Source organism: Rattus rattus, chromosome 14 (genome assembly GCF_011064425.1).
Source record: "Rattus rattus isolate New Zealand chromosome 14, Rrattus_CSIRO_v1, whole genome shotgun sequence".
Classification (NCBI taxonomy): Eukaryota; Metazoa; Chordata; class Mammalia; order Rodentia; family Muridae; genus Rattus; species Rattus rattus.
Window position 1 is genome coordinate 6,678,319 of NC_046167.1, and position 144,179 is coordinate 6,822,497.

Below are 144,179 nucleotides of genomic sequence, written 5' to 3' on the forward strand. Positions count from 1 at the left end.
ATTACACAATAAATCTTGTTGGTTATGTAATCCTTAAGATTCAGCATGCAATCCTTCACATAGCATCAATGAAGGTTTACTACAATTGGTCATTGATCAAATTAACCCATAAAAAGAGACAGTTGTCTTTTACTTGTTCAAACAAGGCAGAAAAAGTTCATCCATAGCAGATATGTGCACCTCACACAATCCATATGAATATCTTAACAGTACTACAATTTTGGCTGTAATATTCATATATTGCAGAATGTGAAGCACTGGCAAGTTTCATCCTCAGGGATGCTGAAATATTCCAGCTTCCTTCCTCCTGAAACTGTCCAGAGACTGGCTTCCAGAACAGCTTCTGGAATAGCTGATGATTATCGATGACTTTGGTTCATCCAACCTTTCAAACATATCTAGTCAGAAGCCTTGAGCCTTCTAAGCAAACAGAGACTTGATAACATACACTAAAGCTAGCTTACTTAAGTCTAATCAATTTTTCCAATTTTCCTACCCTGCCTCATCCCTTTAAAAATAATTTGTCACCCCAATTCATCAGGAAGATGTGGTGGAGAGTTATCATCCCAATCCCTTGGGTCTGGGTGTCTGATTATGGTTATTTTATAAACTATAGATAGCTTGTCATTATAAGGGATAATTTGGAAATGGTCATAATTTTGAATAGGGAGGGAAAAAAATAGAGAGCTTAGACTTGGGGATTTCTGTCTTTCCTTTCTTCTCTATCTTTTCTTTCCTAGGTAAAAGGAAGGCTGTTGAAGTGAAAGGGGGAATAAAGTAATAATATAAGAATTTAGATGTATAGGATGTGTTACTAAATTTATTCTTTTTTTCTTCCATTGTTATTGAATTGAATATTTCTTATTTATATTTCAAATGTTATTCCCTTTCCCCGTTTTCTATCCATCAGCCCCCTAACCCCTCTCCTTCCCCTTCTATATGGGTGTTTCGCTCCCCATCCACCCCACATTACAATCCCTCCCCAAGAATCCCCTACATTGGGGATCCAGCCTTGGCAGGACCAAGGACTTCCCCTTCCACTGGTGCCACAACAAGGCTATTCACTGATAACCTATGGAGTTAGAGCCTAGGTTCAGTCCATGTATAGTCTTTGGGTAGTGGTTTAGTCCCTGGAAGCTCTGATTGGTTGGTATTCTTGTTCTTATTGCAAGCCCCTTCAGCTGTTTCAGTCCTTTAATTGCTCCAACGGGGATCCTGTTCTCAGATCAGTGGTTTGCTGCTGGCATTTGCCTCTGTATTTGACATGTTCTAGCTGTGTCTCACAGGAGAGATCTATATCTGGTTCCTGTCAGCTGCACTTCTTAGCTTCATCCATCTTATCTAGTTTTGGTGACTGTATATGTATGGGCCACATGTGGGGACGGCTCTGAATGGCAATTCCTTCAGTCTCTAAACATTGCCTACCTATGGATATTTTTGTTCCCCTTTTAAAGAAGCAGTGAAGCAACTACATTTTGGTCATCCTTTTTAAGTATCATATGGTCTGTGCATCTTGGGTAATTCAAGGATTTGGCCTAATATCCACTTATCAATGAGTACATGCCATGTGTGTTTTCCTGTGATTGAGTTACCTCACTCAGGATGATATATTCTAGTTCCATCCATTTGCCTATGAATTTCATGAATTCATTATTTTTGATAGTTGAGTAGTACTCCATTGTGTAGATGTGCCACATTTTCAGTAGTCATTCCTCTGTTGAATGGCATGTGGGATCTTTCCAGCTTCTGGCTATTATAATTAAGGCTGCTATGAACATAATGGAGCATGTGTCTTTGTTGTATGTTGTACGTTCTTTTGGGTCGATGCCCAGGAGAGGTATAGCTGGGTCCTCAGGTAATGCAATGTCCAATTTTCCAACAATGCAGGAGTGTTCCTCTTTCTTCACATCCTTGCCAGCATCTGCTGTCACCTGAGTTTTTGAATCTTAGCCATTCTGACTGGTGTCAGGTGGAATCTCAGGGATGTTTTGATTTGCATTTCTCTGATGACTAAGGATGTTGAACATTTCTTTAGGTGCTTCTCAGTCATTTGATATTCCTCAGCTAAGAATTCTTTGTTTAGCTCTGTACCCCATTTTTAATAGGGTTATTTGGCTCTCTGGTATCTAACTTCTGAGTTCTTTGTATATTTTAGATATCAACCCTCTATCAATTGTAGGATTAGTAAAGATCTTTTCCCAATCTGTTGGTTGCTGTTTTGTCCTAATGACAGTGTCTTTTGCCTTACAGAAGTTTTGCAGTTTTATGAGGTCCCATTTGTCGATTCTTAATCTATGAGCATAAGCCATTGGTGTTTTGTTCAGGAAATTTTCCCAGTGCCCATGTGTTTGAAAATCTTCCCAAATTTTTTTCTATTAGTTTGAGTGTAACTGGTTTGATGTGGAGGTCCTTGATCCACTTGGACTTAAACCTTGAACAGAATGGATCCTTTTGCATTCTTCTACATGCTGACCTCCAGTTGAACCAGCAGCATTTGTTGAAGATGTTATCTTTTATCCACTGGATAGCTTTAGCTCCTTTGTCAAAGATCAAGTGACCATAGTTGTGTGGGTTCATTTCTGGGTCTTCAACTCTATTCCACTTCTCTATCTGCCTGTCTCTGTCCATACCATACAGTTTTTATCACTATTGCTCTGTAATATTGCTAGAGGTCTGGGATGGTGATTCCCCCAGAAGTTCTTTTATTGTTGAGTATAATTTTTGCTATTCTAGTTTTTTTCTTATTCCAGATGAATTTGCAAATTGCTCTTTCTATCTCTATGAAGAATTGAGTTGGAATTTTGATTGCAATTGCATTGAATCTATAGGTTGTTTTTGGCAGTATGGCCATTTTTACTATATTAATCCTGCCAACCCATGAGCATGGGAGGTCTTTCCATCTTCTGAGATCTTCTTCAATTTCTTTCTTCAGAAACTTAAAGTTCTTGTCATACTGATCTTTAACTTGCTTGGTTTGAGTCACACCGAGGTATTTTATATTATTTGGGACTATTGTGTAAGGTGTCATTTCCTTAATATCTTTCTCAGCCTGTTTATCTTTGAGTAGAGGAAGACTACTGATTTGTTTGAGTTAACTTTTTACCCAGACACTTTGCTGAAGTTTTTTAAAGCAAAGTTTTAGTAGTTTTTTAGTAGTTCTCTGGGGAACTTTTGTGGTCACTTAAATATATTATATATTATCTGCAAATAGTGATATTTTGATTTCTTCCCTTCCAATTTGTATCCCTTTGACCTCCTTTCTTTGTCTGATAGCTCTGGCTTGGACTTCAAGTACCGTTTAAAAAAGTAAAGGGAGAGTGGGCAGCCTTGTCTAGTACCTGATTTCAGTGGAATTGCTTCAAGTTTCTCTCCATTTAGTTTGATGTTAGCTCCGGGTTTGCTGTGTATTTCTTTTACTATGTTAACTATGGGCCATGAATTCCCTGATCTTTCCAAGACTTTTAATATGAAGGGGTGTTGAATTTTGTCAAATGCTTTCTAAGCAGCTAATGAAGTTATCATGTGGTCTTTATCTTTGAGTTTGTTTATATAGTGGATTATGTTGAGGGATTTCCATATATTGAACCATTCCTGCATCCCTGGTATGAAACCTACTTGATCATAATGGATGACCGTTTTGATGTGTTCTTGGATTCGGTTTGCAATAATTTTATTGAGTATTTTTGCATCGATATTCATAAGGAAAATTGGTCTGAAGTTCTCTTTCTTCGTTAGGTCTTTGTGAGGTTTAGGTATAATAGAAGTAATTGGCTAGTAGTCTTTCTGTTTCTATTTTGTGGAATAGGTTAGACAGTATTGGTATGAGGTCTTCTATGAAGGTCTGATAGAACTCTGCACTAAACCATCTGGACCTGGGCTCTTTTTTGTTGGGAGTTTTTTAATAACTGCTTCTATTTCTTTAGTAGTTATAGAGTTGTGTAGATGGTTTATCTGTTCTGGATTTAACTTTGGTACCTGGTATTTATCTAGAAAAATTTCCATTTCCTCCAGATTTTCCAGTTTCATTGAATATAGACTTTTGCAGTGGAATCTGATGATTTTTTAAATTTTCTCAGATTCCATTGTTATGTTTCCCTTTTCATTTCTGATTTTGTTAATTTGGATAAACTCTCTGTGACCTCTGGTTAGTCTGGCTAAGTGTTTATCTATCTTATTGATTTTGTCAAAGAACCAGCTCCACGTTTTGTTGATTCTTTGCATAGTCCTTTCTGTTTCTACTTTGTTGATTTCGGCCCTGAGTTTGATAATTTACTGCCTTCCTCTGCTCTTGGATGTATTTGTTTCTTTTTGTTCTAGAGTCGTTATGTGTGTTGTCACGCTGCTGATGTATGCTCTCTCCTTTTCTTTTTGCAGGCACTCAGAGCAATGAGTTTTTCTCTTAGCAGTGCTTTCATTGTGTCCCATAAATTTGGGCATGTTGCAATTTCATTTTCATTAAATTTTAAGAAGTCTTTAATTTCTTTCTTTATTTCTTCCCTGACCAAGTTGTCATTGAGTAGAGTGTTGTTCAACCGCCATGTATGTGTGGGCGTTCTTTCCTTATTGCTGTTATTGAAGACCAGCCTCAGTTCGTGGTGGTCTGATAGGATGCATGGGATTATTTCTATCTTCCTATATCTGTTGAGGCCTGTTTTTTTGACTGATTATATGGTTAATTTTGGAGGAGGTACCATGAAGTGTTGAGAGGAAGGTGTATCCTTGTGTTTTACGTTGGAATTTTCTATAAATATTAGTTAAATTGGTTCATAACTTCTGTTAGTTTCTCTCCATCTCTGTTTAACTTCTGTTTCCACAATCTGTCCATTGATGAAGAGTGGAGTGTTGAAATCTCCTACTATTATTGCGTGTGGTGCAATGTGTGCTTTGAGCTTTAGTATGGTTTCTTTTATGAATGTAGGTGCCCTTGCATTTGGAGCATAGATATTTAAGATTGAGAGTTCATCTTGGTGGGTTTTTCATTTGATGAATATAAAGTGTCCTTCTTTACCTTTTCTGATGACTTTTTGGTTACTCTACCTACCCCCTGCCCTACATGATGTCAAAGGCCATCAATTTATTTATGCATCTATGTATCCTTAAATTCTCCCTTGTGTGGATATATATCACCTTTCTCTTTATAAGAGTTAAATTAATATCCTTTCTTATTTAACTTCAATTAAATTCCCTTCTAAGCCTATTTTCTGGCTATTAATTTGTCATACCAAGCTAGGCAATCCCAGAATTCCCGTGGAGCCCATGTCTAAAGAACCCAGCTGCCTGTCCTGGCATAATCTTTTTCAAATTGCCTTTAAACATTTTTCTTTCTATTCTTAAAAACAATTAAATCCATTTTTATGCATTCTCCCTTCTGTCCTTAAAACAATGCAATCTCCTTTGTTCCTATCTGTGTCTCTCTGCTTTCTGACAGCTTGTCTCTTTACACAGCCAGGGTTTCCTAGCACCTCTGAGGTCAAACTCTCCAAGGTAGCTTAGAAGTCTTTCCTTTTGTCCTAGTTCTAAACCCATGTGGCTCGGGAAAAACCTGCAGCTCTGTTAAGAAACCAATTCTTCCCACATCCTAAACTTATGGCACAGAGGGCGTTTTCCATTCAAGAATCTCCAATTAAGTTTTAATATTGAGTTCAAGATGGTTGGATGCTATCTGTACTTGTTGGCGATTAATTCCTCTCAATTTGCCCTGGCCCTGGTGGTGCAAGTTCCTTGCTACCCGCACCAATGTTCTGAAGTCCTGAATGAATGACACACCCATGCAGCCTTATATTTAATATGCCTTAAAGAGCTCAATGATTGGGCCACTCCCAAACTTCCATGTGGCCAACACCTCCCCTCAGATATTCCTGAGTTATTACTTACTAAAATCTGTATTCCATTTTTGCTACTCTAGACCCAATGTGCAGGAGAGGGACTGGGTTGCTTTTCTCTTACATGACTGGTATGCCTCTCTTCTGCAGCTCTCAAGCCTGGACTTTATTTCTTTCCTTACTTGGAAATTCTAAATCATCCTTCCTCTCTCTGTCCCCCTGCCTGCAAATCCTAAAGTCCTGCTTCTATCTTTCTGCCCAAACATTGGCCACCAGCTCCTGCTGCTTTATTTGCCAATCATAACCAACTATGGGCAGGGACCCCTTAGCTTCTTACATATGGGTTCTTGTGCAATTTTGGGAACCCAATTAACATGATATAAGCATTAAACCCAATCCACAACATATATATTTTGTTTACTATAAGCTTACTTAAAATAAAGAATACAAAATAATTAATGCAAAATGTGTTGCTATAGGACTAGAGGGATGGATCAAGAGTCAAGAGTTCTTGCTGCTCTTCTAGAGGACCCGAGTTTTGTTTTGAACACTCAAGTTGGTAGCACAGAACAACCTGTAACTTCAGTTCCAGGGTATCTTATGCCCTCTTCTGGTCTCTGCCGGCACCTATACTTATGTTCATACAAAATGAGATTCGTGTACATACATATTCTATAATATAAAATATTTAAAAGTCTGAAGATTATAAATAGGTATTTTCTACTCATTATGAGATCATATAGAGAAAATAAATTGTCTTTGATACAAACTTGATTTCAATTTAAGTAGTAGATATAACACACTTGAATGACCTAAAGTTAGTTACGTAAACTTTTAAGAATGAGTTTCCTCATTCCGTCAATGAGTTTAATATGACCAGCTCCATAGAGCTATGTATGCTATGGTAGATACCATCCACAGTCTTAAAATGTTTTCTCTCTTTTTAGAGCAAAATAATTTCTGCTTGCATCAATGGCCATCAACAGAAGAGGGCATTTCTTAGATAGTTATGGTTAGGTATAGCTGTGGGGCATCACTGGTCAATAGGACATAAGACCATTGTGACAATTTCTGAGATGCTCCTGTGGGAGATAGCTGTCTTGATTGACTTTGCCTCCTATCTTTTTTCTTGTCATCTTCAATGTTATCATTTAGAAGAGAATGCTTTAAGGGTTTCCTTAGATTATCAGTGCAATTCCACTTGCCAAGCCTGGCAGAAAAAGTAGCTCTAAAGGATTCATCCCAGAGGAATCCAATAGGCAGCCCTTGTGTCAGTGCAAGTTCTTTTTTCAAGAGAATATTTGCCTGCTATGATCAGTCTAGTCTCATTTCAACTGCTACATGAAGATTGAAGCTGTTACACATGTGAATTGCCTGGTGCATCACTAAATCGTTTTCTTCCATGCCTCTTCCATTAAAAAAGAAAAGACTCTTCTAATTCTGCCCTCCAGTAATGGAGAAACAAATTGGATTCTTACATTTCTGTTTTTCTTAGAACAGGATGTGGCAAAATGGAATTTATCCAGGCAGATATGAGCAAGCCTAGAAGCCATGTTATTCAATACAAGTTGTGTTGTATTTCCTGCTCATAAAATAAGCATGTCCTTGACGTAGGAGAATGTCAGGCAAGTAAGGTCCCGTGATTGCACCTAGTCTGGTGGATTTGGGCCTGGATTATTAGCTGCAGTGATGGGGCCTGATAAGTTGCCCAAATGAACTTGAGGAGTTTCAGGAGCAGGGCGAGTCATGGAGGCTGGCATTGGTCTTGCACACCCACAGCTTTGGCAGGTGAGAGGTGCCAGAAAGGCCATTAAAGAGGCACTCTCTAGTTTTTGGAACAACGGCAGTGCTCCAACTAGTGTGGGTGTCAGTGGCTATTACTGTGTTTTCCCAGGATAGTGGTAGAACATCACATTGTCTTCGGATCTCCAGAGAAAGATCAGAAAGTGATGGATGCAGAAAAACAGACACCAGCTGCTCCTGTAAGCTCTGAAAATACAACTATGGCTTAGCTTTTTAGAAAGACAGGAAGTACAGAACCATCTTGGGAACTCTAAACCTAAAAGAGAACAAGAATGAGGTGATACTGACTCCAATTCAACTTGTCTTGTTTCCTGCATTCAAATGAGCCAAAGCTGCTGGGCTTCCCTTCAGACTCTGGCTGGCCTCCTTCAGAAATGTGCCAGTGTCCTAAACAAAGGTCAAGATTCTTAAAACTCAACAGAAGAGTTCATGAGTGAAGGGACCAAATGAGCTCCACTCCCTAGTACATATGTATATTCACATAAAGGGAACCAATTGGATAGGACACTGTGATGGCTGACATTGTTATCCAGAGTCATCTATGAGATATACTGACAAGGGGTTTTATTTGTTGTGTTTATTAAAATTGGAAGACCCAACATAACTATGGGTATATAGGTGGCACATTCTAGGAAGGCCCAAGATATCTGGAGGTTGAAGAGAAAGCTTTTGCTTTCTGCTTGATTACTTGCTTTTGCCATTTGATAATGAATGGCTGCTGCTACTGGTCACATCCTTTACTCATATTAGGACCCAACATCTTCCAGCCTTCGAACAAGGACTGAAGACCAATGGGTCTCCATGGACCATCTAGGCTTTCAGTGCTAGATTAGAATTTCTTTGATATTCAGCACTGTGGATTGAGCAACTACCTGACTCTCAGCCTCTCTGGGTGGAATATATATATATATATATATATTATATATAATATATGTATATATATTCTTTTCTATTGACAGTGGTAGCAATTCTTTAGTACCTCTTCTGAATAATTTTCAAATATATGGCTTCTATTTTTAATGTTATTCAGGTGGCAGATGCCCCTAGGGACACCTATAGTGACATCATCACATTAAGAAGCATTTCGTGCCTCCCTAATGTAGGTACAACATCAGCCTGCACTGTAAACTGGGAAAAATAATTCCCTTTTATACCACCCACCACCATCTCTGTCAGTCTGTGAAACAGCCATGCTAAGTGACCTGCAATTATCAGAAAGAGATGTACTCTTTTGCCTTTGGACCCTTTCTTCTTATAAAGCCACTCCCTCCCTGTTATAGTATCCTATTCACACCTGATACACAGGCTTGTCTGTGCTCTTGGATGCCCGTTCATGAGGCCATGGCAGCTTTCAGTTATTAGTTTTCTTCATGTTATCCTGATAATAGTCTGGCACCTAAAATAAGCTTAAAAATGATTCTTGCTTTGTTGAGTTTAACTACTGTCATGTTACCTGGTTTGTGAGTCTAGATTAACCCTTTTCCAAGACTATTGTCACACTAAGGTCATTGTATTAATTTAACAAAAATTCCTGAAGGTAGTGGACATTTTGAGTAGTCTTTGATTATCTCTTGCAGAGAGGCAGGAGGACTATCTACAGAAAGTACCTAGGAATGTGACTATAGACACTTGAGCCCTAGTTTTAACTTTGTCTGCAGCTTGCCATAAGCAACTTTGAATGACTTTAAGCAAACCACATAGCCATAGTAAGTCAGTGATACTGGACTCTGTATAGAATGTTATGAAAAGAAATACAAGCCAGGTAAGAATATTGCAGACAGTGAAGGGCTTGTGTCTGGTTCTGAATCTATTAACTAAATACTTCTGGTACTTCCTTGCCTCTGTGTGTACCTTATTGGGTAACAAGAGATTTCTATGATGAAGGGAATGGACAGAGCAAGGAAGCCTGGTCTAGCTTCTTCCTTTTGGGTCACTCTTCCTAGGGAGACATGGGTTCTGGTGTGCTCTTCTGTATCATTCTCTCTTCCCAATTCCAAAGCCAGCCTTGTGGTAAAAGTCTAAGTCAGTGAAAGCCACTGGAGCCAGTAGTGTAGAGTGACTAATTAAAGGATAAAAAGTCTTTTCAGCTACTGCTTTGTGACAATACTGCCTGGTCACCATTACCAATGGCAAGTCAGCATTTGATCTCATTCTGCTTATATTCCACTTAATTCTCAATAGGGTAAAAAAAAGAATCTTGTATGTGGATGTCTCAAAACTCCAACAAAAGGAACTGAAGTGGAAACTTCTAGTTTCTTTGGAAAGTTAGTTGTGGCAAATGAGGTTTTGCTGGGGCACACAGGTGAAAGGATGTCTTGCTAAAGCAAACTCATGAAGGAATGTTTTCCTGAGCAGACACAGGTAAAAGGATGTTTGGATATAGCAGACATATGAAAGGACCCATGATAAAGGAGTATAAATATGACCCCACAGACAGTGGGAGACAAGCATTGAGCATTGGTTTGGTGTGCTTCCCTTCAATAGTCTTTGCTAAAGTCACACATATGTTGGTTCACTTTACTTAGCCTTGTTGAGCCCAACTTGCGGTAATAATGCCAATGAGAGAAACTCTCTCACCAAAGAACTGCTCCTGAGGTTCCTGCAGTAGCTTGCTGCTTCCTCAGCCTCATCTCAGACCAGTTGGCAAGCTTAGTGGTCTCTTTAGGATTGAATTACAGCTGCTTGGTGTCTGCCTGATGAGAAGACTGGACTGTAGTTGCTGGTTCATGCCTGGTTTCCTGTCTGTCTAGAGGATTGGTCTTCAGCTGCTGAGTTACATTTGGTGTTTGCTATGGGACTGAACTGCTTCCAAAGAAGATTGAACTTGCCCCAAAGAACTATTATTACTGAACAGGCACATCCTTTTCTCTTACACTGTCTCTGCTGGGTGGTAGGCTAGAGTAGAGGTTGAATCCTTATTAAAAGTAGACTGCAAAAATTTATGGCTACAAGGAGGCATCATGGTTGTGAAGTAAGCTTCATAAGGACATATGGTGTGTTGTGCTGCAAGTTACATCAGGTTGGAAATACTGAGGCTCTATGTCCAGTCTAAACTCTGTGACTCAAGTATCTTTCCATCTTGACTAAGTCCTGTGGTTTTTCATTTTCTTCACTTTGTCAAATACAGGTGTTAGGGGCCTGGAGAGATGACTCAGTTGATAAGAGCACTGATGTTCTCCCAGAGGAGCCAGTTCCAATTTCTAGCACCTACATGGTATCTCACAACTGTCTGTAACTCCTATTCCAGGGGATCTGACAAGCTCACACAGACACGCATGCAGTCAAAACACCAATGTACATTAAATAAAAATAAATAATTTAAAACTGCAGATATCGGGCAGATTTTCTGATATAAAGGGTTAGGAAGCCATCACTACAACTCACACAAAGAGTTTCCAGACAAACAAGGGGCTTTTTGAGTATTAACAACTGACTAGGATATTGGTCAACTACTCAATACCCATTTACTCATTCTAATGTAAGAAATTCATGTTTTACTATTTATGAATAAAAATATATATTCTTTCCTTGAGTTTAGAAAAAGTTCTTTCTGCTTTCTACATGAGATGTGGAAATGCTGGTTGAAAGTCCAGTAACCATAATGAACTATGAACTAAGTTAGCAATAGAAGACATATGGGAAGGTTGGTAGGCAGATAGATGGAGCCTGGGTTGACATGGTAGATCTGTCATCAAGTCCCAGTTAGTCTACCTCTAGATTTCCTGTATGTGGAAAAGAAATCAAAAGAAGTCACTGTTACTTCTCCTCTTGGTTGCCAGCAGTGAAGGACATTTCTAAATAAAACAACTAATTCAGATTTTCCTGTAAATAGTAAAAAGACTCTAAACCCGTAAAAAGACACTGTAAATAGAGAAGAGGAAGGACTAGCCCATAGGCCGAAGTACACATCATGTGAAGTGAACCAAAATGAAATTCTCATGTACTTTGGGCACTAGAGCAATGGTAGAAATTGTAGTCTCAGTATGTATTGATCCCAGACATAAGTCCAATATTTCAACCTACCCAATTCAGTTTCCCTCCCCAAATATATTTAATGCTTGACAACTGTGGATCTGACCAAAGTCTGTTAGCCAAAAATTCTTTTAGCCTAACAAAATGTACTAGTCCTTGCCAAAAATGAAATAACACTTAGTCACTTTCAATGAGAACTATAAAGCAGAGCTTGCTGTCCTTCCTGTGTTTCATGCTATTATAAAGTAGTAGCAGTAAACTGCATTCAGCTAAATCAAATAAGTGACATTCCTCTTTAAACAAACAAACAAACAAACCACTTTGCAAAGCTCTGAGATATAATGAAAATAATATTTGCCCTCTGGAGTCTGTAAACCTTTCTTCTACATTACTCATGATGGTAGCTGTTACACTGTGGAGCAAGTTTTGTACCACAAAGTGGGACTTCAAGAATTGAACTTCAGTTTTTCTAAGTATTTCCATGATTCAGGGTAAGTCATTTGGTCTCTCTGACCCTCCTAAACTGTAGAAATGGGATATTAACAATGATTTCCCAAGGTTATCTGAGATCATCTAAAATATCATATTGGACACAACTTATACTCAGTGGTGAATTACTGTTATTTAATAAACATTCTAGTGACTCTAAGTGTTAAGCCACCAGTCAGATTATCCGGTATCTTAGTCACTGTTCTTTGCTGTGAAAAGATGTCATAACAAAGGCAACTCTTATAAAAGAAAGCATTTAATTGGGGACTTGATTATAGCTTCAGAGGTTTAGTCCATTTTCATAATAGGAGAGATGGGACATTGTGCTGGCATTAGCTGATATCTAGATCATGATCCATAGGCCAATAGAGACACTAAGCTTGACATGGGTTCTTGAATCCTCAAACTCTACCTCCAGTGACATACTTCCTCCAATAAGGCTGTATTTCCTAATCCTTCTAATCCTTTTAAATAGTGCCACTTGCTGGTGAACAAGCATTTAAACATATGAGCCAAGGGAGTCATTTTCTCAAACCATGACATTACACTCCCTGTTCCCCATAGGATTGCAGCCATATCATAATGAAAAAGAAATGCACTTGGTTCAATTTCAAAAGTTCCCATAGTCTATCACAGTCTCAACACTGTCTAAAAGTCTAAAGTTCAAAGGCTCTTCTGAGACTCATGACAATGTTAACTATAATCCTTTGTAAAATCAAAATCAAAAGGCGGTTCACATACTCCGACATACAGTGGCACAGAATAGACATTACCATTCCAAAATGGATAAAAGGGAGCATGGATAAAAATCTGCATCTCTATGTCTGATGTCAAACCACTCCTTCGATCTCCTCCCCCTTTCGGTTGTGTTGACCGCAGCATACTTCTCCCTCCTGGACTGGTTCCCTGTCCAGTCTACAGCTGTCCTTGGCAGGAATCCCACAGCTCTGACATCCCCAACAACTTGGAGTCTCCAACACAACCCAGGCTTCACCTTCACAGTTTCATTTGATGGCCTCTTCGAGCTTCCATGCAGGGACACCCCTGACACAAGCCTGGCTTCATCAGCTTTCCTTAGCCATGGAGGGAGATACTACAACCCCTTTCTTATATCCTTTACTCTAATGCCAGCATCAGGTGGCCTGAGCTGCCAAGTTCTGCCGTTTGATGAAGCTGGAACTTCGTCATCTTCTTCAATTACAATTGCGTCAGCTTTTTTCTGTTGATAGTTTCCTTCACTGCTTAAAAAGTCCTTTAATTCCTTCTTACATGTTGGAAGCTTAGCTGATTAGTGATGACTTGTCCTGAAGTCACCACTCCTTTTATTCTAATTGCCTCAGGCTTTCCTTTAAAGTTTTGTCTCCTTCAGCGGAAGACTAGGCTGGCTCCATTAGTATTTTTACTGGTGCTCTTTTTCTCCTCAAAGAGTGCATTTTGTATTTCTCTTCGTCCAGCATTCTCCTTTTCATAATTGATCTGCATGAGAATGATTACGAATAACCACATAACACTGTCAATGCAAACTTGTTTTGAAATCTCTGGCAATGCTGTTATTCTAAAAACTCTTCAATTTAGCCTTAGACAGATTTTTAGGACAAGGGCAAAAAGCAGCCATACTCTGTGAAAATATATAAGAATGGTTTCCAGGCCACTTACAAATAGGTTTTCCCCTTGGAACCTCTTGAGCTGGGTCATTGTACCTTACATTCTTCTCAGGACTCTTGTCTTCCATGCTCCTTTTAGTCCATTAAACCCAGTTTAAGTTGCTCAACTACTTTTCCTGTCCAAAGTCTTCCCTATTTCTCCAAACAAAGGCATGATAGTACTTCTCACAGCAGTATTTGCTTCCTGATACTAGCTTCTGTCCTAGTCACTATTCTATTGCTTGAAGAGGCAGCATAAATAAGGCAACTCTTATAAAAGAAACCATTTAATTAGGGGTTTGCTTACAGTTCCACAGGTTCTGTCCATTATCCTCATGGTGGCAAGCATGGTGGGTGGTGACCATGGTGGCACTGATTGTGCTGAAGCTAAGAGTTACATCTTGCTCCACAGGCCAAGAAAGAGACATTAGGCTTGGCAGGGGCTTTTGAAACCTCAAAGCTCACACAGCCAGCAGCACACTCTTTCAATAAGGCCATACCTCCTAATCCTTCTAATCCTTCCAAATAGTGCCACTCTCTGGTGACTAAAGCTGAGAATGTATGAGCTTGTAGAGACCATTCTTATTCAAACCACTAAATCTGGCATCTTGAATTTTATCCTGGATCATTGGAAGCAATGATTAAGTATGTGAAGATGCAGTTAGACGTCACAGAGCAGCCAATATTCAAACAAACTAAGCCCTCATGTTTCTGATGAGTGAAGAGGTACCTGAGGGTATGGAAGTGATATGACCACTCAGACTCTGGCAAGATCTTTCCAAAAGATTATGTATGCATGGGACAAACACTGTGAAGAATGAGACTGGAATTAAATAGAAACTTTGACAAGTCTAAAAATGAGCAAGAATGTAATTCGTTTGAGCAGTAGAAATTGCAGCCTACATAGCCCAAGTGGGGGTGTAAACAGCAGACAAGAAAATAGTTTGATAGTTCTGGATCAGCAGGGTCTTCATTTCTTCAGTGCCCAAGATACAACAGGAACTTGTCAGAACAGACACTTTGCCTTTCAGCATAAGTCATAGCCCTACTTCTGGTTCCTGCCCACACTTTTCTGTGAAGTACATGAAGACAGTGAACTGATGATAAAAGTACTACCCATATACGTTCTGTCATTGGATCCTCAGGTAAACGCCTCAGCAAAAGTCTTACATGTAGTTTTGCCATCTTTGTACAGGTGGGTAAATCAAGGTACAGACAGTTTGATGGTAAGACACTTGGCATGGAGATTAAAATCCAGTGGGAAATTGGGTCTGTTATAGAAGTATGACACAGTATTGGAAGTATGGTGCTTTGTACAAGCTCACACTCAATAAAGGGCCATTTATTGGTATGACTGGCAAGAAACATTGGCCTTGGAGTTGTACAGCTAAAAATAAGTGTATTCATCTGACCCAGTCATGCCCTTTGAGTCAAAGTGGGAGAAGCCAGCCATCTGCTTCCTATCCTTTCTGAGGACAAAACAAGAGGAAATAGGTTGCAGGCAGGCACATGTGGAATCTGTACATTCATTTTGAAGTGAGATTCTATTCATAAAAATGATACCCTTGGGAAGCCAAGTTTGCAAGATCATTCAATAAAATAACTAAATTAATGACAGCAATAGCACATTTAAATCAAAGCTAACATGATACGTACTAGGAAAACAGCATGTTTTCATCATGCTCAACTTGGGAGAGGAAATGTTTTAAAGTTGGGCATTCTCATCTATCCTCAACTCACCCCAGCCCTCCCACCCAGATTCTAATAACATGTTCTTCGTCCTCCATATAAATTGTTTGTCTACTTGCAGAAAGGGCTGATTCTCTTGGGAAGTTATCAATATGGATCCAGCTCTTCTCTTAAGGTGATAGAGTAGCAGTAAGGCCTTTGAATATTTGCTATGATAAGTCGCACTTTTGCTCCAGGCTGATCCTTAGCTGGAAACATCAGGGGCTGAGCTCGGGGCTCTGCACTCACAATTCGAACATGATATTTATTTGCACGGCCTTTGTTTCTTCTCCCAGGTGTTCTGTAGACCTCTGCAGAACTGCAGATCCCTTTCTCGTCTACCTACCTTTCTGGTTTACTAACACTTCCTACCCTGTTCTTCTAAACCCAGGTGTCCTCGACACTCATGTTTCACAAATGCCATATTCCTCAGTGCTGTTTCAGATTCTGATGTAGCTGATGAGCTCTGGGTTGGGCCTAAGTCTCTGCATTCTAGCCTGCTCAGATGATGGTGATGTTGTAGTCTATGGCATGATCCTCATAGTTACTATTATTGAGGATCTGCTTGGAGAGAATACCACTCCTTGTCCTTTGCCCTTTTGAATAGTTTAGAAGACATGAAGACCCCCACCTCCTTTAAAACAACTATAGATCAGCAGCAATTTAGAACAGTATAAACCTTTCTTCTGAGGCTTCTGATTCTCAAGGAAGGAAGCGAATTTATCTCCCTCCTTTAGACACTTTCAAATTTCTTTCTGTCTCCTTTCAGCTAGGGTTGAGTGCAGTGGAGAGAGTTACATTCAAAATTTCTTTGATTGTTCCCATGTGAAAATCAGCTCTTTCCTCAGGAAAGAAGGGTTGATGAGACTTAGGAATGCTTAGCAGATAACTTGTTTGGCCCACTGCACTTCTTCCATGAAATCCCTGGAATTCTAACTGATAGTAACACTTTTAAACAGCTTTCAAAGCACAGAAAACATATTAAACAGTTTTTGAAGCACAGAAAACACAGGCGGCTTCCATTTCTGCATGGACTTCATCACAACAATTTTCTTGTTCTACATGTCAAGAGCGGAGAGAGAAGCTTCTAAGAACCTTTTCCAAAAATGCATTTTCTCTTTGAAATATTCATTTAAGCCGCTCAGCTACACACTGCAGGGTTCATGATAAATTATTCAGATAATTGCTTTAATTCTCTGCTTCATTTTGCTAATGTAGACCTGTCCTTGGCCTGTAGATTTATTGTGGACTCCATATTTTCAGGGAAGGAGGATTACTAAAGAGCTGATTGTTTTGTTGAGATTTACTGCTAAGGGATAAGAAATATCTGTGTGTTCTTATGTCCCATGGTTTGAGTCTTTGTGTGTGTGTGTGTGTGTGTGTGTGTGTGTGTGTGTGTGTGTGTGTGTGTGTCTGATTACTGGAAGTAATAGAGATAACACAGCTGGCGTGAGAGGTACGGGGAAGAAGCTGCTAAAATCACTGATAAGAGTTATTGGATGGAGTTTGAAATACAAAATCAAATATTACCTCTAATTAGGTTGTCACCTAATTTAATTCAAACAGCAAAGGAGTTTGAACTCACCTCTCTCCCAACTTACTAAACCCAAAACATAATTCTTTCTTCAGTATGACTTAGTGCTTTAGAAATGTCAAGAAAGTTTGGGGATGTGTCTGTGTTGGTAAAGTGTTTGCTGTGTGAGCTTGAAGACCTGAGTTGAATCCCTAGAACCCATATAAAAATCTGCATATGATAGTATGTCCCCAGAATCCCAGCATGGGAATGGGATGGAGGTGTGGTTCATTGCTAGACCATCATCCTAGTCTAATTGGCAAGCCCCAGGTAACAATGATAGATCACGTATCAAAAAACAAGGTGGAAGGCTCCTAAGGAATGACTTCTAGTCTCTGTACACACATATATAAAGTGTGCACATGAACCTGTATATACATGGTCACCACCTACATTCATACGAGCACACATACATGTAAACACAATAAATGTTCACTAATGCATTTGAATATTGTAGCCCAGATGTGCTAACAGAAGACTGAGTTGCCTTTATTGTCTTTAGCTTGTGTAATCTGATGTGATTGTAGCTGGGGGGGAAATGAGTGTTGACTGGAGAGAGAGAGCAGTCCCCAGAACCAGTGAAAGAAGTAAGCCTGCCTGTGGATCACGATAAGCCACTGTGATAAAAGGTGACAAGAACCCTGGTGGCACCACACATTCCTGAGTGTGAGAAATGAGAAACATAACTGAACTTCAAGAGCATCAGAATGCAAAACATACAGCAGAGCTGTAGGCTGCACCCTGGGGAGAAAGTCAAGCCCTTCAGAAATTGTTCGGGGACTGTGCCTGGGGCTGGACCTCAAGGTTTCTAGTCTACCTTGATTCATTGCAAAACAGTCCTTCAAAACAGGAAATGATGGGAAAGCAGCTCACTTTGCCTTCTTTTCAAAGATACTTCTTTCTGAAACGTGTCTCCAAGGGAGTGGTGCGCATGTTGCAGATGGGAGCTTCTAAATTCTCAACTGTAAAACTGTTAAAACAGTCATGGTGACTCTAGCTGAGACTCCTAGCAGAGAGGGATATGGATCCCGAAGTGGCCACTTCCTGTAGCCAGGCAGGACTCCTAGTGGAGCGATAAGGACAGCAACCCATCCACAAAACCTTTGACCCCAAATGTGTTCTGTCTACAAGATATGCAGGGACAAAGATAGAGCAGAGACTGAGGGAATGACCAACCAATAAGTGGCCCAATTTGAAACCCATTTCATGGGCAAGAACCATTCCATGACACTGTTAATGATACTCTGTTATGGTTTTGGACAGGAGCCTAGCATAACTGTCCTCTGAGAGTCTCCAACCATCATTCAGTGAGAAAAGATGCAGAGACTTACACCCAAATATAAGATGGAGCTTGAGAAGTATTCTGGAAGAGTTGGAAGAAGGATTGAGAGATCTAAATAGGACAGGGACCCCACAGGAAGACCAACAGGGTCAACTAAGCTGGACCCATGGGGGATCCCAAAGACTGAACTACCAACCAAGAATCAACCACAGGATGGACCTAGGTCTCCTGCACATATGTAGCAGATGAGCATCTTGGTCTTCATATGAGTCACCCAACAACTGGAGCAGGGGTTGTCCTTGAGCCTGCTGCCTTCCTGCTCATGGATCCCATGCCCCTAAATGGACAGCCTTGTCTGGCCTCAAAAGGAGAGGATGCACCTAGTCCAGCAGCTACATGAGTGGTATGTGTGGGGGAAGGTAACACCCAGAGGGGAGGTTTCCTGTTTTCAAAATAGAAGGGAAAGGTGGAATGGAGGGAAGGAATTATGTGAGGGGGTACTGGGAAGAGAGGAGGGGCTGATATTGGGATGTAAAGTGAATTGCTTAGTTAAAAAAAACAGTCATGGAAAAGAAAAAAAAATCTACAGGATTTTAATAAATTCTGTAATAACCCAGGGAAATGGTAGTCTTTCTAGATTGTCACCTAGCTGTTTGGAAGGTTTCTGAGTCGTTCTTTGTTTTATTGCTGAGCCTAACGTGGCCTTAAGTGTTTTTTTTTTTTTTTTTTTTTTTTTTTTACCTCCAGTGACTTCCATTCTTCGGTATTGCAACGCTCTGTGGTGAAACTAAAGTTTTCCAGGCCCTTTCTGTTGAATTAGAAGGGCAGAGCAGACATTTGGCTTAGAAAATAGTTCTGAATATTGTAAATATCCCCTTGGTGCCTGAACTGGAGTCTTTTAAACTACATCCTTATTTTAGTGGCCCTCCATACAGTGTGCCACTTCGAGCATTTTTCCTTGTTAGGGTTGCTGATGAGCTGCGGAGGAGGATTTGCTTCTCTGAGGTTCTCCCTGTCTTCTTTGCCACTGCAGCTGGTTCTTGGGAATCTGAGAGAGAAGTTGGACTTTGTATGAGTCTGCCCGTTGGGATCTTTGTGTCCATTTGCTTTTACTCCTTTGGTTGCCTCATCCAAAAAATGGGCCCCACTCTTGATTCCTGCCTTTCTCTGCTCTCCTGGCTAATAGTCCTCACAGCAAAACTTAATTGTTTCTTTGATCACATCCTAGTGGTTCCATTTCGTTCTGCTGGGAAGCTCTTGCCCTTTGTATTGAACAAAAGAAATCCGTGATGAAATAAAATTTCACAAAGTTCTCTGAACCAAGCAAATAGTTCCAGAAAGCCACAGCCAAGTGAATTCTGAGTTCCACACCCGTCTCCCCTCATACAGGTCATATGCATAGCCAGTGAGAGGAAACCAACACAGACTGTCTGCTTAGCCATGGCCAACCTTTGCTTATTAACATGGTCATGTTTGGGCAGCTTCTGGTTCTTATTGGCTGAAGATTTAAGCAGCTGATTACTGATGCTCAGTTGTTGTTTCAAAGTGATACTTTTAGTTTGGTTACCATCTGGTTATATGTAGCATCCAGCCCAGTTTGCCCTGTATGGAGGTTGTGTTTGGATCAAACTTTAGCATTTAGGTATGGAGACAAACTTAGGCCAAACTTGACAGCTTACAACGGGATGATGGAGCTTGTCTTCTTGGATCTGCTTACATCTCCTTTTGTTCCTACTCTCTTACCTCCGCTCTGCATTTCTGTCATAGGACATGGTTCCCAGGCTCTCCGGCATGTCATACATTCAGGTCCTTAAGGACTTCTAACCTTATATCGAGAAGTTTCTGTCTTTCTTTTTTTGGCTAACCTCTACAAATCTTTAAGGTCTTCATTTAGATGCTTGCCTTTGCCTACAGGGCCTCCTTCTCACTTTCCCAGGATAGAAATTAACCTCCTTCACAACCATAGCAAGTGTCAGAGCTCAGCTCTAGCCTTAGTATGTATCAACTTCATGCCTGTTTCATCTGCCATGGCTTTTTGTTTCCCAGGGGAATATACAGACTTGGGTTTTTATCATATATAAAACTTGACATAAGAAGGTGATCTAATGTTTGCTCCTTTAAATCTTTTCTTTCTGTTGTCTTGTATGACAGTGGTTGTACTAGCTTTCCTTCACATCGTATTTGACAGTCATATGCTTTCTTCTGCTTGTTCTCGCCGGTAGTAACTTCAGTTTTTAAAATTATGTAGAATGTTAGTATTCACAAAATTCTCTGTTTGACTTGCAAATTACAAAGACAATAACCAACTGCTTGAAAGGGTGGCTACCTGAGCCCTCTGTGATCCAACATTGCTTTATGAATATTCATTTGCCTTATGAATAGTAATCTTATAATGTGTTACATAACTGATAACTCAGGCATATTGTTTGACTGGTACCCCTGAATAGGCTGGTGTCTCCCAAGCCAGTCTCCTAAGCAATAGTTATATCAAACAAAAGTGGCTGAAAACTCGTGTCTGATCAAATATTTCTGGTTAATATCAAACTATAGTTTTATATCTGACTATAATAACATGTGAATATAACTTTGTAGATCTCAAAGATCTATTTATGCCATGAGAATTGTTCAAAAGATTTTCATTATTTGTCTCATGATGAAACAGCTGGTGAATGACAAAGTGGGCAGAACACATTTTGTGACTTGTCATTGTAGCTCTTTTATACAGCTCTGGCCACCCAAGTCCCAGGTCCTGGATGCCAATTTTAATTTTGGTGTGGTAATACAGTGTTGTGGAAATATCTCTTACTAAGAGACTTGAAATCTTTCTGGATTTCACAGTCAGAGTTAGTAGTACGCCGTGAGATCACTTAAGACTGCCGTCTTATGTACTCGGCCTGCTTGATTAACCTACCTTTCGAAGAACAGTGGAACAACCAACCTGACTTTTTGTGGATTTTTTTATGTAATCAGCTTTCACAACCTAAGGCATAGCTGTGATCTTAAGTTATGTGCTCTTCCATGCCCCTGACCCAGAGTAAGGATGTGTGAACGTGTGGTATGGCAATAAATGATGGAAGTAGTAGATAAGTTGAAAACACCCTTATAAAACAAATATCCACCAGGAGGTCGTATATTGCACAGACGTAGTCTGGTAAGCCTATTCGTAATGATGTTCACAGTACTATTTGTTATCTAGGTCAGCTGGAGTCAATGACTTAATCTCTTGTAAACTCTGTTAAAGATTTCTGTGAAATGTCCCTCATCCTTTCTCCACATGATGCTTTCTCTGCTATTTAAAAGCTGCAGAGAAAATTTCACTTGTTAGACACACACATATGCACAGACAGATGGACACAGATACAGACCAAGGGACAGGGACAGATTTATAGACAGCATTCAGCAGGCACTGATTCAGACCAAACAACAGATAGAGCATGACAAAAGATGGAGGGAGCAGAGGAAAAGAGGAGGACTCAAATCTGGGGTCACCCTTGGCTAAAGTATCCCAGCAGGGAAGCACTCTGCAATTCCCTTTCCTTAAGGCAACATCAGTGCTTTACTGGTGACTCTGAATTTATCACTGATGTGTTCAAATCAGTGCACTGTTTGGAGGATGAATTTACCTTTCCAGACTGTGGCCATCTTGGGTATAGAGGATAGAAACTGAGCAATTCTATGGAGAATGACCCTCAATACTAAATCAAGTTCCATGGCCAAGACTCCATTTCCTAAGAGAATTATTCTGAGTTACCTTCAGCTGTGTTTTCAAATAATCTCAACCTTTTCCCATCTTGGTGTTACAGTGAGATCTGAAAATCCCTTTCCACTGCCTATAACAGATTCTGGCCACCTCATGCTTAGCAGGCAGATGCTATAATTTAAGCAAAATTTCTTGCAGCATTGTTTATTTTACAATCATCTTGTTCACTTCCCAGGTTCAGGCCTTTCCAGGTCTTTGGAACACCACTAACTTCAATCAAATGGATTATTTAGGACATTAAGATTTAAAAATAGCCAAAGATTAGTTGCTTCTCAGCATAATAAAATATGGACTAGTGATATATAGGCACCACAATAAACATTGGGTTATGCTAAATTTATGAAAAATGGAACTTAGCAAGTGTGTCATTGCCATATGACAAGAAATGCAGTTGGATGACTTTGGTATAGGTTCAGTCAAATGGAGATTTAGAATCTTCATTGACGAGTAGAGGTTTACAGAGCACAGTAAGAGTAGTTGTATCTTTGAGATTAGGATGTTCTATGTTGAAAAGAACCACTTGTAGTGAGATGAAGTAGGCTGACTTGATAGAACCTGGGGTAGAGGACAGTGAGAGCAGGAGAGATATGTTCACTGTGTGTAAGGAGAGAGGAAGTTTGCTTTAAGTTATTGTTTATTGTATACCCTCTGTATCCTGGATTCTGAGATAACATGGTAGATTGGGCAGTGAGCTTTCATCTAATACTTTATTGCTTGAAGAGTATGCCACATGCACATACAGATAGGTAACAGGCAATGTTACGGGGAAGTCTGTAGCTGTGGAAGTTTGATGGGCTAAGCTACATTCTATTACCGCTTCTTGGGAGGATGGGTGACCATTGTGAAGAAGTTATAGTCTAGAGACGTGGTAAAGTTTGTTTTATGAGAGTGGGGAGGAAATGGGGAAAATGTGTGATGGGGAAAAGTGCAAACATGAGGAAAATTAACAAAATCTCAACAGTTATTTTCAATGGCCTAAAAGCTTAAAATTCTTAAAATCTATTTAACAAAAGGCAGGCAAATTCTTGTTCTTGCAAGGAATAAAATAATTTTGCTCAGGGACTGGTGCTTCTCAATTCTGTTAAACCATCAATTCTGTGGAAATTAATCTTAGATGTAATACAAGTCCAATCAACATATAATACATTGTGGGGGCAGAAACCAAGAAGCTGATCATAAAATTTGAATGAAAACACCAAGAATCAGAGCCACTCAAAATAGCCTCATCAAATAGTAACTTTTCAGTTGATGGTAATGACATCACAATGATTTAATGTTAAAAAGAGAATAGGAGGAAGTCTAGTCTTATATTTTAGGGTTGATTGATATTGACAGAAGTGTCAGTGTACTCTAATGAGGAAAGTTCCTGGGCATCTGGACTTACTGTACAAGATAAGAGAATGTTTGAGGAGGTGATAAACAAGTGAACTGATGTTACACAGGTCACATAATTGCCTGAGATTGATAGTCAAATTGTGTGGAAAGTTTTCCTTGTGCTTCCTTGATAATACTTTGCTGAATTTACCTTTTTCTTATTTATGCTGTTCTTTGAAGTGATGTGACTGGGTGGTTTTTTTTTCTCTTACATTAGTACCTAGTTCATGGCAGAAAAGTATTGAGATTTAATAACAGGCATTCCCCACAATAGTACATAGCCATGTAAGCTTGTTTGATTGAATAAAAGCAAAACAAAACAGACAAAACAACAAAAACCCAACCACCCACGGTAGGAATTTTGTCTCTTAATTTTTTTTTTGTACCAGAGATTTTAATTTCTGTATGAACTTCAGTTTGCGACCAAAGAAATCCTTCAATAGCCTGATTTTACTTTGGTAAATAATAAATTATATTTGGATGCATGTAGAGTTGGCCATGGAATCAAGTAAGCAAGAATTGACTGACATTTTGGGGTCAAAGAACATTGGAGTTTGAGCATTGCCAAGTTTAATATTTTCTGGGAAGCCAACTGCATAGGAAATTTTCAGGTTCTGAATCACTTTGAGCATGGTTTGAAAATGTTATTTTGGAAAAAGTACTGGACAGAAATCCATGTAAATATGACAGAATATGGGAAAAGAATATCCTAGCAACAAAGCTGCTTGTGATGTGACAGGAAGAGTAGTTCTAAAACACAAGATGTTTTCATGTCCTTCGTCTTCTAGGACATAGGTTTTGATGTGCTGAGGAACACTGATTGGGATTGTCCTGTGGCATAGGATGAAAAAGTTCCTAACGCTTTGGAACTAAGAACACTGTCAGTACCAGTATCATAGAAAAAAAATAGTAAATGTAGACAAAGCATGAAGATCTCCTTAGCTTAGCAAATACATAATGATGAAGTGACCATTTCCTTGGCAGGTCAACCCACCTTGCCATGGAATTTGTCCCTATGCCCAGGCTTATGCTGCTGTTACAGAATGTAGCTGTCCATTTTGAGTTCTTTCTCTGCTTGGTGTTACAATGCTTTTAAAGTAAAAGCCCAGATAGATGAGGCTGGCCACCTGCCTTGTTCCTAGTGTACCAACTAAAGCAATGAGTGATGCCTAAAAGCAGGTTAAGATGTACTCAGTGACACAAAGTCTGTCTCCAGTGTCCTACCATGACTTTAGGTTGAAACAAGTGAAAGAGAAGTCTTTATATCTGTCTTCACTTAAGGTGACAAGCCTGGCTCCTCCTACATGATCATTTTCCCTGGTTTTGCTTCTACCATTTTGGATAATGACTATCATCTGGGGTGGGAAATGTCTGCCTTGCCAGGTTCTGCTCATCATGAAATCCAAGGTGCTTCAAAAAGAAAGGTTAGGGATAATGACTCATGACTATACCTTCAGCTAAAGTAGAGGAGACAGACAGACAAACAGACAAGAGAGACACAGAATGAGGGCAGAAGTGTCAGGCTTCTACTCTATACTTGTGGCCCTATAGGCCCAAATGAGGACTCTATATTTTAACAAAAGCAGTTTCTAAATGCCCATTTAACTATTAATCAAGCAGTCGTAATGATGGTGTGGCCAAATATTAAAGGGGTGTATCTTACTTTTTAGGTGAGAATAACTTGTTACCTGTCTCTGTGTGTATGTATGTATGTATGTATGTATGTATGTATGTATGTATGTATGTATGTATGTATTTGTTGTGGTTTGCCCTGGAGTTATCTGTATTTTGATGCTAATTCCACTGCCCCAAGGACAGCTGCCTCATCACATACTCAGGACTCAGGTGACTTCAGAAATTTCTCCCCACTGAATCTGTAAAATACAGGTGAGGGGCAGGTACAGGATAGAAGGAGTCCTGTCATTGGAGGAGAAGGAAGGATGGGTGGGACAGAAGTTTGAAGGAAGAGGAGGAGACTGGAACAGAAAGGAGGAGAGGAGAGGGAGAGAGAGAAGCTGTGGCAGGACAATATGGCAGGTGATGTTCAGATTCCACGACGTACCTTTACAGATTGTTGCAAATGTTCTTAAGGGATGGATGGTACTGGGCTTTGTATGTTTAGGTGGGCAATTATATCTTACCAATTGGGTCAAAGATTACTGTGTTGTGTGTTCTTTTATGTGACGATTTGAGTGTAGCAAAGTGTGTGGTGGCAGGAGACACTGGGCCGCCAAGGAGTTGGGATGTGTTTCCGCCAAGATATCCAGCAGATGTCTTGAGGCACTGCGGTGAAGGACATAGCAAGATAAAAGACACCAATAGTTTTTTTTATTTTTTATATTTTTACAACAACATGTATCTATCTATCTATCTATCTATCTATCTATCTATCTATCTACCTATCTATATCTATAGCATTTATATAACTATTTTACATGAGAAAACTGTATTGAGAGAAATCCTGCTTTCTTTATTGGCAAGTCTTACTAGTAGATGTCTAAGAGGGAAGTACAAGAAAGGTTATGAAGAATGATAGTTCAACAGAGCAAGCTAAGAGAGGGAGCGAGAGGGGCAAATGCTGGTCACAATTGATTCTAGTTAAACTCTATGAAACAATAAAACCTTTAAAATTTGACATTGTTTAAAGGTTGATTGAAAATGGTGCAATCTCAGACGTCTGATTGTTTGCTCTAAGTTTTTTCCCAATTGTTATTTTTAGTTTCTGGGGAAAACGTATTTTTATCTTTAAAAATGCATGATTGCACAAATTCCTTTCAGCTCTGGTAATTTGGTTGGAAGCCTTTCTTCATGTGTGAATATAGATGGTGGGAACATTGGCTTTCTGATGAATTGTTCTCTTGTCCATTCTGAAAAGGGCTTAAAATACATCATTGTTCTTTCTCCAAGCAGAAATGAGTTATCATTTCCTCTACATTGTTTCTCAAGAAAAATGGAGCCTTTCTATGAGCTCTGTAGATAAGGATATCTACTTCAACAAGCAATCAAAAGCTCTATGGTCTTGCTCTTGGTCTTTGCTATATCCAAGATGCTGTCCTGCTCCTTGCTATGCCTGTGGGGAATTGATATAGGAATTTCCCCCTTTTCTGTCTGGCTACTTTCTACCTGCCCCTTCAGATTCCTTCTGTATTTTTCCTATGCTAGGAAGTTGGATTGTTCAAAGATACCGATTGGTTCTTTTGACCTCTGGCTTCTGGTTGGGTGTGGACAATGGAACCCAGCAGAAGGCTTTTGGAGGGAGGCAGTAAAGGTGCTGAGTTTATGCATCCCTTTAAGTGCAGTCATCAACAGTGACTGCATCTATGACCCATTAACAGATTGTTCTACCTGCATGATCCATGACCACTTTTTCCTTTATCCCTTCAGGTCTAGGAATGGTAATACACTATTGGGTAATTAGTGTCCTTTATGACTTCCTGCATTTGCCTATTTGAGATACACTGTCCCTATCTCAAAATAGTCAATTTAAGAGAGTACATTTGCTTTTTAAAACTGGGACCTTGACGCATCCGATCTATTTTTTCAGTATTTTTCTCTTTATGAGACATCTAGCCACCTCCATCAGTATTCTCCTGTGACCACTGTGGACAGTTAGTGGGAACTTCCTTTAACCTACTTCTATGCCTCTTTTCTTCAGTTATAGTGATTTCTCTGTGAACAGTTGCACAGAGAAGGTTTGTTTCATCCTAGAAAATTGTTCTTATATCTCAAGGACATCCTTAACTGCCTTAGTATTTAGTAAATAAACATGTTTATGAGAACATTCCCACCATTCTTATATGTATGTTTATTGAAAAGTACACCTGAAAAATAAGAAATACACAATGATGAAGGGAAAATAGTCATACTTATATGCCCTTTATTAGCAATTAATATTTCATTAAATTTTATCTTGGTAGGGCTAAGTATGGGCTTGGTAGGGCTTCTCACATGTACTCTGCTGTTGAACTGTATCTACTCCCAGTAATGATCATTTTAGTTGGAATCTGTATATCACCTCAACAAAATGATATAATCAATCAGTCATGTCAGTAGTGTAGAATATAGTTCCACACAAAGTAACCTGTTGGGATATTGGTATGCATGGACACCATGTTGACGTAAATGTTTCTTTCAATAATTTTTAGTGTCATTCTGTATCCTGTATCTTAGAGTATAAAAAATAAACTCTGTGGCCCTGGCAGAGACCCAGGTTCACTTCTTGTTTTATAACTTGCATCCCCCAAGAGAATTATCTGTGTCCCAAATTTGAAAATTTGAAACAAGTTCTCTTTACTTTCAGAATGAGATTAGCATCTTCACAGATAAATGTTATTTTCTTTATTTATCTTTCAAACCAAATCACAAAAACTGAAAAAAACACAACCCCAAATAGTGAAGAACCATGGCAACTAGAAATGATAGCAGCTATGCATTATAGGAGTGAATAGAGCAAAAATAAGCCCTGGAAGCTTCCAAAGTCCCAGAAGGGGCTAAGCAGTCAGCTCTTTATGGGAGAAAGAGAATCAATGGTCTTACTTTTAGGGTCTGACTATGAACCCTGTGAACTGTAATACAAACCTGCCAGGCATGGGGTACCAACTAGTGTAATAATGGAGCTAACTGGCGTGGGGATATTCAATTACTCTGGTTGGATTTGAGGTCCATCTACTTCAAGGGAGGGAATTCATGCCTTATACTAAAAATCTCTTCAAAATCTCACAGCAGAATGTTCAGAGGCTTTATAGGGGAACTGAATACTCTTGTTTTGCTAAACTGACACAGCACCAAACTGACTTCTAAATATTTATATATAAACCTATAAACAAATGCTCTTCTTAGCCTTAATTGGAGATGTTCCTTTTCCACTGCATGTTTTTAATGGAGAAGCTCATGGTTGTATTGATGCTGAGTTAGATGAGTTCTCAATTAGATTCTATAACCATCCTCTATATCCTAGTTTTCTTTCTGTTGCTGTAATAAAACACTAACCCAAAACAGCTTGAAGAGCAAAGGGTTGATTTGGCTTCAACATCTCTATCACAATCCATCAGTGAGGGAAGTCAGGTAGGGATTCAGGCAGGAACAGAGGCAGGGATCGCAGAGAGACACTACTTACTGGTTTGTTCAGGCTGTCTTTCTTGTACATCCCAGGCCCACCTGCTCAGGAAGATATTGTCCATAGTTCCTATAGGCCCTTTGCATTAATGAGTAATCAAGAAAATGTTCCACAGACACAGGGAAATCTCATAAAAAATTTCAAATTGATGTTTCTTCTTCCCAGGTGTGTCAGGCTAGCAATAAAACTAAAGAGGAAATGCACTAAGGTATAGGGAACATTATGGAACAGGGAGTGAAAGGCCTGTGAGAACTGGAAAATTAAGGAGAAAGGTTGCAGAATACCATCTTTTGGTCAAGGTACATCCATTTTAACTTTGAACACAGAGCAGTAATGGGTGCTTCCACTAGTCTGTATAAACTCAAGATTATATGGTCCTGATTAAACTAAATTGGTCTCAGAACTAAGTCTAAGGTTATTAATCTGGGAAAGGGAGTGGTGGAGTATTGTTGCTGTCAGGGATTGGGGGAGAGATAAAGGAGGGTGTGGTGAGAGAGTAATCAGAGAGAATTTACATATGTACAAATATGTCAAAGACTAAACTTAATAAAAATGAAAAGAAACCCTATTCCTCCATTTTCATTACTTCTGCAATGTAGCCTTCTATTTGAAAGATATATTAAATATAATTTGATACATATGACTTTGCGTTCTGAAAAGTCTAATGTCTGTTTACCCTAGATTTATGTTAAAAAACCTTATCAGTTGGGGCTAGGGAGATAATTAAGTCTGCACAATACTTGCTTTGAAGAGCTGAAGACCTGGTTTTGGTTTCCAACACTGTGGATAGAATGTCTTGTACTGTTCGGAAGCATCACCTGTCAATAAAATGCTGTTGGCCTATTAGCCTAGGCAGGAAATAGAGAAGTGGAAGTTCTAGCACAGAGAGGATTTCTGGGAATAGAGGCAGGTGTGAAGGAGGTTCACCTACAACTCTGAGGAGATAAACGCATGAAACTGAGAAGGTAATCAGCCACTTGACACACTTAGAATAGAATAAACAGGATTATTGAGATACAAAGCTATTAGCATACAATTTTTGTTATACATAGGATTTTTCAGAGTTATTATTTCTGGGAAAAAGTGGACAGGTAAAAAAACATGAGGTTATGTGTTGATGCCCACACCAAGAACTGGGCTTAAGCCTGCAGGATTAAAAAACACACATATGTGGGTTATTCGTGTTAAGAAACAATGCCAATTCTGTAGCTTTATTTACCGAATATATACCCCAAGTTGACCAGGTGGAAAAATCTAAGAAGCACAGTGGGAAACCCTGGCTTAAGGCTTCGGCAACAGAAAGACCAAATACATGCCCCAAATTTACTGGGGAGAAATCCAGGAAACCAGCCTAAATCTCAAGAACGAAGACTGAAAAAACAAAAGATAGGAACAAATTGACCATCACCCAGGTGTATCCCAGGCCAGGACGTTCCTTTGTTAGGAACAAAAGGCTTCCACATGCATCAGCAGGACTCAGCAGGGGTCATACCCTGCAAGGGACCCAGAAGGGCCTGACAAGGGGGTGAAACACTGAAGGGGGCCCAGGAGGCTCTTTCAGTTATGTATGACATTAACTACAGATGGCACCCAATGGGGGGCATAGAAGCCAAGGTTTTAGATTCAGCCATTAGCCAAAGTTCTGGACAAAGTTCCAGGTTTCCACTGGCCACTGGCATGGCCTTTTTAAGAACTGCCCCAGCAGGGGTGGGAAGAGCACTTGAGCAGCGGTCTGTGAGCATCAGCCATTAGCAAGCAGAAATACATGGTAGCCTGCAACTCCAACACCCAGGACAGCCTTGCACCCCCATGGCTGCTGAGAGAGACAGGCCCAGTCCAGCATGGCTGAAACTTGTAGCTGGGACAGCAGATGCTGCCTACCAAGGGAAAGAGGATATGTAGCTCCCCTGACTGAGGACCTGCAGCTGAGAAACTGGGCTGGCATTAAACAGTTTCCTAATGACTGGGCCCAGATAGGTAACTCAGCTCGCTGGTTCCAGAGCTGCACAGCAGTTTCTGTGAGGTTTCCCTCAAATCACTGGCAGTGCCTGCCTCTGAACAGGGGTCAGGCATCCAATGAGATGCTGGCCACGTCTCTCTCTCCTCTGTGAGTAGAAGCCTTGGGGTGGGGCTACTCACAGTATGGGAAGAACAGCCAAACAGACAAGACAAGAAGACATCCAAAGCCCCAAATTTCTGAACTGATATGATATTAAATTTGAAAATAATAAAAGAGACTAAATATAAAACATCATAGCTAATATAAATAATTTAAAATTGGCAAACTGAAGTCCTTAAGGAGAGAAGTCAGAGACTAAAAGGAAAAATATGTTCTATGCTAAAAATGGAAAGAAACACAATGACATAATGCATCTGGATCCCATATGATTTTGTTTCACTTGTCAGCACACAAATGGTTGTTTGGTTTTTTTTTTTTTTCCACGAACAATGCAATCAAGAAGAAAAACAAAACAGGTAACTTGTATTGCTGATCCTTTTACATGGGAACAACTCTGGAACTGGCTAAGACATGAAAATGTCTCCAGTCAGAACTTTAGTTAAGCATAGCCAATGAATCTTGTTGGCTACAGAATTCTCAAAACTTATTAGGCCATTCTTTCACATAGCATAGAAAAAAATTGGCTAGAGTTTGGTTATACAATCCAAAGTAACTTATAAAGAAATACAAATGCCTTACCTGCTTAAACAGAGAGTAGAGAGTCATTTTTCACTAATGTATGCACACTCTACATACCATACATATGTTAGTGCAGAAATGTATATTACCTGGGTGAGAGTTTTTATGGTTACAGACACCAATAAAGTCAACGCAGCCTTGACAGGATTCACCTTGAGGATACTAAGGTACTGAGACATATTTATCCTAGGATCCTGCTTGATCCAACTTCAGACTGTCTTAATATTGGTCTCATCAAAACCTGCTTCCAGGACAGCTTTAAAGAAAGCTGCTAATTGGTCTAGCACTACGGACTATTAAAGCCAGGACTTTAGTTAAAAACTGAACTTTCTCAGCCTGCAGAGACTGGATAGCAAATACTACAGCTAGCATTTTGAAGATTGACCAATAGCTCAGTTTTTTGAGACTCCTCTCCAAAGCAAAATGATGCCAAGACAGGAGGAAGGAGTTTTAGAGAACTAAGCCTCATTCCCAAGAGGTGGGGTGGGTGGTTTTTGGTCATTCAATAGATGATGAATGTTTGTAGTCATTTAAGAGGGTTGATTACAAGTTGTTATGGTCTTGAACAGGGAGGAAACAAAATGAGGGAGGTTTGATTTGGGGATTTCCTCTTCTTTTCCTTTCCTTATTGTTTCCTCTCCTTTCTTTCTCTTCTTCTTTTTTACCCTTCTTTCTTTACTAAATACTGTTAGAGGAAAAAGGGAAAAGACGTGAAAAGAAAAATGGGAATAGTAAAGGAATAATAGGAATAAAGGGTAGGTTATTGAATATACTCTTAAACTGTAGGGCTACAACTAGCCCAAAAATCCTACATTGGTATAGATCTTTGTATATTGATATAAAATTAAGGTTATATTTGGAGACATTGGTATGAATTTGTGTATATTGATATAAAAACAAGGTTGTATTTGGTTACAACATGTTATATATCAGCTGTTTTTAAAGTATTATAACTATGTAATTCTTAAAAATACAATGTTAAGTTATAGTCTTTTAGAAAGCTGCTACTAAAAACTGTTTAAAATAATTAAAAAATAAAAGTTGATAGTTAATCAAGTTTGAAAATACCATGGGGGAAGAGAGCTGAACACCCAGAAGTGCAGATATCCTTAGACCACAGGACAGACTGCCACTTCTGCACATCTCTGCCAGCATCCCTGGTCCAAGAGGAAATTGCACAGTGCCTCTGGACACAGAAATCTAGGAACAGTCAGCCGCCTGTACCTGGGATTCTGGTCTGTGCTCAGGACTGAACTGAACTAGACAAACAGCTCCCTACACCCAAATCCCATTGGGGGAGAGAACTGGACCATCAAAAGTGTGCACACTCCTCAGAAATCAGATACTATCCTCTGCCCACATTTCCCACACAAGAGGGAATTGCTCCCTGGGTGCAAGGACCTAGGAGCAATCAGGGGCAGGACCTTTCTGATTCCTGCCTGTGCCTAGAGCTGAAAGTCAGTCACCAGGAGTGCCTAAACACCTGATATCAGAGCACCTATTCCCAGAAAAGGCTGAAAGAAAGCAGAGAAACAGTTCTACAAGAGTGCTGACACGGAGGCCTACAGGAGGGTCAAGCCACTCTCAAAAACAGAAAGACGAGCAAACACCAGAGACAACCCAATGGTGAGAGGCAAGTGCAGGAACCCAAGCAACAGAAATCAAGACTACTTGGCATCATCAGAGCCCAGTTCTCCCACCAAAGAGAATACTGGATATCCAAACACACTTGATAAGCAAGATTTAGATTTAAAATCACATTTTATGATAATGATGGAGGACTTTAAGAAGGACATAAATAACTCCCTTAAATAAATGCAGAAAAACACAAGTAAACAAGTAGAAACCCTTAAAGAGGAAACACAAAAATCCCTTAAAGAATTACAGGAAAACCCAACCAAATTGATGAAGGGATTAAACAAAACCACTCAGGATACAAAAATGGAAATAGAAACAATAAAGAAAGCACAAAGGGAGACAATCCTGGGGATAGAAAACCTAAGGAAGAGACCAGAAGTCATAGATAAAAGAATCACCAACAGAATACAAGAGATAGAAGAGAGAATCTCAGGGACAGACAATAACATAGAAAACAAGGGCATAACTGTCAAATATAGTGTAAAACTCAAAAAGCTCCTAGCCCAAAACATCCAGGAAATCCAGGACACAATGAGAAGATCAAACCTAAGGATAAGAGGGATAGAAGAGAGTGAAGACTCCCAACTTAAAGGGCCAGTAAATATATTCAACAAAATCATAGAAGAAAACTTCCCTAGTGTAAAGAAAGAGATGTCCATAAATATAAAAGAAGCCTACAGAACTCAAATTGATTAAAAAAGAAGAGGAATTCCTCCGGTCACATAATAGTTAAAACACTGCATGCACAAAAGAAAGAAAGAATATTAAAAGCAGTAAGGGAAAAATGTCAAGTAACATATAAAGGCAGACCTATCAGAATCACACCAGACTTTTCACCAGAAACTATGAAGGCCAGAAGATCCTGGACTGATGTCATACAGACCCTAAGAAAACACAAATGCCAGTTCAGGCTACTATATCCAGCAAAACTCTCAATTAACATAGATGAAGAACCCAAGAATAAACCCATGAGAAATCCAAATTTATACAATATCTTTCTCCAAATCCAGCCCTACAAAGGATAATAGATTGAAAACTCCAACACAAAGAGAGAAACTATGCACTATGCTGTACAGAAAGCAAGAATATAATCTCTTGCAATGAAACCAAAAGAGAGACACACAAACATAATTCCACCTCTAACAACGAAAACAACAGGAAGAAAACAATGATTATTTCTTAAAATCTCTCAACATCAACAGACTCAATTCCCCAATAAAAAGATATGGACTAACAGACTGGATACATAAAGAGGACCCAGTATTTTGCTGGATACAGGAAACACACCTCAGATACAAAGACAGACACTACCTCAGAGTAAATGCTTGGAAAACAACTTTCCAAGCAAATGGCCTGAAGAAACAAGCTGGAGTTGCCATTCTAATATCAAATAAAATTGACTTTCAACCAAAAGTCATCAAAAAATATAAGGAAGGACACTTCATATTCATCAAAGGAAAAATCCACCAAGATGAACTCTCAATCCTAAATATCTATGCTTCAAATGCAAGGACACCTACATTCATAAAAGAGACCTTAATAAAGCTCAAATCACACACTGCACCTCACATAATAATAGTAGGAGATTTCAACACCCTACTCTCATCAATGGAAAGATCATGGAAACAGAGATTAAACAGAGACATAGAGAAACTAACAGAAATTTGAACCAAATGGATTTAACAGATATTTATAGAACATTCCATCCTAAAGCAAAAGGATAAACCTTCTCAGCACCTCATGGTACCTTTTCCAAAATTAACCATATACTTGGTCACAAAACAGGCCTTATCAGATACAGGAAGATAGAAGTAATCCTATGCATCCTATCAGATCACCACGGACTAAGGCTGGTCTTCAATAACAACAATAATGACAGAACACCCACGTATACATGGAAGTTGAACAATGCTCTACTCAATGACAACTTGTTCAAGGAAGAAATAAAGAAAAAATTAAAGACTTCTTAGAATTTAATATGAAATAAGAAGCAACATACCCAAACTTATGGGACACAATTAAAACAACACTAAAAGGAAAACTGATACCACTGAGTGCCTGCAAAAGGAAATAGGAGAAAGCATATGTCAGCAGGTTGACAGTAAACCTAAAATCTGTAGAACAAAAAGAAATAAATGAACCCAAGAGGAGTAGAAGGCAGGAAATAATCAAACTCAGGGCTGAAATCAATCAAGTAGAAACAAAAAGAACTATACAAAGAATCAACAAAACCAGGAGCTGGTTCTTTGAGAAAATTAACAAGATATATAAACTCTTAGTCAGACTAAGCAGAGGTCACAGAGAGTGTATCCAAATTAACAAAATCAGAAATGAAAAGGAAGACAAAATAACAGAATCAGAGAAAATTCAAAAAATCATCAGATCCTACTACAAAAGCCTATATTCAATAAAACTGGAAAATCTGGAGGAAATGGACAATTTTCTAGACAGATACCAGGTACCAAAGTTAAATCTGGAACAAATAAACCATCTGAACAACCCCATAACTCCTAAAGAAATAGAAGCAGTTATTAAAAGTCTCCCAACCAAAGAGCCCATGACCAGATGGGTTTAGTGCAGAATTCTATCAGACCTTCATAGAAGAAAGACCTCATGCCAATTCTATCCAAACTATTCCACAAAATAGAAACAGATGGAGCACTACCAAATTCCTTCTATGAAGCCACAATTACTCTTATACTGAAACCACACAAAGACCCAACAAAGAAAGAGAACTTCAGACCAATTTCCCTTATGAATATTAATGCAAAAATACTCAATAAAATTCTTGCAAACCGAATCCAAGAGAACATCAAAAATGATCATCAATTATGATCAAGTAAGCTTCATCCCAGGGATGCTGGGATGTTTAATATATGGAAATTCCTCAATATAAGCCGTTGTGTAAACAAACTCAAAAATAAGGAACACATGGTCATTTCATTAGATGCTGAGAAAGCATTTGACAAAACTCAACACCCCTTCATGATAAAAGTCCTGGAAAGATCAGGAATTCAAGGCCCATACCTAAACATAGTAAAAGTTATATACAGAAAACCAGTAGCTAACATTGAACTAAATGGAGAGAAAGTTGATGCAATCCCACTAAAATCTGGGACTAGACAAGGCTGCCCACCTCTCCCTACTTATTTAACATACTACTTGAAGTCCTAGCCAGAGAAATAAGACAATGAAAGGAAGTCAAACAGATACAAACTGGAAAGGAAGAAATCAAAATATTACTATTTGCAGATGATATGGTAGTGTACTTAAGCGAGCCCAAAAGTTCCACCAGAGAACTACTTAACTGATAAACAACTTCAGCAAAGTGTCAGGGTATAAAATTAACTCAAATAAATCAGTAGCCTTCCTCTACTCAAAGGATAAACAGGCTGAGAAAGAAATTAGGGAAATGACACCCTTCACAATAGTCCCAAATACTGTAAAATACCTTGGAGTGACTTTAACCAAGTATGTAAAAGATCTGTATGAGAAGAACTTCAGGTCTCTGAAGAAACAAATTGAAGAAGATCTCAGAAGATGCAAAGATCTCCCATGCTCATGGATTGGCAGGATTAATACAGTAAAAATGACCATTTTGCTAAAAGCGATCTACAGATTCAATGCAATCCCCATCAAAATTCCTACTCAATTCTTTATAGAAACAGAAAGAGCAATCCGCAAATTCATTTGGAATAACAAAAAACCCAAGATATCAAAAACTATACTCAACAATAAAAGAACTTCTGGAGAGAATCACTATTCCTGACTTCAAGCAGTATTACAGAGCAATAGTGATAAAAACTGTATGATATTGGTACGGAGACAGGCAGAAAGACCAGTGGAATAGAATTGAAGACCCAGAAATGAACCCACACACCTATGACCTTTGACACAGGACCAAAACCATCCAATGGAAGAAAGATAGCATTTCCAACAAATGGTGCTGGTTCAACTGGAAGTCAACATGTAGAAGAATGCAAATCGATCCATTCTTATCACCCTGTGCAATGTTTAAGTTCAAGTGGATCAAGGACTTCCACATCAAACCAGATACACTCAAACTAATAGAAAAAAAAAGTGGGGAAGAGTCTCGAACAAATGGGCATTTGGGAAAATTTCCTAAACAAAACACCAATGGCTTATGCTCATAGATCAAGAATCGACAAATGGGACCTCATAAAACTGCAAAGCTTCTCTGGAGCAAAGGACACTGTCATTAGGACAAAAGGGCAACCAACATATTGGGAAAACATGTTTTCAATCCTACATCTGATAGAGGGCTAATATCTAAAATATACAAGTAACTCAAGAAGTTAGACTCCAGAGAGCCAAATAACCCTATTAAAAATGGGGTACAGAGCTAAAGAAAACATTCTCAGCTGAGGAATCTCACATGGCCAAAAAGCACCTAAGGAAATATTCTAACATCCTTAGTCATCAGGGAAATGCAAATCAAAACAACTCTGAGATTCCACCTCACACCAGCCAGAATGGCTAAGATAAAAAACTCAGGTGACAGCAGATGCTGTCGAGGATGTGGAGAAAGAGAAACACTCCTCCATTGTTGGTGGGATTGCAAACTGGTACAACCACTCTGGAAATCAGTCTGGAGGTCCCTCAGAAAATTGGACATTCCACTACCTGAGGACCCAGCTATTCCTCTCCTGGGCATATACACAAAAGGTGTTCCAACATACTACAAAGACACATGCTCCACTATGTTCATAACAGCCTTATTTATAAAAACCAGAAGTTGGAAGGAACCCAGATGCCCTTCAATAGATGAATGAATTCAAAACATGTGGTACATCTATCTACACAATGGAGTACTACTCAGCCATCAGAAGCAATGACTTCATGAAATCCATAGGCAAATGGATGGAACTAGAAAATATCATCCTGAGTGAGGTAACCCAATCACAGAAAAACACACTTAGTAAACACTCAATTATATGTTGATATTAGCCCAAAAGTTTGAATTGCCCGAGATGCAATCCACAGATCACAGGAAGCTCAAGAAGAAGGATGACCAAAATGAGGATGCTCCCATTCCTTCTTAAAAGGGGGAAAAATATCCATAGGAGGGGATATGGAGCAGCAACTGAAGGAACCTGCTCCACATGTGGCCCATATATATACAGCCACCAAAACTAAGAGTCATGAAGCTAAAACGTGCATGCTGAAAGGGACTGGATATAGACCTCTCCTGGGCAACACATCCAAAGCTTGTCAAATACAGAGGTGAATGCTAGCAGTAAACCATTGAACTGAGAACAGGACCTCCTCTGGGGGAATTAGAGGAAAGACTGAAAGAACTGACGGGGCTTGCAACTCCATAAGAACAATAATGCCAACCAACCAGAGCTTCCAGGGACTAAACAACTACCCAAAGACTATACATGGACTGACCCAGGGCTCCAACTGCATATGTAGCAGAGAATAGCCTTGTTGAGGTACCAGTGGAAGGTGAAGCCCTTGGTCCTGCCTAGGCTGGACCCCCAGTGCAGGGGAATGTCAGGGAGTGCTCAGGGGGGTGTATGGGAGAGGGGGAGGGGTTGGGGGCTTGTGCACAGGAAACTGGAAAAGGGAATAACATTTGAAATGTAAATAAAGAAATATATCTAATAAAAAAATAAAATTCCAAAAAAAAACAATCAAGTTTATGGTCATGTTAGATCCTAGTCTAATTTATTACAGAAATATGTTTCCCAGATTGAACAAATAGTAAAAAGACACAAGCAACATTTACCTAGTCAGATATATTGTAGATAGGTGTCTTCATAAACCTCAGAGATCCACAGAATATGGCATTTAGAGATGTTTTATTTTTAAAAGACTTTATGACAATGACATAGGTCTGCTCTTGGTTGCATCACCATTCTACTTCCATGAAGACGATGAGCATCAAAGAAGTCCCATATGGAGTTTGCTTCCAATGTGGCAAGGCAGCCACCAGACAAAATACCGCCCTCGCTTCAACTACAGACAGTATGCTGTTCAAACAGGACAATCACTGGACGCAGGAATGTCAACCGCTGAACTCTGCCAAGACAGGAGAAAGAGTTCTTCATGTTTTCTGCTTTGCAAAAGAGTCTGTCATATTCTGGGTCAGAGGCTGAAGATGGATACTCCAATATGATAGAGGAATTTGGGGGGACTGTCCAGGAAGCTAGCTTTCTCTGTCATTTCTTTAGTTTTGGAAGCTGTTTGCTCTGTACTTTGTAGACACTCAGGCAATAGTTATTCCATTTCCAGTCTCTGACAGAGTTTAAGACCAGATAGTTATAGTCTCACAATTAAGTTTGGGTTGTGTAGGATTTAAGAAAATGTTTTTAAGTCTAAGAAGATGTTTTAGGTTTGTAATGCAAATTATGATAGAAATTGATTTAGGTACAAAGCTCTGAACTCACCAAGATAGGATAGATAATAGAATACTTTCTTCCAGTTTACCAAATGCGTATGGACTGGACATTGTGAATGTAAATATGACCAGATAGTACTCATAATTGTCATTAATGTATAGTTGATTATTATAAGAGAAAGTCCTTAAAAGGGGAGAATTGTAGAGAGAATCTCTTGTACTGTATGGAAGCATCACCTGTTGGCTTATTAACTTAGGCAGATAATAGGGAGGTGGGATTTCTGGGAATAGAGTCAGGTGTGAAGGAGATTCATCCCGAATGCTGAGAATGAGACACATACATAAAACTGAGAAGGTAACCAGTCATGGGGCATGCTCAGAATATGGAGCTATGACCTAGCAGGGGAACAGAACCAAAGCTGCTATGTCTCAGAGGTGATATTTCTGGGAACAAAGTGAATTGTAGAAAAACATGAGGTTACAGATGATTAACTGCAAAACACCCATATGAAAAATGGCATAGTGGCATGTTGGGGATAATCTTGTGCACTGGGTATTCAGATGCTGAGTTCTATGCCCAGGCATATGGTTTTGGTCTAGTCGTTGGTACAGTCAAGCATCTCAATGATATGCAAAAATTGTTTTTCCAACACTCCTGGTTAATAACAACTTGATTCAGCCAATAGATAGGCAGAAGAGAACAGGGCAGGACTTCTGATCCCTGTCTGGGGATCCCAAGGAGGTAAAAGAGAGAGGAAGAGAAGAAGGTGTTGACAGACCATGTGGAGGGACCAGGAGGAGTCATCCTGAGGACATATGTGTAGCAGAGTGAGCCAGGGCAAGACTCAGATTGAAGGTAAAAGATCACATGGCTTGGAAATAGGTAGCCATAGAGGGCTAGAATAGATCAGAGCTTTCCCAGCTTGCAGATTAATAAAAATACCAGGTCTTTGTGTCATTTATTTGGGAGCCGAGTGGGAATAGAATGCCTTGTTATCACCTGGGAGCAAAGAGTATAGACACCCTCCCCCAAGAAATGCCATCTCTTATGCTTGTAATCCTAGTACTGGGGAAGGGGAGACAAGAAGATATCTAGGGCTATATCTATAGCTTAATTAGTGAGCTCCAGGACAACGGGAGACCCCATCTCAAAAGAAGATGGACAGTATTCCAGAGAATGACTCCTACCTTTCCTCCAACATTCATACTAATGCATACTCACTCACACGTACATGTATATTTATGTATATGTGAATAGTATACTTGAACATATATGTATACACATGTTGAAATCTTATAATGGGTTTTAATAAGAAAAGTAAATTTAAAAGTGTACTATTTGTTAGCAACCAGTCTTATAAGGAAAAGCACATTGATTTAACCAAATTGCCACGATTTCATGCCTCAGAATCATTAATTTTGAACCAGAATAAGTAAGAGGAGATTTTTCTCTTACATAAAAGAACTAATTTATGAAAATGAAGAAATAGAGTCATTCTTAACACTTCTATCAGTTATTTTCCAACACATTAGAAGGTTTTCTGGTTAGGAGAAAAATGACGCTGGAAATCCACTCCAATTTGTGTGTTTAGACTTTGTCTTGCTAACAAATCCTTCAGAGAAACCTTTACATAAGAAAGATTTTGTTTGAGCTAATGGCTTCAAAGGTATAGTCCATGATCCTCTGGTGGCATTGAGCTGGGCCTGAGGCAAAGCAAAGCACCTGGCAGAGAAGGCAAAGTAGAGAAGAGCTGCTCACCGTGTGGCAGTTAGGGAACAGTAACAGAATGTCACAGCTAAGGTATGCTCTCCAAAGGAGTGTCCCGTATGATTTCTCCAATTAAGCCCCACATTCCTCATTTCTAGTACCTCCCAATAGCCTACTGAACTTTAGAATTCATCCATGGGATAAGTCATTTATCTGGTCATAGTTCTCAGGATCAAATCTCCCCTGGATACACCCTCATGAGCATTGCCAGAGCGTGCTTTACTAATCTGGGCATTCTCAGTCTAGGTAACTTGGTGATTAAGTTATCCATTTGATATGCTATGAGTAGAGATAGTTTCAAGAACTGTGATGCTCTCTTTTGTTAGTCTGGGGAAATTAACACAGAACAGTTACATCTTATGGCATGCCCAGGATGGAGTGAATGGATATGACCAATACTCAAGAAGCTGTCAGTTCCATTGGTTTAAGGAGACAGTGAGGAGACCTTGAAAAGCCAGGAACCCAAAGGTTTGTTTGGATGAATGTGTCACTGTCTGCTGAAGAGCTGTGTTGTTTGCGTTTTCATTGCTTCCAGGTAGATGATTGTGCCTTAGGGATGTCCCAGTGGCTGTACCACTCCATTTGTATCATGCCAGACTTTCTTTTTAATTTCCCATTTCTGTAAAAATGTAGACTATATGGAGAAATAAAGTGTCAAGGAAAAGGAGCCAGCTTGCAGCTCTATTCCGAGTAGGTGTTCAATAAAGTTATCTCAAGTAGAGCTGGAGAATCATGACTTCAAGTTCTGAAGTCAGCAGGAAAACTCAAGCAACATCTATGGTTTTCCCACTAAGCTGAGCCTGTGTGGGAGACACTGTTGTTATACTCTGACGTTGGAATAAGATAAAAAAACAAAGTATGTCAAAGCAATACAATTATATTTGTATAAAATACAGAAATCAAGGGTGCTGATTCTTTTTATGACTTGCTTTCTCCATTTTCAATTTCGTGGTTGTCATTAAAATATCAGCGATAATAAAAACGTTCTTATGATCTAATGGGCATTCTATTCACTAATGTATTTATTTCAGAGGTTGTTAAAATAATGTGGTTTTGAATTCTTACTACATTTTACTTATTTTTAGTGGGTGTGGGAGGTCAGTGGACAGCTTTTCAGGATAGATTCCCTCCTTTTACCATGGGATTGAACACAGGGTGCCAGGTATCAAGTCTGGCATGATACGAATGGAGTGGTACAGCCACTGGGACATCCTTAAGGCACAGTACCTTTGTCAACTGAACAATCGTGTCAGCCCTAAAGTTTTAATTTGCATACAGCTTAGTTTCTATGCGTATTTTTCCGTGTTATCAAGACACTGGACTTGGTACATTCTCGCTGATGGAATTTGGGGATGCTGCCTCTTCAGAACTATGCTATAAAGCATACTGCTTGGAGTTATGTCTCCACTCGAAACACCTTAGCAGGAATTTAGCAAGTTATGACAGAATTTTAAGAATAGAAATCAATAACAACAACATCAACATTACTACAACAACTACTACTACTACTACTACTACTACTACTATTACTACTACTACTACTACTACTACTACTACTGTTACTACCACTACTACTGCTGCTGCTGCTGCTACTACTACTACTGCTACTACTACAACTACCACTACTGCTGCCTCTGTCACTGCCACTGCTACTACTAAAGATCATTTGGCCTCATGTTTCAGTCATCACTAGCGTATAAAAGTTCCTCAAAAATGTATAGACATACATATTTTATACATTCTGAAGGTTTGGGATTTGGATGGGGTCCATGGGGACATCTTCACATTCTTCAATGTCTGTAATGTCACTTTGAGGAATCTGAGGCTGAGGAATTGGAATTACATGAAAATTCATTTGAAGACTGGCATTTGACATGGCTAGGATTCCCTCTGGGGCTGGTACCTGGAAGATGTAAATCCGGATTCTGTATGTGGCCATTTGTGCACTCTCACAACGTGGCTCATGTTCCATGTCAGAGCACCATGAGCTATCCAGGCAAAACGTGGAGCAGCCCATAGTCAAACGCTAAAAGCAGATTCACGTACACATACATCTTGTTAATGCAATGCAGCTGATGGACAAAAGGACAATAGGAACACACAGAGGGACATTGATCTCAACATGGAATCCATAATGGATTGGTCAGGGCATTAGGGTGAAAGGAAAAACAACTTACTTGAGGATACTGGTTATTTTTCCTGGTTGTTACAAGAGCTGGAATAGCAAGTGAAGGGCACTTTCCAAAGAACAATACTCGAGAATCAGTCATCTAAGCCAGCTACAACGATGCATTTTTGCCTGTGTTGCAGACACTTCTGCTGCTGGTGACCTTCTCTATTGTGACCTTTGCTTTTTGGTTCCTCCAATGTCTGAAGTGGCTACCTTGCCTGTCATCTACACCTTATAGCCAAAGCAGACGTGCCACACAGAGCTCATGGACTCATGCCCTCCCTCCACACTCAGGTGCAAATGATATACTATATAGAGAATGTGGTCCTTCCACTTCGGCTTATTTTGGGGGCGTGCTTCTTAACCTTGGACTTTCCATTGTCATTGTTCATACGCACTTCAGAAACAGCTTTGTCTGGTTTAAACACATTAAATTTAATTGTCTTGCGGTAGAAATTTGACAGAAAACTTCAAGTAATTTTTATTTATAGTCTAGACTCTGAATCAAAGTGTATTTAATTATCTGTCAACTTATTTAGGAAAGATCATCCAGATATTGAATCGAATACTTTTTCTTCTCTATGGTGGGCATTTTACATTAGATTAACAGAAATCTATGTGCAAAGCTGGTTGCCTTCCCTAAATATATGGCTCTCATACAATTAGATTGTGGCATGAATTAAAGGCTAATATTTTAAAAATATGTTTTAAATTGAAATAGAATTACATCTAAAAATATCACATCTCCCTCTCTTTCTCTCCTCCTTCTACTCTCTCCCAGCAGCTAGCTACCCTAACTCATAATCTTCCAAAGTTCCACTACTCTTACGTTGGTGGATGATAACTCTGGATGAGATAACTGGTAAGAGTGCTCCTTCCTAGCAGAGGCTAATTCTCCTCCCTGAAGCAGTCATTAGTTGTCTGTAGGTTTTTTTGTTTGTGTTTTTGTTTAGGGGTAGGACCCTAAGTAACTCTCCTGAGTCTAATAACGCAATCGCACTAGTCTTTATTCATGCAGCCATTTCTAGGAGAGATTGTTTCACAGCAGAATTTCCGTTATTCTTACAATCTTTCTGCACCCTCTTTTTCAGTGTCCCCTGGACCATAGATGCAGAAGGTGTGCTGTAGATGTATGCATTCATCGAGGCTGAGTTCCCCACACTCTGTTAACTGCTGTGTTGGATTGGGATTTTTGTGACTGGTTTTGTGTAAAGAGAGGCTTCTTTGATGAGAGGTAGTTGTTACACTCTTCTCTGGGTGGAAAAAATGATATTTAGAATGTAGTAAAGAGATACATTGGTCTAGCAAAGTGGTCTTCTTTTCTTTTCTTTTTTTTTTCCTTTTCTTTTTTTCGGAGCTGGGGACTGAACCCAGGGCCTTGCGTTTGCTAGGCAAGCGCTCTACCACTGAGCTAAATCCCCAACCCCCTCTTTTCTAATGTGTATGACCTCATTAGTCCAGGGAAGCTGGCTAGGTTTCCAGTCCCAGGCTTGAGTTCCCTTCTGTTGTGTGGGTCTTAAATCCAATTAGAGAGCTGTTGGTTGCTACCAACCTGTGTGTACCATTCATTGCCCACCCCAAAAGATAACCTTGAAAGTAATACAAACTCTTTTTGCCTGATTGTGTGATGTAGCTTCCATTGGAACTGAACCACCAACTCTGGTTTCAGATGGCCACGTATACCATCAAGTACAGCTCGTTTGCTGAGTATAGATCTTGGGAATTCTTGGCTTCAGTAGTTTTTACTTTAAAATATTTTAAAATAATTATCCCTTCTTTCTTTCTTGCTGCTGCTATTTTCTTTCAGAGTTCCCTCACTAATGCAAAAGGCTTTGAAATCTAGCTTCTTTCCAGTTCCTACTGCGAGGCAATATTCAATTCAGATTTTCAGCTGTCTTAATAGGTTTATAGGTCCTAGTCTTTGTTCTGTGTATGGGGGATACTTTGAAAGGATGTGAGGTAATAAGGATAAAGAACACTGAAGAGAAGCATCCCCATCACCGCTGTGGTGGATGCCAGATGCTCTGATATCATACAATTGGGACTGAACAGTTTTGGTAGTAAACACACACCTCCCATTTTCCTGCATTTCACGTTAGAGTGTAAGATAGCTAGCTTGGAAAATGTGAAAGGGTGGGAATTAGTCCTTCAGAAGCATCTCCTTCTATAGAAGGCCTGTGCTATCTGCAGAGATGGATGGACATATACTGAAAGATCTTAGAGGATCTTCAGGATTAAAAAAAAATGAAGGTGTCTGAGGCAGGAATGAACAGAAAACCAGACTGATCATGCTCGTTTCTGGCAGTTCAATGATTTGCAATTTGCAAATGCATCTAGACAGCAAACACAGAGAACCAGCACATGGTGGTTACTCGGTGACTATCAGAAGAGTTCCATTCTGTCGTGTGGCAATTAGCTCTTCTCGTTCTCTTCTGAATGCAGAAGGCTGTTGACCTATGTGCAGAATGTATTTTTGATAGTCAAACAGGGAGTAATTGTGTAGTGTTCATAGGCGATAATGTTCATAAACCATTTGTCATCTCAAGATGAGAGGCTTGCATTATTTACGGGGCGATGTAAATGACTTCTTTTGTGTTATTTTTCTCCCAGATGGTTGAGCAGTTGCAAGCATTAGGAGGGCTTGGCTCCCTTTGCCTCTGTCCTGAACACACCCCCTCACACATGTACTCGGGAGCTTTTTCCGTGATAATTGGCCACTTATTTGAGCATATGAGAGAGGTGTGTGGAGAGGGCATCGCTAAAGACTGTTCAGTTCATGTTTTGGTAGCCAAGGCTCATTAAAACAACAACAAAAAATGTTGTCTCATTTAGCTCTTAGCACAGTTTGAAGAAGAATCCCCAACAATTGATGAAAATATTACACAAAATTTAAAAAAAAAGATGTTCTGGGTTATTTATCATAATCAAGTTCCGGCCTGCAGTCAGGAAGAAGATTATTATGCAAGATCCCTTTTCCTTTTATGTTTTTTGTCCTTAATGTCTTTCTAATAAGTATATTATATTATGTTAGATCAGATGCTCAATGTAAGTGAATTTATTTTATAACACCATATTTTCTGTTCTTATTTATTTATTTATTTGGATATTTTTATTTACACTTCAAATGTTATTCCCTTTCCTGGTTTCCTGGCCCTAAGCGTCCTATCCCAGCCTCTCCCCTTCTTTTATAAAGGTGTTCCCCATCCCCAACCACCCTCTTTTCATCCCCCCTTGACGTTCTCTTGCACTGGGGTGGGGGTCCAGCCTGGGCAGGACCGAGGGCTTCTCCTCCCATTGGTGCCCAACAAGGCCATCCTCTGCTACATATGCAGTTGGAGCCCAGGGTCAGTCCATGTATAGTCTTTAGGTAGTGGTTTAGTCCCTGGGAGCTCTGGTTGGTTGGTATTGTTGTTCTTATGGGGTTGCAGGCCCCTTCAGCTCCTTCAATCCTTTCTCTTATTCCTTCAACTGGGACCCCGTTCTCAGATCAGTGGTTTGCTGCTAGCATTCACCTCTGTATTTGACATGCTCTGGCTGTATGACATCTGTCTGATGACTTCTGCCCAGGATCTTCTGGCTTTCCTAGTCTCTGTTGAGAAGTCTGATATATTTCTGATAGGTCTGCCTTTATATGTTACTTGATCTTTTTTCCCTTACTGCTTTTAGTATTCTTTCTTTGTTTTGTGCATTTGGTGTTTTGACTATTATGTGACAGGAGGAATTTATTTTCTGGTCCAATCTATTTGGAGTTCTGTAGGCTTCTTGTGTATGTATGGGCATCTCTTTCTTTATGTTATGGAAGTTTACTTCTATAACTTTGTTGAAGATATTTACTGGCCCTTTAAACTGTGAGTCTCTGCTCTCTGCTATACCTATTATCCTTAGGTTTTATCTTCTCATTGTGTCCTGGGTTTCCCAGATGTTTTGGGTTAGGAGCTTTTTGTGTTTTACATTATCTTTGACAGTTGTGCTCCTGTTTTCTGTGGTATCTTCTGCCCCTGAGATTCTCTCTTCTATCTCTTGTATTCTGTTGGTGATGCTTGTGTCTATGACTCCTTGTCTCTTCCCTAGGTTTTTCTATGTCCAGGGTTGTCTCCCTTTGTGCTTTTTTAATTGTTTCTATTTCCATTTTTAGATCCTGGACAGTACCGTTCAATTCCTTCACCTGTTTGATTGTATTTTCCTGTAATTCTTTAAGGGATTTTTGTGTTTCCTCTTTAAGGGCTTCTACTTGGTCACTTGTGTTGTCCTGCATCCCTTCAAGTGAGTTATTTATGTCCTTCTTAAAGTCCTCTATTATCATCCTGAGATATGATTTTAAATCAATATCTTGCTTTTCCAGTGTGTTTGGATATCCAGTATTTGCTTTGGTGGGAGAACTGGGCTCTGATTATGCCAAGCAGTCTTGGTTTCTGTTGCTTAGGTTCCTGCACTTGCCTCTCGCCATCAGGTTATCTCTGGTATTATCTTGTCTTGTTGTCTCTGACAGTGGCTTGTCCCTCCTCTCAGCCTGTGTGTCAGCACTCCTGTAGACCTATTTTCTCTCAGCCAGGTCTGGGAACACAGAGCTGTTCCTGGGTCTGTGTGTCCTAAGGCCACCAGGAGGGTCACTTGGAGTTAGTCTTACCTCTGCTCTCAGGTGTGTAGGTGCTCCTGGTGACTGGCTTTCAGCTCTCGGTGCAGGCAGAAACTGAACCTGGCCCTGACTTCTGAGGGTCCAGCTCTCTCCCTCCATAATGCCATATTTTTAAATTATATTTTTAGACTTTGATCACAGTCAGCTCTCTTATTACCATCTCTTCTCTTTTCTCCTTCCCACTGGCCTTCTTCCTCTCATTCCAAAATTACTTCTACTTTTATTTTTTTTAAAGTTGAAGTTATGCATATTAGAGAAAACATAAACATTGTTTGTATTTCTGATTCAGGCTTATTTTGATGAGTATAGTTTTTTGTTGTTTTTATTTTGCTTGCCTCTGTCTGCCGACTTCTGGGATCACAGGTGTGCATCATCACACATGGGTGACATTTGAATCATTTCGACAGTGATATTTTTTTAATCATCAAAAACTCTTAGTTTGGCTTTATTTTCTGCTGCTAAAATATTCCCTTGGAATGACAAAATTTAATTGCAAACTATTTACCAATCTTTGGTATTCATTTTGGGTACAGCATGATTCATGGAGTGTGAGAGCTATTTATTTGACTAGAATGTTAATGAACAGAGGCTCTTTAACAGGACTTTTTTGCTTCTCAACAGAAGAAATATCTTAGGGACCCAAGATCCAAATTACCAACCTCACGGCATTCAGGGTCGAGGCTATCCCAGGGAAAGTCTTTGCACGAGTTTTTTAGAGGAAGTTTCTCATTTGTGTTTCTGTGTAGTTTGGACCATTGGGCCATATCCTGTAGGATCAATCTGCATGCTACCACATTAAAACATACCTTACTCATCTTCAGGGTATAAAGGAAATATCTTACTATTTTTGTTTAAGTTTGCTTTGAGTGGCTGTCCTCCCCCCAAATTGAGTCTTGAACAGCAAGTATTTACCTCTACAGTTTAAGAATGTCAGATTAAGCATATACATCATTTCATTTCCCAGAAACTCCACCGAAATTCTAGTGCAGGGTTAGGAAGAGGATGAACCCATGAGGACAAATAGAATTAGGGAATGATGGAGTGATTTTAAAGCTGTGTAGGAGCTGGAAAACTGATAGAGGGGGCGTGGTAATAGGTAGATCTAAGTCAAAGTTGCCAAGTCTGAGAGTGGGTGCAGTGAAGAGAGACACTAGAAGCTTCCGTTTGTCCCACTGGCATCCCCTAACCTAAGACACTGGACTTGGAGAAGGCAGTCAGGAGACGAGGGTATAGAAGCTTCATTCTGTTCCCCACCATTTGTGGCTTCTTCATTATAGGTGGTGTTCTAGGCCGGGGTAAAACTAGAAGTTTGTTGTTTGGAAATCTCAGTGCCAGAGACTCAGCTCCTAGTTCTCACACCCTTAAAAGATGTCCAGCAACTAGGAAAGAATGATTAAATGGCTATCAGGACAACCTCGAATCTGCTTTCTCAAATAGTTAGCTATATTTCCCAAAGAGAAAACAACTTATCCAAGGGACACAGCTGAAGCCTAAGCTTATCTTCATTTCTTTTCATACCTTGGAGGCCATTCCAGTCATCTCCCTGCCCCAATTTAGTGTTCAAGTTGTACCTTGAATCTTTACAAAAGATTTGATGACCCCCTCTCTCTGTGTCTCTCTGTCTGTCTCTGCCTCTCTGTCTCTGTTTCTCTTTGTGTATGAGTATGTGCATATGTGTGTATACAAGAGTGAGTGAGGGTGGGAAGAGAATATGTGCACATGAGCATGTCTGTGTGTTGCGAGGGCATTTGTGTATGCCAGTATGTGGGTTTTATGTGTATGTATGTGTTGTGTATTAGTGTTGTGTGTGTGTGTGTGCACATGTGTGTGTGTAAATGTGATGTGGTTCATCATAGTGTGCAGGTTGAGGTCAGAGGACAGAGGTGCTAAGATCTCTGCTTTTCTTCTCCCTTACCATAGACAAGTTCTCTTGTTTGCCTGTGGCATAAGGTTAGCCCTTCGGCTTCTGGAGGCTCCTGTCTCTACCCCCTCCCACTCTCATCTTGATGTAGAAGTGCTGGGGTAGCAGGCGCTCAGGCTATGCAGCTGGCTTTAAATGGGTTCTTAAGATTTGAACTGAGATCTTCATTACTGGACGGCATTCACACTGAGCCATTTCTTAGGCCCACATTTCATCTTCTAATGCTGTTAATAGATGTGAATACTTTGACAACAAAATAAATATTAGTTTCATCTTTTCACACTGTTTACAAACTGTCCCAAATCTGCTATTTGCTTTTCTTTATTCAGTATACTTATACAATTTATTGGGGCACAGCTAATATAATTGGATACTTTGGAATATATCAAAATATGTACTTTCCAATGCTTTCTTCTCTTTGAATATTCTTACCAATGGTGCAATGAATATTCTTATCCAGATACCTTTGTGAAAATATGAAGTCATTTGTTTAGAACTCCACGAAGAAGGGAAATTGCTGATTCCAAGTGTGTACATTAATAATTTTGCTGAAGATGCTTCAGCTGACCAGGTTGTCTCTTCTGTTTGACCATTAGATGGGCATAAAACAGTGGTTCACTGTTAGTTTATTTTGTATTTCCCTTATTATCAGTAAGACTGAACACACAATTTAATATCCTCTGTCGGGTAGAAGTAATGACTCAGTAGTTAAGAGCGCTTGCTGCTCTTCCAGAGGACCTGAGTTAGGTTCCCAGATGCCATTCGAAGATTTACAACCGCCCATAACTTCAGCTTAGGGGTTTTATGTCCTCTCTGGACTCCAAGTATATTTTCATTCCTGTGCATATATTATTCTCATGTAGATACACACACATACACATAAATAAAAGATAAAAATAAATCAAGATCTTGGGTTGAACAGTATGAGCTATTACATAATTCTATCAATTACTATAGCATTTTTTCCTTTCATTATAGGTATATGGATTTAAAAAGTACTTTAATACATATGAAATAGGAGTCTAGATCATATAAAACATATTGTAAACAATAGTGCAGCTGTAAAGAGCAACATGTGTAGAAACTATAAAAATATTGTCATTGAGGAGGGGACCATTTTAGTCTCATGCTGTCACCCTGAGCAGGCTGAGACATTCCCCTGCAGTAGAAACCTCAATTCACTGGTACCATTTAACAAGCAGACTTAAAGTTTTGACTCATGCCAAATAAGGACTTTGTTTGTTTTTATATTTAAAAAAAAAAGAAAGAAATCTCAATTCAGGCCAAAGTGGAATTTGTGGCCTTGAGTCTTAAAAGAATTTCAAAACTAGCTGCTAAGGACTTGGGCATTTTATTCAAGATATTTTAATGAGGTCTAATAGTATGAAAGGTTAATGCAGGTTAAGAGAAAGAGAGGCAGGTGCCCAGAAAGACATATGATATAACCAAGTGTGAACTTCCCAAGGGATCATGGGGGAAAGGAAGTAAGTAGAGGCTTCTCAAGAAAGAGTTAGCAACCAAGACTCAGCATTTGTCAGGCACAGCCTTTCAGTAGCTGCGGATTTTTATCTCCAAAGGTTGCTACGGTGCATTCGCTGCCACCCATTCCCCATCTCTTTTGAAAAGAGAGATGTTTACGTAGCTCTGGGAATGGGTGGATGGAATTATAATCTGAGAAAATAAAACCAGATGCCCCTAGGGTTCTACAGGGAGTTTAGTACACATGTTTTCTCTGTAAATGAACTTTCCCTCATGATTTTCTGAAAATTGTAGGTTACACCTAGAATAGAAGACAGGCCTGGAACAGGTGGGAATCGGGATAGAACAGAGAATTATTGCTCTACAGTTGCTGGAGTCAACCAGATTCCTGACTGGGCTGCTTTTTTCCCCACTTCTCATGTCTTCAAGTGTTCTCTGCCTTCCTATCTTGCCTAGGTATCTTTTATTAGCTATATGCTTAGCATGTGTTGAATTTTATTGGGTGCTTTTTCTAAAAATATGTAGATAACCTATTTTCCCTTTAATCTGTAAATGCGAGTTTTTAAACATTGAATTATCTTGTATTCTTGCTACAAATCCAACTATGCTTTTGCATCCTATAAAAAGATTACTGCATCCGTGTGTGGATTCTTTATTTGGAGGTTTTATACCTAAAAGAGTTTGATCTTAATGCCCCTGCCCTTTTCCCCACTGTCTGCCTGTTCAGATCTATCAGCCCTCATCAGGTGTGTGCAGCTAGAAGGAGTTAAAATAGGAGGAAGCTGCTGTTCTTCTCAGGCTAAGACAGATGAACCCATCCTTGTAAGTCTTGGTAAATGTGATCATTTTTATATACACTAGTAACAGGTACTTGGTCTGTGAGAACCCTTTAATTTCAAAGTACTCTTAGCAATGTCTCTGGTTTAGGGCTGTTTTTGAGTCAGATGTGGTGGCATACGCTTTCAAACTTAGCACTCTGGGAGGCAAACAAACAAACGACAAACACAAAACCAAAAACCACAAAAAATTATGATGAACTTAAAAATACATATAGATTGATCTGTAAGATCCTGGGCATATATCTCGTCTGTAGAAGTATCTAGGACATGAATAGTGATTGTGTCACAATCTGAATGTTCCCTCTTGTGTCAGATAATGTGCACCTCAGGAGAGGTTTTACAGGTTATTGTATTTTGAGAATTTCATTTATAAGCATGTTGCATTTGGTCACATCTGCTCCTTTCTCCCTCAATTCTAGCTCTTACTGTGTCCCTCTCCACAATGTTTCCCCTCAAATTCATGCTATCTTACAAAGTACAATTAATCCTTTCCATATGAACATGGACGTAAGGAGATAACTACTAATTTGCAAGGGTCAGAGGGCCCAGAGGGCTACATTTCACTGTAGCTGGGTCTGTTTGGATTTTAACCATTTAAGCACTATATGGGACTAAGCATATGGGAGTTCATGACCTATGTAGTCATTTGATAAATTTTTAAAAATTATTTCGTATCATTTTTATTTCTAATAGTGTTTATCTTAAATTATAACTTGTCTAATATTAATACTACTAATTTTCATAAACACAGAGCACACTGTCCATCTTAAAATGATATCTAAACTTAAAAATATCTTAAAAATAACTATCAATGCTTGCATCATGACCGAGGAATATCTATGTAGTCTGATATTAAATTCAGCATTAATAAGTGTATTTCACAAGAAAAATTTGGAGTGTACACATTATCTGTTGCAGGACATTTATGTAAAACATGTGAAGCTTTCCTCAGGATTCCAGTGAATGAATTCCACATAGAACAGTCATTCTTTCTGAGAAAGCTGCAGCATTAATTTCCTAGTCTTGTAGTCCTTTCCTGAGAGCTGCTGCACTTTCCCAGTTATAAGTTATTAGAAGGAGGAGTAGTTGCATGCCGTACTCTTCTTCCTCAGCAGGAAAGGGATGGTTATTCACTGGGCCTACCAGGTCTTTAATGTATGTGTGAGGAATCCAGATACTTACTGTTCATTAGCATCGTAGCATTTATTCTCGCCTATTTCATCTTCACAATTAACTCACTGACTCAGTTAAGAATGAGAAAAGTTGCCCTTGGGTCAGAATTAAGGACTCAGGTAACCAGTACTAGAACCCATTTCCCCTATTTTTTTTCCTTTTTTCATGTTTGGAAGATGCTGACACTTATTGACAAACTCTAAAATATAGTAGTTGAAAAAATAAAAGCCTTGGCCCTCAAGGATAATGGCTAAACATTTTTAGCTTCATGTCTTTTTTGTTTTCTTGATGCATCTTTCACAACAAGAAAAACAAATCTCTCACCTTTCCACGTACAACCCCTAAGTCTCAGTGTAAGGCGCCAGTTTACTTCTGATGTAAACTCACTTCCCAGGCGAGAGATCCTGGCACTGGAAGTGTGACAGCTAAGAACTCACAATGTCTCAATGGGGTGTGCCTGACAACGGTGTGAAAGAGCAGAGCTGCTGCAAAGCACTGTGGTCTGAGCAGCATCTGGAGCCTCACATTAATTCTTAGAGTGACCTGCCTATGGTCTGTGTGACAGTGATGAGGGACCCCAACAGTGAGATGCTAAAAACCTAAGCGAGACACAAGGAACTGAGTGCAACTGTCCATCCACCATGAGATTGGAACTGTACTCTTCCTTCCCTGGTTGAATGGGACCACAACACCAACTAATACATCAGTCATAGCTTCCTCATGGACGACCCAAGAAAGTCATATCTACATTCCTGGCTCATAAAAGTGTGAGGAAAATAAGACTGTGTTGTTTTGCAAACTTGATTTATTTTGCATAACAACAGACAATTAATAACTATAACAGATTTCTTTATATTCTTCCCCTGGGATTCCTGACCTGATATATTTCTATAAAGGCATGTGTGTGTGTGTGTGTGTGTGTGTGTGTGTGTGTGTGTGTACCTCATAATTCTTCCTATCTCTTCCTATCAGAATAACCTAAATCTTTGACAAACCCTGAGACAGTGTCCCTTTCAAGACACATTTAACCAAGAGAAGCTTCTTTTTCAGATAAGTACACACATAGAAAGGCTCCTACCTGTTCCTCTCTTTCTGTCAGGATGACATTAACAAGTTGCTAATCTGATGACTTCCTCTAGTGTCAGTCACTAGTATCCAAGGCATTAAATTCAAGGGTACCCATCCATATTGGAATCTTGACTGGCTTGATCTAGTGCAGTAACAGCCACAGCTGCTGTGGCTGATGCCCTGCAAATCTAGAAACTCACATTTCATGGCACCCCTGCCCATCTGCCAGGCTGACAAGCTTTCTGTCCTCTCTTTGTTGTTGGCTTTCAAACTCTTCTACTTATTTATTTTATGTATACAGTTGCTCTATCTGTGAACTACATGTGTACCAGGTGCTCCTGGAGGTCAGAAGGCATCACAGCCCCTGGGACTGGAGTTACAGATGGCCCTGAGCCGCCATGTGAGTGCTGGGAATAAAACAGCCAGTGCTCTTGACTGCTGAGCCATTTCTCCAGCATATTCATTGTTGATATTTTAAGAAAAGATGGCAAATACATTTCATATTGATCCTAAGGAGAGAATCTACTTCTTAACTTTTTCAAAGATGCCATTAACTTCACCTTCCTGTGGAGTCTTTAGAAATCACCAAATTACAGGATTTGAAAATCACAAAAGACTCGTGGACCCCAAGGTCAGAAGAGACCAGACTAATCCCTAACAGCTCAGAAGTAAAAGCAGCAGTGGAAAACAAGTCCCTCCTGACTCCAAGTCCTGCTAGGCTGAATGAACTGTGTGCCACATGCTATGCACTTCAGCTTTCTTCTAGCATCTCATACGTTCCCCTCAAAATCAGCTCTCACTCCATTGTTTGACATTTGTTAGGGTGCAAAGTAGACAATTCTTGCTGGTTAAAATAGTATCCCCCCCTCACTCTGGTAGGGACATAAGGGGACACTTAGAAAATACAAAAATGATCTCTAGGCAAAATATAGAACACAGGCTGGTGACAGGAACAAATGATGCTCAGATATGAGCTAGCCCTCCTTCTGGAGAGTCAACTCTCCTTGATTTAATGATTTTATTCTTGGGGCTGGAGAGATAATGGCTAATTGCACTTGAGGCTTTTGTACAGGGCTCAAGTTTGGTTCCTGAACCCATGATGGGACGTTTACAACTGCCTGTGGTTTCAGTGCTGGTGGGGACTGATGCTTCTGGACTTACAGGCGCCTGCATCTATAGATACACATGCAAATTATTGAAGATTATAACAATAAAAATTTAAACAATTAATTTCTGATCTGTTCAGGGTTTAGTAATGATGGTTTCTGCCTGCGGCAGCATGGAAAATGCATGCCAACGTTTTTTGAGACAGTTCTGTCTTATAACTTGAATCTTGTCATGGGGCTTCTCACTAAAGGTATAAAAAAGTCTCCATTCTATTGAAATGATACATTATTATTACTATTATTAGTTATTATTATCATTATCATTATTATTATTTGCTAAAAACAGAAGTTGACCCAAAAAAAGGCAATTTTTACCCCTTGGCATAACTGTTCTGCTAAAGAGTGCCCTGGGTTTCTCCTTGTGTTTGTGATTCTTTCTGAGGTTTTGGTTATATGCAGTTGATTAATGCAGTTGGCAGCTAATCAATATTAGCATCCAGGGTAGTAGGCATATTACTGAATTATAAATGATCGTTAAAGATGGGTTCCAAGAAGCAATTGCTTTTAGGCCTGTATTTGTTATCACAGTGTTGACAACCTTGATATCAGGATTTTAATATCGGGTAGGATAATGAAATTTCAACTCGATGCAGATTTTTTCTGTCTTTGTACTATACTAGCTGAATATATTGCTCCAGGTGGGTGAATGGTGCCATTCTCTCGTTCCCTTTCATATGAAGATTTCAAGGAGGGTTTCTTTTTCAAGCTGTAGACTGTCTTAGACCTGAAGAGGAGGTAACAGAGGAGAGGTGCTTATCTGAGAAGAAGGAATTGAGGAATTGTATTTTTTTTTTTCACCTTCCAGTTGGTCTTTTGTACCAAACAGATATGCTGAGGTCTGAACTAATGGTCTCTTGCCATCAATTAATAGAAGAGGTGACAAGACTCTAAGGAGATGGGGTGTATTTATAGAGATGAATGATAGAGAAGGGCTTAGAGGGAATCTTTCAGATAAGATTGCTCTCTGGCAAGTAACGTCAGAGCATCACAAAGTCTTGATTGTGTATGAGTTACTCCCATCATTGGGGTGTGGGAGGGGAAAGGCCCTCCTCAATCCATCCTTCTTGCTCTGGCTCTTTCCTGAAGCAACTTGCTGATGGGTGAAAGGATGACCCACTTTTACACTGAACATTATTGTCTTATGCTATGAGTCATGCAGTTTCCAGTGTTAATAGTTATGTCATTAGTGATTTTAGTTAACGAGTACTGGCAGTGTTCAGTGCCTGAAACTACAGCCTCGTTAATCTCCAGCCTGCATTCTACAGGTTCTTAGTTATATAGCATACTACACACAGATCCTGTGTGTGTGTGTGTGTGCGCGCGCGCACGTGCGCACACGTGCATGTGTGTGTCATGAGCCTCACAGAATCAGAGGGCAGTATCTCTTCTTTGGATCTCCTATGGTACTGACCACGATAATTATTGATTTTTGAATTTGCAGAAAGGAAAACTTAGTCTGAGGAGCAAGGATTCTGCTCCTTTGGTTGGCCTTGAATTATATTTCTCTTTAATAAGTGGCCTACTTTAAAGTAAGTATCAGAAATATGAAGGCCTCTATTAGAAAACGAATGGAAGCTACTCTTACCCAAAGCAATGCCTAATACATGAAAAGCCTCCCATATATGTGCAAGATGCCATAAAAAATGTACTGATCTCCTACTGATGGAAGTAATGACAGTTACTACTGCATGACAGGACAGAGACTGTTTGTCCATGGCATCTTTTCATTCTAGCAGGAAGTGATAAACAGATAAGCTAGTTATTTGCTTCTGTTCCTCCATGTAGGTGGGATAGATAGAGCTAGGACATAACCTACAAACCCCTGACTCAGAACTGCCTACTGTGTGTCACTGTCAGGGCACACTACCTGAAATATCCTGGAATCAGAATTAGTCCTTAAGAAGCAGGCCACAGCTATGCCTGGACTAGGTTCTAACCAGGAGTCCTATTTTGGGTAGAAAGCTAGCAACATGCAGTTAATTATGTCAATTTCTGTATGTTGGCAATTAGTCAGACTAAGATTAGGTGGTAGATTTGAGGTAGAAAATCCCAAAATCCCGATTATGACTAAGAAGAACAGAATAAAACAAAATCTAAAAGGCCTACAAGCTGCTCCATAAACATGATTTGGCAGGGGGCAGGAGACTAAAGTTGTTACAGTCAGTAGACGCTCTCTTGGAAATGAGTTTTGAAAGTGGAATCAGCTTAATGCATCGGATGAAGGGTTAAAAATCATGAGTAGAGTAGGAACTTGGGAGTGCCTTAAGACACAGCATAATTTGGAGTGGCAGACTATCTTTCTCTGACTAAGTAGAAAAGGCAAGTGGATGGTCCTGCAGTGCTTCAGTCTGAACCTTGGAAAAACCTATGGAGGCCTAAGATTAGAGAGTCAAAGGCCTGGAGAGATTCATTAGTCAGGGGATCAACTAGAGTAAAATGTGCTTGTGACCCAAAGAGCTGACTGTGGGATTTAAGGAAATTAAAATGACTTTTTCTGAAAAGATACCAGAAAGTTTAAGGGCCATTAAAAAGAAAAGACAAGGCAAGACAAGACAGACAGGAAGGAAGGAAGGAAGGAAGGAAGGAAGGAAGGAAGGAAGGAAAGAAAGAAAGGAAGAGAGAGAGAGAGAGAGAGAGAGAGAGAGAGAGAGAAAGAAAGAAAGAAAGAAAGAAAGAAAGAAAGAAAGAAAGAAAGAAAGAGATGGTAAGCATTATGAAAGGAATCTTAACTACAGGAACACACCAGAGCTGTCTTTCAATTAGCAGAGGCTATCATGAGTTAGAGACATGTGGAACACATGAACAAAAAGTTTCACTAAACTAACAACTTTTTTCTTACCAAGAGAATGAGCCAAGTGAATAAATGTGAAAATACAAAAATCAGGACATACTGGATGGCAGATAAAAAACTTAACAGTGGCTACATCACAAAAGAAAATGCCACCCCTTCCACCAGCAACCTTTAATAGCCAATACCTTCTTATTGAGGGATGGATTTAGTGAGTATCTTCTCCTTTCTGTTCCAGTCTGTGCAAATAATCACCGCTGTTAGGAGTTCATAAGGTCAGCAGCCATATCCTTATGTCCACAAAATTAAATAAGTTTTAAAAAAGACATGGAAGTAGTAGGATAATTAGTTGGGAAGAGGAAAAGGATCAGTGAGAGGGAGGATAATGGAAGCTAATTTGGATAATTTATAATATGTATAATATATATAATATATACATAGCTGTAAAATTATATTGGTTTTCTTTTACCCCCTCTAGATCTGGCACCACAATGCCCTAAGATATCTGCTAGATATCTTGCCAAAAACACACATCCCAACTCCGTGGTGGCCCAGTGTCTCTATCATCATACACACTCCCAACTTAATTCTCCACAAGAAAGAATATACAACACAATAACCTCTGATCCAATTGATAAGATATAATTGCTCACTTAAACATACAAAGTCCTATACATATCAATCCCTTAAGAATATTCATAACAACCTGTAAATACACAGAGTAGAATCTTTACATCAGCCTCCATGTTCTCTCAGTGGCTTCTTCTGCCTTCCCGTTCCTCCAGTCTCCTCCCATTCCAGTCTCCTCCTCTTCCCTCAAACTTTTCTCCTGCCCATTCTTCTTTCTCATCCAATGACAGGCCTCGTTCTACCTTGTACCTGCCTCACCTGTATAACATCATTCTACACACACACACACACACACACACACACACACACACACACACACACACACATATGCTCACATACACATATAAACTATATGTTCAAAACATAATAGAATAGAATCACAGAAATAATAAGATGTCATGACATGGATGGACACTTATCTGCAAAACTTATGACTCTGAACATTTTTACAAAGACAAGTGGTAGATCACATATACCCAGAGAGAATCTGGAATCTTGGCTCTTGTACCAGTATTCTTGTTTTTGATGTGACAGGAACACAGGCCTCTCTATATGCCTGAACAAGTTAAAAAAGAAACCAAGAATATTTTATATTTTAAATATAGGGTTCATTATGTCATCTAATTTCTTTTTAAAATACAAAGGAAACTTCAATGCCGATGTTAAACTGGAGTAAGTGAGTTGTTTAGCATTTCCTCCAGGAACATGTGTAGGCTTCCACGCCTAAATAAATTAGTGGATACTTCTTTCTAACCTCAAGGACTGAACTTACAGAAGACTGTCTGTTTTGTCTGATTATAGAATTAATTGACATAGTTTATTTTTTGCACTTTTATGTGCAAGTTGTTTTAATGTAAAATGAATGGTGACCTTTAGAACCTTGTGATCATATGGACATCGTCCATGGTATGTCATGGAATGGTAACACTTCTCTCTATCTGTTTTGTAAAAGAGACTGGTGTCCTATATGATTTTTTTTGTAGATAATGAATGGTTTGAATTTTCTTGTCAGTTAGGGATCATGACTTTAAATAGACAAGAAGAAAAGGTAGAAGTGGAAAGGAGGTAGACCAGATGACCAGTGCTTCCTCCCTGTGTGTTTTGTCGCCAACTATTCTTGTAGAGCCTCCTTCATATAGAAACAAGCGGTATTGTTCAAATTGTATTGAACATTATAGTTTATGTTTCTATGCCAAAATGATCTTGTCAGCCTCAGGATGGAATTTTGTCATCTTCAAAGTTATTTTTTTAATTCAGATGTTCAACTTTTGTTAATAAGATACTAGATCCAGGTTTGGAACCGAAATATTTGTTATTTTAAAATTTGGTGAGCTGAAATCATCCATGGAAAAGTGAGGGGTATCTTTTCAATTATTTCTCACTTTGAGTGGTGTTATTAGATTTAGTCTAGTTTTGTCCATTTTTTACAGCAAGATTTTTTCTTGTTATTTTCAATAAAAAATGGGAACTAGACTGAAGTATGCTTCGTCTAAAGTCATTACTTTCTGCCATTTCAGAATTGCTCAGTCCCAAACACGGAAAGTGCCATTCTAAAATAATAGGCATTCTATGTAAGTGCAGGAAAAGGTCCATCTTAGAAAAATTGTTGTTTTAAGCAAATGTATAATAAATTAAAAATTGAAAACTCACTAGTAGAAATCAGTAGCCTTGGTATTTGAGGGTTCCTATAGGAAAATAATTGCTAAGATGACATCCAAAAGGGGTATCATCCCAGGCTGCTTCCAGTGGAAGGATGCTATTTCCAGGGCTCATACACAGTCATCCGCCTAGCTACCTCTTTAGTGAGAACTCATTTCTTCATTTTCTTATTGGCAAAAAATTATTTTTTCATTGAGCCTAAATGTATTCTTTGCAATTAAATATTATTTTATTTTGTTTTTCTTGTTTTTCTCCCTGGAGCATAAGTATCTCTTTTACCTATTCATACCACCAAATACTCCCCCACCCCAATAAATAATCTGAAGTTATTCAATATATTAGCTTATCAATTTTTTAATTGTATAAAGTACAATTTATATTGCAACCTATTACACACACACACACACACACACACACACTGATTAAATAAATGTTTAAAAAAGAGTGATACTTAACACAGGCATATTTTTTGATATTTTAAATTGTCTCTTTTACCAAAAATTCTATCAGGATCCATACCCTGCTAATACCCACAGAGCTTGGTTAGAACAACCCTGCCTTTGGCACGCTCATTTCAGAACCAGCATTGGGACACATCTGTGGCTAGAATCCAGAAATGGAGCCATTTGTTTTCAGACCTTGAAGGTGAAATCCGTAACCTGTTCTTACCAGGCATTTGATGCTGCAGAGGGAAGATAAATGAATGTATTTGTCACATATTAAAGGCTTTGTGACCATCTAGCTGTTTGGAGCTTGGTGAGACTGAGCAAATGCCATCTGGAACCAGAGGGAGAGCTCAAGGAGACAACTCTTCTTCCTTCTTCTGTGGTACTGCATTCAGTCTTAGAAGGCTATAGTTTAGAAAGTGGCTAATACAACTGCTAGCTTCATTGCACTAAAAGTAACCATAATTGATGAGTTACTCAGAATTTAACTGCTGCCTGCTGTCAGTGCACATTTAATGAAGCCCACACAAATTAATTCAAGTCCTCAATGCTGAGTAAGCCCAAAACAAAGCAGAGAGGGCCTATGGGTGCTGTGAAAACTCAAATAGGTGCTCTGTCTAGAACAACCTTTGGGACTAGCAAGCATTGTGCAAAGACAAATGAATCTCTTTTTCTTCCACACATAGATACTTATCTATAGAATTTGTATTCAAAAGTAAAACCCATAGCATGTAGGAGGATTTCTTCACAACACATTCATGCACAATTTTGTATTGCTTGTTATAATTTAGTACCATAAGATGAATGATAAGGAGAATAGAATATTATCTTTGAAACTAGTGAATATATATATACATATATATTTATATGTATGCATGTATATATAAAACTTTATGTGTGTATGTGTATGTACACTGTTCCAAACCAAGCATTTGTATTGTAATAAATTCTAACAGTAATTGAAGATATAGAGCTAAAATCTCAATGGGTAATTTCATGTGAGTTATTAAAGATAATCTAATACAAGACAGTAAGAATGAAGGAGACTAGTACAAAAATACCTTAGTAGCAGACAGATACAAAATTAAGCCCAACCATATCAATTGTTAAATTAAATGTGAACAAACTAAAATTACAATTATTGGTTGAAGTGATTAGACTAGGTCAAAAACAAGATCCAAGTGTACACTATGTGCATAGGGTTCATTTTAAACAAAAACATAAATATCAATTGAAAGTAAAAGATCAACATGTGGATTTAGAAACAGTAATTATAAGAAGCTAATGTGACAAAAGTATTATCAAACAAAGCAAATGTGAAGGGTCATGTGTTTTGCTAGAGATTTAGGAAGATGTTTTATAATGATAACACATCTGGTTCTATAGAAGAAAGACACTTGTTATTCTTACTGTGCATGTACTTAAAACAGTTGTATTCCTCAGTGAAAGTAGTTTTTGAATAAAGGTAGGACTCCTGAGTTCTGAGTACCTTAGTTTAAACCATTGAAAGAAACTTTGCAGGGACATTAGCTCTATCCTTGAACAAACAAGGTGTAAGCATTACTTAAAACATAAGGACTTGTGTTATCAGTTTTAAAATGCATTATTGTTTTTTGAAATAGTCTAACTTGTATGAAGACAGTTTGTAAATAGCTTTTGTCTTTAATTGAGTAAATTTACATTCTTTACAAGAATGAAGTAAACTTAGAAGGGTTACACAGTATCTAAATTTGGCAAATATTTAAAAGAATCAATAAATTTAGGCAATTTATTAGGTAATTTTCAGCTTACAGATTTGAAAAGGAGGTAAATGTCAGCACTTAGGAGATTATGAATGTTTAAATATTTGCATGTTTCTATCTGAGAAAATAATATCAAGACTCTCTCCCTTTCAATTGACTTTCCTTTGTGCTCAAGACATACTTTGGCATCTGGTCAGGGTCAAGTGAAATAGCAATGGTTTCAAACTTATAAATCTTTAAAGTAAAAACTTGAGCAATTTATAGAGGGTCCTATAATAGCAAATCTGTATAAAATGCATTTATTAAAATTTTCAGTAAATAACACTTTTTACAAATGTGGTAATGAAACTTGTGTGCCTGGAGCTATGGTTCAGATGTTAAGGGCACACTTTTCTAGAGCTCCTTCGGTTCCCAGCACTCACACTAAGCAGTTCACAATTCTCTTTTAACCAGATTCTGAGGAACTGTCTCCCTCTCCCTCTGCTGGCCTTGTTGGGAACCTGCATGCATATGGTGCTTATAAACACACACACACACACACACACACACACACACACACACACACACACACACACAGAGAGAGAGAGAGAGAGAGAGAGAGAGAGAGAGAGAGAGAGAGAGAGAGAGAGAGAGAACAGTGTAAGTTAAGAAGTAGGAGGAACACTTTTGAGAGCTGGTTTTTGCCTTCTACCAAGTGTGCCCTGGGAACTGAACTTAGGTGTTAGACTTGCCTTTACTTACTGAGTCATCTCATTGGCCACTTACATTTTTATTGTTTATTTGTTTTGAGATAGGCCTCACTATGATTCTCTGAGTAACCTTGAACTCACTATTTAGGTCAGGCTGGCCTTGAACTCACAGAGATCTCTCTGCCTCTCCTCCTAACTACTGGCCTTACAAGCATGTACCACCACTCCTGGGTCATTAAAATTGGTAAAATAATATGTTTTTAGAAGTAATTTTTTTGTAACACATCTTCGGCCTTGGAATAAACAACATTTTCCGGCTTCCAGTCACGTGTGTGTTCTGACAATCAAGAGCATCAAAAGTAAATAAAATCTCTCTACTTCTCTTCATGTATTTTTAATGTTTAGAGAGGATGTGTTCATTTATTCGAACATATTTGTGTATAAGTATTGATTTGATATAATGGGATAAATATTAAAAATAACTTACTAGATTTGAAATTGTTCTTAAACTATTCAATGTAACATTTAGGTCGCTTCTGGACATATTTATTTTTAAAACATTTTTATAAATAAAACACAGCTTTATGTGTCACTGACATTCGGATCTGAATGGCAAGGGAGAAAGGGCACCCTCTGAGCAGGTACAGACTGAAGCTTAGTGGGAGAAGGAGGCAGAGTATAACTCTGGCTAAATCATGGCTCCAGTTGCCGAGCCTGCCTGACTTCATGCTGCCTGTGAGCTGAACCTCCCAAAACGAGCCCACTTTCCTTCTTTTAATTTCTTTTAGTAAATAGCTTTTAAATTTGTCTAACAGGGACTAGCAAAATGGCTCAGAAGGGGAAGGCACTTGTACTAAGCTTAGCAACCTGGGCTCAGTCCTTAGAACTTACATGGTGGAAAGCGAGAACTAATCCTCGAAGGTTATTGTCCTGCTTTCACATGTGTACACACACACACACACACACACACACACACACACACACACACACACAGAGTAAATAAATAAATGTAATTTATTCAATTTTTAAGCTAGTATAAGGGTTTAGAAACTTAACGATTGTAAAAATTAATGAAATGTTTCCTGATCCCAAACGGAATTATTTGGTGAGAAGATTAGAAGGACTAGGCCAAAGTGAATGTTTTCATAATTAACTCTTATCTGTGTGTTTTCTTCCCCATATGCACACCAGTGGAATGCGTTATTCTCAGTCTTGTTTTATTTTATGGAGGAAGGTGCTGTAGAAAAAGAGATACATGTAATGAATACATGTTTCAGGCAGTCTTCGCATCCACGCGTTGTAATTTGAAAGACTGAGTTGTGTCCACTACACATGGGTTTTTCTCTCTAAATGAGTCTCTGTATCAACCCAATAGGTTTTAACATTTTAAACCAGAAAATATTTGCGTGCTGTAAGTATTTGTGAGAAATGCTCTTTATATGGGCATCTCCCTTGTATGTTAAATGTTTGGACCAATCTTGAGGTACTGTCTCAACTTTTCTCCAGTGTCTTCCATAGCTTTTACATTTTTCTCTTGGAACCATTTTGGCAAATAATGCCTGAGGAAATACCATGTTTGTGCTGGAAAACTTTATGCCAACTTGGCACAAATCATCTGAGACCTAATTGAAAAAACATCTCCATAAGATACGGCTGTGGGCAAGCCAATAGACATTTTCTTAATTAGTGATTGATGTGGGAGGGCCCAGTCCATTTTGGTGGTGCCACTCCTGGGACTGTCGTCTTGGTTTCTCTAGGAGAGCAGCTGGGAAACAGTATTCCTCCATGGCCTCTGCATCAGTTCCTACCTACAGATTCCTGCCCTGCTTGAGTTCCTGTCCTGACTTCTTTCAATGATAGACTATAATGTGGATGTGTGAGCCAAACCCAAAATCAATCAAACAAACAAAAGCCCCTTTTCTCCCCAACGTGCTTGTGGTCATGGTGTTTTATCATAGCGATACTAAGCCTAATGAAGACATCAATGGAGGCTCGAAGGATGAAAACCATCATCTTTCTAATTTTTATTTCATTTAAGTGCATGAGTATTTGCCTGCATATATGCATGTGCTTTGTGTGCATTCCAGGCCTGAATAGGCCAGAAGAGAGTGCTGTATCCTTTAGGAATGGAGTTGCGGACGAGCAGCCATGTGGGTGCTGGCAATCTAATACCATTCTTTTGTAAGCTCCGTAAGTGCTCTTAGCTGCTAAGCTAACATCAAGCCATCCCCCTAAACCCATTATCATAATTATCTTCACTCATGTGGAACTTTGTCCTCACTTTCCAAAGTTTTTTTTTTCTTAAAAGTTCTTCAAGAATTAAAATTTCAGTGTCAAATATGCATTCCTATTAGTTATGTTGAGAACACTTTCTAAGCTCTTTGGGGCTTCAAGGTTACTATGCATTTATACTCACACGAGCAGAATTCTATTAAATGGACACAATCACACAGTTGACAGCAGCAACTCTGGTGTAGCTTGTCTGGGTCTCTTTGGGATGGTTTGCAATGTGGTGACTTCCGGTCTTGTTATCTATGTAAGCTGTGTGTCCATGACTTACACACAGAAAGGAAACAGATAACGTAGTATGCTCACCCAAGGTGTTGATATAAATTGACTATGTTTCTCCAAAATATCCATGTTGAAACTTGGTCACCAACATGATTAATAAGAGACTTTGATACCCCTGGCAATGAGCAAAGAGATATCTTTTTGGAGGTGGCCTTGCCCCTTACCAGCTGCAGCACTCAGAACAGTCCTTGTGCCTTGCCTGGGCACCACAGTGGTGCTGACCCTGGTAGAAGGGTCACTAACCAGCCATCCCAAGGAAGAGAGCAAGAGAGAGCTGCCCCTGGCGCTCATTTGCCATGAAATGGAGAGTGTGCAGGGTGATGCCCTCCCCTCCTCACCACTAATCATCTACTGGTCCAGAGGGCTTGAGAGCGGGAGACTTAGCCTCGCTCCCTCACTGTAGCACTTTGGAGAATGGACTTGAGTTATGCCTGGGTGAGTTGGAAACTTAAGTGTTCTTTGGAAAGTCAGTTGTGTTAGATGGCGGTTTGCTGGGGGTAAACACGTGAAGGAGTGTTTTCCTGAAGCAGATACAAGCATAAGGATGTTTTGCTAAAGCAGACACATGCAGGAATGTTTAGCTGGAGTGGACACAGGTGAATGGCTATGGCAGGGAGATGGCTCAGACAATAAAGCCTAGGCTCACAACCAAATCATCAAGCCCTGTCACATAACAAGATATGAAGTGAAGTGGAAAATGAATAGAAAAATACATTTATTTTTAACAACTTTACTGGGGCCACTGTTCACATAAAATACCTTGTATCTAAGTGTACAGTTTGACAAGCTTGGGCACAGCCCACACCCATGAACTCATGATATTTGAATCTTTCTGTTCCCACAGCTGCACCCTCTTTCCAGCTCATTGTGTCCCTGCGGCTGGTGCTGTGATTTAGAATTTCCTTGGCTTACTCATTTTAAGGCTTGCTGGTGCCACACGGACAGCTGCTTTGCTCCTGCTCCCTGTTGAGGGGTGTGGCATTACTACACATGGCTATGTCGCCACTAGCACATTCATTCACTCGACGATTGGCATTTGACATCGTTCCAGCTGTGGGTTCTTATAAAAATGTTTCTAGAAGTTAATATCTTCTGAAAATAAAAGAATCAAAGATGATAATTTAATGGGTTTTGACAGATGTGTATATCCAGGAAGCCATTACCTTGATCAAAATACATGGCATCTCTATCGCTCTCAAAGCTTCCTTCTGAGCCTGCACAGCTCACTCCTTCATATATTTCTGTCTGTGTGCATCTGCTAATCTGATTTTTGTCACAATAGATTAATCTGCGTTTTCTAGAATTTTATATGACGATAATCTTGAGCTATTCTTTGTGTTCGCTTTCATGTTTGTCTTTTCAATCATCATAGTAGCCTTAAGGTTGCCAATTTTGAACACCCACTTGTCTTTTCTTTTACTTTATTGCTGGACAATGATCCACTGAATGCATAGACCACAGTTGTTTGATGGACATTTGAGATAATTCCCATTTGGAGCTGTTGTGAAGAATTGTTGAGGAAGTGTTTATCTCCATGGGAACTTGAGAATTCAATGCTTAGCTTTAAACAAGTAAATGCCATGCAAAGTTGGACCAGAAACTTCCGAACATGGTTACCTTTGAAAAAGTGTTTTATCCTAGTGAACTTGGTCAATCTGTGGCTAACAACCATTTCTCTTTGCTTTTGGATTAGGATGTGCAGTGGTCACTTTAGAGGTTCTAAGTCATCGCAACTATGCAGGCTGTCCCTGGGTGTAACTCCTCGTGCTGACGCCTTTCCTAATACACTTAACTGTTTTTATTATCTGTACCCTTAACTTCAGTTTTTAATCATCTACCTTTGTATTTTATAGCATATACCTAACACTCATTTTTTAAAGGAGAAAGAACAGGTACATCAAAGCAACATTAAATCATTAATAAACATCAATAACTGAAGGGCTCAAGGGACCTTCCTTTTCCTCCAAAATCATTTTCCTTCATACTTGTAAGCAATGTCTAAAATCCTTCCATTAGAGATCCATTACATTTGATTAATGAGTACTTTCAGCATTTCCCACTAGGAGGGAGTCTTCCAAGATGACACTTTAATCTGATGTCACTCAAGGGCGAGGGCATTTGTCTGAACCCTTCCAAGTGGACAGCCAGAGGTCAGGGTGGGCAGAGGTCTGGATGGTTTGGCAAGGGTAGAACTGACTCCACCATGACATGCAGAGAGCCAAAGGTAACAAGGAAAAGAACAGGTCAAGCAGCAGTGTTCTCTAGTTTGCTCTTCTCCTTGCTGAGAAGTGAGAACCCTAGTGGTGTTTTCTGCCCTTTTCAGGAGGTAGAGAAGAATCTTCACCCTGTCAGAATTGCATTAGCCAACACTGACAGCTAATCTTTTCTGCAGAGCTACCTGGAAACCTTTGACTAACGAAGCATAAAAATGGAACTTAAAAATAAATGCAGAGGGTTCTAATTTAAAGACACCTGCTTTCAGACTTGGAACAGACTTCTACTGCATTCCACAAAGCAGTAAGCTAATGTATTGAAAAGGAGCCAGGCAAGACACAGGGTACAGTGGGGATCAAACGTTATTTATGAACTGCAAAGAAACAGGCACCAGGTATAATTGGCAACCATGAATACATACCTCAATCAATAAACTTGGCACAGAGACCAGATAGTACCCCTAAGAGAGCAAGGGGAGCAGAAGACTTTCCAATCTGCACAGCAGGCTAACTGAGGAAAACCAGGCGAAGCACACAGGATATACAGATGAGTGAGCAGGGAAGTGTGGGTTCAGAATACACCCTGGTTTGCTTGCTACTGATATCCATGTTGGTAGAAAGAAATATTTTATGACATCGAACTCTTGCATATATTTTACCTTTTATAAATGCAAGTCAAATGTCACTCCTTGGCTTGGAAAAGTTATGCAAAATGACTATATAGACTTCTTTTTGATGAAAAATTCCTTTCTGTGACTTCAGGTGGAAAAGTGAATTAGGCAGCTCTTCAGTACAGGTCAGAAGTGATGAGGCACAGGTGAAGTGTTGTAGATCTTTACAGGCGGTAGTTTAGTGATATATTTCCTGCATGAAGTCCAAATATCCTTTATCACTCAATATTCAATCTTGATCCCCAGTGGAAGGCAGTACTTGCTTTTAGAGTCAAGCTATAAACATTGTAGGTAGGAAACCAGCTATAAAGCATACAGGGTATAAACAAAGTACATTATAGCATGTTTTAGGGAATAAAGCTAGAGGGATAGTTTAATTGTATTACCCCACAGTGCGAGAGCTTGAGAGGCTTACAATAAAGCACTTTATGACTATTTATTAATACAGTAAGTAAGGATGACTAGATGGGTCACTGTATCTCAATCGAGTCTCACCCTGAGAGAAGGGTAATGATGCCAGAAATTTGTAAAGTCCTTATGGCCACATGAGTCAGGGAGTTGTATCACCCAAACGGCACCCTAGACTGAACTGTAGCTACTCTCTCTCAAAACACAATCATGGTTTAGCACCCACTCAATTCTCTTTTGGCTACTGCTTCTTACTTTACTTGCCTGCTGAGACTCCTGGTTTTCTTTACTTAAGTTCTTAGGCAGGGAGGTACTATTATCTAAGAGCTGAGCTTTGAAGAACATGCTCCGGGTCTCTAAGTGGCTTGGGATCCATCTATAGAGGGTTAGTTACCGTATGCCATTTCATTCTGCTGTCACGTGTCTTCCTCTTACAGCTGCCTCTTCCTGTACCTTATATTTCTACTTGTCCTCTCCCCCGTGGGAAGAAATCTTTCATGACATCAAATTCTTGCATATATTTTACCTTTTATAAATGCAAGTCAAATGCCACTCCTTGGCTTAGCAAAGTTATGTGAAATGACTGTATAGACTTGTATTTGATGAAAAATGCCCTTCTGTGGCTTCCAGGTGGAAAGCTGTAGATGTACCATTTCTGCTCATCTTCCACTGGGTGCTGAAATCTCGGCAGATCTACTCTACCAGTGGTCCTCTTAGATGAAGGCCATAGTGTGTGTGTGTGTGTGTGTGTGTGTGTGTGTGTGTGTGTGTGTGTGTGTGTGTGTATGGTGTATTGCACACATGTGTACCTGTTCCCTGTTAGAGTAATATTGTTGTGCACTGAGCACTTTGCATTATTCAAATGCTGATTTCTGTGACTGAAGAGAGTTGAGTGTAGACCAGACTTTGGTATTGTTATTCACATGGCTACAAGATGTTTTGTAAACATGTCCTATGCACCTTATGATTGGTTTATTAAAATTATGATGGCCTATAGCAAAACAAAGGATAAGGTGGGACTTTTGGGATAGATGGAAACTCTGGGACAGTCAGGCATGGGAGAACTTGCCAGTAATACACAGAATGTAAAAGTAATTCTGGGTGCTTTTCTATGCCCGTTTTATCCCATTTTAGCTTCTGAATAAAGACGCAGAAACCTTATATTTATTAAAAGGCTTCAAGCACTAAGCTGGGAAGATACTACTAATCTATTCTAACGCAACTATGGGACTACTGCCCAACCATGTACCCCATTACTTGCTCTCTTAGTGTTGCCCTGGCTCACTCTGGTTCAAGTGTGTCCTCACAACGACTCCCTTTGTGATTTGCTCATGGTGAAGCCTCATGGTCCATCTCCTCCTCTCTGTCCCTCAGATTCTCTGTCTCTGTCTGTCTCTGTCTTTCTCCCTCTCCCTTCCCCTCCCATCTCTTTGTCTCCTCTCTCTCCTCTTACCCAACTATTGGATGATCAGCTCTTTATTAACCAATTAGAGGTGATGGAAAACAAGTTTTAAACATCATTGAGACGGGAGATGCTTCAGTAATCATGACAATGCTGATGCCTGACCTATAAATTCAAGCCATTTACAGACTAAGTCATTAACCTGATCATAGAGATATTACACACAGAAAATGATCTATGATAGTTATATTCCCAGTTTTGAATGAGTGAGTTTATTAAAAATACAACAAGCAAGAGTTAAAAAATGACAAGCAGGCACTATATTAAAAAAAAAAAACAGATAGGAAGGCACTTACAATGAGAAAAGTCAATTAGAGTAGCCCTATAAAGGCAGCCAGCTGGAGTTTGCAACTGAGAGTCCTGCTGGAGCAAAGTGTCTCCTTAAAGAGAGGCTGACAAAAAAGAGCAAGTAGCTAATAAGAGAGCATTATTAAACTGTGTGCTTATACCATCTAACAGAAACAACTGGAGAAATCCTGCTAAAAGCATCTATCTAGGCTACAACTATTTTGTAAACATTTCCTCTGTACCTTATGATTGGTTTTTTAAAACTATGATGGCATATAGCAAAACAAAGTACAAGGAGGGACTTTTGGGATAGATGGAAACTCTGGCACAGTCAGGCAAGGGAGAATTTGCTTTCTCTCTGTTGATAAGGTCCCACCTTCTGGTTTCTCACCATAGTTGTTTTTACACCATAGAGAAATAGCAGTAGCCGCTGCTGGAAATGAATTACCTTCTAGCTGTTGTCAAGAGTGTAGGGATTGTTTTGTTTTTGTTTTATGTTTTTGCTTGTTTTGTTTTGTTTTGTTTTGTTTTGTATCCTTAGCGCTCTATTCTATTCCCCTTTTGCCCTGTTGAGCCAACAGGGAAGGAGGAGGCAGCCTGTCCCAGGATAGAGAGCTTAGAGGACACTTGAAATATCCATGCTTGAACCTGGGATAACAGAGCTCTCTCCACTCCGGAATCTGTTTTCTATTTGTTTGCTTGTTTGTTTGCATCCTAAATGCTGCTCTCCCACCTGGACCTGCCCACAAAGTCCCTCTTCCCATCCCCCCTTCTCTTCTCATTGAGTAGGTTCCCAGGTATGACCCCTCCCTGGCAGATCATGTCTCTGCCAGATTAGGTGCAACCTTGTCTGCTGAGGCCAGACAAGGCAACCATAAAGACTGAGCTATGTGTCTGCTACATATGTGCTGGGGTCTCATTCCAGATCTTGTGTTCTTTGGTTGATAGCTCGCTCAGTCGCTGAGAGCTTCTAGGGCTCCAGGTTAGTTGACTTTGTTGGTCTTTCTGTGAGGTTCTCTTCCCCTTCAGGGCCTTCAGTTCTTCCCCCAACTCTTCCATAAGTGTCCCTGACCTCCATCCAGGGTTTAGCTGTGGCTATCTGCACCTGTTTCAGTCAGCTGCTGGATAGAGCCTCTCAGAGGACAGTTATGCTAGGCTCCTGTCTGCAAGCATAACAGAGTATCAATAATGTCAGGGATTGGTACTTGCCCATGGGCTAGGTTTTGAGTTGGGCAGGCTATTGGTTGGCCTTTCTTTTAATCTCCACTCCATCTCTGCAGTTCTTTTAGACAGGACAAATTTTGGGGCTGAAAGTTTTGTGAGTGGATTAGTGTCCTTTCCCTCCTGCAGATCCTGCTTGGCTATAGGAGGTGGCCTCTTCAAGTTCCATGTCCTAACTCTTAGGAATCTTGGCTAAGGGCATCCACATTGACTCCTGGAAGCCTATCCTATTCCAGGTCTCTGGGATTTCCTAGAGACTCACACCCCCCTAACCCCCAATCCCATCCCCACCACGGGCAGCTGAAGATTTCCATTAATTTTCCTGACCCCCTGGGCCTCTCTCCTGTCTTTCCCCACATCTGATCCTGCTGCCCCACTCCCCTCTCCTCTCTCACTCAATTCCTTCCCTCCCTCTGCCTCCTATGATTATTTTGTTTCCTCATCTAAGGGTGATTCAAGCATCCCCATGTGGTCCTTCCTTCTTATTTAATTCTTTGGGTTTGTGGAGTATCATGGGCAGTCTGTACTTTATGCTAATATCCATTTAAATGAGTATATACCATGCCTGTCTTTTTGGGTCCGGGTTATCTCACTCAGAAGGATATTTTCTAGTTCCATTCATTTGCCTGCAAAATTCATGGTGCCCTTGTTTTTAATAGCTGAATAGTATTTCATTGTGTAAATGAACCACATTTTCTGTATCCATTTTCAGTTGAGGAACATTTGGGTTGTTTCCAGTTTCTGGCTATTACAAAAAGAGCTGCTATGAACGTATCTTTGTAAGGTGGTGGTTATATGCCCAAGAATGGTATAGCTGGGTCTTCAGGTAGATGCATTTCCAATTTTTTGAGAAACTGCCAGATTGGTTTCCAGAGCGCTTCTACTTCTTTGCAATCCCACAAGCAATGGAGGAGTGTTCCTCTTTCTCCCCATTCTTACCAGCATGTGCTGTCACTTGAATTTTTGATCTAATTGGTGTAAAGTGGAATCTCAGGCTTGTTTTGATTTGCAACTTCTGGCAGAAATCACCATTCCTGATCTCAAGCTGTACCACAGAACAATAGTGATGAAAACTGTGTAGTATTGGTACAGAAACAGGCAGGTTGACCAATGGAATAGAATCAAAGACCCAGAAATAAACCCACATATCTATGCGCACTTGATTATTGACAAAGAAGGCAAAACTATAAACTGGAAAATATCTTCAACAAATGTTGCTGGTCTAACTGGATGTCTGCATGTAGAAGAGTGCAAATAGATCCATATTTATGACCCTCACAAAACTCAAGTCCAGGTGGATCAAGGACCTCAACATAAAACCAGATACAGAAAATCTAATAGAAGAGAAAGTGGGAAAGAGCCTTGAGCACATTGGCACAGGAGACAACTTCCTGAACACCAATGGCTCAGGCTCTAAAATCAGCACTTGATAAATGAGACCTCATGAAACTGAAAAGCTTCTGTAAGGCAAACGATACTGTCAACAGGACAAAATGGTAGGCTACAGATTGGGAAAAAATCTTCACTAACCCTACATCTGACAGATGGCTAATATCCAAAATATATAAAGAACTCAAGAAGTTAAACACCAACAAACCAAATAAACCAATTTAAAAATGGGGTATAGAGCTATACAGAGAATTCACAACTGAGGAAACTTAAATAGCCAAGAAGCACTTACAGAAATGCTCAGCATCCTGAGTCAGCAGAATCTATTTTCAACAAGTGCAAACATCATATGAAAATTGATCAGTATAGTTTATATTACAGAAGTTCTCACACTGGACCATGATACACAAAGGTGTCTCTGTCTTGGTTGTAGGACTTTCCTTATGTCATCATTCACAATCTACAAAACTTTTTAAATTTATTTTTGGGTCCTATAGTTTTATTTTTAAATGTCGAAAGTCAAAGTGTAAAATCATTTTATCTTAGAATTTTCTACACTGCATTTTCTGCTACAAGGCTATTGAAGATCCAGCAAGACGCCCTGCTGATAAATCCTGAGGATTAACATGGAGGATAGATTTGTCCTATTTTCCCAGACAAAGCTAAGATTAGCAAATTTCCTAATTTAACTCCCTGGTCAGGTCCCTTTCTGACAGGGTTCTTTTAAAATCCACTTTTAAATTGTGTCTCAAATATTCAAATGGCAGGGTTTCTCCTTCAAACTAAAAGGGTGAGAGCAGAAGTTGGGGTCAGTAGCTCAGAAAGGAATCTGTAGTTGATAACAATAATTCACCAAAACCTTACTAAAATTCCTGAATCTCATTAAACTGAGGTATACATTTGAACAATGGGAACTTTATTTTGATGGATGTTTTAAAGTGTAGTATTTTTCCAGTTATCTTCAAGCCTGATTAGGTGCCAATCAACACCGTGGATGGTAATGTCATCCCTTCGTGTATTGAGTATATTGGTTCCATTGGTTCCAAGCACTTGATTTCTAGGCTCATATCTCATCTCTGACTGTTTCCAGAAATGTGGTTTCTCTAGCATATTCTTCACAAAATCCCCCAAATCCGGTTTTGTACATCACATACCTTCTTTGTAAGATTTCTGGGTTTAAGTCCAGCTTTCTTCAGAGCCAGAGGTATGGCTTGCTCATACACATCCTGAAGGGCTATGGCCAGTAACTACTGCCTAGGTAGCTTTGTGGATCTAATGCTGTTTAATTGGCTTGGATACATATCATAGCTCTATAGAAACATAAACAATTCCTATGCTTTCGGCACCTGTTATAGCTCCCAGGCTCAAAAGGCAGAACTGTGACAATGTGGTGTCCTGGTCTAAATCCTCTTGCTTCATGGCCCCGGCACCTCAGTATGTATGTCAATCTTCAGGGTTTTCAAGAAAGATTTAAAAAGCAGGGCTTGTTGCTTTCCATGTGTGCTGTTTTGTGATTCCCTACAAACCAACTAGCACATAATAAGAGAGGAAACCGCACTGAGTCTCTGGTAGGTGATAGAATTTTTACTGCTGCCCTATTTAGAAGCACAAAGCTCCTTGGTGCATCACTGGAGACCAACGCTAACACTTCATTTCTGCAAGATATTGAAATTTCAAAGTACCCATAGGATAGCTTTTATTCTTTTGCTTCCAAATCCACACAGGCAATTGTGGTACTCTATCCTGATTGATGCCCAGACCACTCACAATCTACTTATCTACTTGGACCAGACTTTAGGTAGAGAAAATTCCCATTTACGACTTAAGAATTTAATTCAGCTATAAATTCTGGAAAGGCTGGCGAGCAGGCAGCCTCCAGCCTGGGTTTCTGCTTCCTCTTGGGTTGAGAAGGAGGTTGCATTTATTTATTGCGGAGATAATTGGAAGGGAGTGAGATCTGAGGTTAGAGTCAATAGGCAAATCTTGCCATGTTTTCTGTAGCCACACGACAATGTTTAGTGATATGAATTCCATTGACATGTATAAACATAACTAACCAAATTTACCTCCAAGCTAAATATAAATTTGGAAACACTGTGACTTTGCTGTCATTAGTAACAGCAGACTGTTCACTCGTAATGCAGTGAAATTTGAGAATCAAATGGCTATCTCCACTCATCCATTTTCCATCATGAGAAGGGTCACCAGATTTAGTAAACAAAGACTCAGCTATCCATTCAATTTGAATTGCAGATGTACAGTGAATAATTTTTTTTTAGTCTAAGTAGGTGCCATACAGCACTTAAACAAACATTGCATAGAGAATATTTGATGCTAAAATGCTGTGTATCTGAAATTCAAATGTGGCTACATTTTTCTTTCTTATCTTAATGTAATTAAGCAATTGGATTCAAACCAGTGTCCACTCCCCTTTCTCTACATTCTTCTCTGGTTCTGAGCCTCTGGACAAAGAAAGGAGTCCTCAGCGTGGTATACCCAGGACCCCAGAAATGCAACTGTTATATTGGGGTTTTCAAATGGACTGGAAGCCTGTAATTGAGAGAGCCCTGAACAGGAACCGTGGCTCATCGCATAATCCTACCCTACTCTCTCCAAAGCAAGTCATCAATGCATGATATTTTGCAGTTGGCACAGCCAGCTGCTGTTACTGGGATCCAGGTGGGGATAAAAGGACATTTACTCAGCTTCAAAGTTCCTTTTCCAATTCAGGTAAATCAGCACGCGCCAGCAGGTGATATAAAGACCAAACAGGGTTGAAAACAGAATCCCATAGTTTAGGCAAATGTAAATGCAAACTTGACTCTGTGGTTTAAGGTCCAGAAGAGAGTGCCTGCCATTTGTTGGCCCCCAGGTGGGACATTAGGTATCTGTGGTATACAGATATGTGAGGTTTAGATTACCTCTCAGCATTGCCCAAAATGGGCCATCAGGGCCACTCAGAGGTATAAATTTGTCTACCAAAATGGCCAAATTACTAAATTATCCTCTTGCTTCTCATGTTCAGACCCATTTTCTGAGTCATAAGTTAGAGGAACGAAGCTACTACTTTGCAAGTTTCCACCGTTAAGTGCCAAGACCCAAGACAGTGCTTTGCCTCCAGCCAAAGCTTAGCCCACAGTTCCTGTGGAAGCATCATGAGAGCACCACAGAAGCTGGAAATATTGTTAGGCTGCTCACTTGAAGACTTAGGACTGCATTTCCTGGCAGAGCAGTTGGGACTAACAGGAAAGGCAAAAATGGGGTTAGACTTCTAACACCTGCCTGATGATGCATTCTTTGCAAACTCTAGGCTTTGCTGAAATCTTTTCCAAAACATGAAAGTCTTCAAATTTTATCCTCAACTAGGAATCAAGCAGGTCTTTACTTTTTTCCTGTTAATAGCATGTCCCATCTTTCCAAAAAGCTTAAAGAGAGTGACCGAGGACTTCTGCGGAGCTTCCAATGTATTTACACAGCCACTCTGGAGCAGAGGGAATACCATGCATGCTACAAATTTCCAAAGACATTCTTGCCTAGAGTTCTCTGATTTCCACTTCTACTGCAGAAGTGAGAATTCTGTTTCTGTAGCTGCTTCGGATCGGGTTTCCCAGGGCATGATCACAGCACTGTGCAAAGTGAGAGGCGAGTGTCATGTTTTCCATATATCTCTATGTACTTTCCATTCGTGGCAGAAGAATGTTCCACATCCTTAGCCTGGCTCTGAATGACACCTCAGCACCAGCTCGGCAATGTTTCCCAGTGAAGGATTGCCTTGCAGTGGTAGGGTGCTTAGGGGCCTTTGACTTCATGTCCTAGTGTCATTTCCAAATGTTCCTTAAGGGTTGGAAATGTTCCTAATCAGAACTACCTGTGTGGAGTATAGCACCTGATTTGCGTTTTCAACCCACACTTCCCTGGTTCCAAGTGCAACACTGCATGGAGACCATTTGCTCTGGGCTGCTGTGAGTATCCGTGAGATGTTAGCAGGGCAGTTTGTGCAACCTAGAGCACTTAGCACAGTTTTGCAAGCACACACGTACGAGCTCTGCTTCATACGTGCATCTACCTTGCTTGAAGGCTCTCCTTCTTGTTCCATCCACTGGGAAGTAGGATACATTCATGTGAACAGCCCTACCATGTTATAGACACTTCTTTGGGTAGAGTCTTTAAATATCAAACGAGGTATCCGAATGCCTTATCCTCATGACTAGCTCAAATTCTAGGTATATCCCCGCCCATATCTGCCTTAAACAGTTCCTCCCTCCTACTCTCTCTTCTCTCTCTTTCTACTGCCCTTTCCTCCTTCTATCCCAATTTCCCTTTCTTCTTCTCTTCCTTTTTCTTTCCTTCCTTCCTTCCTTCCTTCCCTCCTTCCTTCCTTCCTTCCTTCTTTCTCTCCTTCCTTCCTTCCTTCCTTCCTTCCTTCCTTCCTTCCTTCCTTCCTTCCTTCCTTGTGCTAGGGATTGAACCTAGAGCCAGACACATGTTCCACCACTGAATAGCGTCCCCAACGCCATACTACTTTTAGACACAACTTTAATGATGTATGGAATCTCACTCCACTCCCTCATTTTCTCAATTCACCCACTGTTCGTAGTCCATGTGAGGTATTCAGGAATTAGCTAGAGACAAAGATGAAACTGTACTGTACAGCACATTGGGGGTTTGAATGAGAAGGGTCCCAAAGGCTCATAGATTTGAATCTTTGGTCACGAATGAGTGACGGTACTTGAAAGAATTAGGAACTGTGGCCTTGTTGAGGAAGTGTGTCACTAGGGGTGGGCTCTGAAGTCTCAAAAGCCCATGCTAAGCCCAAAGTCTTCCTCTTGACCAGGGGATCAGGACATAGCTCTGAGCTTCCTCTCCAGCACCGTATCTGCTGTGTTTCATCATGCATCCACCATGGACTAAACCTCTGAAACTTTAAGAAAGCCTTCAATTATTATTTTTTAAAATAAGAGTTGGCTTGATCATGGTGCCTCTTCATAGCAATAGAATACTGACTAAGATAAATGCATATATAACACGTGAAACGCAGGCTATGTAGGTCACACTAAAAACAGTATCCATGGAATGTTTTCTACAAAAACAATGCCTGGGATGGATTTTGAAGGCTAACTGTTGATTAGAGAAAAGGGAAACAAATTCCAGCTTCAGGGTAAAGTTATGAGCAATAGCAGTAGCAACAGATCATTTTGGCAGAAGCAAATGGATTCTGTTGGAAAGCATCAGGCAGTGAGATCAGCCAAACCATAAATGGTTCTGTGTGATGATGTGCTGTGGGCTTCATTCTGTGAGCAGGGAGGGTAGCAGAAGTATTTTATTTCACTGTTCTTTTCTTACTTCACACCATACAATTGTTTCTCAGAATCCAAGGGGATTGCTTCTAGGATCCCTCTCCAAGACACAAAAATGTGCAGATGCTTAAGTCTCTTAGGCAAAAATGTAATACTTTCCCCGAGCCCATGCAACACTGTGTGCTTCATCATCTCTAGACATGTGTGTCTTATAGAATGCAATGTAAACACAGGTGATTAATGTATATATGTGTAAATGAACAGTTGCAAGGAAGACAAAAGTCTGTATCTAGTAAGTACTGGTGCAATTTTCTTTTTCAAATATTTATTGTGTGTAGTGGATTGAGTCCACGAATGATAAATCTTGGATACAGAGGAACAATCGTAATTACTTATTTTATATATGTTTTCCAAACAAAAATGATATCCTCTTCACAGACAGGATTTATGTTGTTTTATGTTTCATTTTTTAGAATTTACCAAAATATATGGTGGCTAGAATTATTTTGGGTCAATGAATGAATAATCTAAAAAGTATCTTAGGGCTTTTCTCATCTAAAGATATTCAGATATGTTGGTTCATTTAAATAGGTTGGCATAGAGGTTTGGATTTAACTTAAAATATATTTAGCAACTAAATTTTGAATACATATGTGTGCATATGTGTTTATATGTGTAAGCAATTGGCTTCTGGTGCCTTTGGGCTCTGAAAACACCTGCTTGTGGGCAGAATTATCTATTCTTCATTTTACTTTTCAAATTTTATTTATGAGGCAATATGCTAAATAACTCATGGGCATGTGGGCAATAATGAGACAAAGGGAAAAGAGAGAGATAAAAAAAATAACCACACTGCTTCAAACTTAGAGCCGAACACACAAGTGTGTTTTACTTCCTTGGAAAAGGTTGACACCTTACATTTTTGTTACTTCATTCTCAATGCTACAAGGTTCTGCTCATGTGGTTCTAGAGGGGAAGAGAAGTTCAGGAATGTAGTTCACTCATAAGAAAGGTTTGACTTCAGCCTTCCAACTGTCAACATTCACACCACAGTTTATGTCAGTTGATAAAAAAAACTGGAGCAGTGTTTTCAAATCCCTTTGGGCACTGTGCTGGGAGTCAGAAAGGTCACTTCTCAAAGAGCAGAAACCGTGTGTGGAGAGTTGTGTGTTCACAGAACACAAAACTGGGTGCATTTCTGTCATCTGTTTGTGCCTCCATATGGTCTAAATGTTTGCTCTCTTCCTCCCTCAGAAGGAGGTAATAACCAGAAAACCAGAGGCCCTAGGAAGAAAGCAGTCAAACAGCTAAGTGAGCTTGCAACTGCCCCAGGGTTTATGGGTCGTCCTGTTGAGAAGTTTTATAGGTCAGATGGTCCAGATTAATTAGGCTGATTTCATGTTCATGTAAAACTCATATTATGAGGTGACATTTTTATGGGTGTGCCAAACTTTGACAAGCCACAAATTCATTTGACCAACTTCTTTACTTTCTAATTTAAACTTTCAGAGGGAAAAATCCCTAGGATTGTCACTGTGTGTTTGCTCTGTGACAACTGGGCTGCGGAGGTTGAAGGATCTTGTGCTCACCTGCAATGGAGGGGCTGCTCTCACAATTCTTCCGCATGACAACCATGGCGCTTGTGATCTATGACATGAGTGAAGAGAACACAGAAGCGAAAGCACACAGACACAATGGCAAATGACAGAATGCATTTCACAAGGTGGGGTATTAAAAATGTATGTCCTGACATTTTAATAAAGAAGTTAAGGAAGGGTGGGTTAGAGTCTGAGGAAGTCCTGACTCAATTTCATTTCATTACAACAAACCATTACATAAGATTAACTCATGTAGTATCCTGAAACACTCACACTCTCGATTTTCCAGCTGTTATATGCCAACAGTAAGACAGCTTTCTCAACTTTGCCATCATGGATAGCATGGGTTGACTAATTCATGGCGGATAGCTGTGCTGTGCATTGCTGGATCTGTCATAGCATCGTTGGATTCTATTACTATAAAGAGTGGCCGATTCTCTGAGCTTTGTCAGTTCAAAATGGCTCTAGACATTTTCAAAGGTCCAGGTATGGAAGGTGGGCAAAAATCCACTATTCTAATACACATTATGCTTAATAAACCCTTGCTAAACAGAATTATAGTCTTAAGCCTATCCACACAATTTCTAAGTCTGTGCAATTAGTCAGTTACCCACCACCTTTCTTTTAAAACCAACATTAAACTGGACCTAGAGGATTATTTTAAACACCCAAGGATGCACAACAACTAGTCTTTCGGGGCAATAACAACCCCTAGTGTGGAGGGGTTACTAATTAATAATTAAATGAATATATAATTGCATCAAAATAGGATGCATACAATTTATTAAGCACAAGCGGGCACTGAACTGAAAAGCTTATCCCCAAAAGCACCAGGGCAAAGATTGGGGCAGAGTGAAGGCTGGATGTTACAAGCCTGCTTCTGTATGCTGCTGTCTCTCATGCTCTGATGTTATCCACTATTATAATACATTATGAAATGCTTAAACTATTTTTGAGAGTCAAAGTTTTCCAAAGATAAGGGAAGGGTAGTGTTTACTTATTTGTTTCCATGTTGTTTCCTTGTAAGGTCATCTTGAGTTTTTTTAACAGGAAAATCATATCCACTCACACAATCCTTAAAATGACTCATTGAAGTCTATCAATTCAATAATCTCTTCCGTGTCATTATTGGTTTTTCTGGTATCCATAATTCCATTTTTATTGAAATGTAATTCATGTAGCACTAACTGTATATGACTTACAAACATAAACCATCCTCTGTTAAGGTTTAAAATTATTCACAATGGCTGTGAATTATTCACACTTTCCTGTGTGATTTCAGGGACTTGTTCCATTCTAGAAAGGAAACATTAGAAATCCCTCTTAGTCACTGAACTGGAAATTTCTGGTTTCATTTAAAATACATTTATGTCATATGATGTTTTGCCAGACACAGGTCAGAGGATGTTTTGCTGAAGCAGACATGTGAGAGGATGTGTGATGTTTAGAAAGAATAGAAATATGACCCCACAGATAGTGGGAGGAGGTTCTAGCATTGGCTCTCCTTGCTCTGCCTTGGTCGTCTTCCCTGATGTCACTTTCATATTGGTTCATCTTATATCACGTTGCTGATTTTCACTTGTTCTGACTTCTTAGAGAGTAACTCACCAAAGAACTTTTTGTGATATTCTAGTGGCTTCTTGCCACTTCCATGGACATGGGCTGAAGCCTGCAGTTTCTTTGCTGATCTGTAAGTGGTGATTGCTGAGTGGACTGGACTGCGGCTGCTGCTTTGTGTTGGTTTTTAGCTAGAGGACTGAACTGCTGACAACAAAGACTATTTCTAAACAGATCCAAAAGTCCCATTTCCTATTAATCTTTATTTCCTACTACCTCTGATAAGTGGTGGGCTAGAAGGAAGGTTGAAGCATTAAGAGCCTTTGTTAAAGTAGATTATGAAAAATTAAAACCACCATTCCTCTTGACCCCCTATCCCTCAAGTTTTTATCATCACCATGAAGTAGCTTCTTCTGAATGTTTCCTTTCAACAGAATCACACAGTACATGACGCTTGGTTCTGTCTGGCTTTTTTTCACTAAGAACTCTGTTTTTGAGACTCAGTCTAAAGTAGAGGCTTGCCTTTTCATCCATCTACTTCACTGGCCTCTCAACTCTTACACTGCTTAGGTCTGACTGAATTCAGTATTCCCCCTCCTGCATACAATCTAAAGATTCCCATTATTAGTCAATGATGTCCAGTTATAATTTACTTATTAATGGTATCCGTTAATAAAATACAGTTGGTGGATCCTGTCTTTCTACGGTATCACTGGTTCATTCAGAACCTACATACCCTTTTCTGGGGTGTTTTGTAGCCCTATAGCAGGCCATTTATCACCGCACTTCATCTACTGCATTTTGCCTCCCCCTGTCTTACTTTTATCTTCCTTTGGTTGGCCCTACCCTCTGAAACAGGACTGAAATCATCAGATCGTCATCTTCCTATTGCACCATTTCTCTATTCTCCATTCTACTCACCAGTACCTCCTATCCATGTTTTGTGTACACTTTTTTCTAAAAAAGAAACTTGTTGTATGTTCTCAAATACCTGTGTGCTTAGCCTCTGTCATTATCTTAGATGTGATGAAAGGAGAGGTTCTTTCTTTGGTCTGGAAGTCTTGGTAATTTTTCTTTTAGGAAGTTTCTCTAATATTCTCTACTCAACCTGTGCAATTTTCTTTATCCTACTTTTATAGGTCAGAGAAGCTATCACATTGTACTTTTCTCTTCTCTACCTGTAGCTAATAAATTATCTATTCATACTAAAGTATCTTCTATACTTTATTCTTTACTAATATTTAGTTATTGAAGAGGACCCTAGAAAACACAAGAATAAATGAAAGAATGCAAGAATGTCATGAAATAGTGAAAGTCATGGAGAAGAAGGTAATAGAGAATTTTCTAGAAAATCAGACCACCGAGGATCATTCCAGTCTCCATTAGCTCCTGAAGATCAGGTTGTCCCACAGCCCTCTGTACACAAAACCTGCCCTGAGAGAGCTGGTCTCCCAGGAGAGCTCTCACTCCTAAACTCACAGGTAGGAATCCATTTTCACTACAATAACTGTCCAAAGAGGGACCTGCCAGGAATGCACAGGGCATAGGAACCACAGAGCAGCTATGGACAGTTATTTTCCGGTCTTCATCTCTGCTCCAGAGCTAAGGCTGTCCCACACAGCCATCCATGCACAAATACCTCCAGGAGTGCTCTCCCTTCCAAGATCACAGGCTTACAGTCTCACAGGCCACAGATGGGAAAAGCTCCAGTCAGAGACAGCAAGACCAATGAACATCAGAGATAACCAGATGGTGAAAGACAAGGGCAAGAACCTAAGCAACAGAAAACAAGGCTATTTGTCATCATCAAAATGCAGTTCTCTCACCAAAGCAAGTCCTGGATACTCCAAAACACTGCAAAAGCAAGATTCAGATTTAAAATCACACCTCTTGATGATGCAGAGGACTTTAAGAAGGACATAAATACAGGACAACACAGGAAAACAAGTAGAAGCTGTTAAAGAGGAAACACAAAAACCCCTTAAAGTATTACAGAAAAACACAACCTAACAGGTGAAAGAATTGAAAAAAAAAACCATTCCAGATGTAAAAATGGAAATATAAACAATAAAAAAACCACAAAGGCAGACAACACTGTAGATAGAAAACCCAAGAAAGAGACCAGGAGTTATAGATGCAAGCATCACCAACAGAATACAAGAGATAGAAGAGAGAATCTTAGAGGCAGAAGATACCATAGAAAACATTGACACAACAGTCAAGAAAATGCAAGATGCAAAAAGCTTCTAACCCAAGCATCCAGGAAATCCAAGACACAATGAGAAGACCAAACATAAGGGTAATAGGTATAAAAGAGAAAAGATCCCCAACTTAAAGGGCCAGTAAATATCTTCAACAAAATTAATGAAGAAAACTTCCATAACCTAAAGAAAGAGATGCCCATGAAAATACAAGAAGCCTACAGAACTCCAAACAGATTGGACAAGAAAAGAAATTCCTCCTGTCATATAGTAGTCAAAACACCAAGTGCACAAAACAAAGAAAGAATATTAAAAGCAGTAAGGGAAAAAGGTAAATATATAAAGGCAGACCAATCAGAATTACATCAGACTTCTCAACAGAGACTATAAAAACTAGATGATCCTGGGCAGATGTCATATAGACCCTAAGAGAAAACAAATGCCAGCCCAGGCTGCTAAATCCAGCAAAACTCTCAATTAACATAAATGGAGAAACCAAGATATGCCATGACAAAACCAAATTTACACATTATCTTTCCACAAATCCAGTCCTACAAAGAATAATAGATGGAAAGCTCCAACACAAGGAGGAAAACTGCACCCCAGAAAAAAGCAAGAAAGTAATCTTCTTTCAACGCACTCAAAAGAAGATACCCACACAAACATGATTCCACGTCTAACAACAAAAATAACAGGAAGCAACATCACTATTTCTTAACATCTCTTAAGATGAATGGACTCGATTTGCCAATAAAAAGACATAGACTAACAGAATGGATACTTAAACAGGACCCAGGATTTTGCTGCGTACTGGAAATGTACCTCAGTGACAAAGACACACACTACCTCAGAGTAAAAGACTGAAAAATTTTTTTCCAAGCATATGGTCCGAAGAAACAAGCTGGAGTAGCCATTATAATATCAAATAAAGTTTTGACTTTCAACCAAAATTATCAAAAAAGGCAAGGAAGGACGGTTCATATTCATCATAGGAAAAAAAATCTACCAAGATAAACTCTCAATTCTGAATATCTATTCTCCAAATGCAAGGGCAATCACATTTATAAAAGAAACTTTACTAAAGCTCAAAGCACACATTGCACCTCACACAAATAATAGTGGGAGATGTCAACACCCCACACTCAGCAATGGACAGATGATGGAAACAGAATTTAAGCAGAGACACAGTGCAACTAACAGATGATATGAAGCAAATGGATGTAACAGATACCTATAGAACATTACATCCTAAAACAAAGAATATACCTTCTCAGCACCTCATGGTACCTTCTTCAAAACTGACCATATAATTGGTCACAAAACAGGCCTCAAAAGATACAAGCAGATTGAAATAATCCCATGTGTCCTATCAGATCACCACAGACTAAGATGGTCTTCAATACCAACAGAAACACATGGAAGCTGAACAAAGCTCTACTCGATGATAACTTGGTCAAGGAAGAAATAAAGAAAGAAAATCACGACTTTTTAAAATTTAATGCAAATGAAGGCACAACATACCCAAACTTTGGGATGCAATGAAAGCAGTACTAAAAGGAAACTCATAGCTTTGAGGGGGGATTACAGAAGGGGGAACTGGGAGAGGGGATAACATTTGAGATGTGAATACATAAAACATCCAATATAAAAAAATATAAAAAATAAAAAAATATAAAAAGGGGGGAGAAAAGAAAATCAGACTACAGACTCAGGCTATCCAACATTGCTAATTTTCTGCATTGACTCAATTTTGACTTCACATGGTCAGGAAGCAAAATAACCATACTAAAAATTATATGAAATGCTAAAACTATTCTTTTCAGCTTAGAGAGTTAATAAAATTTGGTCAGACATATTTTATAATGTTAAGTTTCCTCCTTCCATTTCATTTTGGATGGTGCTTATATTTAGAAAAGTGGAGGGTGGGATTTATGTTCAAGGGTTTATAAAGTTAAGTATAAATTTAATTTCATTCAGTTACTTGGACAGGTAGAGGTATGGAAATAAATGTTGTTTCAGTATAATTTGCTTTAAAAAACAACTTTATTGTGCTTAATTGAAGCTGGCTTGCTACTCGATTTTCCCATATTCACCTTCAGTAGAATGAAGTCCTCCTAGTGAAATTTTAACGCTGATATTCAAAAGGAAATGATGGTGATTAAAACCTGGTAGGAAACAATTTATTAGTTTGGCTGTGTTGTCAGCAGAGAGTGCTTATATAAGGTAGTGTCCAATTCAAGCATTTAGAAAAGGTCTTCAATTTTGGGTTCCCTTGACAGTGAGAGAACATTATGGCTTGTATCTAGAATGTTCCTCACAGGTTCATGATGTCCTTGCTCCTCAGGATGGAGCGTCACGTTGAAGACTGTGCAATCTTTAGAATATAGGGCATAGAATGTGGAAGTAGGTCACTAGGGTGAGACTTTGAGGGTTACAGCGTCTCTGAGGTCTCTGCTTAGTGCTTCATGTGAGAACAGCAGCCACCCTTTTCACTGCCCAGTCTTCCCCATGGACGTGTCTGAGATCCTCTGAACATTTGACTCCAGATCCACCTTTCTTTGTTCTGTTACTCGTTTCAGTTCCAGTAACGTGGAAAATATGTGGCTATGGAGAACATCTGTGACGTTGACGTGTTCTCTTGAGATACTGACAAGGCTCACTTACCCCTCAGCTCACTATTCCTACAGATGCAGGAGCTAGCGAAGGTTTGAATGATGGTTCTGACATTTTACAGATCCAAGAGCAGTGTAGAACTTAGTATTTTTGACAGTTTCCTCAAGATTTTAATCTAAGAACTGACGTCATAGCGAATTCTCGTATTTGTAAATGGACGCAGCATGAGCCTGTGCGGAGTGGGTACCTTTTCTATATTAATCCGGAGTTGAGTGCTGTGGATGCAAGATGAAAAGACAGGGGAATTAAGAGGATATGGGAGGGGAAGCAAGCCCCTCATCCATAATCTGACTTTCCTCATGTGTTTCAACACATGAACAGATGACACAGCTCTGCAGGAGACGACCTACAGAAATATCACTCCCCTCTCCGAGAGATAACTCAAACAAGTGTGCTACAATGACAAATGCATCTCACTCGAGGCCAAACTGTAAGTGAACTTTGAGATTAAATTTACCAGAACGCCTGTCTATCCCCAAACCTGAGGAGTTCACATCACAAACCATCTTCCTGCTTCATTTACAAAAGAAAATCATTTAAAAAATGTTTACTAGTATTGTATGTGCGCGCTCTCTCTCTCTGTCTCTGTCTCTCTCTCTCTGTCTGTCTCTCTGTCTCTCTCTGTCTCTCTCTGTCTCTCTGTCTCTCTCTGTCTCTCTGTCTCTCTCTGTCTCTCTCTGTCTCTCTCTGTCTCTCTCTCTGTCTCTCTCTCTCTCTCTCTCTCTCTCTCTCTCTCTCTGTGTGTATGTGTGTGTCACTATGTACATGTAAGGGTCAGAGTGCCAAGGAACAGCCTCAGTTTGGAGAAGGGATTTTGAGGAAGGGCTGCTTGGGAGTGGCTAAGGAAGGACTCGAAGTCAATTGTGAGTACAAGCTGACAGCTCTGTGTTCTGCTCAAGCTGATTCTCCAAGACAGCTGTGTAGACAGCTCAGCTTTTGAATTCCAAAGCCCAGTTTTTTTATTTTACATATCAATTCAATCATCACCCCAGGTTCTCTTTTGATTATTCTATGAACTAGCATTTTATGACCTTAACCCTTTGATTCTTAGAGACAGCAAATACTTTTTTTTTTAAATACTTTGGGGATTTTATTTTACTTTTGCATTTTTATTGGATATTTTGTTGATTTACATTTCAAATGTTATTTCCTTTCCCGGTTTCCCCTCTCACATTCTCCCTCCCCCTTCTTCTATGAAGATGCTCCCCCTCCCACCCACCTATTCCCACCTCAACCCCCTGGCATTCCCCTACACTGGGGAATCAAGCCTTCACAGGACAAAGGGCTTCTCTTCCTATTGATGGGGACAATGCCATCCTCTGCTACATATGCGGCTGGAGACATGGACCCATCAATGTGTACTCTTTGGTTGGTGGTTTAGTCCCTGGGAGCTCTGGGGTCTGGTTGGTTAGTTGATATTTTTTTTTTTTTTGGGGTAGGGTTGTAAACCACTTCAGCTCCTTCAGTCCTTACTAAACTCAGAGATCTGCCTGTCTTTGTAAGCACAGAGAGTAAGTCAGCTGGGTGGGATCTTGCTCTAAGATCACCATTCCTGCCACACCTGGGCATAAACTGGCTCTGTCCCAGGCTGACCTTGAACTCAGAAATCTGCCAGCCTTTGTAAGCACAAAAAAAGTTTAACTGGGTGGGATCTTGCCCTGCAATCACCTCTCCCTAAATCCCTTTATCTCCTTCCTTAAAATCTTTCTGACAAGATGACTCATTCGTGCAATTGTCTCTGTTCTTTTAGGTCCATGAAGCCCCTCATGCATTCATATTGCATCCTTATATTTTGCTAGTTGAGAATTATATATTTTTGAACTGTTTTCAGAGTTCTTTCCCACAGCCTTAAGGGTTGACCCGAAGGTCACAGCATTCACCACCTTGCTTGGAACGCTAGACACACTCTTGCCTCCCTGACTTGTGCTGTTTCGAATTATCATGGCATCATTAATCTTGGCAGGGAGTCTATTTTCTGAAGGAGGAACATGAGTAAATTATGGACATTATTATACAAAAAGCCCGCAGCCAAACATCAGTACTCATGGAGACCCATGTCCTGCTGGCTGTGCTTCAGAGGCAGGAAACTGTCACACAGTTGTCCCTTCCACAGCCATGTAAGACTCAGCATCATAGAATAATTTCCGCCTTTAAGTGGGTTACAGGACCAAGCTCAGGTCTTGTCCTGCAGGAGCCTTTCCAGCTGAGTCATTTCATCAGCCCACAAAGGGAAATTCTTTATGATATGATAAGCAAAGCAGCTCATGGTTTTACTTAATTTCTAAACTTTATTTTTCAAATTTTGCTTAACATTTGAACACGTTGTAAATTACCTATGAGTGATGTAATTTCCAAAGGCATAAAAAGCCAACCTGGGACACTCAATCCTTCTTTCTCTCCTTATCTCTTTCTCCCTCAACCTCTTTTTCCTTCTCCCTCCCTTTCTTTCTCTTGGTCTGTCTGCCTGTCCTTAGGACTTAAATGTGTTCTGTAGTTTTTAATATACTCCAAGTTTTTTTCACACTGACTGGAGGTACAGGCAGTTATGAGTAGCCATGTGGGTGCTGGGAATTGAACTCGGGTCCTCTGGTTGAGCAGCCAGTCCTCTTCACTGCTGAGCCATCCCTTCAACCCCTCATGCTAAATGCTTCTTTAATTTTTCTTAAATCCTCTTGATTTCTCTAGTAATGCTCTTGAACCTGGAGACCTGGATCCAGTAAGTTCACATTCCCGATGCATCGTATTTCTTTCATGTGCCCGCACTGTTGTTTCTTATTTCTCATGTGAAGATTTTAGTCATTAATTGATTTTATATTCAATATATACATCACATAGAGAAATGTCATGTATAGAAATCGAGCCAATGCACGAATGCTACATAATTAATGTAAACACAGAGCAGATCCAGTATTCTATAAATTTCATTGTGTTCCTATGTGATCGGTTCTGGCGAACATTGGCGAGTTTTGTTTGTTGGTTCCTGTAATCCTTCACTTTCCAGAATGTCTGTCATATAGATTGAATCCTATGGTTTGTTACCTTCTGATTCCTGCTCTTTTCTCTTAAGAATGCACTTGCAGCTTATTTAAGTCCCCCAAAGGTTCATTAGGGACCAGGCTGTTTCTGAAGGGCACTAGCTCTTCTGTTCATTTCCGATCGTTTGCTCACTCACCAGGAGGACATCTGGAATAATCTTACTTTGGGGAAACTGTGGATGAAATTGCTGTCCATACATTCACAGGAAGATCTTTAGGTAAACGCATTTTACTTATTCATTTACTTCTTCCATATACATTTTAATGTGTATGAATGTTTTACCTTCACAAATGTCTGCATACCATATGCATGTCTGGCGCCTGCAGAAGCCAGAAGAAGGTAACAGATCGCCTGATTGTGAGCTGCCCTGTGGGAGCTGGGAACAAGACCTGATCCTCTGCAAAAGTACCAGATACTCTTAATCGCTGAGACTTCTCTGTAGCCCCTTTATTTATTTTTAATGCAATGGGAACTTAGGTCAATGAAAAGCAGCTGAAACACTCTGCTTATTAATGAATTTGTTACAGCTTAATTAGGAAAGTGAGAAACAGGTACCCAGTTGATAAATACCTTGAGGGAACAAGGAGACTAGAAAACACAATTAAATTATGCCTTTACTTCTCAATTAACAAATGAGTTTAAAAGGATTTATTTTGGCAAAACATAATTTGTGAGTATATTTTACGTAAGGAAAAGTGAAATGAAGTTAAAGGGCAACACATCCCAGGCCAAGAAAGCGACCAAGTGGCTGGGGTGAACCATCTTCAACGGACGCTCACTACTTCCGGATGAATGTGTAAGGTCAGTTTGAGCACCGCATCTTCCTCTCAGCAGTAGTTAGACGCTGACTGTATCTGAAACTCCACAGAGGCCACTGTAACATGGTCATACCAGTTATCATGGGGTGATACGTTTAATGAGATTTATAACTTTCCTGGTCATTGTGTTTCTCTATTCAGAGGAACCCACTGCAGGTTCTGCTGGTATATCCAGTGATTCCAGAGGCCAGTGTATGAAAACTCACTGAGCAGGGTTCCAAAGAAAATCACGCATGAGAAAAATTCGAGGGTTCTCTGAGACTTTTCTTTATTCTCTCCATTTTTTTTTCTCGCTTTCATATAACTGCCCAGCAAGTCTTTACAGACGTAGATCTCTACACAGGCAATGGTGAGCCATTGGAACTAGAAAAGCAGTGCCTACATGTCCTCAGAGGTCAAAGACAGAATGCATCACTTCTTATTCATAGAGCCATGAAAACTGAGGTATTTGCTTTATATCAGTGATTAATGAATAGATTTGAGGAATTGTCTTGAGTTTCAATTTTGTCTTATGCAAAATACAACTGTAGTTGCAAATTTGCTAAGTATGAATGCCTTAGCTTCCCTTCCTCCCCACGGGGTGTTTTTGAACCTGAGGAAAATGTTTTTGCTATCACTCACCTTTAAGTTACTTGTTTACAGGCCCTCGCTTTGGCTGCTTTTCTGTAGCTCCGGCCATTTGTCTGTTCTTTCCTTTTGCCTCTAAGGAAACAGAAGAAGTGCAGGTCGTCTTGCCACCGTGGGATCTCTTTGAACATCTGTCCAGTCATTTGATCATCTGTTTCCTCTTCCCACCCACAAAATCCCACAGAGGCAGATCTTGCCCAGTTTTTGGACAAATGGTTGACGTTCACAGCTTGAATGTGTCCAGTCTATTTAAGTTTGATTTTCATTTTAATGAAAGCTCATAGTTTTGCCCAGAGATGAAAGCAAGGTGTTAGAAATCCCCAAACTTCCTGATTGTTAGGTCACTTAAACACTAGTCCAACCATGGCTGCTCCAGTTTTAGTAGCAGACTGTGTATTAATGAGCACAATTCAAAAATAGCCACATTAAAATTTTAGAGGATTCCAAATGTCCTTTTGGTGTCTGGTTTCAAAAGTTCCTTTGAACTTTTAAATTTTTATTTTAGAAGATTATATGGTTACAAAATAATTTTTTTTTTAAAAAAAGGGAATCAAAAAAGTAATTCATGGAAACTTGAAAAGATCTCTTTTAATATGTATGACCTGGACTTAAGGCAGAATTCTGAAGTTTGGAAGCTGTCCTGTCTCAAAAAAATTCTCTTCAGCTCCTGGAGTTGTGACCAAGCCATGTCCCTCCTTCATTATTATGGAAATATATAGAAATTAAGAAATTCTGAAAAGACAAAAGGGTATATTGACAATAATCTCACTCTTTTTCATATCTCTTCGACAGATCTAGCTAGCACCCATGACCGCCCCCAGAAAGTGTTCTGTATTTATTTGAAATACATTTATTTGTGGGATGAGAATAACAGCTTACCACACGGCTAACTGTAGTAGAACTGCGTGGCGAGGCAGGCGGATTATAATAGTGTGCTGGTGTGAATTATTGTCTGTTGGAAACCGGTGGCATTCAAGCAGGGTTGGGTAGGCAGAGCTCTTAGTCATTTTCCTAATTCATCTACATTTCTCTGGTTCTTTTGGAGAATCCTGTTTCAGAATTTATCTTATATTAGTCTGTGCTGAGACTGAGTCACGTACCTATGTAGAGATTTTACAAGCTTTAGAAGTTTTAAGAAACCTTTGTACTTGGCAAAACAAAACAAGCCAAAACATCATCATCAACAACAAAACAGCCACAACTCCTCAGCGTTTGCTATCATTTCAGAAAATGTTTTCAATCATCTTGTATTATATTCCATTTATTCAATGTAATGAATAAGCATGCATAATAACTAATGAATGAGCTTCTTCATGGGTTCTGATTCTAGTTTCTTTTATACATTGCCATATAGTCAGGTGGTATGGAAGCATTCAATCTGATTTGTACGGATTTTATAATATCGTATGTTCGTGTAGGTGACACATGCTTCCTTTATATAAAACAGGAGAGAAACTAGCAACCATAAATAGTTTTCACCTCTTGGGAAGTGTAGTGCTAATCTGGAGATTTTAAAAAATTGATTAATTAATTTACTCCACATCCCAACTGCAGGTCTCTTTCCCTCCTCTCTTCCTGATTCGTTCGTTACTACGCACTGTCATTTATTTTTGCTTTTTCTTTTTCATTTTTTTTGGTAACTTTGATTCTTTGTTGTGGTCTGAAGTCCACCCACTTCCCTCTAGGGTGTCAGATATCTCTGTACACCAGACCGAGGAGGGTGAAGCAGAGCCGGAAGAGGTTTCATGGGATGAACAAGTTTCACAAGACTCCCGTCTGGGTGGGATTACCTGGGTGTTACAGCTCTTAGAAGAGAAATGAAGAGGGTTGGTCAACAGGAGTGGGGAAGGTTCCTGGGTCTCTTGGCAGCAGCTGTGTTAGCAATGGCGTGAGCTTCCACTGAGTCTGATGTGAACCTTTGCAGGCAGTGAGACCCGGGCCAGCCCAAACACTTCAGGAGAGAGCAACTCTTCCCCAAGTGTTACAGCTCAGTAAAGGCAGCCACTTTCAGATGATCCTCAGTGACATACCTTGTGCACCTTATTCCATGGGACCAGGGAGTGAGATGGGATGCTTGGGGCGGGGGGGAGGAGGGAATAAATGTTTCCTATTGGCTGAGTTTGAGATGTTAGTAGGGCTCTATTTGCATAGGGAAGGACTCCAGGTGCTACATTACTTTATTGACTGTGGTCCTCTCAGTTGCGTGTCCTGGTTATGTGTTCTAGAACAGGTGCAGAGATATGTGAGAAGCTGCTCTATTCTTACCATTCTCAAATCTCTGAGATTCCTTGGGTTTGAGCTCACTCAAGGTTACCCGTGCTTATGCCTGGCACAGCCAGGTGACACAGCCAGGTGGCACAGCCAGGTGGCACAGCCAGGTGGCACAACCTACTTGCCTCACACTGAGTTTCACACCATGCAACCAAGTCCCACTCATCTTCCTGTCCCGTTGTATCTGTCGTCTGCCCTTGCATCCTCCTCCACCAAAGAAAATTAAAAACAAAAATTAACAAACCAAACCAAGCACAGAAAACATCTGGTAGTGGAAGCTGTAGTGTGTCATAGTGTGTCCCACAGTGTGTCCTTTTCCACACATCTTTACTTTGCAAATATTCATTGCAATGAGTCATTGGTCTGTTTTGAGGCCTCTGCCTTCTGCTACACCATCAATACTGGATTCTCACTGGACTCCCTAGAGAGTTTTATCACTTGCTTTCTCTGTAATTTATTTCCCACAGGGCATTCTGCAAACAAATTAACAAATAACCAACAGAAAACAGCATTCTTAGCTACCACTGGGATGGCATAGTACTAGAATAGATGGATGGATTTCGTTGGTTACTTGAATCTCAGGTCACTCAAAGCCCTGATCTTCAACTATGATGGGCAATCATTCAGAACTACACTTGGTTAAAGATGTGTGCACGTAGGCAGTCATTCTACGACAACCTGATGTGACACAATACCTTTGCAACCTGACATCTCTAGGGATGGCAACTGTTTTTATTTCTGATTTAATGGAAGAAAGCCCCTGAGGGAAGATTGTGGTGGCATTAGGAGAGGTGGCATTTGTGTTACCACTGTTTACAGTTACCCATGCTTTCTCAGTGCCACCTACAGAGACCAAAATGTGACATCCTGCCTCAAATCTGCAGAGAAAAGCCACAGAAGCAGATTTAACTTTTCTTTTGTTCTTTTTTTTTTTTAAAGTAGTAGGAGCACTGAAGCAGAGTTCATGAGCACATTTTCTGCGTTTCTCCTTAAAGATGCTTACCCTTGATGGTTGACATACTCTAGAGGTTTTGATCTCAGGGTTCTGCCCACTCTCAGTAGAGTAATGTTCTGAGAACATCCATTCTCCAGCTCAATATTTCCTGCCTTTACACCCACACCACACGTGCATCTGGGAATATGGCAGGCTTTGAGTGATATCCTTTTCTCCTTCCTTTTAGCCCCACAACCCTCCTGCCCCACGCCCTTTTGCAGCTGTCAGACTCTGAATTATGTTTCCTCACAGGGGAGCTGTGTACAACACCAGTGTAATCCAAAGTAAAGAAATGAAAAACCACCAACAACCCATTTTTAGTCAAAAGATATTAACTTGACTGTGTCTGCCTCATGAGTTTGGCTTCCCTGAGATGCAGTGACAGAAATTAAACTGGTGAAAAACTATCACTGATGTTGGGGAAAGGAACTTTTTACATAGAGAAGGGAGGTGTATTTTATGCTGTGTCATAGAGTTAGACTTATTTTGGGTTTGAAAGTTTGCAAGGGACTCACACAATAGCTTAGGATTTGGATGAGAACAAGGAGACAGACAGAATTCAAGAGATTTAGTGGCATTTAATTCTTTTAATAACCTATTTGATCTTGAGCAACTTCCTCCGAGATTCAACTTTCCCAGAATCATGGCTGAGATAGTTCTTATTATAAAGGCAAATTACTTTGTTAGAGAAGTTGGGAGGGTGCCATGTGGCTTTTAAACATTTTTAAATTGCTGTTTTGGTTTTTACTGGTTCAGCTTTTAGTTGGTCTATTCATCTTTCTGGCATCCAGCCATTTTATTTCTTTCAGAACACTTCCTCTCCCCCCCCACCCCAGATCCCCCATCCCCAATACTTCTATCTTTGCTCTCTTCCGGACTGCTTATCCTCCAGTCATGTGACATAGTCTTCAGAATTCTCCAGGCATATCATATATTCATATCTTTGCTTTCTGAGATAAGGTGAGGGTGTTAGCAAATAGGCATCCACTCATGAAATTGATTTTTAAACAACAATGGTATGAACTCACCAGTTAAAATGTCCCAGATAATCAGAGCTTGCACATGTATTCCAAATTTGACTTGAATTTACTGTGATTGACACCAGGATTATATTTAAGCCTCTTCATTAATGCCAGTTACAGTGAAGAAGACCCCTCTACCCCTGCCAGGCCACACTTATCTTGGAAGAAAATAACAAGGAGAAAACTCATAGGCTTGTGAAGAAAACTCTTAACACTTGCCATATAATCCTGGTGACCTTAGATGGACACTAAGAACCCACATAAAGTTAGACATGGGGGAAGAAAATCAACTCTACAAAGTTGTAGTTGTCCTTTGTCCTGTCACCTCCACACAGACATTGGGGCACATCTGTGCTCCCCATCAATCAATCAATCAATCAATCAATCATCAATAAATCATCAACCAATCAATACTTCAAAAGAAATAATAAAAATAATACTAATGTTTTTCTTTTTCTCTTCTGTACCATCTACCCTGTCCATATATTGTCTCTCTTCAAGTTCCTAAGACGTTAGCTCCCAGGTTGTATTTAATGTGGCGCTCTGAACATGACTTCTCTCTTATGCCTTATACCATGATGACTTGTCTCTCCCTGTGGATTTGCTTGTCATTCCTGTTCATGGCAGATATTGCAGAAGCAACTACTTGATGTGTCCTTCGGTGACTGTCATAGCCATGGTTAGAAGCTTACTCTCTAGCATGGGCTCTTATTTCTGTATTCCCAAAGCTATACCTTTTTGCCCACATTGTGGCTGAGGGTCTATTACCTAGTTAGCATAGCAAGAGCTTGCACTGTGGTCCAAGTACTTCCTTTCTAGGGCTAGGTTACTCAGTTGTTATCAAACATATGCACGTTAACTCCTACCCCATATCCTCTTCTCTTTTACTCCATATTAAGTCACCAGCCTTCACCACTACTCATGTTGCTCCTTTCAAGATTGCCAGTAAGAGGACTCGTTACTGGGATAGGCTAAGTATGACTTGTAGAAGTCAATAGTTGCCTCAGTTTTTGTCTAAGGGCGGGGCCCCTTACAGTTTTGTTTATGCAGTCATTTCTAGGAGGTAATATTTTATAGGACTGAAATGGACTGCTATTGCCTGATATTCTGGCTCTCACAGCATGTCCTCCTCCTCTTCTGCTATGCTCCTTGAGGCACAGATATAGAAGTTTTCCAGTTCATCCTGTTCATATGGTGCCACTCTTATTCAGCCCACGTTTCAGTGGTCATGTTAGTGAGACTTTGAGTATTGCTTCTGACATTACTAGAAAATATAATCTAACAGCAAACTCCCTGATCTTCCGACTCTTACAGCCTTTCTTCCAGGAAATGCTTCCTGACCCTTACATGCGGGATTGCTTTACAGACACAGCCATTGGAACTGGGCTCCACAACTCTGTCTTACCAACATGACTGTTCAAACATAAGACTGTTTGACCAGCAGACTTCCTGGTGTCTTGTTCTTCTAATCTTTCTCTTCCCTCTTCTGTGATGTATTTTGAATCATAGGTGCAAGAGCTGTGTTGTAGTTGAATCCATTGAGGCTGGGCTACCCCAACCCGTTGATCTCTACATTGTATCCAGTTTTGGTTTTCTATGACCGTACACATTTGGTGCAAAGAGAAGCTTCTTTGAGAAGGGGTGGTAGCTACACTTATCTTTTGGCATAAAGATAAGGTTTAGAATGCCGTAAGGAATTATACTGGTTTTCAAAGTTGCACTAGTAGATTCTTTTCTAATGTTCTTGACTTCACTAGCCAAGGAGTTTAGGTTAATAGTCCCAAGCATTATTTCCCTCCTGTTGAGTTAGTCTTAAGTCCAATTAGACAATGACTGGTTACCACCAAAATGTGAGTGCCACTTATTGGGCCTTTCCTCTTCTGATAGCCATTACCGTGGTTCCTAGGTGTGGCAGCTGGCTAAGACTATGAATTTCTTTCCTCCTCTGGCAGCTGCCTAGTATTTTCTAGTACCATGGAAGCTAGACCACAGAAAGTAAGTTTTCAAGTTAGATCCAGTTTGATTCATACAAGTCTTGTAGGGAGCAAGGTCAATAAAGAAGACGAAAAGTGGACAAATAACACTAAGGTTGCTTGATATAGGTCCCAATGAATCATATTATTTTCTATTTAATTAAAATTATGTACAATATACATAAGTACATAACACATATATGTATACATTATACATTAATACATTAAGCATTATTATATACTCTAATGTATTAATATAGATTAATACAGAATGTTAAAGAGTGTTATATATTAAGATATATAACATTATATACACTAATGTTTTATATATTATGTATATATTTTACATTATAATGCAACATGTAATAATACATACACATTAAATGAAGTTAATAGTACTTAAACTGCCAGTGTTTCTCTAAAAGAACCATAAACTAACAAAAACACAAGTATCAGGCTGGAGAAACTTCCTTTCATATGGTTGGTTAAGGTAGTTCAAGTGACTCTTAAAAGTACTGTGTAGGCCTTACGTTGAAGATGTTGAAGATAAGTCCCTGTTGCTGAAGACACCACACACTTGGGACACAGGACTGAAACTATGGCTTAAATATACCACTCCTAACTCATTAGCCCAAGGCACCCTCAAGTCTCCCTAAAGCTATGTATCTGCCACTCCTACCCTCCTACTTTATACCGTCTGTCTTAGGTTTCCATTGCCGAGAAGAGGCACCATGATCAACGCAACTCTTATAAGGGACAACATTTAGTTGGGGCTGGCTTCCAGGTTCAGAGGTTCAGTTCATTATCATCATTTCGGGAAGCATGGCAGTGTGCAGGCAGGCTTGGCACAGGAGGAGCTGAGAGTTTTCCACCTTGATCTGACTGCAGCCACGAGAAAACTGACTCTTCCACACTGAGAGGAGCTTTGAAGCCCACCCCCACAGTGACACACATTCTCCAGCCACACCTCCTAACCCTACCACTCCTTATGGGCCAATCACATTCAAACCACCACACCCTTCAGATCTGATTCCCATCCAGACGATGAAGGTAGTTTTTCAAAACATAAAGCTATCATGATCCTATTTACTCTTGGAGTAAAACCCAAAATCTATCTTAGAAGGGTCGCCTTGAGCTATGTCTGATGAATTAAAAGTTCATGTGTACCCATGCCTTCTATCTTTCAACCCAACATTCCCTAGGCAGATTGCTCACTGCCCAAGACTGGCAGTGGACTAAGGACTTCTTTGTTTTAGGACCTTCCCACTCACCATTTCTTCTACCTGGAAGACAAGACTCCCATGGTCCCCTTCACACCAGTAGGTACACATACATGTTTACATCCCATTTTCCAGCACAGATACATATACACATGCCACAGAACTGGCTCCTTAGTTTCACTCAGGGCTTTTCTCTAGTATCTTCCATTCCAGCCTCAAGTGACGACGTCTTCCCTCCTTTCGTTGAATCTTGTTCCTTTACTTCATATCACCTCTGCAGTTTTGCCCTTTTCTTTTCTTTTCTTTTTCCTTTCCTTTTCTTTTCTTTTCTGAACCTGACTATGCAAAGACAGAATATCATGGTGGGAGCATGTAGAAGAGCATACCAGCTCACTTTCTGGAGAACAGAAAGCAGAGAGAGAGGGAAGGAAGGTTCCCCCTCAGAGGATGTCCTTGATGATCTACTTCTTTCAGTTGGGCCTCACCAGCTAGTCTCTACCTCATTCTGATAATTTTATCAAATTATCAATCTATGAGTGGATTAATCAGTTGACTAAACTATGATCCAGTCCTTTCTCCAAAGCTGTACCTCTGAACAGTACACCAGGGACTAAGCATTTGTCTTGCTGTGAAGAGATACCACGATCATGGCAACTCATATTAAGAAAGCAATTAATTGGGCCTTGTTTATAGTTTCAGTGGTTTAAGTCTATTGTCATCATGGAAGGCAGCATGGTGCTGGAGAAGGAGTTGAGAATTCTACATCTGGATCTTTAGGCAACAGGAAGAGAGCCACTAGGACTGGCTTGGGATTTTGATACCCCAAAGCCTACCCCTAATGACACACATCCTTTGCCAAGCCATGCCTACTCTAATAAGGCCACACCTTTTAACCCCTATCAAGTAGTACCATTCCCTAATGACTAAGCATTCAAATATATGAGCCTATGAGGGTCATTCTTATTCAAGCCTCCACAGCCTTCAACATTAGCTTAAGGGTGACTTTTCTGTAGGTTGCTAGTTGCTATAACTGCTGTTGTGAGAATCTAGGAGCTATAGTATGTAAGACTTAAAGAGCCATCATATGGACTTGGGAGTTGGACATAATAGGTGGGGTTCTTTATGTGATTGCTAATGGACAAAACTTGAGTTGTTATCCAGAAATGTAGAAGCCAAATGGGTTGATTAATAGTAACAGTAAAGGGCAAAAGAAAGTTCACCCTGCCCAAAATCAATGCCAAGCCACGCAAACACTGTCGAGACAGAGTTTGACTCAAAAGACTGACAGTATAGATCAACTATCAGAGCTTTTCCTGAGTTGGTGAGAGAGGACAAAGTACCTTGCACTGGAAGATTCATTTTAAGATCTATTCTCTTTGTGAAACCCTCTAATAACCTGGCTTCCCATATGCCTGCTTCTCATTATACAGTAATAAACAGGCTTTCAATCTCCGTGAAGTTGATTAGGGCACGTTTGCCTCCGAGGGATGACGGAGCTACTTCAATGTACTCAATAAAATCAAGTCTCTTAACCTTGCAGTCTGAGACCACACTTGGGCTACGGTGACTTCATCAAGGTGGATGGAACCTTGCGGGAACTTGAGAAGCAGCCAACTGTGACACTCCAAATTATGAAAACTCTCTGTGTAGAGAAATTTTAACCTGCACCTTGCTATATTTTATTTGAACATAGGAAGAGATACCCATTTTCTTGTATGTATGCTCTTCCTGTTTTTCTTGGGAGAGATGAACTCTTACGGCAGACCCTTAGTGGGGGAGGAAAGGCCATTTGAGGCCACGGCTCTTGCCCAGGCTACTATCTCTAGATCTCTGTCCATTTTAGGACACATTCTGGTGAGCTGTAAAATTTATTTAAAGAAACAAAAGTGTGGGGAAAAAATACAAATCTTTTAATCCACGATGCCTTTAATTCTGTGTTGAATCTTGCTATGACAACTTGAACGGATACAAAATTCTGTCACCTGTTCTTAAAATTCAGAAATAGTTCCCAAACCACTGAGACTAATTTTCCTATGACAAATTTAATAGCACACGCTTCGGGAAAGTGACTTTGACAGATGAACAGCAGTCAGCATTAGCAGAAAAGATGCTGCTGCCTGTTGATTGTTGAATGATGCTTTGCGTTTCCATTGCTGCCGCTCAAATGAGTCTGGTGCACAGGCTCATCATTCCAAAGCAGCAGGGGCTCCCACAGAAGTGTATTTGAGAACTATGATGCTGTTTTTGGAAGATAACTGAAGTGAGATTGACAGTAATGTGCCTCTTTAATTTTGGAAGGAAGTTTTGGGAAAAATCATGTTTTACTACGAATTCCATTTAGATTTCTCCCATGGTTACAGAAGATAATTTAAAACACCAGTGATTTCCCTTTTTCTTTAGCAAATTAAGAGTTGGACTACAGCTCAATCAGTAGAGTCTATGCCTGCCACGCAAGCCTTGGAATCTGAGTATGATTTCTTAAAACCCAAGTGAAAGGAACAGCATGCTGGCCTATGCATGTAATCCCATTGTTGAGAAGGGTTCCTGAGGTTCATTGACCAGCCATAATCTACTTGGTGAGATTTAGGCCAATGAGAGATTCTGCCTCAAACAACAAGTGACTGAGGCATAGCACCTAAGGCTGTCTTCTGGGCTCCATATGTCTGCACACAGACATTCATATCCATGCCAACACACACACACACACACACACACACACACACACACACACACACACACACACACAGAGCGCAAAACAGAGACAGAGAAACACACACACATAAAACACACACACACACACATACACACACACGCACAGAGAGAGAGAGAGAGAGCAAAACACAGAGAGACAGAGAAACACACACTCACAAACACATACACACACAAGAGAGAGAGAGAGCAAAACAGAGAGAGACAGAGAAACACACACTTACAAACACACCCCCCCCAATGAACACAGAGAAAAAATTTAAAATTATAATTTATAGTTTTGTTTTCAAACATGAATTGTTTTCTTTAAGTGCTGGTAAGCAGCCTTTCTTTTTTTTCTGTGCAGAAACCTATTTTGGTTGATTACTGTGGGATCTGAGATACGCAGCATCTACCCTGTCTGGATCTCTCAGACCCAAGGCTGTGAGTTGAACATATGCTTGTAAAATATTTATCAATTCCCATTGCTTGTCTATTCCAAGGCACCTTCATTAGTCTTTGAGTACATTAAAAATGCGAACCATTTTGAACTCAAATTAATTAGCATGTACTTGCATTTAAAAATGCAAGACAAGGAAGAGTGAACAGTGTTAGAGATGTTTATAAATAAGGATAAGTAATAGTAGAGAGAGGCTGCCCTGTACTTTAATCAGGCGTTGGCCAAACGCAGTGTATTTCTTTCAAAGCGTTACTTCATGATAGCATATGAACAGATTGCTGCTCTTTATATAGAATATCCATGGAAGAGCTGTAACAAAAAGCATCCTCATGGAGCACCTGCAGTGAGGTAAAGGGAGCTTATGCAATGGCCACCAGAGAGTGATAATTACTGTTCATGAACCTTTCCCTGGGAGAAGGGATGGTGAGGGAGTGCAGAGGGTTAGATTTTCCAGTAGATGGCGATGTAGTTTGGCTTCTTCCATGTGACCCAAAGGTCTATGTATTAAGAATTGTTCCCTGGCTTGGAGCTATGGGAAGGCGGCTAAGCCTTTTAGGTGGGGGCCCTGTGGGATGGATGTAGGTCATTGGAGTATGCCCTAGAATGGGACTGTTGGACTCTGGCCTCATTTTCTCTTTCATTCCTGGGCCACCAGTTTAGTGATTTTTCTCTACTTATGTTCCCACTGTGATAAAGCCACCTTTCACCACTGGCCTAGGACTGAAGCAGCAGTTGTGGACTGGAACTTCCAAAGTGAGCCACTTCTGCTTAAAGGTTGAGTGTGATCAGTAGTTTTGACTGTAATTGAAATCAGGTAGACACAGGAGGTCTTGAAATTGTAGAAGGTTTGGATAAATGAGCTTTATTTGGAAAGGAAACTATGAACGTGGAGTCTATGTTCACTGGTATCCAAGGAGCAAAGAGAAATCTGGTGACCTGAGACAATTCCAGTTTTCCTGGACAGGGAAATCACTAGCAATCAGAATCTTTTTCGATGGCACCAGCTGTTGGAGTGAAGCCTAGGGACCCCTAGTTCACTTTGGTCTAGAGCAACTTAGGAAGCAGATACTGTATGGTTTAAATGGGCACCAGGGCCCAAGGAGACAAGAATAAATATTGACTCCAAGAGATTCTTTCTGCCCCGATCCAGAAACCAAGTATGAAAGCCAAATTTCTACCTACAAAAGTCCACATGTTAACAACACATGTGAAGACAAAGTTAACTTATTTCTTTGAGTTCAAGGACAGTTACACAGACTGAAAGCCAGAGCGGTGATCAGATTCTGAAGTATTCAAGGACTATGCAAAGCAGAAGTTTCCAGTGTGTGATGCTATTACTGTAATAGCAAGTTCAACAGACAGCGTGCATCTGTGAAGCTGTCTTTCCCCCAGACCTCCAGCTTAGTAACCTATTCCAGTCACTTAGCTGGTCTAGGAATAACATTGTAAGTTGTCACTCAAAGTTGCTGGATTCAATAGACAGCCAACCTTAGCTTTTGAGATTAAAAAAAACCTCACCTCTATAAGCCTTACAATCTTGAAATTTCTCTGAGCAGTTGTTCCTACAATGGGGACTATTATGAGAAGAAGGGGTTCTTATGTGGTCTCTGGTGGCTCTGAGCTTTCTATTTAATGACTTCCGGGTTTGCATGGCATGCTTTGCATGCTCTCTTTGTTCTGTCATCGGAACAGCCCCTCATCCCATCTCCCAGAAATATAACGAAGTCCATTACATCTGTCTAAAATGTGGCAGATGGGAAATTAGAGGTGCGGCACAGTTGGCACAAAGCTTTGTAATGGCGGAGCAATTACTTTCGTTCTTATCCCTGGAGCCTTTAAGCCGAGTACAAGCCTTTGCTTAGACGTCTTCTAGCATTTGTCACCAGACAGTTCTACCTATCTGTATCTCCTGATTCTAAGCTGCCAGAGTGTTCCTCCGTTCCTCCGTTTCCCTCATTCTTCCTTTCTCTCCCTAATTACCTTTACTTCTTTATTCTGAGATCAGTTTTGTCTTTGTTTTATTGATCCGTGATAGACTGGTGCTTTCCAAACTGCACTTTATAGCATTTCATGGAGCCTTAGTCTATTCAGGTTAGCATGAATCAAACAAACAAATCCCAAAACATAGACTATGGGCTTGGGACTGTAAATATTTATTTCTCACAGTTCTGAAAGGTAGAAAATCGAGAATCAAGGTTCCAGTAGATCCCGCGCAGGCAAAGGGCCTGCTTCCATTACAGACTGACACCTTATTATGTACTTGCCTGTCAGGTGGGGGCTGGGAGACTCATTCTTTGTTCTCAAGGCACTAGCTTGTGAATTGACTCTCTTCCACAGATGTTACCAACAAATTCAATCACACAGAAGTATTATGCATTAACACATAAGTTTTAAGGATTCAAAGCATTCAGTATATTATATTTGATTTGAAATAAGGATTCTCAAAATCTGAAATAGAATAAAATGAAAAATACCTAAATTTGATTGTAGAAGAAAGAATTTTGTAATAGACAATTTTTAACTCTGTTGGGAAATACTTTCAGTGATTATAAGTTAAAATATATTTATACTGCCCCAGGCCGTATGATGCAAGTGATCTTCCTATCTGCACATGTTATACTGAAGCATTTTCCTAAGCAAAAAAAAGAATATTTTCTGATATGAAGGAGTCCAATAATCAAATCTTGGTGGATGGGGTGTCAAAGTTTCCAGACTCCTTCCTCAATGAGAAGTCCCAATGCCTCATTGAGACATCTGTCTGGGCAACAACCTAGATGCATGTTGAGCTTTGGTTAGGAAAGAAATCCAAGAGCAGTAGTTAGTGTTCACAGTGCCACTTACTACCAAACACTTTAAAGAGAGTGACGTGTGGCCAGGGAGGCTAAGCGGATAAGACCAGGTTTTCCAAATGAGGTTTCGCATCTACAGTGTAGGTGTTAGTACCGTGCCTCCTTCCCACCTCCTATTCTGCTGACTGAGAAGAAGCAGGTGTGCTTGAATTGGCAAGGAACACTGATGGACAGTAGTTGAACCAAAACATTAAGAGAATATTTTTCTTCTCACATTTCTCTTATCCTACAGGAATTTCCATTCCAATGACAAGATTTTGAGAATGGTAATTCTGTCTGCTTCAACTTCTAGATCAAAATTCCTACATGCATAAATTTTAATTCTCAATAAAATTACAAACTTAGAGTCACAAAAGTGATTAAAGGAATAATTCATGTAGAACACATAGGTGCTATGGAAAGAAATCATCATCTGTGACATTCACGAAAATCTGTATTTTCCTCACTGAGAGAGAGAGTGTGATTGATTGGCCCTTGATGCTCCAAGGGAAGAACCCAGGTTCTCAGATTCATGATGCTTTAAAATGTCTTTATGCCCCAGTGTTTCGATACACAGAGAAAATCAGTCCTTTGTAGAACTACCCAGGACAGAGAGACTTGGTTCTAACAGTGGCAAATTACTCAGAGAACAGTCTCTTGGCAGAGTAGCTCTAAAGAGTAAAGTGTCTAGATCCATTTGCAAAATGCACTGAGAGGCCAACAACAGCACGGTGTTTTATATGAAAATCTATGATGCTAATGCAAGCTAAGGAGGGAGAGTGTTGACCAAGATGGATCACAACATTTTAGAGCCTGTTACATTCATTGTATGTCTGCGGTTATTTTCAATTCACTGTTCCAAAATCTTTATGAAAGTTTGATTATAAACAGTTACTGTCTATAAGCAACTCCATTTATAGTAAATGCTATTCTAATACATAACAATAGAGGTGTCTGCCTCAGACAGATGATAAGGAACTTCTGGTGTCAGCAGTAACAACAAAGCTATTTTTCAATTACTGGAGTGCAAGGCAGCATTTATTCCTCTTTGTGTCTCTAGAAAGAGCACCATACGTCATTTTTCTCCCTTTGGGGTAAATGGATGCTGCAACTGAAGGACACTTGGTCATTTTATGAGGCTACAAGGAGCAAATTGTATGTTGTTTTCCCTATGCTAAATTTAACCCACTCTTCTCACTTTGGGTTAAAATGTAGCTGTGCATGCAAAAATTGTACTCAGGATAAAACCCTTTAGCAGATAACAACGCCAAATGTGATAGTTTTCTTTAAATCCACAAATTGCCTACGGATGGAAGTAAAAGGAACTAAGTTCCTTAAGGATGAAACTTCGTAGGCAAGAAAGGGAAGATGAAACGCTTGTATATGTCTGCAGGGAATTTATTTTGTTTCTCTGCAGATTCCAAAATCTGTACATGTGCACATTTCTTAAATAAAATTGCACAATATTTGCACATTATCTAAGCTTAGCACTTATGTTCTTTAAATAGGTTTTGTATGACTTGTGAAGCACAAAATAAAATGTAAATGTTATATGCAGGGTTGTCATATTTTATTGTTTAAGGGATAATGATGAAGGGAAATGTGCACACAGGGTCAGCGCAGATGCTGTTTCCTTCCATCTCTGATTTTCAGCTGACTGAATCCACAGATGTGGAAGTTACAGATGTGGAGGGCCAGCTGTTCTATCTTATATGGAACGAGTTTCTAAGACTGGAATAGGCTTAGCATCAAAAGCTTGCTAAGGGAGAGCTATTTTTCCCTCATGGAGAGAAGAGTAACTGGACTTTGGACAGGTCTATGTGATGGATTTTGAGAAGACAGTTGCAGAGTCTCTGGGATGATGCTCACCATGAACTTGTTCTTTTTTTCGGGGTTGCTTTTTACTGCATAGTAGCAGTGGCACTATGGTGGGAAAATGGAGAATTAAAAACTCTGCAGACAAAGAGAAGACGAGTGGTTGCCAAGGGTTAGGGAGAAGAAGAAATGAAGAGACAAGGCACAGAGGGCTTTAGAGTAAGGAAAGTAGCGCATATGAACCTCTAAAAGAAGATACGTGCCGTTGTACATCTATTCAAGCCTGGGGAATGTTCGGGCGAGCCCTGTAAATTATGGACCTTGGACAATAATGATGAGCAAACATTGTAGTAGCAATATTTGAAATCCTGGCCTGGGGCTTCTTTCCTACCTTAGACCATCTATATTCCCTGATGAAAGACAAACACAGTCTTTATATTTTTCATATGCCTTAGGCAGCACAATAGCTGGGCAGTTCCCTACCCTCCACATTGTTAGACTCTACTTTTGATAACCCCAAGTTATCACTTACTATTTACTACGTACGTTCCATCTGGGCTCCACTGGACTCCAACTGGACAGCCCTCTGGGCCACATCCTCTTGGCCCTTAGTCGATGGTGGCTCTCCTCCTCCCTCACGCTCATTCTGCCTCTATTCCATGGTGGCTTCCTTCTGCTCCTTCCCTCCTCATAGTCCTCTTTCTCCGAGCCCATGAAACCTCAACCCCACCTTTGTCTCTTCTGCCCAGCTATTGGCTGTGGGCATCTTTATTCACCAATCAGAATTAACTTGAGGGCAGAGTCTCAGGGGCTGTGTGCAGACTCCAGGTCTTCGTACCCACACTTAGCGTTACAATAGACAGTCAGAAACAAAACCTCAATAGAACGTAGGCTCACCAACTGTCAGAAAGGTATACCTCAGTGGATGCGGCCGATAGTAAGGGAAGTGGCGTGGCGAGGGAAAAGCGGGGGGATAAAAGGAAAATAAGACTTTCTGCTCCATTGTTCAGTGATTCTAAAACTATTCTAAAAGTGATGAATTAAAAAAAATATGGTGGCTGGGGATGAAGAAAGACGAATCCATGATGTGTGTGGGGTGGCTCTCTGAGTAAGAATGCTTGCTGCAGAAGTATGAGGACTTGATTTCAAACCCCCACCCATATAAAAGTCAAAAGTGGTTACACACTGTTAGCTGTAACCCAGAACTTGGAGTGGAGAGAGGGACTAGAGTATCGCTAGGACTTGCTGTTTGCCAGCCTAACTTCGGGTTCAGTGAGAGACAGTGTCCTAAGGGAATAAGCAGAGTATGGTAGAACAGATTTGTATCTCCGGTTGGAGTTTCCACATGTGTATAGAAATGCATACATACAGTGTATAATACACCTTCTGTGATAGTTTGAATATGTTTGGTCCATGGGAAACTCTTAGGAGGTATGGCCTCATTGCACGAGGTGTGACCTTGTTAGAGAAAGTGTGTCATTGTGGGGGTAGGACTTTGAGGTCTGATGTGTATGCTCAAGTCTGGCCAGTTGAATCAGAACCTCCTCCTGGCTGGCTGTAGAAGACAGTCCTTTTCTGCTGCCTGAGAATCAAGATGTGGAACTCTCAGCATCTTCAGCACCATGTCTGCCTACATGCTGCCATGCTCCCTGCTATGACGGTAATAGACTGAACCTCTGAAACTGTAAGCCAGCCTCGATTAACTGTCTTCCTTTATAAGAGTTGCATTGGTTTTAGTGTCTCTTCACAACAGTGAAACTTAGTTAAGATATCTTCCCTCACAAACAGACAAGCAAGAAGGCCTTCATTTTCATGATTTAAATTTAAAATAGCCTACATTTGAACTTTTATAATTGTTTGCCTTCTATGGTTACATTCTAATAGCCTTGAGCTGTTAAGAATCTTAAAACAATAGTTTTGTCTCCTGATTTCATAGCTTCAAGTCTAAGGTCTTGCCTGCTTGAGTGTTAAAATCCTCAATGTTTGGCCATCAAGCACCACTAAAGGGAGAGGCTTAAATTCATCCTCAATGGGCACAAAGGTCAGTGTGGTCAGAGTCTAAAAGAGCTGCAACAGAATCTCATGTAGCCCAGAACACAACACATAAACAATGACATTTCTGGGACAGCACAGAGGTTCAGGATGCTCAGGAAACAGAGTTTACCTTAGATTCCTGTTGTTTCTATTCATATGAATATGTTGCTATATGTGAGAGCAGAGCCATTTCCTAGAGTCAAATTTTATCCTTGACAGATCTTTCAAACATGAAATCTAACACATAAATTTAAAATGTTATATAAAAGTCATAAAATTCCAAAAATCATGAGAAAAATTTAAATGCACAGACTAGACACAAGATCAGCTGAGTTTGAAGTATTCATTGTGGTAAATGTTTTGAGAATATTTGAAAAGAGTGAAGACGACGAGAAAACATACAAGAAACTATACTTCAGAAATAAACTTGGGCAACTACGCTAAGGCCATCAGAAATCTCTGAACTGTAATCCAATGGAAGAAGTTTAAGGAATTTACAGTGGTGACTTGGCAAATGGATACAGGAGAAAGTGTGAATGAATCTGTAAACATATTAATAGGAGACAGCCATTGGTGACTGTAGTCTTAGATTTTTCAAAACCTGCTTTAATTAGGGTTCTTAAGTGCTTTCACTTCCCTTCTAGCCGCCATGCAGAAGTAGCAGAAGAATGTGGTTAATGGGACTTCTTTGGGGCGATTCCAATCTTTGCTATCAGGGTATCAGCAGTCCAATCAAAACTGTCAAACACAAACCAGTAGCAGCAGTCCAGTTCAATCAGTAGACCCCAGACTTGAATCAGTAGCAGTGTCTTGATTCAGAAGAAACTGCAAAACTCCGCCAAATAGACATGAGTTCAAGGAAGCAAGAAGAAGCAGCTGGATACCACAAAAAGTTCTCTGACACATTTCTCTCTGCAAGCAAAGGTCAGGGGAGACCAGGGAAGTGTGACAAGTTGGATTAGTGCAAGAACATCCTCACTCTCTGTGGGGGATGTATTCATATTCTTTCTGAACACCATGCTTCCTCTCAAGCATCTGCTCCAGGAAAATATCACGTGCCTTTTCACAAAACAGCATCCAGAAAAACATCATGTGTCTGTTCTCAGCAAAAGATCCTCTCATGTGCCTAAGACAGGTTCCAGAAAAACATCACATGCCACAACTGAGTCTCTGAAGAAACCAGACATTTGCACTTCAGATGACCCAGTGAAAAACTGAATACAAATAGGGAAAGAATGCCTTGGCATGAGGAAATACGAGGCACTAAGGCAGGTGTGTAATTAGAGTTCTAGAGAAAGTGGAGATAGGGGGTGGACAGAAGGTTGGAAGAGTCATTTGTCCCACATGCCCAGATCTGATCAAAACTAACAGTCACAGATAACCTAGCTAAATGAATTCAAGTGCAGTGATTGAATACCATGGACAATAGGTATAGACACATCAGAACAACATATGCTTGGAGACCAACTTCAAAAACCAAGTGCAATTTTAAAAGTATTAAAAGCAGACTGCTCTTCACCAAGAGACAAGGAAAAGGATAGCAGACATCTTCTTATAAACAATGTAGGCCAGCATACCCAAGTACCACACATTTGGAAAAAAAAAAACAAAACAATTATCTACCTAGAAAACTGTGTTTGTTTTTTATTTTTATTTTTATTTTTTTTCAGCCTAGAATGCTGTGCCTGGTAAAGGCTCAACATATCTTTTAAAATAAGGAATATCTAGGCTTTGTTTCTAACTTGCGATTCTTCTTCCTCAGACCCCCAGATCCCTGGAGCCTCTGGTATTACTTGCTCTACCATAGGCAGATTAAGAAAGACATTTTTTAAAAGAAAGCTATTTTTATTAATTCTCTGAGAGTTTAAAAATGTATTTTGATCATGCTTACACCCAGCTCCTCCCCTTAACTCCTAGATACACCTCCACTTTCTCTATTCTTTTAAAAATTAAATCTATTGGCTATAATTTTTGCTGTCCATTTAACAGTGAAAATCAAACCATTCTATGCAGTTGTCACAAATTGCAAGAAATGCTGTGTGTGTGTGTGTGTGTGTGTGTGTGTGTGTGTGTGTGTGTGTGTGTACAGCACAGGTTGTAACAAGAATATGTAGAGAGAAATGAAACACAGAGAGTAAACATGTTTTAGCTAACAAAGATACATATTTTTATCATGTTTTTATTTACAGTGTTCAAAGTCTGAAAACCAGACCCAGCATCCCATACTCCTAGCTACAAGAAATATTTAAATGTACTTTTAATGTGTAGTTTATAAAGTATTACTTAAAGACTATTTATTATTTAAATAAAAATAACTACACAGTTTTTTCATATAGATCAGAAGGTCAGAAAATGGGATTTTAATGGTGAAGTGCTTTTACATGCTGATGAATTAACATAGTTTGAAAATAGACCATGAAAATCCAAGCTTTTACTTTTGGAACAGAAAATATAATATGAAAAAGAGGAGTTTAGAATAATCCCCGTGATACCAGGTTAGAACTAGACAGACCAGTGTGAGCGCATGATAGTGTACTTCTATTTAGATCAGTAGTTGCAGATTGTATATGCTTATATGTGGTGGGTGTTCTGCCTTTCCTCTGGTTGCTGTTAAGAGAAGGCAGGGCAGAGTCTGAAACAGGTGAGTTCACAATCTGCATTTCCCTTGGGCTGTGAGAGGATTACTGCAGGCTAGTCTGGGAGGAGAAAGCAGGTCTGGGATGAATGCTATGGTTTCAAGGTCTCCTCTCTGGATGGCTGGATGCAGTCAGTCTACCACCCAAAGAGGAAGACGGGAATGGGTGACTTATGGGCCATGATTTCCCTGGGGTGTCAGACTACATGCCAGGCCAGAAGGGGAAAGTGGAGCCCAGGATGGGCAGGATTCTAGCCGGTTTGGAAGTGAGTGCAGAAAGCCGGTAGGGCAGGAAAGAGAGAAAGCCTTCTTTTGGAGTACCACAGCCTTGGCTCGTTTGTGCGAAGGGCTTCCCCCAGGTGATCTTTAATCAAGCTGCTTTGTGAGACATCTTTGCTTGTTCATATTGCTTTATTAGGGTGGATTTGGGTACATATGCTTTATTAGGGGTGAACCAGGGACTATATAATTTTGGGAAAGGGTATGATATATCCGGGAAGGGAAGGTCATTGACCGAAGCTAAGGCTATCTAGGTATCTTGTTACCATGGAGAATCAGTTGCTGTGCTACAGGACTGAGTGCCTGCGGTCCTCTCAGTTGGAGGTGATGGTTATGTGCTCCAGAGCAGGGATTAGAAGCTGAGAGGGGTGCGCGCGCGCGCGCGCACACACACACACACACACACACACACACACACACACACACACACACACACACACACGTGTACAAGAATGGGTCCTTTCAGCAGTAGTAAAAATCCCCAGCATTCACAACTCCATTCTGGAAATCTTTAAACTTCCATTTTTACTAACAGAAACCAGATTTCCTTGGCTAGCTCGACAAATTCCTGCATCTCCATAGCATAAAGACCAACCATCTAACCACAGGCAGCAGGCACTCTGCCAGCAGGATATACAGATGGCAAATAAACATATGAAAGGATGTCCTATTAGCCATTAGGAAAATACAAATTAAACCCCAAATTAGAGGTTGTTTCCTGCCCCTTAGAGTTGCAGAACACAAAGAAACTGTCAATATTAAAGCCTAGTGTGAATGTCAATCAAATGTGATCTTCACAGGCTGATGCGAGGTTATAAAACTGGAAATAATTTGATTGTTTTTATACAAGTGCATTTACCCTGAGCTCCTTCACATCACACTCCAGGAGAGAGAAAAACACACCCCCACAAGACTCTTATAGGGATATTTACCTCTCCTTCATTCTTAAGAGCTCTGAGCTTGAAACAACTTATACAGGTATCAACAAATAAACATTATCCAATAACAGAAATAACCAACAGAAGCACGCGACAATATGCACAGATTTAAAACACAAAGGCAACTGAGAAAGGTTAAGTCCTGCAGAGTATGACTCGGAAGGAGTGACCAGAAAGAGGCATATCTGTCTGTCTGTCTGTCTGTCTGTCTGTCTGTCTGTCTGTCTATCTATCTATCTATCTATCTATCTATCTATCTATCTATCTATCTATCTATCTATCTATCATCTATCTATCTATTTTTCAAAATGCACCAAAGCCTACCCGTAAAATCTTTGTATTTAGTTACATAGTAACTGATAGTAATTAGTTACTACTAACTAATTAAGTAGATAGAAATGCAATAGTAGGCATAGACTTTTAGAGACCTCAACAACTTGCCTATTACCTACTATGCGCCTTGTAATTTTCCGGGTGCTGAGGTTATATCAATAGAGGAAGCTGGAAAGGTACGCGCCCCAGTGAAGCTTACATTCTAGTGACTGAAGACAAGCAAAGAAAGCATTGGCAGGTGTGTACATAGCATTGGTGCACACCGCTTAAGCCTGGGGATCCAGTGTGACTGTTCACACATGCTTCTGCACCAGTATGCTCCACGGTGGGTTTTTAATTTCACTTTCCTATTCCTTTATGATGTTTCTCAGATTACCCTTAAACTAAGAGAAATGTATTTCAGCCTTTTACTCAGTACATGCTTTTAAATAAAAAAAAAAAATCAGGCCAACACCTCTATAAAGACACACATAGTTCTGGGATGGTGGAATGAGGCAAAGGACTATTTGATATAAAGTAGTATAAAGAGCCTCCCTGATCATTGACATTAGGGCAAGAGGAAGTCCCAGAGTGAATTTACATTTGAATACGGTCACCAATTAGATGGCCTCTGAATCCATAGGAGTTGATGATGTTAACAGAGTTAGCTATACAGAAAAGGAGAGGCTGTGACTAGAACCCAAGGATTGAGTTTTTAGAGGCTGGGGTACAGCTGAGCACAATGGAAAAAAAAAGGATGAATAGAAGCAGCCAGAGAAGTAGAGAGAACTTTGAGAGAGAATGGTGGTCCAGCAGGCAATCCTAGGGGTGTCTTAATAGCAAATATCAGTAGTAAACCTTGCCAAATGTTGCTTATGGGACAAAAGAGGCAAAGATTGAAATGGACCAATGGTCTTTGGAATAATTGAGGTTATCACTTATCACTCTGACCAGAGTTGATTCAACATGGTGGAAGATAAAATACTCATTGGTAGTAAGATTAGAGGGCAAGGGGAGAATTGAAAGTGGAAAAAAATGTAGGGAGGAATGAACATTTACTTGTAAATGCATCTAAATGCACGCATACTGAAAGCTGCTCATGACTTCATAAAGGAAAATGGAATATGTTATGGGGATCTTCTCTGTAATGTATTTCTCAGAAATGAGGCAATACCTGGGAGGAAATTATGAATTCAAGAAATCATTTCCTTTCAGTAAAGGCAGGAAATATGATATGTGCATCAGCTGATGGGAATTGTACAGCAAGGAGTGAAGCCTGTAGGAGAGATGGAGGCCAACAGCCAACAGCTCGTCCTGGCATACGCAGAGGGATTAGTATCCAGTGGTTCAGATAGAGACACTGAGCTAGATCAAGGTAGGAACCTGTACTTACAGAAGGAAGGTGTATGATCTGGTGTATAGTTGGTATAGATTAGCATATACGGTTGGGGAAGACTAGAGAATTCTCTTCTAATTATATTTCTCAGAAGATAGAGTATCATCAAGGTTAACAGCTAAAATTAAGGACATTTAGATATTCAAGTGAGGGGAGGTAATGCATCATGGGTACCTAAGTCAGGAATGTATTGAAACAAAACAATGAGAAAGTGTATTGGGCAGTACCAAAATCTACTTCAAGTCAGTGGCTAGGAATTTAACTACAAATCAGTGTACAGGGTTTTGTGTCTTAATATGTAAGGCATGGAATAGGTAGAGAGCCAGAATTTCCTAAGATTTAAGCCTTTGATAAGAAAGTAAAATAGAAAAGAATAAGGAACATTCTCCCTAAGCCTTCTGTAAAAGAATAGGTGTAATAAAAGATCATGGATGTTAGGTAGGGTAAAGATGATGGATAAAAGATGGTAAAAGATCATGGATGCAAGGACATGAGGGGAAGGAGGTGAAGTTAAGGGTGAAGGATTTTTCAAGCTGGAATCACAGAGAACCATAACTAGGAAAAAGAAGTGGTGTTAGGAGGACACACTTCAATCTGACTTACAAAAAGGTGGACTATCCAGAACTATAAAATCTGTGGTCTGATCCTGGAGGTGATAATGTGAGTAAAATGAAGAGAAAAGGAGAGAAATGGGGGTTTAAGGAATGGAGGCACCAAGGCATGGAAGGAAAACCTGTGGATACCGGAACCATCAGTAACAACCATCCATGGTTCAAACCCTTATGGAAGAGGCAGGGATGTGACCGATGGCTCTAACAATGGAACAAACAGAAGAATGTTCCTTCCTTGGTAGGTTAATTGCTAACACACACACACACACACACACACACACACACACACACACACACACACACAAAATCAATTGCAGAAGGTATATTATTATAGAGAAGAGGATAGAAAATGGCGATCATAGAAATCCCGAAGAAGGGCTTAGTGTTCTCAACACTTGCTTACTTTGAGGCCTTGAAAAAATGTCGAAGGAACCTAGAGTTTGATTCTGGAGAGCTACATGAGGGAAGATATACTATAAGCCAGAAGAGATAAAATTAAGCCATCAGTTAAGCACATAAGCTCTAAAGACTAATAGGAACACTCCTAGGGTTGTAATAAGCATAGCATTTCCTCCATGAGAATTCAGAAACCCAATTCCGTGACTCTTCTGAATGGGATGATGGGATTGCCAGGCTTAGAATTTTGTATATTATATGAAGCAGATGAGGAACTGTTGCAATAACAAGGAGTATGCACTTAATATACAACCTTGATTATGTCATGAGTGCCTTCTTCATCAGCTATTGGGATGTGTATTTCAGGCATCCAAGCTACTTTTAGGCTTCTAAACCAAACACCCTCTCTCCTCTCTCCTCTCCCTTCTCTCTTCTCTCCTCTTTGCTCGCTCCACCCCATCTCCCCTTCCTCTCTGCCTCCCCAATTTCTCTCTCTGTATCCATCTCATGAAGTTGGTGGATTTGATCCAAAGCTTGGGGTGAGAACTCCCAGGGCTATACCTTGGTGTTCAGTAACATGCAGATTAAAAGACCTGTTAGATTGCGGCAATGCTGAAACTAGAGCCATTAGCAAAGAGAATTTTAGTCTAATGTCTTCTGGTATTCTAAATAAGAGTCTTGCAGATGCTTAGCCATACGTCCACATCCAGGAACCTGAAACCCATATTCAAGAATCCAAACTCTCTACTATCTGGCGGTGGGGGTAGAGATGCCCTAAGCCATCTTCTTATGCTAAAAATTGGAAGGCCTTAGGTAGACCAACAAATGATCTCTATTTTCTGGAATTAAAAATTTCCTGGAAACAATACCTATTGGGGTAACTGGGTCATGAGCTTGGAGATTCATAGCTTCCATTAAGTAGGAAATTTAAAGATTGTATTGGATAGGTCTGGGCTTTCTTTAAGGAAGGAGGACAGATAAGGAAACTAATGACATCATTGTAAGTAGCTACACTTGAATAATTTAGGTCCCTAGTTAGAGAATGTCCAAAATAGGGGTACTGATTCCCTTTTGGATTTAATTTTTATTGGACATTTTATTTATTTACATTTTAAATGTTATCCCCTTTCTCTGTCTCCCCTCCACAACCCCCCCATCCTATCCTTCTTCCCCCTGCTTCTATGAGGGTGCTTCCCTACCTTCCCCCCCCTCCCTCCTCACTGCTCCAGCATTCCCCTACACTGGGGCATCGAGCTTTCACAGGACCAAGGGCTTCCCCTCCCATTGATGCCCGATAAAGCCATCCTCTCTTACATATGCAGCTGGAGCCATGTGTAATCTTAGGTTGGTGGTTTAGTTCCTGGGAGCTCTGAGGGGTCTGTCTGGTTGATATTGTTGTTCTTCCTATGGGGTTGTAAACCCCTTCGGCTCCTTCAGTCCTTCTCCTAACACCTCCACTGGGGTCCCCATGCTCAGTCTGATAGTTGACTGCATGCATTCACATCTGTATTGGTCAGGCTCTGGCAGAGTCTCTTAGGAGACATCTATATCAGGCTCCTGTCACAAGCACTTCTTGGCATCAGCAACAGTGTCTGGGTATTTGTGTCTGCATTTGGGATGGATCCCTAGGTGGGACAGTCTCTGTATTGCCTTTCCTACAGTCTCTGGTCCACTCTTTGTCCCTGTATTTCCTTTAGACAGGAGCGATTCTGGGTTAGTATTTTTGAGATGAGTGGCTGGCCCCTTCCCTCAACCAGTGGGCAGTGAGTAACCTGAGGATATGGTCTCTACAGGTTCTCCCTCCCCTTTGTTGGGTATTTCAGCTAATGTCATCCCTGTTGGGTCCTGGGAGCCTCTTGCTTTTCTGGCATCTGGGATGTTCTGGTGGCTACCCCTAGTTCTCCACTCCCCATTGCCACACACCTCTGTTCAATTTCCTGACCCTCTGTACATCTCCCAGTTTCTTTCCATACCTGATCCTGCGCCCTTTCTTCCTCCTCCTGCTCTCTTCCTCCCAAGTCTCTCCCAACCTCTTCTGGTTATTAAATCCTGGGGAGGAAGAATAGTACAAATGAATGGCTTTTCTAGCCTACCCATCATTCTATTCAAAGACAAAAAGTGGAACTCAGATGCTACATGTATACAGAATATAACTTTAAGATCAGGAACTCTGAGTTGCTGAGTATTAGAAGGCATTTGAGTTAATACAGAGGTCAAAAAAGATTGAGAGCATACAGGTAACAACACCTTCATTCATTCTTTTCCTTTTTTTTCATTCTTCACTATGCTGAGGCTAGGACTCAGTAAATTTTCTTCTTAGAAAAATCATTTCTGAACCTACCCTACAAGTCAACCTCCCCAACCACCCTTAGCATGTAAGCTGCCTCTAATTCCTGATTCACATCATCATCATAATCTACCATACTGTATTTTGTACTTATTATGTATGTTTCCTCATCACCAAACCATCATAACTATGTTATACTAGCTCACATGAGTTAGATCTTTGGGGACATGAACATTAATCCTCTAGGGTTCTTGAAGAGAGACAAAATCTGGCCAGCACAATAATAAACAAAGGCAAAAACACATCTCGAATCTAGTCTGAGAGAGTCAGCAAGAATGAAGAAGAACCTTCCTGCAAGGCACTTGAGACCCTTCCTCCATGCGGATCACTGGAAAAGAATGTTTAAAGGTGGGGTTTCTGTTGAGGAGTGAGCTCATGGTGTGTTCTAGAGGCCCAGGGAACGTTCAGGAACTGGATACTTCCGGTGACTTGCATGGATTGAGTTGATGGAAGGCAGAGGTATCTAGATGAGTGATATAGAGCTAGACGGGCTCTTCTTATGTCTTCTAGGAAACAGGAGTAGCAGAGGACTTGGCTAGAGGATGCACCTTCCATATCAGAATCCCATTGCTTTTTCTAGAGCTCCCTGCCTTTGTGAGTGAACTTGTAAACAGAACACAAAGGTCCAATGTGTCATATATGCCACCCATTTTCTGAATAAGTAAGTGAAAAAGCAGGGCTGAAGTTAACTGTAGGAAGGAGGACAAAACACTGATGAGCCTTTAATTATCTATCTATCTGTCTGTCCATCCATCTATCTATCTATCTATCTATCTATCTATCTATCTATCTATCTATCTATCTATCTATCTATCTATCTATCTATCTATCTATCTATCTATCTTTTGTATATCAATCATCTATCATCTATCTATCTATCTATCTATCTATCTATCTATCTATCTATCTATCTATCTATCTATCTATCTATCTTTTGTATATCAATCATCTATCATCTATCTATCTATCTATCTATCTATCTATCTATCTATCTATCTATCTATCTATCCATCTATCTTTTGTATATCAATCATCTATCATCTGTCTATCTATCTATCTATCTATCTATCTATCTATCTATCTATCTATCTATCTATCTATTATCTATTTGTTGAGATTAATACCAAGGATGGAAACAAGGGCCTTATGCATATTAAAAAAGAACTCTACCAAATTCCACACTCTAGACTTACTTTACTCTTAAAAAGCTACTTAATCAAACACAAATTTTATTCCTTGCCAAACTTTGCCTCACTCTAGTGAAGTCTAAACTCCACCAAAACATACCACAGAAATAAATGTCCTAGTTTTTACATAAAAGACAGGAGCTTTTCACATTATGAGTCAAGGTTAGGGGCTTCTTTGCGTACTCATGTTCAGTAGACAATTAATTGTGTTGCAGACAATTGTCAAAGATGACCTTCACAGTGTTCTTGTCTCTGCCAATCAACTACATAAGATCTTGGGGGATTTGCTTCTCTTATAAGGCTCAGACTGTTCTTCCTTAAAGACAGAGACTTTTTAAAACTGAAAAGCACTTAAAGATGAACAAACATGGTCTTGTTTGGCCTCTTGGCATGAATAAGTTTGCTTAATAGAGAGATAGCATGAACAAAGGAAGACTAGCCTGGCATACCAGGGGGCTAGTAGAACATTAGTGATCCTTATGAAGTCAGTCTATACCCAGATGTCTGCTGAACTGTAAGAAACAGCTGTTAGGGAAAGCTGAATTAGGTTAGGTCTAATCAATTATTTGTCCATATTGTCAACATTGGAGGAATAATGATTTATTTGTTTGCTTTCTATTTTTGAGATATATATATATATATATATATATATATATATCATGCCATTTCCCCCTTCCCTTTCTTTTGTCCAAATCCTCCCATGTGGCCTCCATCCATGTAGAGATAAAAATATGTAAAAATATGATGCAATATGTAAAAATAAATATCTATACAAGTCTGTATTTTTATTTCTAATTTGAATATTTAAAGATATTTAAAGATACCTCTTGCTAAAAATCAGGTTGGAGTTCACAGTAACTCTTAAGTGTGCAAGTAAGTTTTATTGTCACAAATACTGGGAACTAATGACTTGTGGGATTTGGTCTTCTATCCATCTATATTAAATATGCACAAATCTCTAGTTGTTCTCAAGTGTCTGAAAGATGAATATAAAGTAGTGCCATGTTGACGACTGGAAGGCCACCTCATTTGTGACCCCACTTGAACTTTATGCTTCAAAGACATAATTGACCTTGAAGTAGATCTTGCCCCTTGCTCCCTGAAGATGCATTTGTCCACTTAAGGTTTTTCAAGCTTTAGGGTTTGTTGTTGTTGTTGTTATTTTGCTTTGTTATTGTTGTTGGTTTTGTTTTTGTTTGTTTGTTAGTTTTTAAATTTCTGTTGCTTGCTGAAGTCAGTGGTTCCCTACCAGGTATTTTTCAGTTGTTGGCCCTTATCATTCCTGGGTAAAGAGATAAGAGAATAAGACTTGGGACATAAGTGCCTGTGGAAAAGTGCCTGTGAAGCTCCTATGGTCCTAACTGCTCCTCTTCTCCGTCCCTCTTTCTGCCTTAGTTATCATGAGACGTCTTGGGTGCCTGGTGTCTTGAAAGCACAGTTTTTGCGTCTAGGTTAAGATAAGTATTTTTTATATGGCGGCATTAAGTTTTATTCACATACATTTTCTTTGTCAACCTTGAATGTCAGCCAAACCTCCTTGAATTTGGAACTAGTTGTCTTTGTCTAACAGGGTTATGCAGTAATCCACCATAGACTCTTTTGCTATTTGGTTTAATTGTAACTGGTAAAATAAACCTTTGTCTGTTTTTTCGTAGTAGTCATTCTCATCCTCCTCGTCTGTCTGTCCTATCTGTCAATCTATCTATCTATCTATCTATCTATCTATCTATCTATCTATCTATCTATCTATCTATCTATCTATCTATGTTTTGTGTATATGTGTGCTCAAGTATGGAGATCAGAGGTCAATCTCTGCTGTTGGTCCTAACTTTCCACTTTGAGAGAGAATTTCAGGGTATGCCAAGTGACAGGCCCGTGAACATCTAGGGTTTTTCCTGTTTCCACCTCCCATCTTGTCATAGAAGTACAGTGGCTACCGAGTCCCTTCTACTGCACCTGCCTTCACAGACTGTGTTCTGGAGATCCAAATTTAGATGCTCACATTGGTATAATGAATATTTTGTCTACTGATCCATCTGCCTAGCCTATTGTTCTCTTTCAACTGCTTTTTTTTTCTCTCCAGCACTTAGTAATGAAAAATTTCATATATACCTTAAAATTGAACAAAAGTTTAACATAAATGCTCATTTCCTCATAGTCTGAAAATTTATTTTTAGTTTTTATTTCAGTATCTATTACCAGTCTCAGTCTCTCTCTCTGTCTCTCTGTCTCTCTCTCTGTCTCTCTGTCTCTCTCTCTGTCTCTGTCTCTCTCGATATATATATATGTACATATATATATACACATACATGTATATATACATATACATATATATATATATATATACACATACACTCTATTTGGACATTAACTTTAATTTTTAACTAAAATAAAACTCATTTAAATCAACCAGTATCAAAACAGAAAAGGAAGAGAAGGTTTTTCTTTGTTTCCACATGGGAAATAAAATCTAGCTTAGTAATACATTCTGCAAAACACTCAAATCTGCAGGAGCAGGATACTTTTGTCAAAACTCAGTGCTCAGTGCTCAGGAATTTAATGAGGCTGGCAAAAGTTCACAGGCTAACTGCCTCTTCCTGTCCTTGGTTAATGGCAATGATTTGCCCACTTAGTGAATGTTTCTGGCGATATCTTTAGATCTATTTTTAAAACTTTATCCATGTATTTTGCTTCCAAGACAATAAAACAAAAGATATTGTACCATTGTAAGGACAGCCAATGAGAAAACCCACCTCCAATAGAGAAAACAATATTGAAAAGTTCCTAGGATCAGCTGACCTCACCTGAAGCAAGCAACAGGGTCATTGGACATTCCTCAAGAAAATAATTATTTAACCCTTTCAAATGCTTAAAAATATATATAGCTCTGACCTTTGGTTCTACTTCAGAGATTAAGTTTCTAAGGGAAAAAGAAAAGAACCATTTCTTGGACCATTTTCATCCCCACAATGCCCCTCTCTGCCCAATTCCCCCGTACTTTCTTTAAGGTTTCAGTAAAATAAAAACATTATAAATAATTGGCAACTATTTTGTCCATTAGGTTTATTTTCTCCTGAAGTCCAGTTCCTTCAAGACTCTGGTTATAGTAATTACTTTTTTAAACCTTACCCATATATGGTAATCTATTGTGCTGACAAGTTCATGATTTTTCTATGATCAGAAAATGGAAATAAGAGTGATGACAACTTTTATGACATTGGTTTTAAACTCAGTTGGTTTGTTTGGCACTTATAATAGATTTTAAAGGACTTTTATTGTTCATCTCCATTGGATAAAGTGTCAGGTTTCATAAACATTAATTCCTTAAGTATATCACATACTTTGACTACATCAACTCCCCTCCAGCACTCTTATTTTAGAAGAACTACTAGCATCACATAGGCTGGTTAAGATTTTATATGTTAAAAGTTGATTTTCTTTTTGTTTTGTTTCTGTACAGTTTTTGTGTCCTGTGGTATCAGTAGCCCTGATTTTTATTATAACTAGTTTTTAGACTTTCTAGTAAAAATGTAGAGAGCGTGTCCAGGATTGATCATCACTTCCTAACACTCCTGCAAACTCATGCCTGACCCTTTATTCTCTGATGTTTCTCTGCTTGTGCCTCTGCAGTTTCCTGTAATTTGCTGTCTTGGTTTCAGATGCAGTCACCGATTTGCTCCTTTATGTGTTAAATTTTTATATTTGTCATTTGTAGGAGACAAGATGAAGCTTATATCTTACAATTCCATTTCCTACAGAGTGGTTTAAATGGAAATAAGAAGTACTGGCCTTTTAATAATTGTGACTTATAACACACACCAGCAAGAAACCATGTCACCATCCAAAGCCTGGATTTCACAACTGCATTCATGCGAAGTGAGCTTAGCAGATGAAGTGCGGATCTCTGATCTCAGGCTCTTTTCCTTTGAAGGAGGCCTCACATTTCCAGATAATCTAGGCTGGAACCCTTCGACAGGAAACTCACAAGACACTCACTTACATGGCTTAATGAACTCTTCATGCTAAGGAATTCAGCAAGAGAGAACAGTTGACAAAAGATGCGAAACAATGGTGGGGATTATTTTTTATTATTTTTTTTATCTGTATTAACTTGAGTATTTCTTATTTACAGTTCAATTGTTATTCCCCTTCCTGGTTTCCAGGCCAACATGCCCCTAACCCCTCTCCCTCCCCTTCTATATGGGCTTCCTCTCCCCATCCTCCCCCCATTACCATCCTCCCCGCAAGAATCCCGTTCTCTGGGGGTTCAGTCTTGGCAGGACCAAGGGCTTCCCCTTCCACTGGTGATCTTACTAGGATATTCATTGCTACCTATGCAGTTGGAGTCCAGGGTCAGTCCATGTATAGTCTTTGGGTAGTGGCTTAGTCCCTGGAAATTCTGTTTGGTTGGCATTGTTGTTCATATGAGGTCTCAAGCCCCTTCAAGCTCTTCCAGTCCTTTCTCTGATTCCTTCAACGGGGGTCCCGTTCTCAGTTCAGTGGTTTGCTGCTGGCATTCGCCTATGTATTTGCTATATTCTGGGTGTGTCTCTCAGGATAGATCTACATCCGGTTCCTGTCAGCCTGCACTTCTTTGCTTCATCCATCGTATCTAGTTTGGTGGCTGTATATGTATGGGTCACATGTGGGGCAGGCTCTGAATTGTTGTTCGTTCCCTATTCCCTCCCAAGGGTATTCTTGTTCCCCTTTTAAAGAAGGCATGAAGCGTTTACATTTTGGTCATCCTTCTTGAGTTTCATTTCTGTGCATCTAGGGTAATTCAAGCATTTGGGCTAATAGCCACTTATCAATGAGTGCATACCATGTGTGTTTTTCTGTGATTGGGTTACCTCACTCAGGATGATATTTTCCAGTTCCATCAATTTGCCTATGAATTTCATAAAGTCATTGTTTTTGATAGCTGAGTAATATTCCATTGTGTAGATGTACCACATTTTCTGTATCCATTCCTCTGTTGAAGGGCATCTGGGTTCTTTCCAGCTACTGGCTGTTATAAATAAGGCTGCTATGAACATAGTGGAGCACGTGTCTTTGTTATATGTTGGGGCATCTTTTGGGTATATGCCCAAGAGAGGTATAGCTGGGTCCTCAGATAGTTCAATGTCCAATTTTCTGAGGAACCTCCAGACTGATTTCCAGAATGGTTGTACCAGTCTGCAATCGATGGTGGGGATTTATAAAGTAACATTCTTTCTCCGTCTCTGTGTCTCTGTGTCTCTGTGTTTCTGTGTCTCTGTGTCTCTGCCTGCCTGTCTGTCTGTCTGTCTGTCTGTCTGTCTCTCTCTCTCTCTCTCTGTGGGTGTGTGAGTATATATTTATACATTCCATTGATGTTTCTTGAAAATAAGAAGGCACTTTACCATTGCCTCCACTTAGAAAAAAGAACTGTAATAGTCTTAATTAGCAGCTTAATGAGATTGAGAATCACTTGGGAGATAGACCTCTTGGCATGCCTGTGGGGAATTATCTTTATTAAGTTGATTGAGGAAGCAATATTTGTCCATTATGGGTGACTTCATTTTTCTGAGCCAGAATGTTGGACCTGTGCAAAATATCAAACAGGAACTGAGAACAGGCAATCATCTTGTTCTGCTTATAGATTATGCCTCAGCCTGACTACCCTATCCTGACTACAGTGATGGACTTAAACTTACTATTTATAACTTAACTTAAGGCATTAGACTGTGGTCCAAAATATATCCCTTGTTCCTTAAGTTGCTTTTGTTGCTGTATTTTATCACAGCAACAAAGAAAATAGCTAGAAAGAAAATAAGCCAACGCAGATATGGCTATCTGATCCTTCCTTCCAAAGTGATGTTTAATCTCTATTGTTAGAAAAGTGATTAGAGTCAGAAAAAAGGCTATGAGATTTTTCTTACTCAAACACTTTCAAGTAAAAAGTTCTTATTGGTAACTTAGTCATCTCCGTCGCACATGAAGTTGCTCATTTACAAAGCCTTTTAAAAAAAGACTATTTGGTGAAAATAAAGGATTGTTCATTCTTAAGGAAGCACCAAGGTATAGAACCTCATTGGAGTTTGGATGAGACATTGAAGAATAACTTCCTTGGTGAGGCATGCAGGAGCTCTGTCTCTCATGGATGACTCTGGCCATCCTGGTTTCCTGAGGACTTAGGAGCACAGTCAGACTCGGGTCAGACATGCTTATCTCCTTTGAATGTGGTCTTTGAAATATGTGCTTTCCCTCTCTCTTTGGGGCTCAATTCTTTCATTTGTAAAATAAAGGAGATTAGATTAAAGGGGCTTTCATGTTTAAAAGTATTTTATTGTTATTTTTTCAATACACATTGATTCATAAACCCCACAGAACCTAAACTTCTGTATAATGCATTTTGCAGTGGAGTGATCTTACCTCTTGGTATTAAGTATGGTTAAAAACCATCAACAATTGTCTCTTTGAAAACACACTCACACACACACACACACACACACACACACAGAGACCCTGTCTTAGTTTTTTTTTTTTTTTTTTAATTAGACACAGACAGTGACTATTAGAATGGATTTAACTCTGGCAGGATTCTATCTGATGTATCCTTAAACTGTGATTTAAACACAAACTGTTTTCTATCTGGAATTTCTAAAGCAAATTTAATTGTGTGGTTAACGAAAAATGAGTATCTTCTACTTAAGCCTCACACATTAACTCCCATGGTTCTGGCTCTAAAGACTGCGTGTTGCAGGCCTTGGCAGACACAGACATCATGGGAAGATCTAGAGACTGAGAAAAAGAAGAGCACATCCTTAAGATGATTCCAATTCTCGTTTTATATTTTGTTTCTAATTAGAAAAAGGACCACCTCTTCTGGTATTTATCTGTGTGAGTGAGCTGGTGACAAATTTATCTCTGTGAATTTCGTAGGCTGAACTTTTAGGTCATATTTGATCTTGTACTTGAACTAAAGTGACTTATTGATGAATTAAAAAAAAATCTAGTCCCTTTTGAATTGAGATGGAGTGGGCTTTCACTTTTAGACAGTGTGTCTTCCTTTGGAGAGATAAAGGCACAGAAGTTTTGGGTGTTTGTGGCTGAGTTTGACTACAAAGCGAGGCTTTGTCTCTAAGAAACCAAAGCAGAAGCCCTGTGGGAAAGAGATTACAACCTTTGAAGGATGTTTCATCCCAAGCCAGCCTGCAGTTGTTGCTATGGTTTAACTGAATGATTCTTGTTAGAGGGCTTCACTAAGGAATAGGGAAATGCACTGCTGATTCTGTTAAGGTTATCTTAAAGGAAAGTAGATTCCCTCTGGAGTGAAGAGTTGGTGAGATGAGGCAAACTCCCACAGAAAACTGAAGACAGGGACAGTTGGGAACCACATTTCTTAGAGAGACAGTTGTGATACAAAGATTAAAAAAAATTCCTATCTAAATGATCTATACCTTTGGGTATTATTTTTGCAAAGAAAAAAACAACAGAATATAAAAGCCTTAGAAACATAAGCAGTCACTTTATATCTTTTTTAAAAAATCGTGATTGTGTGGAAAACAGTGTATCTCACAGACAAGATGGCAGCCTACTATAGTTATTTGCTGAATGTGCCTCCTCTCTGGAGGTGAGACAGTTTTATGAGTTATGTGGCATCTTTTAACTTTGGCATCCTATGAAAGAGTTAACTATCTCATGTTATTAGAAACCACATTATGGTGGTGTGGCAAACAGTATGGTACTGTAGCCTGTGTCAATAAAGATCTCCATTTTCAAGTGCTTCCCGAAGCCACGTCCTTCAATATGGTAGCTGAAAAATTTCTGGGCCACTTGATTTATCTGAGTGAGCATGGTAACCAGGCAGACATTAAGCCATATATGTCGTTGTGCAAAAATAATAAGCGAACACTGATCTGTTCCTGGGCCAAGGGAGCATACATTGTGCTGAGCTCTGCTTTAATGATTTAAGTGTGTGTGATGGTTACCTAGGTGACTAAGGAGATGAGGAGAGACAAGGAGACAAGGAGGAATCAAAGAGAAGTGTTGTGAATAGAAATTTGACCTCATTCTGTGGAAGGAGCTTTTGAAGCATGGGTGGGATGTTTGGACATTCTGAGGAGCCAGGAGCATTTTAAAAAAAATATCGTAATAGTGACTCCAGTGTATTATTCTCTGTTCAAACAAAGATATCAAAGAAGCTCAGCGGAAGGCCCCAAAGAGGTAATATCTGAGGAAAATAAACAGGAAAGAAGCCAATTTAATGAGCTACTTAACATAAGGCATGGATGGCAAGTGGTTAATCGTAAGGGGAGAGTTCAGCCGGTTATGTACCTGGTTTGAAAGCTTTACAGTTTTGAACAAAGCTTCTATTGGAAGGTGAACTAAAGGGCAGCTGAGTGCTGTTCAGTTTAGCACCGAGGTTTGTAGGGAAGCCCAAGAACCTATGATTTTAATCTGCATGGTGTTCTCTGTCCTTTCACTGTAATTATCTTCTACAAAGAGGGAGCCAAGCGCTCTGGAAAGAAAACCTGAGCTATCTCCACGGGGGAGAATCCTTTAAAATGAAAAAATCCTCGATCAGATTCTCAGGTCATCTCACTCCTGTTGGAGAATGGGGTCTTAGGAATTGGAGGCGCGTGCATAAGCCTGGGGCTCTCTTCCAGGAGGAGAGTCTTGCTGGCAAGGTAGAGGTGAGTTTCTCAAGGCAAAGGTGGGAAGTGAGAAGGTGTAGAACTGGTCTCTGGTTTATTGAGGAGAGACCCTCACAAGGGCCTTCCCTAGAGATTCCTGAGGATTGAGGGAAGCCATTCCTGAAATCTCCCGAATTCTCAGATGCATTCAAGCTCTTGGAAGCTGCTACAGAGAAGAAAGGGAGAGAGGAAAGGATGCTCAGACCATTTATAAGCAGCGTAACTTGCCTGTGCCTTGGCTTGAACTTCTCTCTGGACTTCCTCAGACTGAGTGAGGCTGAGCAGTGGAGAGGACGCTGCTGGCATGCTGCCCAGGCCTGACTTCTCCCAAATGAAGGTATTGCTTTCATTTCCTCAGCTCTCATAAGTGTTGCCTAAGGATTTCAAAGTTCGGCTTCTGAGCTCCAGAGGGCCTGCCTGAGGCCACCTTCCTCTGATGAGTTACTGTTATCCTTATTGCCTTCCTGCTGCTGCTCCTGAGAATTCCTGCAAACCACTTGCTTAAATGCCTTCAGCTGTCTGTTTGCTGGGGGTGGGGGGATGCTAAAGATGCTTGAAAATGACCAGGCTCAACAATGCTGCAGTCTGTCTGTTTACTACAGAAATACATAGCAAGAACTCATTATAGGCCGAGAATTTCATGACTGAATAACTAAATGGGGGCATCATAACACTCCAATGTCTTCTGGGTGCTTTAATCGAACTTGAATTTCTCCCTCTATTGTTTGAAATCATCGACTAGAAGTAATCTTCAAATGCTCTTTGTACATTAGTAGCTTGAAGTCCAATTTTACAAAAGATCAGTGGGACAGTTTTAATATTTCCATTTAGTTAGAAATTAAAAAAAAAAAACCAAATGAGATTTCATATGAAATCAAGGTTCTAGCTGCTTTGAAAAATAGAAATTCCAATAACATAAGAGCTGAACTCCTGGAAGGCAATGATCGGGTACAACTAAAAGCAGTTTCCAGACTACTTGGCTGAATTTCCTACTGTGATCTGTTGTATTCTATGTGGCCTACCTCACTTCCTGCCTTGGGGACTCCTGTAGACATTTAAACTTTCCCAATAACAAGGCCCCGTAGAGCTTGCTACACTCTTGAAACCATTTCTAATGAACTTGAAAGAAATTTGGGGAGAAATTTGCCCATACTTATTTGAGATGGTGTCAAAAGTGCCCTTGTATCACTGGGACAAAACACCCAAGGAAAACAATATAAAGGGGAATACGTTTACTTTGGCTTATGGGTCCAGAGGTTTTAGTCTAGAGTTGGCTGACTTTGGGTCTGAGACAAGGCAGGAGTCATTGCAGAGGCTGCAGAGACGCTCACCTCATGGTGATGAGGAAGCAGAAGAGTTCAAGACCAGGTATAATTTTCAACATCAGTCTCCTCTGTGCCTACTTCTCCCAACTGGCTGTAGGTTCCTAAAACTCCTTTGGCTATGACTGCTTCAATGTGGTTAGCCCATGGATGAAGCTTGAGTACTCATGCTGCATTAACAACTCAAAGTCACCATCAAATGGCAACCTATCCTTTAACACATGAGTGGGAGTGTGAGTGCTGTATATCTCAACCATAGCTGTAGTTGCCACTTTTTCCTTGAAGTAGAACACAGCATTGAGGAAAAAAAGATCTTCAGATAGATTTGATTCAAAAATCACTCCCTCATTTCTTTCATTCTTCTAAGAGTTTCTTCTAAGAATAGTAAATCAGTGCTTATCATATGAGAAACAGGTACAATTATTGAATTTGTATGGTGATGACTATCACAGCGCCATGTTTTCCTTCTATCGCCAAGAAAACATTCAGAGGGAGACAGGAGGTCTCCAGGCAACAAAGGCTGAATTGGGGCTTGATTCGCTCCAGCCTGTCAGTGGTCAGTGCTATGTTTCCCCAAGCTGGCTTGATGTCAGCATTTTGCTGTAGAGCAAAGGAGGATACAGAGTCGGTTGAGCTTTAGCAATAGTTCTCCTACTGTGAGTGACAAATTTGTTCTGGCAAAAAGCTAAGGACATTGCCTGGGCCAAGTTGGATTAAAACACCCAGCTCATGAATTGAGGAGGAAAAATATACTCTCAGTGAAGAATGCCTCTGATCTGGGGGGAAGGGATAGTGAGTCTAGGGCAGGTGCTTGAGTTAGCTCTGGTTGTTTCTCTCTGTTCATTATCACCAAGGATCTGAAATAGTCTTAGGCATCTCTATCCTTGGTCCCTACCCCCTAGGGTTTGATGCTGTTTGGGGAGGCTTAGGAGAGGTGGCCACATTGGAGCGGTTCACTGTCAGCTGTTCCTTCCATCATGACTCATGCCTGCTGCCACGATGCCCTGCCCCGATGAACTCCATCACCCCGGAACTGTAAATGCAAACAAAACCTTCCTTCTATAGTTGTCTTGATCATGGTGCTTTAGCACAGCAATAGAAAAGTAATACAGGCAGGAGGGAGAATGCTACCCAGCCGATGTCCTCTCTTCCTGAAACTCAACCATCTTTACCCTCCCCTGCCCTCTCCACTCCCCTTTCCCCCCCCCACTCTTCATCTTCTCTCTTTCCCTCCCCTCCCCTCCTCCTCTCATTCCCTCTTCCATTTTTCTCCCTGTCTCTTCTCTTCTTTTCTCTCCTCTTTCTCTTCCTTTTCCTTTATTCTTTCCTATCGATAATTCAAATGTATTCAAGGGTGTGATATTCACAATTTGATCTGTACTCAACATTAGCTTCGAAGCAAGTGGCTCTTTCTTTTCGACAGGAAAGACATGACAGGGTCCAAGTCCTTTACACACGCGGTTGATAAATCTAAGTTGTATAAATAGCATCTGGGACAAAGGATCTACCTGTGATCAGGCATACCTCTGACCACACAATGCAAGGAAGGAACCAGGAACCCTATATAAAGCCACCAGGGCTACCACAAATAGAATCATTCAGAGCAAGGATATCTCCTGTGTGAAGAGAGCCCACTTCAGCCCTCACTCCAGTAGCATGGCCTCAGTGAGGATAAGGTGACCTATTCCCATCAGAAATTGGTAAATGCTAGGTAAATCCTAGACCCAGGAAGTTGGAATAATGACACACAGTTGCATTTCACCAAGAGATAAGCCTGAAAACCCATGGTGTGTAAAAAAGCCAATAATTAAAAAACAGAATGAAGAGGCAGGAAGATCTGCTCAGCTTGGGAGAAAAAAAAATCAGTGTTTTCCCCTGTAGAAATAATTATTTATACTTATTATTTCCCAGAGCTGCGGCTTTTTGGAAACGCTTTGTTTGCAATGCGCTCTAAGGTAACCTCACACTGTGTTTGCCTTTACAGTGTCAGGTGGGACTTATTTATTGTAATTTTTGTTTTTAGCCATTAAAAGATCCTTTTAAAATCCATTGTCATCATTTCGTAGACTTGGCAATGATAAAAAGGTGATGGATGAGTGATGTCTTGGTCTGTGTCCCCAGTGACTGTAAGGAATGCTTACTTTGAAACAGAGACACAAGTTTTTCTTATTAAGGCTCCAAATATAGAGGCAAATATTTAATTGAAATGATTGAATAAAACTCAAACAACCGAACGTGTTGAGTACCTGAACCTAAACTTTGAGTCCTTAGTTCTGTACAGTTTTGTTATTCATTTTCCTTAAAATAATTTATAATAATCGATTACAGACTTCTTGATCCATTGCCCCTAGATGAACAGCTGCCATTTAACATCCACCACAGTAGCCTCAGAACTTTGGTCAATATGTCTCAGCTCTGCTTTCTTATTTGCCCTCTGTTCTCTGCTTCTTGAAATCAGGCTTCTTCCCCTTCTCTATCAAAATCATCCTTTGCTGTGCCTACCAAGACTCCTTCATTCCTTCATACAGTGGGTGTGTGTCCAAGTCTTGACTCACTGACGCACTCTGATGCTTTGATATCGTTGATTGTTCCTTCCTTCCTTCCTGTGATATAATTTCTGGGAGATCATTGTCCTTTGCAGCCATAGATAAATTGACTCCTGGGTCTTCTTTTACTACAGACATCATTACATACGAGGTAGCCTGTATCTCCAGATTACATTTTGAGTGTTCACCTTCAAATCTATTTGCTTTTAGACAATAGTAGCTCAAAAGGATGCTTATTGGGCAATTCATACTGGCCCTAAATAAACTTTCTTTTGTCAGCAAATTAGTGACAGGGACCACTCATAATTCACCTTCTTTTTTCTTTCTGCTATGTGACATGACGATATATGTGTGCTTTTGGAATAATTGCTTGATGTCGCCATTCTTAACTTTATATTTTCTCCCCTGGATTGTCACAACAGTCTGTCCAATAGCTCACTCACAGGACCCCACGTCATCCAAATACTTCCATTTAATGGCATCTTGCAGGAAGTGGGTAAGATTAATCCCAGCAACTATTCTCAAACTATTTTCCAGACTGGCTTATCACTCATAATGAATGGGGAGAGCTGTAAAGACTTCAATTCACTTACAAGCCCCTTCTCGAGCAGGCATGCTGCCTCTTTTGACATTTTTATAAATGAATAGAAGGCAGTTGGTCTCACAGTGTTTCGAATGGGAAAACTTTGTATGTCACAACTATAGCCCTTAAACTCAGTGCTGAGTGACAGTGGGCAAGGCTGTCTTCTCTGCCCGCAGAGTGCCTGTGGAACTGAAGGTAGAGTGTCCCCTTGCTAGGACCCAAGGATATTTTAGGAAGATAAATTCCGTCTTCTTACAGAACACATGAAGCTTGAGGGTATTTCTAGGATAGGTAAGAAATAAAGGGAGACAAATTAAGCTCTCTGACCAGTGTCTGCGTTTTATTTTGCTAATAGTTTTGTTTCATGAATATTAAGCAATTCCAAGTACTGGCTTGCCAGCGAAGAGATGTGTCAAAAATTTTATCAGACTCCCAGACAAAAACTCACAGCAGAATTCTCAGCACACAGCCCCAGTCCATTCTGCATTAGTAAATTTTCTTACTACTCTTGACCAAACAAGCAGCTGATTAAAACAACTTAAAGAAAGAAAGATTGATTTTGTCTCAGGGTTTCCGAGGGGTCAGTGCATGATTGCTGGTCTAAATGTATTTGAGGAGAAAGACATGGTACATGGAAGCTTTTTCACTTTATCTCTGGACAAGAAGCAGAATGTGAGAGGAAAGGGCTGGGGTAAGATATCCCTAAGGCTCCTCACCTATAACCTACTTCCTTTATTTAACTCACACCTCTAAAGATTTCAGAGTATTCCAAAACAGTGCCACCATCTGGGGACTATATATCCACAGAGTATCTTTCTTTTCCAGATAGGATGTTTACCCACCATCAGGAATTTCCAATTTCCTAAGATCTCTTAAACCGTATTTTCTTCAGTTCTTGTCACTTTGTCTCAGTTGATAAAGAAGAGGCATTTGGGTCACTACTTCATTGATGGTTGTCCTTTATTCTTAGACATTTGTTTTATTCCTTGTTTGATAACCTGGGTGTCTCTGAAGGAAAGAGACACTCAGAAAGTGGAAAGTGATGGCAGGTCAGGCTCAGCACTGTCTAGAAACAGTATATTTTGCTACTAAACTTCTCTCGTGCACATGTGACTTTCCCTGCCACTATTCCATGAGAAGTGAGCCCTTTTTATCTCCAATGGTAATACTAGAAAAGTCTGTGAGACAGCCACAAACAGTTTTCTTCACAGTCTTTTAAAATAAGCATCAAGGTTTATCTCAAGGTATCTTGGATTTCGTCTGATATTTTATTATAAATTTTTAGCATGCAGCTGTCAACTTGACACTTTTCTTAAATGTGTTTGTATTTCACACTTCTTGGTGAATGCTCTTCCTCCCTTTATTTATTTATTCATTTATTTATTTAATCTCTTTAAGTCTGATTGCAGGCCAGGATGATCATTTCTAGTGCCATCCATTTGCCTGCAAATTTCATAATATCTTTGTTTTTAATAGCAGACGAGTATTCCATTGTATAAATGATCCACATTTCCTTTATCCATATTCTATCATCCAATGATTTCTAGATCTTTTCTAGTTTCTGGCTATTACTAATAAAGCTGTTATGAAGTTAGTTGAGCAAATATCCTAGTGGTGTGGTGGAACATCTTTTGGGTATATGCCCAGGAGTTGTGTAGCTGGGTATTGAGGTAGAACTACTCACAATTCTCTGAGAAATTGCCAGATTGATTTCTATACTGGATTGCACAATCTTTCCAACAATGGGGAAGTGTTTAACTCATATAGTGCTGGACTGGGTGTTAGATATAATATAGATATATTTTAAGCTTTTAATTACAAAATGATAATAGTTGTGCTCAGCTTATATTTGAGAGAAAAGTTTTTTTATTAGACAAAAAGACAAAAATCTATATTATATCTTGGCTAGCTTGTATACTATCTGATAACTATCTAATAAAATATGTATTTTCAGAGTTAAACAGCCTGATAGGCTATGAGACTATAATCAGTCTTCAACTCCGTCAGAAATCTGAGAATGACCAAATATCTATACACATAGGAAGTCTAACATGACTTCCAGAACTGAGAGGTTGTAGAGACAAATCTCCACTAGCACAGTCCTCTGTTAGCAACATGTGAGCACAAGTCTTCAGCCTTCTGGCCCAAAATCAACTGACAGACTGTTGAAATGCAGATTTTGAAGAGCTGATCACCCTGTCTCAGCAGGGTTTATTAGTCAACTATTCTTCATAATTTGTCCTTTCCTGGACAACATAGTCTGCAGATGAAACAGGCAGTTTTGTCCAGTGGCTGCCTAGCCACAAAGTATTGCCTCACCTGGAGGTAGAGATGTTCAAGTTCTTCATTAAATCTGACAAAGGGGAACTTTAGGAGCAGATATGTCTGAACAAAAGATAAATAACTTTAAATTGCAAATTTTGTGGATTTCTGACGTTTTTGAAAACCATCTATCTATATAAGACAATCTGGACTGTTGTCTTTATAAGTTAATATTATCTTGAAAGTACTCTCACAAAGTCAGAGCCTTGAATTTGCTATTTGGCTCTTAACTCACAGGTGTAATCAACTCAGAGAGAGTGAGCAGCCTTGTCTTTTTTCTGATTCTAGTGGAATTGCTTTAAGTTTCTCTCCATTTAATTTGATGTTGGCTTAGGTTTGTTGTATATTGCCTTTACTGTGTTTAGGTATGTACCTTGTATCCCCGATTTCTCTAAAACTTTTAATATAAATGCACGTTAAATTTTGTCAAAGCCATTTTTCATCATCCACTGAGATGATTATATGATTTATTTCTTTCAGTTTGTTTATATGGTGGATCATATTGGTGGGTTTTCACATATTGAACCATCCTTGCATCGGTAGGATGCAGCCTACTTGATTGAGATGGATGATGTGTTCTTGGATTCAGTTTGAGAGTACTTTATTGAGTATTTTTGCATCGATGTTCATGAGAGAAATTGATCTGGAAGCTTCTTTCTTTGTTGACTGTGTTGTTTAGTTATCATGGTGACCATGACTTCAGAGAACTAACTTAGTAATGTTACTTTTGTTTCTATTTTGTGAAATAGCTTGAGGAGTATTGTGTTGGTATTAGCTCTTCTTTGAATGTCTGGTAGACATCTGTGTTAAAACTGTCTAAGCCTGCGCTTTTTTTTTTTCCCTTTCAGAGACCTTTAATGACTTCTATTTCATTAAAGGTTATAGAACTATTTGAATAGTTCACCTGAACTTGACTTAATTTTGGTAAGTGGAATCTATCCAGAAAATTGTTCATTCCCTTTAGATTTCCCAAGTTTGGGGAGTACAGGCTTTTGAAATAAGACCTAATGATTCTTTGGATTTCCTTCCTGTCTGTTGTTATGCCCCCTTTTCATCTTTGATTCTGTTGATTTGGATAATGTCTCTCTGCCTTTTAGGTAGTTTGGCTTAGGGTTTGTCTACATTGTTGTTTTTCTCAGAGGACCAAGTCTTGATTCTGTTGATTCTTTGTAGTGTTCTTTTTGTCTCTAATTGATTGATTTCAGTTCTGATTTTAATTACTTCCTGCCGTCTACTACTCTTGGGTCTGTTTGTTCCTTTTGTTCTAGAGCTTTCAGGTGTGCCTTTAAATTACTAGTGTGGATTTCCTTGCATTTGGAGTGTAGATGTTTAGAACTGAAATGTCATCTTGGTGTGTTTTCCGTTTGATGAGTATGAAGTGTCCTTCCTTGTCTGTTTTTATTAAATTTGGTGGAAAGTGTATTTTATTATATATTAGAATGGGTACAGCAGCTTGTTTATTTTATCTGTTTGCTTGGAAAATCTTTACTCTGAGGTAATGTCTAACTTCGTTGTATGCAGCAGAATGATGGATCTTGCTTTCTCATTCATTTCTGTTAGCCTTTGTCTTTTTATTGGGCAACTGAGTCCATTGATGTTGTAAGATATTAATGTCCGACTAATGTTAACTCCTGTTATTTTGCTGTTGTTATTGTTGTTTGTGTGTGTGTGTGTGTGGGTGTGTGAATGTGTGTGTTTCTGGGTGCTTCCCTTTATTATTTTGCTGGGACAGAATTATTTATTTCTTGTGTTATCTTGGGTGTTATTAACCTGGTTGGGTTGAAGTTTTCCTTCTAGAATTTTCTGTAGGATTGGGTTTGTGGATAGATACTGTTTACATTTAGTTTTGACTTGGAATATCTTGTTTTCTCCATCTACGGTGATTGAGCTGAATATAGTAATCCAGTTTTACATCTGTGGGCTTTTAGAGATTGCAAGACATCTGCCTATGTTCTTCTGGCTTTTTGAGTCTCTGTTATGTTGGATATAATTCAGAAATGTCTGCCTTGATACATTACTTGGCCATTTTCTCTTGCAACTTTTAATATTCTTTCTTTGTTCTGTAGATTTAGTGTCTTGATAATTATGTGATGGGAGGATTTTCTTTTCTGGTCCAATCCAATTGGTGTTCTATAAGCTTATTGTATGTCTATAGGCATCCATCTCTTTCTTTAGGTTAATGACATTTTCTTTTATGATTTTGTTGAAAATATATTCTGGGCCTTGATGCTGGGACTTTTATCTTCTTCTATTTCTATTATTCTTAGGACAGGTCTTTCAATAATATCCCATATTTACTGGATGCTTTGTGTCAGGAATTTTTAGACAACATTTTCTTTGACTGATGTATCAATTTCTTCTATAGTATCTTCTATACCTGAGATTCTCTCTTCCATTTCTTGTATCTTGTTGGTGATGCTCAAACCTTTCTCTAACTCCTCCAATGGGGACCCCATTCTCAGTTCAATGGTTTGCGTCTGTAGTTCCTGATCTCTTCCCTAAGTTTTCCAGCTCCAGCATTCCCTCATTTTGTATTTTCTTTATTTCTTCAATTTTAATTTTCAGGTATTGAACTAGTGTGTCTTTTCACCAGTTTAATTGTATTTTTCTACATTCCTTTTTTATTGAATTTTTAAATTTACATTTCAAATCTTATCCCTTTGCCAGGTTTTGTCCATGAGCCCCTCCCTCATAATGCTCCCCCTTCTTTGATGGGGGAGTTCCCCCTCCCCAACAACCTCCCTTCCCACCCTGACATTCCCCTACACTGGGAGTGGGTCCAGCTTTGGCAGGACCAAGAGCTTCTTCTCACATTTGTGTCCAACAAGGCCATCCTCTGCTACATATGCAGCTGGAGCCATAAGTCTGTCCATATGTACTCTTTGGGTAGTGGTTTAGTCCCTGGGAGCTCAGGATTGTTGGTATTGTTGTTCTTATGGGGTTGCAAGACCCTTCAGTTCCTTCAAACCTTTCTCTAACTCCTCCAATGGAGATCCTGTTCTCAGTTCAATGGTTTGCTTCTAGCATTCGCCTCTGTATTTGTCATACTCTGGCTGAGTCTCTCAAGAGACAGCTATATCAGTCTTTTGTCAGCATGCACTTCTTGACTTCATTAATATTATCTAGTTTTGGTGGCTGTATATATATGGGCTGTATCCCCAGGTGGGCATAGGCTCTGAGTGGCCATTCCTCCAGTCTCTGCTCTAAACTTTGTCTCCAACTCCCCTCCTATCAATATTTTTGTTCCCCCCTTTAAGAAGGACTTTGCACTTTGGTTGTCCTTCTTCTTGAGCTTCATATGGTCTGTGGATTGTTTGTTGGGTAATCTGAGCTTTTGGTGAATACATACCATGTGGTGTATGTGTGTGTGTGTGTGTGTGTGTGTGTGTGTGTGTGTGTGTGTGTGTGATTGTGTGATTTTAAATTCAAATTCAAATCTTGCTTTTCTGGTATATTTGGATATTTAGTATTTGCTTTAATTTTGGTTTCTGTTGCTTAGGTTCCTGTACTTGTCTCTTGCTATCAGGCTGTCTGTGGTGTTACCTTGTCTTGCTATCTCTGACAGTGGTTTAACCCTCCTGTAAGCCTGTGTCAGCACTCCTGTAGACCTGTTTTCTTACAGCTGAATCTGGGTACAGAGAGCTGTGGGATCAGTTCAGCTCCAGCCACAGGCCGAAACAGGCAGTGTCTTGTCCCAGACTGCTCCTGGTTTGTGTGTCCTGAGGCCTGCAGGCGCGTCGCTCAGAGCAGATGAGTTGTTCTTACCTCTGCTCTCAGGTGTGTCAGTGCTCCTTGGTGACTGCCTTTTGGCTCTTGCTGCAGGCAGAAACCAGAAGGGTCCTGCCCCTGACTGCTCCTAGGTTCCTGTGCCCAGCACTAGGCAGGTTTCTCTTGGGCCAGGAATGTGAGCAGAAGTTTCTATATTTCTTTAAGGGATTTATTTATTTTCTTGTTAAAGGCCTTGCTTATCTTTATAAGATTGGATTTAAGGACATTTTCTTTCTTTCAGTGTGTGTGTGTGTGTGTGTGTGTGTGTGTGTTAGGATATCCCAGGCTTGCTGTAGTAGGATAGTTGTGCTCTGAAGGGTCCATATTGTCCTCGCTCTTTGTTGATTGTGTTCCTATGCTGGCCTTTAGCCATCTGGTTGTCCCTATTCCTGGTGTAGGAAGTTGGGGCAAGGCAGGCCTAACATGGATGTGTCTGGTGCAGCAGGCCTTGGGTAGACAGCCTAGGGCAGGCTGGACAATGGTACTCAGGGGTCAATACATGTCTCAGGGTAGTGCGACATGCCCCAGGGGAACTTGCAGTGGCTAGAAAATGGAGCCTGCAGGGTTTGGGAGTGGTCAACACAGCTTGGGACATCTGGGCATTCCTGAGAGGTTTTGGTAGGCAGGGGATTGGAGAGGGGTAGTCAGAAGGTTCCAATCTGGACATTCTTTGTGCACTAGGTCTGTTGAATGTAGTTTGATAAATGCTCTTAAGAAATGTATTTCTGGGTTGGAGAGATGGCTCAGTGGTTAAGAGCACTGACTGCTCTTTCAGAGGTCCTGAGTTCAAATCCCAGCAACTACATGATGGCTCACAACCATCTCTAATGAGGATCTGATGCCCTTTTTTGGTGTGTCTGAAGACAGCAACAGTGTGTTCACATAGATAGAATAAATAAATAAATCTTTAAAAAAGAACTGTATTCCTCTTTAAGTTAATTTTACCTAGATTTAAATTTTTTGTTCACCTTTATACATAGATGCAATTACTCTTCTCATTGTTCTTACTCACAGGCTATTTTATCTATCTATCTATCTATCTATCTATCTATCTATCTATCTATCTATCTATCTACCTACCTAGTTCATGTAATCCACAGAGCAATGTTGAGATAATTACTATTATTGTTTTCAATTGGAATGTTGTTCCACTCAACCAGGGGAAATCATTATTGCAAGAGTAGATGTTAATTTCAATCTAACACTTATTTTTTAATATGATTTTTTTCCAATTTTAAATAGGGCCAAGGAAGTTCAATTCCAACATGTCTTCTATCATGTAATGAACCTTCATGTATTATGATATTGTGACAAGTTTTTTTGTCCAGACAAAAATGATATCTCTGCTTAGAGTCTTTTTTCTATTTCTTAAAACTTTGAAAAATAGAATATTTTAAATGTGATCGTATCGTTTCTCATTCTTCATTCATTCACTACACCAGATGCCTAAATTATAACTTAAAAGCTGTCTGTTGATCCCAGAAGAGACATCAGGGTGACACAGGGTTTGAGCTTCTGAGGATATCAGAAGATAGACGTTAACAGCACACTTACAGGTACACAGTGGAAACATGAAATCGGCAGCCCTCCCTGCAGATGATCACAGCCCTCAGATAGGAAAGAAGCCAAACAGGGTTCACTAGTTCAGTAACATGGCCTGCCGACTATGAACAGCCCCTGTGCTCTAGGATGTGGAGGCATAGGTCTCTGTTCATTTGTAATTGATCTGACAACATGTTTGATAAAATCTGCAGTAGGACCGAGGAAGACAACTTCAGCAGTAAAGTATGTGCTGTACAAGCAGGAAGACCTTAGTTCAATCCCTAGCACCCATGGTAAAGGGTAGACATGGTGGCCCAAGCTTGCTATCTCAGCCATGGAGAGGTGGAGATGGGCAGATCCCCAAGGCTTGCTGTCCATCTGGCTGAGCTTGATGAATCCCAGGCCAATAAGAAACAGCTTTACAAAACAAAACAAAAAAAGGTGGTGCAGATGAATGATGCCTTTGATTGACATGGGCCCTCACAGACAAGTGCTCTGTCATACATAGGATCATGCACCCTCTCCACAATTACAAAAAATAAAATCAAATAAGAAAGTTAGATATCAGAGTGCCTTTAAATCAAAGTCATATGCCTCCTCTTCTTTGTTAAGTACCAAAGAAAGTAACTCTTGTCAGACCCCATGCAGAACACTCAAGCAGGATGGAGACTTGTAATTATTTTTGGGACAGTTTTGGCAAAAACCCAACTTTTGCTAAATCAGTCGAGCTACTTAAGGCAGTGGAATAACCTCTTCAAGTATTTGGCTGGATGGTTTCCTTCCCTGCTTCAATCAATTTGTTTGGCCATACATGCAGTAAATCCCCCACATTCATGTTTACGCTACAACCTCCATGCAATCTCTTGTTGCAGGATTACTAAGGGCATATGAGTACATGACTCTTCAGCCATTTAGTGAGAGGCCTGGCTGAGGATAAGAAATTAGAGATAAAGATACATTTTCATGTATTGTCTATTTGTATGATAGTTTTCTTCTTCTGGATAACCAAATATTTAAATTAATTTTTCTGCTGGTGGTTTTTTATACTAATAATGACTTTTTCTCAAAATCTCTTCATTCTAAATTGTCAAAACTTTCCACTAATGGCATAATGTTTAATAAAACTCTTTAAGGTTTCAGATTGGCATTCATAGATCAGGCTGCAAAGAGACGGGTACATTTGTTGCACCATGCCTACTAGAAAAGCAAATTAATGCTTCCAAGAAGTGTGCTGTTATATTTGTTTCTGCAAATTTGTAGTAAAAATGTCAAAGAGAACAGAATACATTTAGTGACATGTCCTCACTAGTTCAACAAAACCAGCCACTGAAAATTATAAATACAAAAATTTGGATGAGAAAAGGTGCATGCTAAACTGGATAGGATTGTGAAATGTTAATCAATATATTAAATGTTATTCCTTGAGCCAGGCTTCAGAAATGAAATTCACTGCTGGGTCCACCATACAATAAATCTAGACTTCTGTGGAATCTTATCAGGGGTGCATCAGGGTTTGGGAGCATAAAAGCAAATGAAAAGAGGGAGAACCTAGTCTGAAATTCTAGGTTCCGATTCCCCCATTTTAAAACAAAGCATTATTGGGGTTGGAGAGATGTCTCAGGAATTAAGAATGCCTATTGATTTCCCAGAGTTCCCAGCACACCTATCAGGTGGTTCATTACTTTCTATAGCTCGAGCTTCAGGGCATCCGATGCCTCTTCTGACCTCATCAGACACCTGCACTCACATGTGCACATAATCATACCAAGGGATATACATGGACATATAATGGAAACTAAAATAAATCTTTAAAAATATTATTGGGGCTGGAAAGATGGATCAGCAGTTAAGAGCAGTAGCTGCTCTTCCAGAGGATCTGGATTCACTTCCCAGCACCTACAGGGTGGTTTCCAGTAACTCCAGTTCCAGGGCATTCGGCATCCATTTCTGGCCTCAATAGGCACTGTGTGCATGAGGTACATAGACATGTATGCAAGCAAAACATGCCTACACATAAAATCAAGTAAAAATAAACATTATTACTATATACAGTATTCAGACTATTTCTGATATATTTTTAAATGAATTAAAAAATTGTTGGGGGGGAGCGGTAATGGGGGTAGGATGGGGAGGGGAACACCCATATAGAAGGGGAGAGGAAGGGGTTGGGGGATGTTGGCCTGGAAACCGGGAAAGGTAATGACAATTGAAGTGTAAATAAGAAATACCCAATTTAATAAAGATGGAGAAAAAAATTACCTTTACACTGAAGTTCTGGAATAACTGACTTCTTTTTAAATCTTGGATAGAGAGTAAATTTAGACTCATTTACTTCACTTAGGAATTAGAAAAATGGTCTCATTTTAGTAGTATTTTGTTTATTATGTACAAACCTCTTAATTCGCTGATGCAATAAAGAGTCAATATTAGCATCATTTCATACATATAATATATTAAAGGGGAAATACAAAAGCTCACTGAATTTGTAAAAATCAGGATCAGACCATTAATTATGTTAGCCACTGTGTCTGAAATAAGCAAATACAGAGGACAAGATTTGTTCTGGATCATAGCTTCAGAAATTTTTATCCATTGACTGATAGTGACATTGCTTTTAGGTTGGTGATGAGGCAGAAATACTATAGAGGAAGGGCATGGCTTAAAAACACCACTCAGCTCCTGGAAGCCAGGAAACAAACATTAGATGACTTAGATTCAAGGGATAATAACATTTATCCTCAAAGCACGTCTCCAGTGACCCACATCTAAACACCTCTGGTAGTTCATAGCTATGAACGGGATGGATCCATCCATTGATGGATAATAGAAGTTAGGGCCCTAGTTATCTCATACCTTCTACTAGTGCCCAAATGTAGAGAAGAAGCCTTTACCACACGAGCCTTTGGAGGAATAATTCATGAGCAGCTGGTACTATGCTGGGAAGCTTATTTCCAACAGCAGACACTAGGTCAAAAACCAAGAGATAAATTCCTGTTAGTTGACACAAAAAATAAAAAATAAAAAGGAGAAGGAAATTAAATGAACCCTGCATTGGAGAAGCCTTTGAATTGGATGGCATAGAAAACTGAGACCAGAACTTTCCAGGATTATTTGATGTATCTCTGATTGTGTTCACAGCCAACTTTTCAAATGAGTTTACATCTTGCCGTCCCCTCAGCTCCCTTTCATTGCTTTCCCTTTAGAAAGAATGTTTATTTTGCCCATCGATTCACAAAAATTCATTCTTACCAGTATTAATAATTAATTTCACATTACCCAACCCTGTTGACACATGTCCTCCTCATTTTTGAGCTCTTGGCAGCATGGGATGCACTGATCACTTCTTGATTTTAAGACACTGCTTTGGTGTCCCGTGAGATGGCAGTTTTAGGATTTTGTGGTTATCCTTCTGCCTGGTTTTGAAATGTTAACATTCATCATGGCTAGATTCTGAGCCTTCTGTTCTTTATCTATTTTATATCCAGCCCCCTTTGACTTTGAGCATTGCACATATATTGAAAAATCTCAATTATTCCAAATGACATATATGATGTCTTCAGGTAGATGCCTATTTGGCATACTTGATTTTTGCCTTTTCATCATATCTGGTTTTATTCTACCTTATCAATTATAATAAAACACATTATTATCAGATTGCTCAAACAAGAGTTTAGGAATAATTCTTTAAAATTATTTCTAATTTACCTATCTGTATACCATCTATCTATCTCTCTATCTCTCTATCTATCATCTATCATCTATTTGATGTGTATATGTGTGCTTGTGTAAGTCTGCATGCACCACATGTATGCAGATGCCCTTTAGAAGCCAGAAAAGCATACCATACATCCCAGAACTCTAGTTCCAGGCTCTGTGAATCACCATGTGGGTGTTGGGAGTTGAATCAGGTCCTCTGCAAGAACAGTGTGTGGTCTTAACTACTGAACCAACTCTCTAGCCCCCATCATTGTTATTTTTGTCTACTTCTTTACTCATAAATTAAAAATGCCAAAGTTGCCTCATCAAAGCAAAATAAAAGCACAAAGAACAAGAAAATTGTCCTATAATTTTTCATCTTTCGGTCTTTAGTGCCACCTGACTCCTAACCCCCTCTGCATCTCATATGGACTCTATGCTGATCCTTCTGCTTCCTGTGCAGCTTCCTTTATGTCTATTGGACAACATAGTCTGCCAGGGTGATGTTTCCTGATCACACATCAGTATTTAAATGAAAGAAATCAAATTAAAGTTGTACTTAAAATACCAAAGTTTTATACCATACCCTGTTGCCTGAACTGTGAAGAAACAGGCACTCACATGTACCTACTGGTGTGCAAGGCAATGCTGGCATTAGAGAGGATTCAGCTGCTTCTATTTAAATTACAAATGCATTTACCACTTGACCTAGCAATTCCACTTCTGGGAATTTATCCTACCAATGTGACTGTGTACGTGCAAAATGAAGAATATAAAAGATTACTCATCCCGGCAGGGTTTGTAATAACAGGAGACTGGAAATTACCTACGTTCTTTTCAGTGTGTCTGGAAACTGTCCAGTAATAGGAGG